Here is a 132562-nt window from a genome sequence, read left to right as displayed (position 1 = left end):
ACCCGCGCGGCCCGAAGGGGAGAAGCGGGTGAGCGAAGATAGTGATCTAAAGAAAGGAAAGACGCTTGATTCTACAACCTGTGAGGGTGCACGGCGAAACGTCAGGGGCGAGTGGCGCGCCACGTGTCGGGGCAGCGCCGCACATTGCGAGGAGAGGTTCTTCTGTGTTTGCCGCAAGATGGCTCTGCATGTGCGCAGAGCGCAGAAGAAATGTAGCGGAAACGTACTTCGCTACTCGTGTAACTGCGACTTCTGTAAGTAACATGCTCATAATTACCGATATACACTGCAGTATAACGTTCTACGGCATGTTTATAAGGCAACACCGCATTCACTAGAAGCGCTTTTGTACCGCATTCAAGCATCGAACTCGTGGCTGAGTGGTAGCGTCTCCGTCTCACACTCCGGAGACTCTGGTTCGATTCCCACCCAGCCCATCTTGGAACTTGCTTTTTATTTATGAAGTGCATGCCGGGATTTATCGCTCACTGGACGCCGACGACACCGGCTTTTCTGCGACACGAGCTCCTTAACGCTACCGCGTTAATAACGGTTCCAGAAAAGAAAAGGCGCAGTATAGGTCACACTTGTTCTGTGGACACCTGAACCACGTCGTAAGAGAAGGTAGGTGGGGGTGAAAGTGGTAAGAGAGAAAGGGATGCCGTAGTGGAGGGCTCCGGATTAATTTCGACCAGCTGGGGATCTTTAACGTGCACTGACACCAATAATAATATAGAAAAGCGTGGGTATTCGAGGAATGTTGTGAGGATGGCTTTGAAAAGCACAGAGCAGTATAGTTTGAAAAGCAACTCCACAAGAGGACGCTATTTTAGCTGTAGACCTTTAGAATATACTTGTATAGCAGATGTATAGCTTCTTCGCATATGGAAGCAGGCGCAATAAATCATTAATCAGCGGTGCTTCAAATTGGTTTACAGGAAAGAAAAACCACAGTATCTGTCACACTTATCCGCCAGCGACCAAAAATAGAAATGGCGAGTCCCGAAGCACAATTACGGAAAATTTCGTCGAAGCCCCGCCGCGGTGATGCAGTGGTTAAGATGCACGACTACTGTACCGGAGCACCCGGTTTGATCCGGACAGCCGGCGGCTGCGTTTCGATGGAGGCGAAACGAAGGGGCTTTCGTGTGCTGTGCGACGTCAGTGAACATTAAAGATCCCCAGGTGGTCGACATTACTCCGGAGCCCTCCAATATGGCATTGCTTTCTCTCTTCCCACTTTAACTCCCACCTTCCTCCCTTGTTGTTGTGGCTATAGGAAGAAGGAAAAGAAAATGCACGGGCCTGCTACTGGCTCTGTAGCTGAGTTACCTCCGCTACCGCTACAGCTACCTCCCCAACTCTGTAGCTGAGTTACCTCCGCTACCGCTACAGCTACAGAGCCAGTAGCAGGCTCTGTAGCTGAACTACCTCCGCTACCATCCCCGCCGGGGTGGCGCAGCGGTAAGGCGCTCGACTACTGTACCCAAGAACGCAGGATCGAATCCCGGCTTCGGTGGCTGCGTTTCGATGGAGGCGAAACGGAGTGGTGTCCGTGTGCTCTGCGATGTCAGTGCACGTTAAAGAACTCCAGGTGATCGAAATTTCCGGAGTCCTCCAATATGGCGTCTCTCATAGCCTTAGTCGCTTTGGGACGTTAAACCCAAACCACGAACCACAAACCTCCGCTGCCTCATGCGGAGAAGAGAAAAAGCAGAGAACGAAGAAAAAGAAGAGGGAGAGAAAGACGCGGGCTGCAACAGCCGTCGTCCACCATCTAAGTGGTGGCAGGTGCAATGACGGCCTACAAGAGAAAAAGTCGGTGGCTGGCTAGCCCCCGCCGCAAGCGGCGTTAACCTACCGTCCCAGCCCCGCAGGGCCAGGATCAGCCACCCTTCACAGCCTCACCTCCCCAACTTCCCATTTCTCCCTTCCCTTACGAGGCGGTCAGCTGTACACAGAACAAGCGTGACAGATAGAGCGCCTTTCCTTTCCAGTGAACCAAATATTATTAAAATAACAGCTTGAGGGGCTAGTTGGTGCTGCATAATACCCAGAAATGTGTTCGTGTTTGTTACGCCACATTTCTGGGAAACAATTATTATTATATTATTAAACTTAGTCGTATCAAACGTAAACAGAACCGCTGGGTCATCAGTCTTACACGTGATTGTAATCTGCCCTTATTTTTACTTTCATTAGAAACAAAATTATAGACACCGATTTAGTAGGTCTGGGATCCGGTCTGTAAATTCTAGCAGATGGTACTACATGACGACGGCTAATGCTGGGTGGCATTTTACTTTCCTCGGTTAGCCCCGTTGAAATATAAATTCTGCGCAGATTTAGCGGATTTTTTAAAGCAAAATATTTCAGCCTTTACACTTCGAACCTATATAGCATTGGACAGCGTACCAAGCAGCAACTGCGCACGCGCACTCTGCGCACTACTAGGCAACGGGACAAGTGGCCGCCGCAGTATTCGAAGCGTTCTGGAACGCCTACCTAAGTATTAGTTCCTTCCTGGTGTGACATCACTCCACTTAACGGCTATGAGGTAGACAGTGGCAAAACAGTATTTGTAAGATGAGGGAAGCCCGCAGGCATCAGACGCGTCATCGAAACATATACGTACACAGCGTTCTGTGGTGCTTGTGGTTCAGATAAACCGACCCAACTCAATTTTCCATACGCGACAGACGCTGGAAGCAGAAGCACTCACGGGTCTTCGGAAAGGGAGCTCCGGATGAGGCACCGCTAGACCCAGGGACGACAGCCAGCCGCTCAGCGGTAAGTCCGCGTCGACACCCTCGTTGTCTCCCTCGTCACTGAGTATGGACGGCCTTTTCCATATGGCCTCCCCGCCTGCCTCTTCAGCTCCTAGTCCGGGCGCTACCGGTAGCGTAGGTGCAGGTACTGCGGTTTTCGGCAGCACCGCGTCGTTACCCGACAGCCCTGAAATAGAGGAAGCGTGTGTGGTATGTCGTAGGCTAAGCATGAACATGAAGTGCAGATACCACGTGTTTCACAGACTGACGCGCCGCCACACGGCGAAAAGTATCCCTGTCTCCGTGATGAATGCTTTCGGCCTTCTTTTTCTTTTGCGGCTGTGAAACATTTTCCGGTTTACTAGCCAGATTATCATCAGAGCGCAGACAAAAAAAGGTATTTTGCTTCATAGGAAGGCAATCTATCGAGCGAGTCAGCGAGGAGTCGGCTTTGGTTGAAGAAATCTAAAAACGTTGGTTGAAGACGAAGTTTTATGAGTGGCCAGTGGTAAGCGTTTGTATTAACCTCACAACGTCATGCCTCTTTGTATTTTCAAGATAAAAAAAATAATAGTTTTAACACATCGTATTTATAAGCAGTCTTTGCTTAGATACTCAAATATGTTCTGCTTTGAAATAGTAAACGCTCCAATAATTTTTTTATATAAATCATAGAAGTCACTGCCCAGTGTGTAAATATATTATTTGGTAAGAAACATCCGACTTTTACTCACAACAGCATTTTCACTGGAGCTTTGTTCGGACAATATTATGTCTCGCGCTTTTATTGAGATGTTCTAGCTCGACAAGATGATGATTGTGAACGTTCACCTTTCTTTCCCAAGTATTATTTGAAGCGACCAGCAATTAAAAATGAGACCGATTACATGGGCATCGAATATCATCGGGGTTCGCGCCGCAAACAGCGTGCACTTTCGAATTCTTAATTAGTTTTGGCGTTGGAGAAAACAGCATGTGGGCGTGTTTAAAAGTTATATACTGCGTTTTCTAAAGTACTACATCAGCTTGCGTTCATACAGTTGGTAGCTGGAAGTGCGAGTAAACGATAAATTTTGTTTCGAAGGAAAATTGATTTCCGAGGTTTACTTTGGACCGTAGTCAGTGCCGCAGATTCAGGCCCGAGTTAGGTTGTGGAGATCGGATGATCAGCTGTGGATTGAACCTTATATGCAAAAAATGTGGTAAACCTCACAGTGGGGGGAAGGTTGACTGGGAATATCTATCATCATCAGTTGACGATCACTAACATCGCACACTATACGCTTGTATATTCGCGGTTATTGCCGCCTCTTAAATGCGCGTTCGACGTGGCTGAAAAAAATAAAACGCTGTCCCATCCTGAGCCGCACGACATATATAATAACCGATTAGCGCTGCAGTTAACTGCAATAATCATTAAACAAAACAAAAATGTGAGAGCAAGGTCTTTCTACCGCTTGACTTCCACTACCTACAGGCTACACTGCGATATTTTGAGTATCCAGCTTTTTCACTAAACTTACTTTCTTCTAGCACTTTCGGTCTCGTCGAGTAGCGGGGCACATTGTTATTGTCAGTACCTTCGATGCGCATGATTGCCAGCAAATTCCATGCTCAAAGGTTTAATTACGTCTTCTCTGAAGACAACCTATCAAAGCCATATTTCCGAAATCCCACCCAACCTTAAAGGGTTCGCTTATACAGCGCCCACGCGTGCTGCTGCTACTGTCGCCGCTGAACCTGGTGGCGCTTGTGCTGGAGGTGGTACTGCTTCAGGAAGAGCTGCCGGTGGTGCTCGAGTCGGTCTCCCCGCTGTACACAATGGCACGCTGGCAGTGCCACGGAATCGGCAGGGCATCCGATACGCCGTCTGACGTCTGGCAGTTTGTAAAGGGTCAGCAAAACGCTGCGCATAAAACAGCAAGGAAAGGACGCTTGTCGAAAGACATTCAAATTTGGGTATCACCGTGGTATCGAAATCTACCATCCTTTTTTTTTTTAACTTTCGGCTGCGTTTTCTTTTAGAGCGTCAGCTTATACTTTGACATGAGCCGATTTGGATTAAAATCGTACTATGTCACGTGTAAAAATTGACACCACTAAATAACTTACGCAACCGTCCAATTGCACGCTTGGGATTTACGTTATCGGTCCCGCTTCTACTCTCCTTCGGTGCGAGTGCGAAAGGATTTGCGTTGCCTCAAATCTGTCAGTACTTACATAACTACATAACAGCTACGGACAGATTCCCCTGCTAATTGCATTCCAAATTTACAAAACTACAAATTTTTGCATCATATTTTTTCATTCAATAACTTTTGTGATCTAAAACCTTTTGTTTTTGTTTAGTTGTCAATTGCTTTATTACACTAATTCAGTTTGTGTAGGACATTTGGCAGTCCACACTGAACCCTGGCCAATCCCCCTTCGTGGGTATGTGCCAAATATCAAGGAAGAAGAAGAAGAAGAAGAAGAAGAAGAAGAACCCGCTTATCTTCGCGCATTTCCAAGTAACTCAGAGCTAACTCACGATATTCAGGTCCGGCAGCGTCGAACAAGTACCGAATTTTCTTAAACAAGAGAATCAGAGTTCATTGTAAGGGCAGCTGATCCGAGTGGAACCGCTTGCGTCTAGTATAGCGCACATTTGCGCCCATACTTATGTGGGTCAATTCGTATTCCTTTTTGAAACCACTTGAAGAAGCAACGCAAAAAATAGAGCAATTTGGTATAGAGCATTGCTTTCTAAACTGAATGTGTCCAGTGTAAACAGAATACAGAGTAGGAGGACGTAAAGTGGTCCTTATCGAAGAAGGTGGAATTTGCTCCCTCGGGGGTAAAGTTTTCATCGAGAGAGAAATGGGTTCTGCAATAAAGGTCTCTTTCAAGCATTTTGTCCCCGAATATGAATGTGTGTCCCTGTGTGTGTGTGTGTGGGGGGGGGGGGGGGGGGGGGTATTATCGCATTCATTACAAAACTGTTGGGTATCGGGTGCCACAAGGACCAAACGCACCACTTCATAAAGGCGAGCCAGTTGTATTTCGCCATACAATCGATTAGGTGCTCTCTCAAGATGTCAAGAATAATAAACATAGCCTGACACTAATCCTTATCTAAAGCCTCATAGGCGTTTTGTTTGCACTCGCTGTTCCTCCCGAGTGAACGTATACCTGCAAAGGAATTTCTCAGTCGGGTATACAAGTTTTAACGTCCCAAAGCGACTGACTCAGGTTATGAAGGGCGTCGTAATGAGGGCTGTCGACACGTGGCTAGCTTTAGCACGAGAGGCGACGACAAGGTTCAGGAAGGCGCGCGGGATCACCCGAAGCCATCTTTTCCCGTTGTTCACTCGCACGATAAGCACCACTACAGACGTCCCTTGCCACTATGAGGCCTTCGACCTCCGAGGAAGCGAGCCGTCGCCAGACCGGAATTTCTCGCACCATCACTACCTCCTATCCACAGGACACCATGAGCTGCAGCGCAGCCCGGAGGACCACGGAAGAGTTTTCGCTGGGTAACCTCACTTACAGCGTCAAGTCGGAGCTGCCATCCTGTCCGCCGGACAAGACTCAATCGTGCGACAGCGAGCGGCGTTCTGCGTTGCCCGTTGCCAGGTGCCGCGCCTTCACGTCCGAGGGACAGCTGCGGCCGATATTGCCTTTGCCGGCTGCTTTGAGATCCGGGCAGCCGCAGGCACCACTTCGCCTCCCGGTCGATCAAGCACTCGGGGTACCGCGGCCGAAGACATGTACAAGGCACCTCAAACAGCGAGGACAGACCGTAAGCGATGGGAGCGCCATATTCTAATGCGTAGAAAACAGATCACGGCCTAAGTTAGAAGGGTATACTTGAATGTTGTTAGCGGGGTCGATTTTATGGTGGCAAGGAGACTGCAATAAGACAATGCTCCTAGGAGAAGAGGCCTGCAGGCTGACCACATTTGGAGAGTGACGTCAATAGGAGGTTCTATCACCGTCACGGGTCGTAATCGACGTTAGAACATTGTGTACGTTTCGCAGGAGTTACGTTGAAGAGACACGGCCACCATGACGACGAGAAGCCACAAAGAAAAACCTCCATTCCGATTGGAAATTTCTCAAATTAATGTAAAGAGTCCATAAAACGTTACCGCCGGCAGCGTTCTAATATAAGTCCATGGGGGTGGACCATGGAACTCACGAAGTTCACCACCACGGACTTCGTGAGCATTCGCGTCAAATTTAAAAGCGTTGCTTGGAGAATAAAATTTGCAAACAATTTTTAAAAGTTGATCTGGAGATAGCTCGCAACCGATTACGGTGGCACCTCTCCGAGCCCTTCCTCCCCGTTAACGTCATCGGGGCTTGCTGAGGCAACACCATCTGGATCAACAAGGCCGCCGCTTTGGCGTCCAGACATCACGCTTAAAAGCCTCGCGGGCGCCCCGGAAGCAGATACGCGCGCACAGGAATTGTTGGAGGAGTTAATCGAACGCTCAAATATGCGTTACTAAAATCGCTACAAATATCAGTTTTTATAAATTATTCGAACCAGAACATGTTTTTGAAAAGCAAGATATTTTATTTACTTTTTAGGCTTTCAGCTTGCCTCTTTTCAGATTTGTTGTCATAACAGCTTTGCCGTTTACGGGGCTGCAGACGTTATTGAAAAGGATGTTAGTGCTGCAGCAGGAATCTGTTACAGGACAAGTTGGCATGAGTCGTCATTTACCAACAGATTCATTGCCAGCTCCATTGTGAGCAATTTAAAACATAAAAAATGAACTCACATCTTCCGTGTGAGTGAATTGCTTAATGGTGAAGTCCACCAACATTGCAAACAGCGCGTTCGGCTGAACGCGCACTGGGACGTATCAAATTTCGCGACGTGACATGAGTGCTTAACGGTGATGCAATCACTAGGAAGGCTATAGGGTAAAAATAGAAAACCAATAGGAAAGCATTGTCCGCGTGTGTGAAACACTATCGTGTCATACCCTTAACTGTGGAGCTCATTTGTCCTCCTAATGTTTCTAAGACACGCGCTGCCGACACCTACAAATACTACGACGCCGGCGGCTATTCGGCCGAACATGTTGTACAAGATCACAACCTCCTCTATGAGAAGGTCGTGTAGAAGATATCGCTCGAAATAGAGATAACATCTTGCCCAGGAATGTGCTGAAGTAACGAAGTCCTCTCGGTGAACGGCACTCAGTCATGCGGTCTTTTTTTTTTTCTTTATTTCCTGTTACAAATTAAATTTACAGTGGGGCAAAGTCAAAGCACAATACCATGAAGATGCGTAACCAGATTGTGTGCTTACGTAACCTGGCACCGAATAGAGCGCCCGGTCTGATTTTTTTCTTTTGATGAGGAGTCCGGCCCAGCATAAAATTAGCAGTGGCTTAGCTCGGCTATGCCATCTTAATCTTGATTGCAAGTCCAGGTTAGTCTGGTTGTCTAGCTACGTTGTTGCATTAAAGACGAGACATCTTCTTCTGGTTGCTTCTTGATTGCCAGATGGCGCGGCAAGCTCGCAGCGTCCGCCAGCTGCGGTGGTTGCCAGGCGACAGCTCTGTGCCTCCTGCCGCTCGAAACTCCTCGTTAGTGGCCAATGTAGCTTTCACTACAAAAACTAGACTCAGCGGTTACACATGGTGTCTTAAACTTATCCCGAAACGTAAGGGCTTATTTTAGAGGTTGTGTGTACTCTGACACACAAACAAGAGACGAAATATTGGGTTTAGTTTTAAAAAAAAAAGCGACAGACAGCCGAGGGAGGATTACGAGAATCCATTATCATCATCTAGGACAGCAAATGACCCAATCCATTGCATGCTCCAAGTAAACATACATATGCCTTGCGGCTATGATTTGCAACTTTATTTGGCGGTCTTCACAACGTTATTGCATTGCTTCCACTGAGACGCATGTGGCTGTATTACAAATTTTTGTTGCGTAAGTTTCAAATGAACCGGCCGTGCCGATGATAGTTAAAAGGTGGAACACAGACAATAAATTCGTGATCCTTCTTTGTTGTGTCACGTTCTTCCTCAGTGAGACGTTGCCAGGTTTTGCACAGTAGACCAGTCACCTCAACTTTTAATTCTACTTCCTGACACGCATTGCTTTTTTTCTGCAACGAATATTTTTCTTGCCGCAGCACTTGTAGCGTTCGACAACCTCGCCGCAATGGTTCAGTAGTTGGGGCGCTGGAATGCTGATCCAGAGAACAGCGGCTCGCTCCCGGTCGCGTCTGGATGGAAGACAAACACAAGATGCTCCCATGTACTGCCTGTGCTATATCAGTGCACGTACTATAAACTCTGGGGGTTGAAATTAATCCGGAGCCCTTAATTGTGGCGCCCCTCATTATACGGAGTCGCCTTGAGACGTTAAACCTTGTGTACCACACTGCAACTTTCCTCTGCAGGGGTCCTTCCATTAGGGAGCAACGGCAAGTGCAAACAAAATAGTATCTATCGCGCTTTGGAAGATTAGAAATAGTTAGAGCTTTATGTTTATTATCCTTGATAGGTTGAGAGCACTTAATGAACTGTATGAAAGAAAGCACACGAAAAGATATCTGCTTAGCGATTATGAAGTGATGGGTTTGATCTTTTTCCATCGCATACCCATCAGGTTTGCAATAAATCACGCAAATCTGTGTTAGACCATACGCAAGCGGTTCCACTTGGATCAGCTGTTCTCACAAAGAACCATTTTTTTTTTTTTTAAATCGATAGTTGTTCGACGTGCCTAGCCTGAATATCGGGACTTGGCAATGTGGAAAGATGCATGGGTTCCATGGCTGCGTAAATTGTTTAGTAATGACGATTTTTACACACGTTATAGTACGATTGTAATCTAAATCGGCTGAATTCAAATTTCAAATGAAAAGGGGGGGGGGGGGGGGGTCTCCAAACCAAATTGGGAAGTCTCAGTCGGCTTCACCATAGTAGAGTTAGGCTAGACATCGATTTTCACCCAAATGGGCTGAGGTGAAATTTTAGGTGTGGCCCAGGCCAAATTAGAGGTCGTCATTGGGTACGTCATTGGAGTTAGGCCCGACATTGATTGTTTGGTCAAAATCGACAAAGGTCACATTATGAGTGTGGATCGGTCCAAATTTGGGGTGACCCACTTAGGCCGAATTCCTACGTCATCACTGGGTTCGCCATAAGCGAATTAGGCTGGACAAAAGTATTTTGTGCACATAGCGATACGCCTGGGGATGCAATCTTGCCACAGCAATGACGTAGGAGATTCTAGCGACTGTATTATTTTGTTAAAGGTCAAATCCCAGCGTCACTTGACCTTCAAGAACGGTGTCAGTATACCTGACGCTTTGAAAGAAAACATAGCCGAAAGTTTAAAAAAAGGGGGATGGTAGCTTTCGATACCTTTCTAATACCTATATTCGCATGGCTTTCGATGAGACGTCCTTTTCTTGCCATTTATTCGCAGCGTTTTGCTGAGCCTTTACAGACGGCCATGGAGCCGTCGGACGGCTTCTCGCAGGCCCTGCCGAACCCGTGGCGCTGCCAGCATGTCTCAGTGTACAGCGTGGAGACCGACTCTGGTACCACCGGCAGCTCTTCCTCGAGCAGCACCACCATCAGCACAAGCGCCACCAGTTCCAGCGGCGACAGTAGCAGCAGCACGAGGGCGCTGTAAGCAAACCCTTTAAGGTTGGGTGGAACTTCGAAAACATGGTTATGATTGGTTGTCTTCGTAGAAGACGTAATTAAACCTTTGAGCATGAAATCTCCTGGCAACCTTGAATAAGGGTAATAGGTACGACTCCCATTAGACGTTAGAACTACATTATTATTTGGGGTACTGCTTTACTTATTTCACATATACATCACCTTTATTGAAATCGACATAACGCTCTTTTTTTTTATCAGGGATAGAAATGGATATCTTGAAAAAACACGATTATATTAATTCTATTTTGGCAAAAATATTTTCATTCTCACTTCTCTAAAATTGCCACCCATGGGAGTTTTTGTTTACTTTCAGTTTAGTCATGAAATACAAATTGGCCTAGACTGTTGATAGATCCCATTGGTCATGTAAAATACATTTAATGTGCAGAGACGTTCGCTTGCTGAGATTTTGCAGTACTTCAAGAAAAGCAGCATACATGCTCAAAAACACTGTTTTGGGAAAAAAAAAAAAAAGAGGAACAAAAATTTAGAATACAACATTCGTTCGTCATTGTCAAAAAAAGGCCAAAAAAGTATTCCTAAAGCCGTTAATGTCATTGCCAAAAAAAGGCTAAAAAAACATTCCTAATGTCATTATTGTAAAAATGTTATTTTCTAAAATCTATACCAATGCTTCATGACAGGCGGCCGCCACTCAATATTTGTTTTACAAAACAAGAAAATGCAATTAAAGCATCTGACAACTTCTGAAAACCTCTGCGCGTACGCTGACACAAAGAAAAAACAATGAAATAGCAATTGCTAAGTCGCGGATGCCCAATTCGCGAATATAATTGCTTCTATACATATGGAAGTATGGTGACTTCCAGGAAGGGGATAGAGTTAAAGTCGCCGGCCAGATTAAAGTGCTCTTCCGCTCCCAGGAAGGGTGAGGCAGCGCTTCGCATTAAAAACGATTCAAACACCTGTATTCGCGAGTTAGGCATTTGCGAGGCATGGGATGTATTCGCGTTAAAAACAGTATAAACGCCTGCATTCGCGAGTTGGGCATTTGCAAGCCATGGGATGTACCCCCCTGTCACCTGTTGCCCACTCTTTTTCCAATTTGCACGTGATTTCTGCCGGCCGGGTAGTCGGCTCTGCCGGGGTGGGATGCTTGGGAAAGAGGTTCGAACCACAATTAATCCAAGCTTAGGTTGCAGGTGTCCGTCCTTTTACTTTTCTTCATGTGGAGCACAGTAAGGACACTTACTGGGCCAGCAGTAGCAGAGTAGGGTTTCGCTTTTATGCAGAGAGACCTGAGAAGGTATTGACTTGTTATGTATGATTTTCTAGATATTTAAGAGCGTACGACTGTCGCTGCCATCGCCTTATGCCAGATAAATAGGAGGCACCATAGCAGAATTAGCTTGCAAGGAGATGATTTTGTGCGTTTGGTTAAAAATTAGGCGATAATCTCCGCTCATCTTAATTATACGGCTCCAATAAATGGCACGAGTCACGAAAGATGTGAAATGTACACGCTGCTCCGTCACGTAATCAGTGGCATTGTAGCACTTTTTTTTTAATTCGAATGTCTTTTTACGAACTTGGTACAAACCCCCTGCGGGCACAGGATTCGTAGACACGATTCATATAATCAACAGGAAATGGAAGAATTTTTCATCGAGCCTTTTTCGTTTTTTGTTTTTAAATGAAAACCTGCAAGCACATAAGATACACCGCCTATGCGAGTCGCGCCAAATGGAAGTGTGGACAGGAACGGGTCAAGGCCTTTGAACGGCTCGTTTGAGAGCGTATAATGGTGTCATGTCGCAGGCACTCGCGTTCCGTGCGTATTAGCGGTGCTCAGACGGTAGCCGTGAAGAGTCCTCAGGCGACCACCGAAACCGGCGTGGTCGAGCGGCGCGATGTGTCCACGTGCACGGACACCTTGCCGATCGAGCACCGCGCCTGGGGTGTGGGTGGCAGCGGCGTGCCCTTGGCAGTAGGGGGCGCCCTACTGGCCGTGCTGCTCGTCACCTCGGCCGTGGTCACCGCCGCCAGGATGGAGAGACGCGTCACGGCGGGCGGAGATGAACGCCGCTTCCACGACGTTGCTGGTAAGGTACCTGCGAAGGAAAGCACACGGCACCTATTAAGGCGAAAGCCTCCAATGCCTCATCGTTGACGACAGAAGGTTGTCAGCAGAAGTGTCACGCTTTCGAGAGCGAGAGTTAAACTAAATAAATAAACCTTGTCTCCACTGGGATTATATGACCTTCATCCCTTGGATTCCCAGCTCAGCGTTTACCAACTGCGCCAAGTCTCAGATTGTGAAACGCTCTTCATAATTCCATTTGTCTACCGGGAGGACGATATCGGGATTCCACGAGTAACAGATATAGTACGCTTTACCTTCCTTGTAAACAAATTATAGAATGACGGTGAGAGAGTGAGTAGAACTTTCTTTTTAAACTAGCGTAAAAAGGAGCTCCGGTCCTCCGTTGCTTGTGATGAATGGCGGGGCCCCGATGAATTTTTATCCGTTCAATGAAATGCTGGTTGTGTTCGACAAGGGGCTCGCGATGTACCGTCACGACTGGTCACGACGTCTGGAGGTCTGGGGGTCGCGACTGGTCACCATGCGATTCATGCATATGAAGCTGACGCCGCCGGGCGTCCGATCCAGACGTCCATGCAGGGCTTTTTATTTGGCGCTTCCTCCAACGCCGCACCATACAGCAAACAAGAGCAGACCCAGATGTCCAGGAGGAGTCAGTACAGCAGGCCTCAGCGGCGTTTGAAATTGATTTACAGGATAGAAAAGGTGAAGTATCACAATTCTCCACGGACACATGTACCACGCCGTAAAGGAAGGGAGGAAGGTGGGAGTGAAAGAAGAGCGGGAGATAAAGGTACCGTAGTGGAGGGCTATGATCCACCGCACTTTAGTGGTTCAAAGTGCCCTCTAGAATTTTTTCCCTCGGGTAGACGGCGCTAAACTTCACTTTTATGCCTTGAAACTCCAGAAATTCATACCACATATGGGACCGCCCGCAATCGTCCACCTCTAGGGAGCCCATAAACCCGCCCCTGGAAAGAAAGCTGGGGTAATGAGAGAAAACAAGAGAAGTAGTGTCTTCGTTGGGGGCCGCAGAATAATTTTGACCAACTAGCACTCTGTAATCTACGCGAGCATCGAACACAATAAGAGCGTTAGATACAGATTGCAGTGACTCCAAGCGAAAAATGTTGTTCTTGAGTATGGCAATGGCAATTCAAGCTCACATTTAACTTACGACACGCCACTCGCGCTTCTTCTGATTCAGGGCTATCGGGTACCGACGCGGTGCAGCCGAAAACTGTGGTACCTGCACCTACGCCGCCAGTAGTGCCTGGCATAGGGGCTGAAGAGACAGGCGGGGCGGCAATATGGAAGAGGCCGTCCACACTCAGCGACGAGGGAGACAACGAGGGTGCCGACGCGGACTATACCGCTGAGCGGCCGGCTGTCGTCCCTGGGTCTAGCGGTGCCTTCTCCGGCTACGGGAACAATAGCGGACAAGTAACCGCCGGAAATCCTTTGCAGCTCCCTTTCCGAAGACCCGTGAGTGCTGCTGCTGCTTCCTGCGCCTGTCGCGTACGGAAAATTGAGTTGGACAGCTTATATGAACCACAATCACTACAGAACGCTATGTATATGCATTCGATGACGCCTGTGATGCCTGCGGCTTCCCTCACCTTACGCCTACTCTGTTTTGTCACGGTGTACTGTATAGCGAAATGTTCAGTGATATCCCACCAGGAAGGAACTAAAACTTAGCTGTGCGTGCAGGCGACTACAGCGAAAGCTTCGAAGACTGCTACGGCCATTGGTCCTGTTGACTAGTAGTTTCACATGTGCAGAGTGCGCGTGCGCAGTTGCTTTTAGGCTTGTATAAACGCTAAATGTGAGTAGAATTTACATTTCAAAGGGTGCTAATGAGGAAAGTTAAATGCGTGCCAGCATTAGAATACTACTTAAGTAAATCCCAGAAAAAAACTGAACTGCTGTAACTAGGAATGGCATGCGACGGCATTTTCGAAATTTAGGATCGCAGTTATGCCAGCCATTCATTCGCGAACTCCCTAACGTCTCACTCACTGGCTGCCATGTTGTGTGACCAATGTTCCGCAAAAGTCTGTTCAATGTGAAACTCTATTATCGCCCCTATATCTACGTGGAAACTGTATGGCGCACAGTTAAGGCGTCCATCGTCATGTGCCATCTGCTTAAATTTACAGACTGATTCCCAGACCTATATTAACGCAATGTCCTAGGTAATGCTGTTTCTAGTGAACACAAAAATTAGGGCAAATTACACTGTCGCGTAAGACTGATGACGCAGCGATGTTCTTTACTTTTGGTGCGACTAAGTTATTCCTGATTATACTTCGAGACATCATTTATATATATACAGGGCCTTGAATATTTGGGGGCTGGGATTTAAAAAAAAATTCCTATGCAAAATCTACTACCCCATTCCAGCTGAAATTCGGAAAATTCGGATTTCGGAAAATCCAGGCAAGTACCGATGTTGAATCACTTATCAGATAACGTAGACGATATTTTGCTACTTTGTGAACATTCTTTCAGCTCGAATGGGGCAGTAGATTTTGCATAGGAATTTTTTAAATCCCAGCCCCCAAATATTCAAGACCCTGTATATATATATATATATATATATATATATGTGTGTGTGTGTGTGTGTGTGTGTGTGTGTGTGTGTGTGTGTGTGTGTGTGTGTGTGTGTGTGTGTGTGTGTGTGTGTGTGTGTGTGTGTGTGTGTGTGTGTGTGTGTGTGTGTGTGTGTGTGTGTGTGTGTGTGTGTGTGTGTGTGTGTGTGTGTGTGTGTGTGTGTGTAATAATCAGCGGATAAGTGTGGCAGATACTGCACCTTTTCTTTCCCGTCAATCAATTTGAAACGCCGCTAATTCCTACTGCACTGAGTTGTGGTGCGGTGTTCGAGGAAGCGCCAAACGAAAGGCGCTGCAGGGACGCCTGGATCGGATGTGCCCGATGGGGCATGAATGAATGAAAACTTTATTTCCACCGAAAATGAGCCCTTCATCTCCCGCCCCCGGCACGCAGATCGGGGGGAGAGTCAGGAGGGCCCCGCAGGCTGAGGTCAACTGAGGTTACGAAAACTCCACGGCCTCAGCCGCCAGGCGGGTCGCGTGCTGCTAAACGGTGGGCTCTTCGCTCCGCACCCAAACCTCTCAGGCTTCACTACTGTCGATGTTAATGCCGGCGCCTGTTGAAGTCATCGGTCATGACCCTATATGTGACTACATGATGATGTCATTTCAGGTTATTAATGCGAAAACATTAATAGGCTATGTCGGAAAGGTCGCGCGTACAGAACGTGTGTACAGGTCGTGTCCTCAGCCGTTGTGTCGTTCTCAGCAAGTGTTAGGATTAAACGTATGGTTGTGATCGATAAAGGATGATGTGAGGATGCTGCAGAAAAAATGTATATAGGAGTATTAGTTAATTATTTGAGCCAAAAATGTAGAAGTAAAACCCATAAAACCGATCAGATGGCGAAATAGCCATACGGCTGATGTCGACGGCCCAAGGATGTGACGTCATGCCAACCGGGGGTGGGTGTTTTTCGTACTTAACGTGCTAAATAAATGCATGACACTGGTCAGAAGTATGTAAGGAGTGTCAAAAAAATTCCACGAGCTGAAGAATCCACAGCGGAGAAATTCAAAAGCCTGTGCGTTGCTGCTGCGCACGGTACATCCGTGCCATTTGTCGAACGTAACCAGCATTCCGTTGAACCAACACCACTTCGTCTAGTGGTGTTGGTTGAACGCATCAAAGTTCACCGACGTTCTATAACTGGTTTACAGGAAAGGAAAGGCGCCGCTTCTGTCACGTGAAACCTCGTTGACACATCTCGCGGGCTCGTTGACACATCTCACGCTGCCGTCCCTGATAACGAGGCGGCTCACGAGCTAGCCCGAGCTCTCTACTTCCGGGTAGCCGTCGAGCCCCCCGAACACTGGGCATACGACGAGCGTCTGCTAAATTACGGGGAAATCATCGACCATTATAAATTGGGACGTAGACTGGTACCCCCGCCAGATGTTACACTAAATAATAGAGAAGCTGTCGCGTGGACACCACCACCTACAAACTAATACGTTCAGAACCCGGTCTGGGCGTTTCAAGCGCTACCAGACCTTAGAGACAATGATCTCTGCAAACACTGTGGGGCGAGAGGGACCCTCGACCACATAATTTGGGAGTGCCCACAATCTCCAGGGATAAGGCAAAATATTACAAGTAGAGAAGCCTGGGATACCCTGTTGCGAAGCGCGGTCTCTGCGATCCAGCACCGCACCGTCCATCTGGCGGAAGAGGCCGCAGCAAGCCAAGGGCTACCTGCCAGCCTCTAATCCGCGGGCGCACGACTCCCCGTTTCCGATGGAATTAAAAGTTGTACAACCAACCAACCACATGAGGCTGCGCATAACAGACGGAGCAACCTCGGGCTAAGCAGCATTGCTGTTAAAAAGAAAGGTAGTTTAGTGCTGAATCTGCGCTAAAACGTCTTATTACCTTGGATGTCACTTATGAGAAGCAAAGTCTGGCTGCACTACGCCGATCTAAAAATATGAAGTCACGCGCAGAGTTTCTTGGGGCATCACAGAAACCGGCCCCGTAGCTCAGTCACAGAACGTACGCTTTGCTCCAGCGCACTTTCAGGGCAAAACACAATCTGATCGGGAAGCGCCACTAGCCCGCTGGAGAGGTGGTGGTGAAGGGTGGCTGATCCTTGCCCTGATGGGGCTGGGACAGGTAGGTCACCGCCGCTTGCGACGGGGGCTAGCCTGCCACCGAATTTAATCTGTTGTAGGCCGTCATTGCACCCGCCACTGCGTCAGTGGTGGACGACGTCTGTAGTTGCGGCGCGCGTCTTTCTCTCCCTTTTATTTTTCTTTCTTCTCTATTTTCTCTTCTGTACGCACGAATCAATCAATCAGGCAGCGGAGGTGGCTCAGCTAGAGAGCCAGTAGCAGGCCCGTGCATTTTCTTTTTCTTCTTCCTACAGCCACAACAACACTGGCCCGCTAGTGCTCTTGGTATCACCATTGCCATTAGACACTGCTGCTTGCGTTAGCGGAGTACCGGGAGCACTCCCACCGTCAGTGCGCTCGCTCTGATTGGTCTGGACGCGAAGGCGTGCTCATAGATGACGGGAACTTAGCGTCATATGGGGCATGCTACCACGCGTCAGGCCAATCAAGCGCGCAGGCATTGGCGATGGGTGGGATGACGGCAATCACGGTAACAGGATAGGACAGTAGACGGTATGCTAAAGGTACTTAATAGCTATAGTTGACGTTTATTATCAGACAATAATAGCCTTTTCCAACTATCTTCAGTTAGCGGCCCTTCAGCGGGAGCGTGGAACGCAAATTTTCTATAATTTTCTTGTTGTATAGGCTTTCGCCATCATAGGAAGCGCTTTCCTTCTGTGATGTCCACTGATTTACCTTAAGACCACTTACCCAAACATCTGCTGTGCGCTTTACTTCAGCCTTATACAAGTATATTCTAAAGAAAATACCGCTACACTACCGTCCAATTGTTTTGTTTGTTTGTTGTTGTTGTCGTCGTTTTCAATCTATACAACTTTCTGCTTTTTAAAGGCATCCCTCACAGATTTCCTCCAATATCCATGCTTTCCGCGTTAGTATAAAAGATATGCTCTTCAGTGATAACTTCAGAGAGAGAGAGAGAGAGAGATAAGAGCCAAACAGAAGAAACACAACCGACAACAGTAGAGCAGAGGGCAGACAACGGTTCTTTTGTCTCCTGTTACTTCAAATCTTCCAGCAGCAAAAAAGAACCTTTCATATTGTTTCTGCCTCTTTGTTAGCATTCACGTTTCTGCATCATAAGTGAGTCTTGACAAGCACATTCCCCAAAATGTGTGTCTTTTTTCTTGGCTCTTAGCGCATGCCCCAACGCGGCCTTATAAAATCTATTGGCTCCGCGGTTACTGACTGGAGTGCTATAATAATAAAATGGTCTCGGGCAGCTGTTGCAAATATGTTCGAAACAAATCTCTTTGACTGAGGCGCTTTGCTTCCGAAGTTATTTGTCGCCTTTTATTCAGTGCATCCGACACGACCGATATATTCTGAACTTCGCAGGCGAACGGCGAGTTATTGCTGTCGGCGGACAGGAGCCGATTTATAAAATGGTTCTTTCGAAGCGAGTCAACCCTGCGCGCCAGCGACGTCTATTTCGTGCCGTCATTACAGCCACATGGCATTACCGGTTTATTTCAATCTCTCTTTCTCATCCAAACCTTCGCTCGCGTGTACAGACGAAGCCCGAGTGTGGTGTGGTTTTCTACACGTACTGCTCTGAGGCCCGTCGCGAGTTCCACTACCGGGCCTCCGTGGACGCCTGCCTGGCGGTAGGCGAGGAAGATGTGGTGCAGCTATGCAACCGAGGCGCCAACCGATTCGCCTCGTGGCGAGAATGCGAGAGGAGCTGCGTGCTGGCCGAGCCGCCTCTGGAGGCCTGCCTCGACCGGACCCTCTTCCTCGGCTGCAGAAGGTACGCTCCACGCATTTGGCAGGGAGGAGTGAGGGCGATACTACTTAATGAGAATGGAAGTGGCCTACTGAGTTACCTGCGCAGGTTCAGAAAGTTGTACTGAGGATATGTTGTTACCTGCGAAGGTTCAGAAAGTTATATCGAGGATAATGCATATAAATACAAGAAAACGAAGGCGTCATCGTCTCTCTTTATTTCAGCATTACTGTTCACGACGTGCAGATGTACTGAGGCTCATCGGTGCAACTTAATACACTGAGACAGTACCTGCTTTTTTCTCTCAGACTTCAATCGAAAGAAAAGAACAATATATAAATCTATAATTTATGTCCTAGGTGTAACGCATCAAACTTGCGATTTTAAACCTGGCTGGACAGCATAGCATGGCCATAGATCTGGATTATTCTTAAGACCGCTTACTCTATTCGGCCAAAATGAGAAACTTAAGAGGTGTTCTTTCACAACGTGCAATGTTGAAGTCGGCTTCCTGGGAGGTGGGCCGCCACAAAGTTATCGAGGCAGCAGCCTGTTCTTCGGGGGTGATCTGTGAAAACCGGCCTTCCTTATAATCTAGCCATAACCAGTACAGGAACGGACGTAAGTAAACGAGTACGCTATGCATTTAAATTGCAATCACACGCTCTTCGTCGGCGTAAAGAAACATTATTTATCCGCTAGAAAGCGTACTACTGACTTTTACCAGCCGGCTTATCAAGCGACTGATACAAAATATTGAGACCAATAGCACGCTCTCCAGTTACCTTATAACGCAGTAGTTTATTGGTGTCGGCCAACTTGAGCTTGTAATCAGCGCCCCTCTACCAGATAGATGAACAGAATTGAACACGATTTCTATATTTTTTTAAAAAGGAGTAACACTCGGGTGTTAGACCTAAAGGATGCCTTTTGCTTCCTTTTCTATGGTCCCGACGCGTACAAAGGTGGGGTGTTTAGAAGAATTGATTGCGCCTTACTCAAAATAATAATTTTAGATGTATCTGTACTGTTTTCACAGAACTTCAGAAGTTAAGCAATGTCTTGGTAACAGCTAGCATCAATGGTTTGGTTTGGTTTGTGGGTTTAACGTCCCAAAGCAACTCAGGCTATGAGAGACGCCGTAGTGGAGGACTCCGGAAATTTAGACCACCTGGGGTTCTTTAACGTGCACTGACATCGCACAGCACAATGGCGAAGAGCATTTATATTTTGACTATTAATAAAGCTTTATGAGTGGCAGTTTTATTTCAGTGAGTGAGATAATACATAACTTATTTTGATTTTCTAAGAGGATAATTTTGTTGACCTTTGCGTAGCACTAGAGCTGGTAAAATATCTGCACTGAATTTAGTTGATTTAGCGGAGGAATAAAAGCAAGAATAAAAATATTTGGATTTGGATTGATTCAGACTTTAGCTCTATTGTAAAATGCATCATGCTAGAATAGCGGTAGTAGGTGTCAAAGCCAAAACTTGGCTACAACTGCTACTGTATATCCGATTCTAAAAACCATTATCAGGCTCAACTACAGTGTAGCTCAACTAGAGTAGTTCGATGTGCAGAGGGATAGTCTTGCTGACCCGGGAGTCGAGCGGTAACATTCGCTTGAACAAACGCAGTAGTGACGGTTTGGCGATGGCTCTAATATTATGTAGGCGTGAAAATTGCAGTATAAATTGTTAGGTGTGGCATTCACAGCTGACTGCACACTAAGAATTCATGTTGATTCTGTGGCTACTAAGGCCGCCAGGACATTAGCCGAAATTTGAGACCCGCGCCGCCTCCCTTGCAATCAATTTACATGCGTTCTAACAGCTGCGCTCGAATACGTTTGTGCCGTATGGAATCCTTGACGAGTAACATTGAGCAATAAAAAGGAAAAAAAATCGGAGCAGAGCAGAAATGTTTGTCGCATGTCGGTCCTCGGGAATTGATAGCTGCACCGACACGAAAAGTGAGTTCGTACAAGAATTAATTCTTCTCGTCGAGGCAAATTGCGACTTGATCTTCCCAGTCAAATATTTCACAAGAAAATTAAGCATTCGAAAGGAAATATATGCCTGTGTAGTCTCCATTATATCTCTTCTAACACTGATAGCTGTTTTGTGATTTTGCCATAGTCAGTTCAGTTCAGTTCAGTCGTTCAGTCGTGTCCGACTCTTCGTGACCCTATGGACCATGTCACGCCACGCTTTCCAGTCTCTATCTTCCTAACATCACATAACTTCATCTGCAGTGCCTCGAGGATGCCATATAACCATCGCGTTCGCTGCCTACCCCTTCTCCGGCGACCCTCAACCTTTCCCAACATCAAATCTTTCTCCAGCGATTCCTCTCTTGTCATCAGATGACCAAAGTAGCTGAGCTTTAACTTTAGAATTTGACCCTCCAATAAGCAGTCAGGGTTTATGGTCGACAATATCGACTGATTTGATCTTCTGGCCGTCCAAGGAGCTCTCAAGAGTCTCCGCCAGCACCACAATTCAAACGCGTCAATTCTTCGCCGGTCAGCCTTCTTCACAGTCCAACTCTCGCATTCATACATCACAACTGGAAAGACCATAGCACGGGTTATACGGATCTTGGTTGGCAGACTAATGTCTCTGCTCTTTACTAGGCGGTCAAGGCTAACCATTGCTCTCTTTCCCAGAAGCAGGCGTCTCCTAATTTCATGGCTGCAGTCTCCTTCCGAGGTAATGTTGGAGCCCAAGAAGAGAAAATCTGTCACAGCTTCCACTTCTTGTCCATTGATGCTCCAGGACTTGATCCCATACTTGATGCCATAGTACTTGAACTTATATTTGCGTCAGTTCTTTTCTTGTTCATTCCATCAGCCAATGGTATATCCTTTCAGGTGAGCAATTATACTGTAGAAATAAAGCTACGTTTTTGTTTTGTTTTATTGCGAAAGCAATACTACGCCGGGTCTAACCGCTCGTCGCGTGGTCCGTGGTCTCTCCTGCACCTCGAGGATGAGAAGACGACGAAGAAAACGAAGTAGAATTGGAAGACGACGACGAAGAAGAAGAACGCTTGGTCCCCTGCATCTAATGCTTCCGCTCCACATTCGGTTCAGCAGCATGGAACCCTTCTCATTTTGTTTAATCTGCTACCTTCCTGGCGGGGCGTTTAGGGCTAAGCCGTTACCACCCAGAATTTAAGGCCGACGCATCCCCTGTAAAAAAAATAATCAATGGGTCCAATGGGAAGACCAGTCAGATTGAATTGGTTCTGCCAATCCCAAATGGTTTGTCCAATATGTACTGTCCAACCCAACTGCTTTCTTCACTACCAATTGGGGAGCCCAGTTGGTTTCTTCACTCTCAATTGGGACGCCCAGTTGGTTTCGTGACTCCCAATTGGGAATGAAGAAACCAATTGGGCGTCCCAATTTGGATTGAATAAACCGATTGGGCTAATGGGAAGCCCAATGGGTTACTTCAATCCCAATTGGGATTCTTTCGCTCCCAATTGGGACGCCCATTTGAAACGAATTGGGCTACCAACTGGGCTTCCCATTGGTTCTAATTGGTCCTAAGCAAGCATTCCCTATTGGGAAAGTCGTCAGTGATATCCTTGACAGAGATGAGCACAGATATACATACCTTTATAAAGAGACAACAGTGAAAAATTTAAGCTCTTATAAAAAGTACATGCCGCTTAATCTTATTGATTATATCGTGTTCACAGTAAGTGCAGGCATAATTAAATAAATTAACTTTGAATTACAAAGATGTGTCACTGGTCCCAGCAGCGTTGTTCAAAGAATGGAGTATATAAGTCTGCAACCTGTGGATATATACTTCAATCTATGTTAGTTCCATGTGTGTAATGCTTGTCTCTCATGATTTCTGTAAAAAATTGCAATTTCATTCCACTTGTATAAAAGTCGGCTCCCCTGTAACTTCTGGAAAGAAAGCATTGAAATTTCATCTCCATTCTTTTTTTTTCAGCTATGTGAGTTCAAACCATTTGGGCTCAATGGGTATGATATTTGAGTTCAATTGGTGAACCATTTGGTGTTCATGGGTGACCAATTATTTCCAATTGGGAGCACCAGTTCATATCAAATTGTCAGGCCCAATGGGTGGCGAAAACCACAATTGGTTTTCGACCAATTCATTTCAATTGGGAAATTCCCAACTGGACCCATTGGATTTTTGTGACTTGGTCGCCTTCTTTGCCAACGTCAGGAATATCGGGTGGGAAATAAACGCTGAGCAAAGGAATCTACGAGCACAGGATATGAGTGAAGTGGCGGAGACACATCTCGCGAATTGAAATTAACAGATCCGCACTCGTAGTTTCATTTACTGACACTTCATCGACTGTCCGTTGTCGCGATGCTAGCGGTGGAGGTTGTGCGATTATGTTAGTTTCTTCTTTCCCGGGTTTTTCCTAGCACGCGCAAGTCTTATTCCATGATAATTGGTTCACAGGAAAGGAAATGCCATTATCTGTCACACGTGCGGTGACATGTAAAGTAAGGGAGTAAGGTGGGAGTGAAAACGGGGAGAGAAATGGGTGCCGTAGCAGAAGGCTACGTATAGTAATTTCGACCACCTGGGGACCTTTAACGGGCACTGACGTCACACTGAGCATGGACGCCTCTCCGTTTCACCTCCATCGAAACGCAGCCGCCGGCGGTCGGGATCCAACACGGGTACTCCGGAACAGTAGTCGGGCATATCTTAACCACTGCGCCGCTGCTGCGGGGCCTTCACTAAAGTTTTTCGTCTTTGGTGCCTTTCTTCAATCTCTTCTTTTCTCTTTATTGCGGTAAAGTGAGCTTTAATTGTGGTTCGCATAACTATGACATCACTATGTCCGCTAGTTCCTAGTTGCCCTTTAGTTGTTTTTTTATTACATTTCTCTTTTTCTTAAAATTGTGTTCTTTTATTTTGTGCTTTTAGCTCCTTTTACTTTCCCCTGAATTGGTTAAATAGGTCCGGCAAAGCTTTGCAGCTCCGGGCTCCCAGTCTCTTGCTTTTACGTATTTTTTTTTTTTTTTTTAATATTTGTATGAACGAACTAATAAAAAGGGTAAAAAGGAATGCCGAGATACGCTGGCCGTGTCAGACCTCGGTGGTGACGGCAAGCGGAATAATTGAATAATCAATATTGCATAAAGGTGTATCACGCTAGAAACCAATTACGGCACTTTGAATACGACAGCTTCTAGCTATTCATTTCCCTCTCTCCACTGCAGGCAGGACGTCCGCTCCGGCTGGTGGTGGTTCGACGGCAAGCAGTGCGTGGCCTGGAGCTTCCCCGGTGGCGGCTGCCCGTCCAACGGCAGCGCTGTCTTCTCCACGGCCGATCAGTGCATCGGCCGCTGCACCAACCCACGCTACCCGCCCTGCTCAGCACCACGCTCGGCGCCCTGCGGCAGCGCGCTGCTCAAGTTCCCCTTCTTCGCCGCCGACGCGCCGTCCGTGGTTCACGGGGGCAGCGCGATGCGCTGCTTCAGGATGTCGACGCGCGTCCTGTCCGCGCATCGGTGCCTGATTGGCGCCAACCGCTTCCCGTCGCGTACGGCCTGCGAGCTGGCCTGCAAGAGCGCGCGCTAGCGCTTCGACGGCAGCGTGAGGAAGCGGATGCTCTGCAGCAGAGAGAACAGCATGGACATGCGAAGGGAGGCAGAGATGGAGGAGAGCGCGCTGTTCTCGGTTTTAGAATGTTTACGACCGCGTATATATTTTTTGTTAGGAGATAAACCCACGTTTGATGTCAGCAAGGAGCTTTGTTTTTTGTTTTTTGGCAACGTGTTTGCGGTTAAAGCGCGGGTAAGTTTCTAATGGAGCAGCGTCATTGTCCCCTTTCTCCTTTGTTAGTGAAAATTCACGACCTTGCCTCTATGCCTTGGTAGATGGCAGGTGACTTTGTCAGATGCCGATTAGTTGGTGGATTGTGTGACATTACTGAGGTCATATGACATTGTAATGGAGAAACGCCTGAAAGCTGGTTCTATCAGTGGCACAGAAAGCAGTGGCAAAGAAAGCATAGAAACCTTAACCATACCTTCCGAAGGCAACCGTGTGTAGATTCCATTGCATTTTCAGCCCATGCTGGACTGTATTTGAAAGGCAAGAAAACGCAGTGAAACCTAAGTTTCATGCAAAAATAGTACCAAATTTAAGTAGTGCCTGGCTTGTTCTAAAGTGTTTTTGACTATGTGCGAGTTGCTTCATCTGAAAATTTATTTTTCACCATCAGGTATGAATGCAAAAATTGTGGTGAGTCTGTTCCAGATTGTTCCAGAAAAAATTGTTCCAGATTTAAGCATGGCTTGAACCTGGCTACACAAGCAAAATCAAGTCACCAACCGTGGTTGTGTTCACATTAAAGTTCCAGCATGAAGCATACATTTATTTTTTAGAATGAAAAGTAGCAGTATCTTTCTGAAATCTCATTGAATACCTGACTGGTGATGCTTGCTGCAATCAAGCACGTTTCAAGGTAATTTTTTCAACGCACCAGATGCAGCATCTCTCACTTCTTGGCGGACACCTGAATAAGCTTGTTCCATGCAAAGGCTCGTCCCACTTTAAGCTTACCAAGCCCTTCAAGGTCATCCATAAAGTAAATGCAAATTGGTTTACTGGAAATTAAAGGCTCAGTATCTGTCACATTTTTGTGCATACACCTGAACAATGCAGAGAGGGAAGCGAGGAAGGTGGGAGTGGAAGAATAAAGAGAGCAAAGATGTGCCGTAGTAGAGGGCTACAAAGTAATTTTGACCACCTGGGATCTTTAATGTGAACTAACATTGCACAGCACAAAGACACCTTTTTGTTTCGCCTCCATTCAGTCCAGAAGGTGCAGATTTAAGCCCGAATGAAACCTAGTTATACAAGCGAAAGCAAGTTAGCATTCATTTCTTCATGTTAGCGTTACAACATGCAGAATATCGCTCTGCAGAGTCGGTGGTGGTACAAATCTGACGCCACGAGTGGGGCACCTGTTGCTCGGTGCATACGCTGTAGTGGCTGTGGCTCAGCATGGCGACCTTGGCATGACATGGTGTAGTGAAGCTTTCGCTTCAACAATTTTATTCCTTTCCGGCCATTTATTTCAAACTTGTTTTCTAGTGCATAATTCTAAATAGAAACTCTGCAAAGGCAAAAGCACTGAGTAAATAACATGACTATGCTTACAGTTCTCTTCTAACCTGCACCCTCACCATACCTCATTATATAAGTAATGAAATTATAAAAGGTAATGCAATGCTTTATGGGAACCGTAAAATTGCATGTATCGAAATTATCGCTCACTTATTCACACTAAAATTTGGCACACAGATAACTTTCAACTGTCTGCTGCTTTGAATACCAGTTTGGATGATGCATTTGCCTCATTTAATCAGAATTCAAAATCCCCATCAGCTGCAGCATCGCCGACCCAAAAGTGGATGCTTTCGTGTACGTGATACTCGTGGCACCATCTGGTGAATATCTGGAACGTAACAGAGAGATTGAGTGGGTGAGTTGAGCGTCTCATTCGAAGATGCTTTTTTAACTGCTTCAACAATAACAGGCACAGAAAATGTTGTTCGTCCATCTTCGGTGCACTCAGTGCAAACAGTTTTCTGCACTCAAATGAGACACTCAAATCACCCACTCTCTCTCTGCTACATTCCGCAAATATTCACTAAATGGTGCCACCAGTATCATGAATGTGAAAGCAGCTTTTTTGGGTCGTCGATGCTGCAGTTGATGCGGATTTCGAATTAATTCAGATTGAATCAGGAAAGTACATCATTCAAACTGGTATTGAAAGTGGCAGACGGTTGAATGCTATCTGTGTGCCAAATTTTAGCAGTGCAAGTAAGCGAGTGATTTAATTTATCCAAGCATTTTACAATTCACATAAAGTGTTGCAACACTCTTTCGTCACGGTTATGACTGTTTCAAATGTCAGTTCAGTTCAGCCGTTCAGTCGTGTCAGACTCTTCGTGACCCTATGGACCATGTCATGCCACGCTTTCCGGTCTCTCACTATCTTCCTAACATCACATAACTTCATCTGCAGCGCCTCGAGGATGCCATCTAACCATCGCGTTCGCTGCCTACCCCTTCTCCGGCGACCCTCAACCTTTCCCAACATCAAATCTTTCTCCAGCGACTCCTCTCTTCTCATCAGATGACCAAAGTAGCTGAGCTTTAACTTTAGAATTTGACCCTCCAATGAGCAGTCAGGGTTTATGGTCGACAATATCGACTGATTTGGTCTTCTGGCAGACCAAGGAACTCTCAAGAGTCTCCGCCAGCACCACAATTTAAACACGTCAATTCTTCGGCGGTCAGCCTTCTTCTCAGTCCAACTCTTGCATCCATACATCACAAATGGAAAGACCATAGCACGAGTTACACGGATCTTGGTTGGCAGACTAATGTCTCTGCTCTTTACTAGGCGGTCAAGGCTAACCATGGCTCTCTTCCCCAGAAGCAGGCCTCTCCTAATTTCATGGCTGCAGCCTCCTGTAGTACATATTTGCAGTCTCCTGCAAATATGTACTAGGTAACAACATATTTGCAGGAGCTTAGTCAATAAGCGATCCTGTAAAGTAGGAGTGTGAAGTTTGATTGCTCACAGCAGTCACAAAAATTCTAAAAGCCAAGCTGTCCACTCACTCTTTTAAACGTACAGTCCAGTCTAGTCAAAGCAACATGTTGCTTTCAAGGCAAAAGAATCGAAAGCTTTATACCTACCTCTATACCCAGTGCTCCACCTTTCATGCAAGCCATGATATTCTGCCTCCTGACAGCCACCTCCGCAGAAACAGCAGCAGCCAAAAGCACAACCATGGATATAAAAAGCTAGGACCACAGCCAGGAATCTTTTTAATCTAAATGGAGAGGAGCCAAAGGTTATGCATTACACTAAGATCACAACTAGGATGTACTGTATGCAGATTATTGCTCATAACACCAAATGACATTCAGTCAAATAGGCAACTGTTCAACCAATTTAGGGCATGACACATTGAAATTAGAAAGCATGTGCCCACAGAAAAAAACACCTGGCTTGTTTTTTTTGTTTTTTTTTGCTGTTGTTGTGCAGCTCATCTCACTCAGTCACATATGATGGCTACATGATGCATACGTTGGGCAGCCATCATATGCAACTCAGTGACACGGATCGCACAACAATTATTTCCCTACGGTAGCATAGGTCAAGGCATTTCTCAATGCAAACAGCCAATCGCGGTAAGCCATCAAGTGATGTGATGCTTTTTCCTGGGGCATCATTTCTGTTATCAACAGATTAATTGCGCCAACAGATCAAGTAAAGATCACAGTGAATTTCCTTGCCGCACAGCATTGCTGGTAACGGCCGCATATTTGTCCGAGTCTGTAGAGCTGCATTCGACTTCTGAAAGTTTGTACTCGCTGTAGTCCTGCTTGTCATCGCTTGAAATGGCGTCTCGCTGTCGTCCGCTACCTCCAATGAGTTCAGCAACAAAGTTTTGTAGAGCCAGTGTGTCCAGCCTACTGTTCACTAAATACTGGTCCGTGCCTGATTAGATGACATACGAGAACGCCTCCAATGTTCGCGGTTCCACGTTCTTGCACAAATCATAGGGCAACTTGATAAGCCATGATGGTCCAAATCCACCAGTCACCACAGTCGTCATTGTGATAGGTGATGCTTTGACCTTTGCCATGAAGTGCACTATATTGTAGGCGTACCGCTTGAACAAACAATGAAGAACAGTGCTCCTCGTTGCCCCACAAGGAGAAGTGTGTGCTGATGGATCGAACATTTATTCGTAATGAATACATTACATCAACAGGACCGAATGGCAAATAGTATTTCTGTACGTGTTACAAATGGTGCGCATGTTTGTTTATGCTTTGCAGTCTATTTCCTCACAATGAAACAGGCTTTTTATAAAATGCGTTTGGCTGTAATGTCGGGTGAAAACATTAAGTGACCCGCTCCTTCATTTGCCGCGAGTGCTATCTCAAACTGAATGCGTGAACACAGACAGGGAGGATATGAATATATACACTTTGCCTTTCGATGTATACGTCCAGGAGTACTTGAGAAAAAAAATGCGCGCAGTCTTCACCTCAGTACTAACGTAAGCACACCATGTAGACGGCGAAAGCAGACGCCACTGATGCGTACATACGTCTACGCTGTCATTGCACGATTTAATCGCTGGCGACTTAATCGCTCTATTAATGTTCAATTCGTATTGTTTATGCTGTATATTCAGAGGCTCAAGAACGCTACAGCTAGGGTACAAAGTAATTTGATAGCCGACTGGACCACCTTGAAGAGAGAAAATTTCCCAAAACCAGCGCCGCAGCCGCCATATGCAGTTTAGCCATATGCAGGTTCGCCAATCAGAGTGCTCGAGTCGTCTGCCTCCGTCACATGCACCAAAAGCAACCATAAGCACCCTATGCACCTCCTGTACCTGAACGCGTCCACCAGCTGGCAGGAGGCGGATGGGCGCAGCGGCTCTAAAACCGACCGTACAGCGGCCTTTACCAGACTGCCAACCACACCCTTAGGAGAGTAAGAGGCAGAAAGTTGTTTTTACTCTCACCTAATCAGACGTCGTTTTTCTCATAGGAGACTGGAATGCTAAGGTCGGGAGTGAAGAAATATCCGGAATTATAGGCAAATTCGGTCTTGGCGAGCCAAATGAAGCTGGACAGAGGCTAGTAGAGTTTTGTCAAGAAAACAACCTGACCATAGCGAATACTCATTTTCAACAGCACATGAGGCACCTGTACATATGGACTTCACCGGACGATCAGTACAGGAATCAGATCGATTATATTCTTTGCTGGCAGAGATGGAGAAGCGCTATACAAGCAGTAAAAACAAGGCCTGGGGCCGATTGTGGCACCGATCATCAGCTTCTTGTTGCCAAAATTAAGCTTCTATTGAGGAAAACGCAGAAAACTAGAAGGCCTTTCAGGTATGATCTGGATCAAATTCCATTAGAATATGCTGTGGAAGTGAGGAATCGATTTCAAGAATTAGATCTAGAAGACAGAAAGCCCGAAGAGATGTGGACTGATGTTCGTGATATAATACAAGAAGTTGCTACTAAGGTAGTTCCAAAGCAAAAGAAATGCAAGAAAGCAAACTGGTTATCTGAAGAGGCTTTGCAAACAGCTGAGGATAGGAGGATGGCATAAGTTATGGGGGAAAGAGAAAGATACAATGTTCTCAAAGCGGATTTTCAGAAAATGGCAAGGAGAGATAAGAATGCCTTCCTGAACATACAGTGCCAAGCAGTTGAGGACAACAGCCAATTAAGGAACACAAGAGCTCTGTATAAGACAATCAAAGATATCAAAGGAAGCTTCTGTGCTAAGCTGGGAGTGATAAAGGACAAACGAGGCAAGGACCTCACTGAAGCCTCAGAGATAAAGAAGAGGTGGCAGGAATACACAGAACTGTACAAGAAGGACCCGAATGTGCAAACCCAACATAAGACTGTTGTGATTACTGATCTCGAGCCGGGCATCCTGAAGAGTGAAGTTGAATGGGCCTTAGCCAGCCTTGCTAAGAACAAAGCTAGTGGAATTGATGGCATTCCAGCTGGGTTGCTTCAAAACCTCAACCATGACGCTGTTAACATTCCGCATACATTATGTCAGAAGATTTGGACAACCCTGCAGTGGCCACAGGATTGGAGGAGGTCAGTTTGCATCCCCATTCCAAAGAAAGGCAGTGCCAAAGATTGTTCCAACTACCGCACGATCGCGCTTATTTCGCATGCTAGCAAGGTGATGTTGAAAATCCTCCAAGGAAAGCTGCAGCAATATGTGGATCGGGAGCTTCCGGACGTGCAAGCTGGGTTTCGCAAGGGCAGAGGAACTAGAGACCAAATTGCCAACCTTCGCTGGATCATGGAAAAAGCAAGAGAGTTCCAGAAACCCATCTACTTCTGCTTAATTGATTATGTGAAAGCGTTTGACTGCGTAGATCACAGCAGATTGTGGCAAGCTCTCCAAGAGATGGGAGTTCCAATTCACCTCATCTGTCTCCTCAGGAACCTGTATGAAGGACAAGAGGCCACAGTCAGAACTGGGCATGGTCTTACTTGGTTTCCGATTGAGAAAGGAGTGAGACAAGGCTGCATACTGTCGCCCTGCCTATTTAACCTATATGCAGAGTGCATCATGAGGAAGGCCGGTCTGGACGAGTCTTCAGCTGGAGTGAAGATTGCTGGAAAACGTATCAACAACCTTAGATATGCGGATGATACCACTTTAATGGCAGAAAGTGAAGTGGAACTCAAGAGACTTCTGATGTGCGTACAAGAAGAGAGTGAGAAGTTTGGGCTTAAACTGAACATTAAAAATACAAAGATCATGGCGTCTTGCCCTATCGAGTCCTGGAGCATCAATGGACAAGAAGTGGAAGCTGTGACAGATTTTCTCTTCTTGGGCTCCAAGACTACCTCGGAAGGAGACTGCAGCCATGAAATTAGGAGACGCCTGCTTCTGGGAAAGAGAGCAATGGTTAGCCTTGACCGCCTAGTAAAGAGCAGAAACATTATTCTGCCAACCAAGATCCGTATAACTCGTGCTATGGTCTTTCCAGTTGTGATGTATGGATGCGAGAGTTGGACTGTGAAAAAGGCTGACCGCCGAAGAATTGACGCGTTTGAATTGTGATGCTGGCGAAGACTCTTGAGAGTTCCTTGGACTGCCAGAAGATCAAATCTGTCGATATTGTCGACCATAAACCCTGACTGCTCATTGGAGGGTTAAATTCTAAAGTTAAAGCTCAGCTACTTTAGTCATCTGATGAGAAGAGGGGAGTCGCTGGAGAAAGATTTGATGTTGGGAAAGGTTGAGGGTCGCCGAAGAAGGGGTAGGCAGCGATCGCGATGGTTAAATGGCATCCTCGAGGCACTGCAGATGAAGTTATGTGATGTTAGGAAGATAGTGAGAGACCAGAAAGCGTGGCGTGGCCTGGTCCATGGGGTCACGAAGAGTCGGACACGACTGAACGACTGAACTAATCACAGTTAAGTTCCTTTCCTTCACCCATGCTAGCACATTATCACTAAATGTAAAAGCTTGGCTAAGGCATCAACAAATTTAGACAAAAGGTGCCTACGACATATATGAAGGCTGTAATCAGTTCTATTGATTAATTCATTCATTCATTGCAACAGGGAGAGCCATAAATGATTCAGATATGGTGGACTTACATTTAAAACCACACAACTACTAGTCTGCATATTACACATACTAATTCGAACATCGTCTTCCTCCTTCTGGTGTAATAATGTAGCTTTATTAGTGTCGTCATTTCGAGCATACATTTCAACACTGCTGTAGCTTTGCAGAAGTTTCTTGGAAAGCAGAGAGGGGCATATTATTCTCACTCTTATTTATTGAAAACTGTGCGTCACACATGTACATGTAAAAGAGCAAGTGTTTTGAAACAACTGCACGGCAATCATGGGCTATTAAAGTAATTTCAACATAAAAGGATGTGAAATTCCTGTAATTACACCGAACATGCAAGGACTATTTGCAACATCGAAATACTATAGTTTGAATACGGATGTAATTAGACCCAGTAATGCTAACACAGCCAAACGACGAAGGAAAGGCTGCAGTGAAATGTCACTTTGTATGCCTTACACATAGCAAAATGAAGTGGAATTTTTTTAATAATGAGAAAATTAAAATGCCCAGGGGTCTTCATGTACAGTCAGGTCTAGAGGATTTCGTTCATGGTCCTTTGTAGTTTAAATATGCAGGGTAGCGTCAACTTTGTCCTATTTTATTCTTGCATTTGTCTAGCGGTAAATGACAGCTGTTGCTGTTCCACAGCCTGTTCTGTACAGGTTGGAAGAAAGCTGTTTTTTTTTAATGCATGCTTGGGCAGTTTGGTAAAACATTACTTGAGATGAGCAGTGAGACTGACAATCACAAAACAAACACGCATGAGGATGGACACTGTCCTTGTGTGCCATGTCTGTCTTTGTCTAAGTCATGTTGTTCGTTTCAAATGCCACCTCTCTTGACATGCCATAACACCACTGACTGCTGCGTCACACACAAGCAAACAGATTCAAATGTGAAATTCAGCACACACTGAATCGTGGAAACAATTTGTTCCATTTTGACGAATTCTTATCTTCTCTTTCCAGCCGGGGTGGCGCAGTGGTTATGGTGCTTTACTACTGTTCCCAAGGATGCGGGATCGAATCCCGGCCTCGGCGGCTGCTTTTCGATGAAGGCGAAAAGCAATACGCTCGTGTGCTGTGCGATGTCAGTGCACGTTAAAAAACCCCAGGTGGTCGAAATTTCTGGAGTCCTCCTCTACGGCGTCTCTCGTAGCCTTAGTCGCTTTGGGACGTTAAACCCCCCAAACCAAACCAAAACAAACTTTATCTTTTCTGAGTGTGACTAACTTAAAACAATTTAAACGTAAATATTCCTTACTACTAATGACCATTGGCAAGATTCTCCGCTGAGTAAAGAGTGAGCTTAACACGTCAGATCGACCCCAGTATGCTCTTTTATGATGTGGAATCCATTCTATACCATTTGAAACCTTTGCAACTGCATCATTATGTCATCTTCAGTTTACATATACAGCTCTAATGGGCCTGAATTCTCCAACTTGCATTATGACGTGGATGTTGTCAAAGTTTGAAGCGAAGATTAAAGCAATGAGAAAATCTTTTTACTTTTGAGGAACTCTTATATAGAACGTTTCACCTAAGACTCTTAGCAATCTTTAAAAACAGGCTATTGTCAATGAGAAGGGTGTTCTCTTCAGCATAGCATTATCAGCTATGGTGTGTATAATACAATTCCGACAAGTTAACTAGCAGGATTATAATATGTAAACTTTTTAACCATTACAATTAGGCCTTATTTATTCAGAGATTTGTAACCCACTACAACCAATACCCACATTAGCTCATAAATTTCTGGTGATATCAGCTTACAGAATGGCTAAGCTGCCTAGTATTGGATTGCTGGCTTGCTAGTTAACACGTCTTAATAGTATTCTGATGCACACTACTGCTGACAATGCTGTGCAAGAAAAAGAAGGTCATTTAACCATAACAAGAAACCTGTTTTTAAAAGTTGCAAGATATGTCTTAGGTCAGACACCTTGTATAGTAGTTCACGCTAGGCTAGTGCTTCTCAACCTTGGGACCCGTGAAGACATTTCTGGGATCCGCAGACCTGCAGTTCTTCAGTGGAAATCCAACTTCATGTAAGCTATATAATGAACATGGAAAAAGTTGCATGCATTGGTTTAAGTTGAATGCACAAATTGTGCCATACCACTTAAGAAACTTGCACATTTAGGCAATAACCATCTATAATGCAAGTTCACATACTAATTTTGCCAAGCCTCTTCAGTGCCTTTCGTATTTAAGAAATGACCACTTAAAAGTGCACCATCTCAATATTGTTGCATAACAGCAGAGCGAACTAGCAAGCTGAATTAATGCAATATTTTGCAGTCTAGTTAGGTACAGATCTAGCTTGTGGCTACTATAAATTACGTTATCAATTCTGTAATCACTGCAATATATAATACTGTTCCACCCATTGAAGAACCCCACAGCACATTCATTGCTGAGATCTTATAGTTTACAATAGCCCAGCATTAACACTCAGAGCCATCAAACACGTAAAAAAATGCAAATTACAGAGTTGCTAAGTTCCATACAGCTCTGGACGAGCCAATGTGTGCTACCTGATTACGCAACTAAAAGGACCCATGACTACAACTATACAAGTAGGGTACTAGATAACCGAGTAGACCTAATCTACGAACAAAAGGAAAGCATCTTATCCGTAAACATCACATGCACAGCTGACCAGTATACCGAATGCAAACAGTGATAAAAGATGAGCGGTGAACCTGGCTGCAGCAGTTAAATGCAGGGCATTGTGTATATGTAATACCATCATCTAGACATAATTTCAAAGCTATGTGTTGTGCAAAAGCATGTTTATCTAATTAAGAGTAAAACTAGATGCTAGTACAAAGGAATAGTAATCGCAAGAAAGATTCCCAGCTTTCATACTGGGCATCTAGACAGATGCCTATTGCTCTCAAAGGCAAACAAAAAAGGAAGATATCTTCTACCACATGAAAAGATTTCCGCACTCCCCTCTGAAGAAGGTTTGAACATGTAAGCAAGCAGAGTGCAAAAACAAACAAGGGCTTGATAAGCCACAAAGACATGAAAAAATGCGGAAAGAAGCATGAACAAAGCTGTATTGCCATCTTGCGAAGCAAGCTCCATAGCAAAGAAAGCTCGGCCCTCTGCAAACAGGAAAGCAGAAACCTTAAGGAGATACTGAGGCCAGCCCTAGCCAATTTTCATTCTCGGCAAAGATCCACTGTTTGGCTTTTCGTGGCTAGTAGAAGTAATAACCTTTATTTTTAAAACGAGTAGACAAGAGTAGTCTACCTAAGCGGGTGGCATCCTTAGTCCGGGAGTCCGTGGGCCTTGGCGCTTTGCTGAGCCCTGTCCACCAGCATAAGTAACACAGTGCTCCTGTCACCAGAAGAGGAAAGGCATGAGGAGGGCACAAGCCTAACACTTCTTTTTGCTTGAAATTTCCCTGCCAATGCTGCGATAGCTAGCCGGCTCAATTCTGCACCATTTTCTTCAGTATGATGAAAAGGTTAGTACATAGAGAGGTGTAAAGAAAAAGGTGGTGTTCTTCAAATGCTATCACTAGCTTTTCTGCAAGGGCTACAACATTCTGCATTACATTCATTCACTATCAATTTGTCGTATGACCGTTATTCAGGGCACAAAATAAAGATACAGCTTATTCTTCTTTTACACAGTTTACGCTGACAATTCTAACAGAAGCGCAGCTTCCCAGTGTCAAGAAAATTAATCACTGGAATATGTGAAGCTCTGTGCTGTAATCACTCTGATGCATAAAAACGTCACCAAGATGTTGGCGTTAACTAGTATACTCAGGTTACCATCACTGCATGCCACAACAGCCCGTAAGTTTCAGGCACAAAGTACACTGAACTGCAGCTTGAAATCTGATTTAAGAACAATTAATCTCACCTAAATGACCCATGACTGAACTGCACTACAGTTCTGAGCACAGAACGTAGAAAAGAAAGAAGTGTGAAACGTAGCAAATAGTAACAAAAGTATGACATGAAGCAACGTGGCCCACGTACCAAGTCATCCCTGAAACTGAGACACTGGCATTGTGAGGCCAATAAAATGCAAGCACAGCGGGACGATGGAAAAGAACAAACTTGGTTTACTCATCATAATACTGTAATTGTGCGTTTATTTGAAACCAATGCACACCCGCGGCAAGCTGAATGATTAGCTCAACATCACATCATTTAGGTAAATTATGAACATCACAGATGTAAAGAAAAATGACTAGCCATAAAATACTGAACATGGTTTTGTACTTGTCCACATACTATTTAATGGCTAGCATGGTCCGACACCATCCATGCTTGATTTAAATCAGGTAAAGGTATGATGACTAGAGTTCTAAACAGAGTGCCGAACTGATCCGAGTTCCAACAAGACCAGAGGAAGTTAGGTATAAAATAGGGGGAGTTTATCATAAAAACGAAACTGAATACAACAGTAAGGTGTCATCAAAAATGACCTCCAGAGTCGTTATAGACGCCAGCCCTGAGACAAAGTGTTGACACTCGATTTCAACTATATACGCAATGTTTGTTACGATTCCACAGCATACGTAAATACATTCCACTCGGTAATGTTATTTAACACAGCAAAGGCCATGCTTTACATCGAAAAACATGCGTGTGATCAATTTAACAGAACCTCCTGGTGACACAGAACTCAATGTGGGAAGAGAGGTTTTTACAAAACAAAGCACAATACAGTCAAGATTCTGCAGTGCTCACATTTCAGCAGTGTGTCAAAAGTGTGTCAACACTTATTGAGTGGTCATCATTCCACGGTGACAGCAGCACACTCGGTGGCCTTTGCAACCAAGATGCAAAGACAACCTGGAGCGAGGTACCCCTTAAAATGGAGATAAGAATAGTGTCCAAGCATTGAAAGAGTGGAAAAGAATGTGGCCTTGGTTCGGCCACAAAACAAGCAAGGCTACCTCTTTCAGCCATCCGCCTCAAGCCTCGAAAAGTTACGAGCAATCCTTCGGCAGGTGGCAGTTGACATGACCGGATGCCGATAGGGTGGGATGCAATAGGTGAGGCAGGAATTGGACACACAGAGAAAGCTTGCACTCAATATAATGAGGTGCATATTTAGCACAAGTAAGGCAGTTTGCTTGCTTACTTTCAATGCATAACAAAATGCTGATGACTGGGAGGGTATACCTGTACTCCTAGACCCTCAGATAAGTGTTAAAACAAAAAAGCAAACAAAAGATCTCTTCCAGCATACTGGAAAGGCACAGCCCTTGAATTAAAGTATGGCCAAAACTTTGCTACTAAATCTGACCAGCTTGTAAAAAGTAGCAGACACACTCAAGAGTGAGCGTACAAACTTTAGCTGTCGAAGAAAGACAGCCGGTTAAAAGAGGGCAATCATCATTAAAACAAGGAGAATGACAAGAGTACACAGATGCAATAATGTTTCATTTAATAATTTTTCCTATCACGTTTCATTTCTTTCATTCTTTTGGTCCTCTGCCAGCCACAAGAGTACCGCTGCCGTCACCAGGATTTAAACAACCAAATGGAATGAAAAAAAAAAATTTTTTTTAATATAAAGTGAACCACAGAAATCAATCTGCCTCAACAACACAAACTACCACCTCCAAAACCAAATGCTGTGTCCATAGTAAATATTAACGAGAAGCCTTAGTCAAAAGTTCAGAGCCCAAGAAGGTTGCTCTGAAGTCCCACAGACAAGCATTTCTCCCACTTTCAAAGAGGTCTAGAAACCTTGCAACGCACGACGAGACACACAACACGCATCAGACAGAAACCGGCCAGACTCTCGAACTTTTTACAAAATTGATGCGTTACCTTGCAAAACAGTCATGCACTAAGAGCATACTATCCAGCATATTGTTTTACAGCCACACACTGCTTATTACCATGCTAGCCCCGCACAGAAGAAAAACGCAGCAACATATGTGGACTGATGTGCAATCAACCTGGCCTTGCCAGGAATTACAGAACTTCTGCTCCTCCTTATCAAACCTGTATAGTGACCAGGGTAGAAGGAGATAAAGAAGATGGCTACGGAGTATGAAAGAGCATTGAACAAGGGTTGGGGGGGGGGGGGGGGGGGGACCTCTTTCGCAAATTGAGCCGTTTCGACCAAGGGGCCTGTTTTCAACAAAGGAATGAAGACAAGTCTCCTTGTCGAAACAGTTTGCTCGACTTGCGAACTGAGGCTCCCCTTCAACCCTTGTTCAGTGCTCTTTCATGCTGTATAGTGACTGGCATTCAAAACAAGGCGTGTGAAGCCCATGCACTGCTGAAGTGGTATCCGCACGGGCGATTCCAGCGGGAATGGACATGGAAAGGGGCTGCATGATGTCACCAAACCGGGCCGACTCGTCCCCTGCTCCCGGACTCACACATTCACATGGGCGACAGGAAGTCACCGAGAGGAATGTTGCGGTTTACAGCCACACGTGCAGCAAGACAGGAATGGTGAATTAGACAAGACGGCCGTTAGTGATCACTCACATTTCTTGGTCTCTCAGGGAAACAATGAAGACCGCAAGTTTGGCGAAAAAGAAGAATGTGTGCAAAATAAAATACACGAACTCGTCCAGAAGAAAAGGGACGCGACGAAGAAATGTCGAATGCAAAATACCGGGGTGAAGTGATGGGATCTGCCCTGACACTGCCGCGCGTTTTTTTTAGTGCATAGCACTAGCCGCAATCACGAATTTCGCCGATGTTTGTCCGAAGCCACCCACTCTCTCTCTCTTCGTGAACTTGAAGTGAAGAAAGAGAAGGTGGCGACGCGCAGGTCGCGCGGCTCAGCATTAAGGAGGCGGAGCCACTTGAAGAGGAGGAAGGGAAAGTGGCGAGGCCCTCATCACGCGACTTAATACTTAGGGGGCGGAGCAACCGCATAGATGTACCCAGTGAGAGAGGGGCGTGTCATTTGCATACGTGGCGGCCGTCACTGGGCAGCGTTTCACAAGCGTGTTGTGAACAGTCGTACGTCACTCGTGCTTTTTCAACTTCTGTATCTCCCCTAGCATCAGTCACTCCTCAGCCTTCACGGACAATAGACGTGCACGCGCGGTGCTCCCTGGACCTCGGCTCCGAGCCGCTCGCCACGTCGTGAAGCTGCTTGTGCTTACCTCCGCGCATTAACTGGCACCCGCCTTCAAGTGCGTTTCCCTCTCTCTTCTCTCTTTCTCTCCCCATATAATCCCCAGAGCTTTCGGCCACAGAGCAGTGCATTGTATAGAGGTACAATGTGCCTGTTTTTGTTCATTTCTGAAGATGGTACAAAGAAAGCTGAGGACGCCGCTGCACCACGCATTTGCTTCGCATCGCAATGGATGAAGCCTTGCCGTCAAACCATGCGACGCAGGTTCGCCGTGCTTGACGCGATGAAGTTCAACGGCTAAGCCATGCTACGCACCTACTTTGCATTTGATTACCTATGCAAATCAGCCGTATTTTTTTCTCCATTCGGGAGTTGAGAAGTGTTTGTGCCGGCCGGCCAAGATGTCCCCTTGCCTGCAGATGGCCAGCAGTGATGCGAAACTGGAAGCTGTATCACGGTGCGGTCACTCGAAGGCGCGGCATGTGCATAGTCGCCCTCGCTTAGGGAGGGATCCCATCGCCCGTGTGAATACCGCTTGACAAGATGCCTCTCTTCCTATTTATGTACCGAGTTGAAGACTCTCAAAATGTCATAAAAGAGGAACTACCTTACAATTAATAACACTACAGGGTTCAAGAAACAGGAACGCTCCATTTCGGGTTAGGATACTTAATTTTTTACACGCACTGGCTATGTTACGTTGGTTCCAAAACGTCCTAGCCTTGTAATGCTGCCTTATGCACTTTTCCCATGTTTATGTTAAAGCCCGCACTGCATACTTTGCATAATTTTTCTTATAATGCTATTATGTAGTCTATACTTTTTTTTCTCCCTATAATCTTGTAAAACAAAAACAAGAAATTTTCATCTACAAACCGAATTTTTGCGAATTCTCAGGAACCTGTTGCAGCATTCTTGTCTATAAAACAAAAATGAATTGCCCACTACGGTTTCTAACACCCCGGGGAAATATGACAGAGCACCACACGAAGTGATGTAAGAAAGATGATGCTGATTCCCTAAAATACCTATTTGACTTTGCTTTTTTGCGACCATAATTGGCGACAGCTCGTTCCTGCATTGGCAAAATGATTATAATAAAGTATACTAATATTAAACCCAAAGCAGCTATTGGCAGATTATAACTACAAATGCACATTCCAGGTTTTATCATTTTTGCAAATGGTGTCACAATGTCATTCACTTTCTTGAAAAGACAAGTACAGATAAAATGTTTTTTTTGGGGGGGAAGGTGAACGTGGTACTAGTATAGGTTTAATATGCACTGCTTGAATGCCTTAATGTTTTTCTTTGTACAGGCAAACAGCATGTCAGCAAGTTAAAGCAATTTTTTTTTTAGCTATATTAAAGCGTACCAGCATAGCCTAATGTCACTTAATGACATTGCCTATAGACCAAATCTTCGTACACATACCAAACTAAAAATCTTGAGCTTTTCACAGCACATCATCATCAATGTGCTCTGGATTCCGTAAGAACAGCTGTCTCTCTATCTCAAATGCCGCACAAACTGCCTCTAAGCCAATTTTCGTTCCAATAAAAAATTCCATTTTGTTAACTGTAGTTAGCTACAGATGTCATGCCAAATTTACACAGATCTTATGCATGACCAGACAAAATAATTTTTATTGCCATGCTACTTTTAAATCAATATGAAGAGTTTTCAGCTATCACTCTGACCTTAGAAATCTTGCTTCACCTGTCAGTTTTCTTTTGTAATTTGTTCGTAGCATGAAAGAAGGCCAAAGGTTACAAATGCAATGGACTGCCAGATCTCATCCTTGGGTAGTAAAAAGAGCCAAAGGACAACACTATGCCCAAAGCAGCATGTAGGCCACTAAACAAGCCGCAGCCGAGTTGCCAGCCGCAGCCATTCGTGGTACCAGCTTTCTGTGAAACAGAACTTACGACATGCTCAGCGCAAAAAGCTATATCGTCTCTCATGGCCCGAGCCGCTTTGCAGCATTAAGCCCCATAAACCAGTGAAAACAACTAATGCTGGCATGCCCCTCTTAGCAACTTATCGATGCAGTAAGTAGCTTTTCTCTCCTTTTCCGAGAGCAGAGAAAAGAAAGTTCATCGATAGCAGAGACTTCATCTCACATTACCAAAATCTGGTTCCCTGGGGAAAAAGGAACATACGTGAGTTATGACCACCTTCGTCCAAACCGGAAAAAAACTGATGCATCGTTTGCTGCTGTTAGCTTCCACATCCTATCCAGTGTGCACCTTGCCGCTGTTGATTTTGGAAGAAGCATGTGGCTACCTGGCTTGTTTCATAGCTTCACTTTTTCCTTAAGTGCCCATAAGAGAAGTGCCTAACATGAATGCTTCGAAATGACCAAGTTCCTCCATCTGCAGAGCATCACAGAAATCCTGGATAAAAAAGCAGCTACCATGCACACTAAATGCAACTTTGCAGCAATATACACAAAAACGTAGAAATAAAAAATGAATGCCTTGTAAGAAGAATTAATAAAAATAATGCCTTTTTGCAGTTTCTGCAAGAAGTGGTCTATAGGCTGAGGCCACAGCCTGAAATAATTCATTTTGGCTATACCTTTCTTACCTTCACAAAATGCAGTTATTAGTTAAACTGTTGCAATCATGTTTATGCTGCTATGCCCGGGCAAACACAGTATGTATAAATAAATGCGCAGTGTTTAATCTGACCTCACAAGACTTTTTCTGCGATAGGGGCTCCACCTGAAGCAATTATGTTTTTTTGCACAAGTTTGACCTATCAAATGCCGCAAAAGAAATTTGTAACCGGTCATTCTGTTCTTTCCTTGTCCAGGGCTATCAATAATGCCACAAAAAAAAAAAAAAAAAAAAAAAAAAAAGAAGAAAAGAAATTATTGCTTTCTTTACTGCCAGAGCTATGCTTGGCAAAGAAGGCATGCAGAGTACCTGTACGTTATTTCTGGCCAATCGAGGCTCTTTTCCGTGCAACTAATTCTCCGCACAAGAATGTTTTTTACTTGGTCTTTGTTGAACGAAGTCAAGATAGCCCCCAATTGAACCTGTGCAACCGTATTCAGTAGTTCAGTTCACTGGAGCCACTGAGTGGCTATAATGACCTCAAAAACTCTACAGTGTCACATTGACACCAGCAAAAAGGCTGCCTGCTACAATTTCGTTTCACAGCATCAACTTCCCTTGCTTTACCTACTCCAGAGTATGACTTCAAGTTATCATAATTCCGTTTTCCCAAGGGCACAGACGCACAAGTTCTGTCTATACAGCTGTCAAAATAAAAAGAGTTCAATTTAAGAGAGAGCAATTTAAAGCTGGTTCACATGCAAGCGATTGAGTGATCGAAGCGGCGAGGAGGCAGCAACAGAATGAAAAATTTGCAATGTGTAGGAACTGCGTCACTCTGGTAGCTTGAGATGCCACAACAGCTCTAAGCAGGTTTTTGCGCCGTCACAGCAGGAATCGTTAGCAGGAATCACTTGAAAGCCAAGCAGGCTTTAGGCTGAAAATCCCCTCAGTATTTGACCCTATAAGGTGACACGCACCCATGACCACCGTAAATAATTAGCATTTTAATTTTAAGCACGGGAAACAAATAGAGAGAGAGAGAGAGAGAGAAAAATCAACATAGAACAAGACCAGTTCAAAGATGCACAATACTACTTGTAATGGCATATCTGTTGCTGTGTGTGAGAAACCTCCTTTCTACCGATCGATGCTGGAGAACCGGTGAGAACCGGTGCCCATGAAAAAACGGAATCATGTGCCTGAAGTCGTGCATGCAACCATGGCACTTACGCCGTGGTAGTAGTGACATATGGCAGTACAAACCGAGAGAAAACAAAACTCGCCACCGAAAGGTGACAGCCGCCGACATCAGAAGCAGCGTGGCTCAGTCGAGCTTGGGTCTCGCCGATGCTGCGGCCGCTTCCTGCTGCGCTACCGAGGAGGTCGTGGCCAGAGCCGTCTGGCGGCCGAGTAGGACGTGCTTGCGCTCGCGGCTCTGCACCTGATAGAAGACGACCAGCCGGCATCCCAGCATGAGACTAAACACGATGGAGGGGGCCATGCGCTCAAACTTGTCCCGCAGGGCAGCATGCGTGTAGACGGCACCCAGCACCAGCACCAGGAGCATCACATTGGCCAGCTGCTTGATCCGGCCTGCACACACAGTATATGAAGTGCCTAAGTTCATAACTGTACTTCAAACACAAAAAATTTGCAGGGACACCTAATTACACTACGTGCCAGCAATGTGACAGCATAAGAGGCTGTTGACACCTTTAAATAGAGTTCTGTGTCAGTCTTTCATGGTTGTGTTAACGGACCACCACACATCTGTAAACTATCTTAAGGTTAAATATTTTCTCGAAGGTGTCTAAAGGTGATGATGTGGATGCAATCCTGAATTGTATAGTTGTCGATTCCTGTCCGGCACACGATGTCACTTGCAGTCCAGTGATGTCACTTCTCGTCTAAAAAATTACGTGACCGCCGACACTTCTGATTTCATCATATTAAAAACTGTGCCATAGCACCTCTCTCAATCTTCCCAATCTTAGGGAACCCCAATAGCTTTCAAAAGATGCTGAGGAACATTTGTCTTGCCTTCCATCCCTCCATGCCTAAATTCAAGGTAAGACTCTGGGTGGCACATGGTTTGGGCAAGCTACATGCTGTGCAAAGCAAACGTTACACCTTTTAGCAACCACCCATTCATTTATTTATTCGCGACACCCTCAAAGTATACTGTATATAACAGAGAGGAAAGGGCAGAAGCATGAAAGTGGCATTACTAATGCTTTCGGCACTGGAATAATAAGAATAAAGACAAGCTGAGAATGAAGACAAAGGATAATAAACCAATAGATATGTAAAATTTAAATAGAAATGAAGCAATTTAAATTTAAAAGTTACACCTGCTTATTTCATAATCAGTGAATTATAATTAGCATTGTATTCTCAAAAAAGAATGGGATTTATTATGACCCAAAAGACGATAACAAGATACTCTAATGTTCACATTCGGGAAAGAAATGAATACACAAGTATTGTAACTGTGTTGCAGTGAGGCATGGTAACTTTCTGGGAATGGTTCAAGCAAGAAGGAATGAAGCAGGCCAGCTGAATCCAATGTGGCTACAGGGTGGTATCATGGCAGGAAGAGGAAGATTTATTCTATGCAAACGGTAGTTGGTCCCACTGGATAGTAAAGCCCTCAGTCCAAGGCTCTATAGACCATGCAGCCCCTTGGGCCCGGTCTACTAGCCCAGTGTTTCTCAAATAGGGGTCCACAGATCAAACAATTTTCGGGGTCCGCCTTTCCTATAGAAAAGAAAAGGTCTCAAGATAGCTCTAGCCCGGCTTGAAGTAGTTTTGCAAAGTTCAAACACAAAGTTTCAAAGCCGACTTTAGTTTCTGAAAGCGTAAGAAACACAAGGGTACTGAAACGAACAGCGCGAAAGAGACACTTTCCATGGCGTTTGTTGATGCCAGCGTAAGCAAAATTCGAGCTCTGGCTGCACCGCTGGACCACCAGCCGCTTTGCCGGTGTTGCCGTTGGTGCACAGACTTTGAGTCTCCAGTCGCTTTGTCGTGTTGCTCCTTCACATTCTCATAATTTCATCATGTCACTGTAACGACAGCTACAGCAGTGCTTGGTTTTGTGCCCGTGACTTTCGAAATGTTTCTCTATCTTGTGGCATGCCTACCCAGGCCTTTTGAGATTCCTATGAGTCACTGAAGGGCAGCACTTAGCTCAGGACGGCAACGCTTATGCATCGTTTCTTCTGCAAATTGTTCCGGTACGTGCTCGTCCATTGTTTCCAAGAGCCGGTACGTCTTTGAAGACAGTGGACGAGCACATCAAGAGGAGTGCACACAGTGAATTTATGCCCATACGTAATGTATGTATTTTAAGTGTGCTGCGTTTTCACAAATGTCTTCCCATTTTTAGAACAAAGATTTAGTTTAAGTCCAAATTTTGAACAAAAAAAATATGTGCAAGAGTTCAGTTGTGTATTTATGCACTTTCTTAGTGCTTCAGTGAACACTAGCTGTTCATGACCAACGTCATGTGCATTCCGTGCATATGTGAGAGAGCTCTCTCAAGCTCCCTTTAATGCATTTTTTCCCCTAATTTGCCATTGCTGCCAGGCTGCAGGCAGATCGTGCTGAACGTGGTGTTTGGTTTATGTGTGCTCTTTGAAGATTACACTTCGTGCACGCGAGAAAGCTGCCTTCCATACATTTCGCCTACTTTGCCATTGCAGCAGTGAGTTGGTTGCGCTAGGCGTGGCACTGTGACCAGTTTCCAGCAGCAATGGCAAAGTAGGCGAAAAGGTGCATTAAAGGCAGCTCGCTCGCGCGCATATGTGCGTACTGCGTGTGTATGCACACAAGCGAGCTGCGATCTGCGGAGAGCAAATATCAACCTTCCCCACTTCCAGGGCGTGTTTTTAGGCACCTGGCTATGCGAATGACCTCTCCACCCCCCCCTCCCCCCCTACCCGCACCAAAATGGTTCGTTCCCTAGTTGAGCTTCCAAACGGTAGGGCGTAACTGAAGGAGGAATTGACGCTAGCACTGTAATTCGTGGCTGCTGGGAGGTAAGGGAATTTCCATCCCGTGTTTTGACATTGGATGGATTAGGATTTGGCTTTTCTGATACCCACGTTGCTAGCATAACATAGTAAAACCGTGGAAACTGAAACCGAGCGGTGACGAATTCAGTACGGCTGCACCCTGGCGCTGCTTTGGGCCACTGAATCGCAGTATTTGATTATAACATGAGGGTAGACTTTGAGAGCCAGAAATTATGAAAAAAAACTTGCGTTACATTCGAGTAAATACGGTAATACAGAATACAATATCGCAACATATTTTTCCTAATGAACACAATTTGTAGTGCATTTGTAGTTGCCGTCCTATCCGCTGCAAAAAACCACTACTGTGTGCTGACACCGTCAGTACTACGATTTCAGTTCCCAGGTAAAGTAAAATATGAAGTGCCGAAATATGCGTGCTACGATTGGTGGTAATACCATTGCCAAAATTCAACAACTGCAGCAAGGAAGCAACATGATGCCCTCAAAATTATATTGCAGAACCCTTTTAAACAAGCAACACGAGGCCAGCTTTAGCACACAACCCAACAATTGCACAGTCTCCATGGTAACATAAACCGGGATAGTTAATACCTCTAGCTACATCTACAGTTGCTACCACATTTTAACAGAGCCAATACAGTCTACAAGACAAGTCATAATGATGACTTGTCTTGTAGACTGTTTCTTCACTCACTGCTCTCCAATTGTTCTCCAATTATCCACAGCTTTAAAGCAGAGAATAATTGGAGAACAGTAGCACCCATAAGCAAGAACTGAAGATTGCATCTAAAAGATGGAGAAAGAGTACTCCTTTCTGCACTGTAATGCAGGAAAGAGTACAGGAGACCTAGAAAGTTAACAGTGGTAGATCTATATTGATTGATCACTGCTTTAGGATCACAAACTGGCTCCTTTCACTAAAAACATAGCTCTACAGGCCACGGTGATTATGCCATTGACCCCAGAAACCTGGGAAGGCTTCAAGAAAGACATTCAAAGAAACACTGGATTACAAAGTGTCATTAGAAGGGCCAGAAAAGGGTGGCCAAACAATACCAAGACCCTAACAGAAGCAGCAAAGCTGTGCCGGCCATTTAGGGATGAACTATCCATGCATGAAGGAGTGCTATTCAGTGGTGATCGTTTTGCGATTCCGAAATCATGAAGGACCAGGATCCTCAAGCGAACACGCAGGACATATTGACATAAGCAGTAGCCTCAAGAGAGCCAGGAAAAAAGTATACTAGCCAGGGATAACTGCAAATAAAAAAACAACGTAGACGAGTGCTATGCATGCCAAAAAACTGACAATAAGCGTACATGCAAACATCATGAACGAAATACCAAATCTTCCTTGAGAGGGAAAGAGTCACATTCAACCTCTTCAACTTCGACGACAAACCCGTGTTACCATATTCAGCTACTCGGGCTATATAGACTTTGAGACGCTTCATGGTCAATCAACAGGAGAAGCCATCAGTGTCACGAAAGGATGGTTTGTCACTCACAGAGTCCCCAAGATACCAGAAACCAACAACGGACCTTGTTACACAGCACAAGAGTTCAAGGAACTCTGCAAGAACTAAGGATTCAAACAAGTAATGCCAAGCCCGAGGTAGGTCCTATTTACCGGGCTCACTGAGTGAGCCATCCAAACAGCAAAAGGAATACTGCGGAAATGCTCCGAAGATGGAAGAGATGTACAAAGGGCTCTACTGAACCTAAGAAACATGCCGAGAAATCGAGACCTCAATTCAACCACGCAGGGGCTGTACAGCAGAAGAATCACAACACCAGTTCCAATACTCGAAAGGCTGCTCCAGCCTGAAATTGTGTGATATGTGACTGGAAAACTGCAAGTCTTACCGCAGTCACCAGAGAATCTATGGAGATCAAAACGTCAGACTGGTTCCCGCTTTGCCCTCAGGAGACCGAATAAAAGTATGGGAAGATGAGAAGAAGTGGATACCCGGTACAGTTGGTTGCCATACTGGAAAACTAGGGTCTGTCATGGTGCAGACACGGAAAGACTGCTACCACACAACACATCCCAAGTGCGTCTGATTGCTGAGAGAAGAATCTCCGAGGAAGTTTAGAAAAATACACCAATGGACGATCAGCTGACATGGGCACCAGTTCACTAACCACTAACCGGGGAGAAAGACCATACCCCACATTAACCAGCAATGGTCCAATGTCAAGCTTGTCGCGAGGCTCGACTTGAAAAAAAGAAGATTGAAGGAAGATGTCAAGTAGCCACAGTTACAAGCCCAACCAAGGGACAATGGTGATATCCGGTTACACGAGCATTCAGTCATGAAACCTCAGTGTCCAAGAAAAGTAAAACCTTGAAAGTCAGTAACAAAGCATAATAAGTAGTCTTCAGGGAAGTAAGGAAGCAATAGCTTCATTTTTTAATGGCACTGATGTGTAAATGCTAGTAACCTTGTTAATCCTGCAAACACAGCATGAGGAGCATTCATACACTGGCAACACTGTTTTTTAGCTTTCTTTGACCTGGGCAAAGCTCACCATGCTAGCTGGCCCACAATAACAACTCAGCTTCTTCCCTTGTGTTACCACATGGCTAAATTCACCTGTATCTCTGTGCTTTTTCTACGACAAACCACAATCCTTAAATGCAGTTGCGAGTCTACGATTCCGTGTTGTTTCAGTCATCCTCTCCTGTAATAGCTTTTGTGGGGCTCTGGTACAGGTACAATCTTTCATTTTCAGGTGTTATAATTTTCAGAAATCAAGCCAGGAGAACTGGATGCCATTCTTTTGTTCAAACATAGGGTAAAAATTGGCTTTTTTATGAAACTCTTCAGCAGTATGTTTTAGACGTTACATTTGCAATTAAGTGCATTATTCATGACCTCTTCTTCCTTGTAAGAGAAATAAATGTTTCAGTTCATCATTTTCTGATTTGTTGACACCTGCTGCCTCTGTGTGCCCATTCTAGACATCTTACTGCTCTGCCAATATTGTAACTGTGAAAGTGATTTTTCAGCCTCCCTGTTGCAAATTGGCACAAGCACCCGGTAAGAAGCACATGAAAGTGACCAGCAGCATTAATGCACCAACCCGCCAACCAACCTACTATTGCCCAGGCTTACTGGATACCTTCTGACGTCCTTTGGAAGTGAAGTTTTGCTGTCAGCAACATGAGTAAAAACAGAAACAAATAAGAGTAACAAGCATTAGACTACCAACAATAACAATGCAGGCCTTTCTCAAAAGAGTCCTTGATTGCAGCTACTTTGCACAGTAGCCTAGATGAGCTATTTCCAGAAGCAAAATGTCTTCTCAAATGACAGTCTTCAGGTACAAATCGGATTTTGCTCGGGTTTACTAAACTCTCTTGAGGTGGAAAGATCAGGCTCTGCTTGAACATAAGGGGACCTGTAGTGGGATTACTCCAAATTGATGTTTGTCTGTTTGCTTGCTACTGCCTGTTACACCTGGATTTCAATTCCAACAAAGCCTTAGCTTCTAGCCATTGATGTGACTATGATGTTATTGAGTCAGGTCTAGTCCCCAAGTCTCGTCTTCATCTTTCCACTGGTACCTTCACCTAGTGCCAACACCTCAAATCAGCTCAATAGTTGCTCATGTTTGGCACACTATGACTAGACCACGTTGCTGTGCTTCTCCCCTGACATCAACCTGCTATATATCTTGTATTTTTACTGCCATATTCTGGTACTGCCATGCTGCAACCACCTAGACAGTGTGACAGGTCATCGAGGCTGTAGAAACTGGAATCGAATCATTGCACAACTATGTGTGGGTGCGCAAGGTGTTCGTGTAACACTGCTCTACCCTCTAGCACTTACGTGTCGAAAGTGCTCAGTGTAGTGGCTGATGTCTGCAAGAAAACATTGCAAAATCAGTCGTGGCAACTGTGAAAAACTCCTGCTGAAAGTCAACTGCTTGCAAAAAAGAGCAAGCAGTGCTAGTATATAGCAGTTTGTGCAAGTTTGTGTTATGTGCTACAAATAATCAAAGAAAAATAGCACACCTGTAATGGATTACTATTCTGTAATAATCAGCTGCCTTCCTGGAGCTATAATTGACCACTGTAATGAGCTACATTTCAGATTATGTAATTGTAATTATAACTGGTTACTTATTTTTTATAACATAGCTACAATGGGCATTTAGGCTGGCTGTTTTAATGTTTCATTTGTGCCGAGCTAGGCAGCAGCGCACAATAAATTCAGTTTTGAACGGTTACCCAGCTGCATAAACAATTGGCCCAATACTGGCACTATACTGGCAGTGTAGTGGTCCGAGGCCAGGTCGGGCATTTCCAGTGCAGAACCAATATTGGGCCAATGGCTTTTGCTGCCTTAGTACCATTAGCACTGCCCTGTCACACACATAACAGTACCACACCCACCTGGTACCAGGACCAAGATAGTGCCACACACCACCTCAGACCAGCCAATGAAGAGCCGGTAAAACTTGGGGTTCATCTTGAAGTTGAGTAGCTTGCCGAGGGGGAACACCTTGGAATACTGCACAAAGTTGCGCCTCTGGAATATCCCAAGTGGAACGCAACGATTAGTATACTGAAAAATAATGTGCACCATCAATGGCACACATGTAGATTAATGTCTCACACAGTGTTATTTTTTTATTATTTATTTGTTATTCAAATACCCTAAAGAGTCATGCGGGCATTATAAGGAAGGGGGGGGGGGGGGGGGGGGGGGCAAGAGGAAAAAAGATAGAGCAACAAAAAATTGCAACAGGTAGTAAAAAAGACATCTGCCATAGACAACATGTTGAAAAGCAGATCAAACGTTCAAAATATAATGCCGCAACAACAAACATTTAAAATTTCCCCGAGTGCCATATTTCAACAAAATTACAGAAAAATGAGAGAGTGAACACTACGTCTAGAAGAAGTGTTTAAGATCAGTTACAATGATTTGTAATCGTTGGCAGATGCCATGGCACAAAAAAATCAATTCTACTCATGGATGACGAGGAGGAGAGGAGAGTTGAAAAGAGATTAATTAATAAAGCAAAAATGGGTTCAACTTTCAGTTGGTGACCAATGAGTCAGAATGTACCCTGGGCCAGCGAGATATGGCACACAGCATAGGAAGAATGACTATAATTTATACAAAACTTGAAAGATTTCTCCATCTTTCGAGCAGAGGTAAGCTGTTTTTTTTTTTTTTCCTTTCTGTTACACTTAACGTTAACTGGTAGTTCTTAACAGTAGCGTAGCTAGAAATTTTTTTCGAGGGGGCTGAAGTTGCAGCTCAGCCTCCTCCGTATCGACATACCTACCACCAACCTGTCGCCTCTCAACTGCGCCATAAATTCTGCATGCCTGGGTGGAAAGATTGCAGATGAATATTACTGTCTGGGGCTTTCGTTCCAGCGAGTATCCTGCGCATGTATTGTTTCAGACAAAAATCGTTTGTTTAATTTAGCAAATGCAGAACTGAAAATTCATCATAACTAGTTTTCCAGCCATACAATAAACATTAGTTCGAATATGCAGTCTTCCTAACAGATCCGTAGATGAAATGGTTGCCTGTACTCTCTCCAGGATGCTTATAACTTTGACTATAATGCAGCATCTGCACTCTAACAAACTGAATTGTTACGAACAGACGAGGACTGTCAGCAGACCACTTCGACAGACTTTCCACCGGAGCATACATAGCGGCTAAAAACGCCCGAGATTCAGTGCGAACAAGAGGCCCGAGAGGGAGAAGACAGCGCGGCGTCAGAAGATCGAGTCTGGCCTGCGGAGGCTGCGCATGTGGCGTCACGCTTCCTTCAAGATTTTTTTTTTTATTTATTTCTCCACGCATCCCATCTCTATGGGCTTTGTCAGCTTATCTGATAGTCTGGCTTGTCTCCTTTGCATGGTCTAATTAACAATTTCAGGAAACTAAATGCATCCTTCGCTTTTTTTATTCCAGCTGAAATCTATTTTTAAGCGTGCAAAAGACATACTGGAGGCAAAGTCAAGATTGATTTCCGGCTCTGGTGGTTGTTTTGGTCTGCGGTGTATGATAGTAAAAAATTTTGTGGGGGGCTGAAGCTCCATAAGCCCTCCCCCTGGCTACGCCCCTAGTTCTTAGGTATAAACTGGGTGGCTTTATTTTGTAATAACTCCAATTTTGCAGTGAAGAATGTTAGCTTAGGATTCCAAATCAAAAAGGTGTATTTCAATTTTGAGCATACTAATGTAGTGTATGCCAATAACTTTGTGTCTGAATTTGCTAAACAAAGGTTGCGTCTACGGAAGCCAAGTGTTTTCAAAGCCTTGTTAATGATTGTATCTATGTGGCAGTTCCATGAAAGGTTGGATGGTAAGTTAACCCCTAAATACTTAATGATAGGCACCAGTTCCATGGGCATATTGTTATGAATGTAATGGCAAGATTCAGGCTTAGATGCTGCGGTAAATCTCACTACCTTTGCTTTCATGTTGTTAATTTTGCGATCTTCTTAAGGTATGGCTGTAAATGCACAGCATTGCAAGGATCATTTATCATACAATAAATGATGCAGTCATCTGCAAATAATCTAACCGTAGTATGCAGATTGTTGATTGTATCATTTATATATATTAAGAATATATGTTAAGAATTAGATGAGTCGATAATACAGACCCTTGCAGCACTCTGCATTTTACATGAAAGAGAGATGACGACTGCCCATTAGCAAAAATTGACTGGAAGTGATCGGTCAAACAACTTCTGATCCAAGCGATAACCTTCGAATTTGTGTCAGTTTATCGTGTTTGCTTATTACACGTATGTGTGGGACTTTATCGAATACCTTGATGAAATCAACAAATAAGCCATCTACTTTAGAGTGACCATGAACAGCATGACACAGGTCAGTTATCAGTTCAAAGAGTTGCGTCTTGCAAGATCGACCATGTAGAAAGCCGAGGTTGGCAAGAAGAAAAAAAAAAAAGATTGTTATGCTTCACAAGATAGTCCAGTATGGCAGATGACAATATATGTTCTAGCAATTTGCAGCTGTCGCTGGTTAATGAGAGCGGTCTATAATTTGATGGTTCAGAAGCATTGCCAGATTTGAAAACGGCTATGACATGCAATTTTCCAGTCCTTTGGGACACAGCCCATATCAACAGATTGTAGAAAAACAGTGGCTAAAATGGGACACGATGCAGGCTTTGCTATTTTGGGTGATATAGGGCATATTACATTGAAGCCAGTGTCAAGTTAGCAGGAACACATTCTATGGCAGAGATGTACAACCCGCTGAAATTTCTAATGGCTCTTTTTTTACATGCGTGAAAGGCCAGTCGCTGTTATAAAACTAGTCCTCGACAGTTTCAATTTCTGCTTTGCACAGTTGTACACTGTACGCAGTACCGATACCAGTTTTCTTAGAAGCCGATGGATAGCTTTTCCGCAGTCATTCTTTTACTCATAGATTGTTCAACATTCCTCGTGAATCATATGCTTTCAATGGACGTGGGGACAGTGATTTTAGCTGCATGCTTATCTTTCAGCAAAATCAGTTTATCAACAATAAGACACCGGTTTTCATTTGCATCCCACGAACTGAAGCAATGAAAAACATGAGAAGACAGTAAGGATAGTTGATTAAGTAACATGACAATATTTGCTCTGGCATAATCAAATATAACTTTGTTTGCTTTTTTTTTTAGTTTATTCTTCACTACCGTTAGATCACATTGCTAAATTTTGCAATCACTGGCACCTTCTAATATGTTTAAAGACGTCTCGTGTGGTTGCATTGTCAGCATAAGGTCTAAGAGCAAACCAGCACACATAGAAATGAAAACCATTTGGTGAAGATCAAACTGTGCTGTTGCAGGCACAAAAGTCCGGCATTCATGATTTCTTGTGCCGTGGAGGGGTCTGCTTGCCTGCCAATCAATATTCAGATAATTGAAATCCCCGACCAGGAATACAATCTGAACGGAAGTTCGAGATTCATTTAGCTGTGAAAATCATCGTGCTGTCAAAATTCATCGTGCCACCCAGGTGTCGATAGCAGACCCCAATGGCACAAGTTACAAAAGGTGATAGACGCAACGCAACCCTCAGAATTTCCAGACATGATACCGTATCAACAATATGTGCTTGTAGTCTTTTCCCCACTGCAATTTTTACCCCACTACCGTGTGAAGTAATTAAACCTTTTCTAAGCAACAAGAACTGGCTGGATAATGACAGTTCAGAACCTGCAATATCAGGTCATAACCATGTCTCTGTGCCCAACACAAGGTCGGATCTGCATGCTCCAGAATACGGAGAAATGCTATCTTGTTTCAGAAAAAATTGCGGTTTGACACCAAAATTGACAATGCTGAATTTATGCTTTTATGTTGTATTCAATGGTACTGAGCAGTCACATCTCATTAGGGATGAGTAGACAGTTTTATTTCATATATATTCTCTAAATTATTCAAAATAGCAAAGCCTGCAACGTGCCCCATCTTAACCACTATTTTTCAACAATCCATTGATATGGGCTGTGTCCCAAATGACTGCAAAATTGCATGTGTCATAGCCGTTTCCAAATCTGGCAATGCTTCTAAACCATTAAATTACAGAATTCAAAGTTATCCGGTTCTAAATTTCCACCCCATTTTTGATGGAGGTGAAAAGCAAAACGCACATGTATTGTGTGATGCTAGCGTACATTAATGAACCCCAGGTGTTCTAAATTTCTGAAGCCCTGCACTACGGCCCCCCTCACAGCCCGAGTCGCTATGGGACGCTAAACCCTACAGACCAAAGCTATTAACAGCATGTATTAGAAGATGATGGCACACCTGCTGTGTCAATTATGTATCTGAGGAAACAGTGCAGCAAAAGGATGGTTATGAACGCCAGTGCCAAGCTCCTGTACACCCAAGGCTTCAGGTGCACGGTAACACAGGTTGCTCTACTCTTCTACCAGCAAAACAGTAATCTTAAGAAGGCATGACCATGGGATAGTTATTTATGCACCTGCCTTTAGTCATAGCAACCTGCTATGGCATCCTTGTGTCCCAGCAGCAACAGACAAGTACAAAATTGTTGTGCATCTGTAAATATGTTTCTCAATATCCTGCTGTCCTTGTACGCACAAGGTTTGAATATCAAACTGAATAGTAAAAAAGATATGTCATAAGTTAATTAATTAGATTCATGATTGCACGTTTTGAGCCTGAAGAATGTAAACAATAAATATGCTGTGTCCACTCCTTTACATGCAGTGTCAGTAATGGTAAACCGTAGTAAGGCAAACGCTGTCAAACCGACGTTAGAGAAGTAGCAAAATAAAGCGCCATGAAGAATGCAGAGAAAGGCATGTATGTGAGCATCTGCATATAGTTTGTGCAAGCAGCAGGCACAACGTCGTCGTTGCACAACAGCATTTTAACAGCTTGGACAAAGCATGCGATTACCTGCTGACAACTTGATCGTAAGCATTACAATATAAGCACTACACTACATAGTGTGCTGTGGCCAACATAAATGACAAAGACGTTCTGGTAACAGAAGCATACTGTATGACATGTAAAAGAATGCTTTCAAATCTAAATGTAAGAAAGACGACTGTGCTCGCGCGACTGCAGGCACAAGCAAAAAAAGAAATTTAGGAATGTAAAGCATTATAAAGCATTTCGTGAAATTTGAATGTGTAATAACATATACTACAAGATATATGAATAGATATGATGTAACATATAAATACAAGTGAGTAGTAGTTTAATTGTGATATGTCGCTTCCAAATCGCAGTTAAAAATCCATTAAATTTAAATCAGTTCTTTGAAAACTTACAATCTGCCGAACAATCCCTGTGTTTCGAATTCCATTTCCATCCACTTTTATCTCAACTTTAGCGAAATGCAGCAGGACGCGTTATTGCGTGTCCGGCTCTCTCCTCACGGCACAGACATTTGAAAATGCAGCAAAAGATCTCGCGCTTTCCAGGACGCCGCAAGTTAGTGCATGTGCAAAACATTCCATTTGCCGCAGCGATGCCGCGCGCATACATGTTCAAACGCACGCGCAGCGCGGCATCGCGCGGGTTAAGAGGTTCCTTGCTCGTGCTGAAAATAGACGCAAAAGATAGCAACCACAGCAGCCCGCAGTCGCGGAAGCCTCATGCACGCTTCCGCTAAGCACGCGCGCACCGTATCCTTTTGCAAGAGCTCGAACGGCGTTGATACGTTCATTAAGCGATAAGGAACTAATCGAGCTCGTAAAAAATGCAGCCGAAACATTCCGATCAGGCTTCCGGAAAGCGGCCGACATCGATACACGAATGGAGGATCCGTCACGTACGATTTCCCGGTGCATCTCCCGGTTGATGTTCGGTGTGACTTTCATCGAGCCGACGAAAATAAAGAAAAGTCCCAGGAACACTGAGAGTGTAGTCAGCACGATGGATCTCATGGTGGTTGTTTTTTCGCGCACAATAACTGCTGTTTTACCCTGCGACTACCGCTTCCCCGCACACATCAGTTGCTACGACGTGAAGTGTATAGCATACTTAGTATTGCTTCTGGCCACACTATAAGCGCTATAAGGATCAACGTAAGATGTCCGCACATATTTTTTGGCGCTGCAGTCGGTTGTGTTTATGTAAGCATGTTAGAGAATTTTAATTTCTTTTCTCTCATAAACCACTATTTATGTTGTTTTAAAGGCAAAATATTTGTTAAAATAAAGGCTGTGGCTAAAGGTAAGTCGGATGGACCCGATCAATGATCTTAAAGGTACGTCCGACGGACCCGCTGTGTTTTTCTTCGGGATACGTTGGACGGAACTGGGAAGTATTTTTCAGAGGTACGGCAAGAGTACGGCGCGGACCGACCCGATCAGGTGCTCACGTCTGACGGACACGATGCGTTTTTCTTCGGAGTACGTCGAGAAAGCCGGACGGATCCGGGTTGGGTACTGCGGACGGACCCAATCGGTTGGGTTCAGGTTTACGTCCGACGGACCCGACGCATTTTTCTCCGGGACCAGCAAGGTGTAGCGTAGCAAGGTAGATATCGCGCCTTCGCATACGTCGGGAAAGCCTCCTTGGGAAAGGGGAGGATGTTTTTGCAGATACTGAGTGCGCAATCACGTGGCACAAAAAGTGACGTTGCGCGCCCTATGTGTGTTATTTTTTTTTTTTTTTTCGTTTTACTGGAGGGGGTGAGAGGGTGGGTACAAGCAATGCCTGGGAAGGATGGGGGGCGCTTGGCCGTCGGAGGGTCGGAGCGGGGCTTCGAGCTGGAGGAGGGGGAGCGCCAGCCTTCTTGCGAGCAAAGCACACAGCAGCACACACGCACGCTTTCTGAAAGGATGAAAGGAGAAGCGGGCTGCAGGCTAGCCAACGTAGACAGCGCGGTTTCAAACCAGTGAGCGCCGGTTCTGTGCGTTCGCAATCTTTTGCTTTCGTTCTTTTTCTTCTAGTGGTTTGGTGGGGTGGCTGGTATTCGAGGCGACGCAGGGACTCGCAGTCGTGAGTCCGCGTCTTCGTAGCGCGCTGCACGGATCGGGTGTTTGCTTTCCTCATTGAAATAAAATCTTGAAGAGCACTGACCGTGTGCGGGGCCGCACATATATATTGAGTAACTGAGCATTGATTATATGCGCACACGCGCTCCCACACACATGCAGTTTTGCAATGCATCTCCATGGGCGCGCAAATGTTGACGTTTGGAATTAAGCTTTGAAATTATACAATATGTTTCTTAGCTTATGGGCAGACAATTTTTCGTCTCTACAGTTGTTTCCCATAAAAGACGCAATCCAAGATGCAAAAACATCCCAACTACGCGCGTACAGAAGCAGTCAAATCTTTAGCGCTACCTAAGCTGCCGCTCAGGCCAAAACAGTCCACACCTAACTGCCAGGAAAAAATAAACGATAGGACTGCTCTGTGTTTTGCCGAGGGCAGCTTTAAGCCGTCACTGGTTTGAAACCGCGCTGTCTGCGTTGGCTATAGCCTGCCCGCTTCTCATTTCATCCTTTCAGAAAGCGTACGTGCGTGCTGCTAGCTGTGTGCTTCGCTCGCAGGACGGCTAGGCGCTCCTCATCCTTCAGATCGAAGACCGCGCATTGGACTAACAGCCTGCAACCACCCTCTCATTCCCTCCAGTAAAACGAAAAAAAAAAATAATAATGAACGCCCATAAGGCGCGCAGGAGTTGGTTGGTTGTACAACGTTTAATTCCATCGGAAACGGGGAGTCGTACGCCCGCGGATTAGAGGCTGGCAGGTAGCCCTTGGCTTGTTGCGGCCTCTTCCGCCAGATGGACGGTGCGGTGCTGTGGGCGTTTCACGTGCTACCAGACTTTAGGGACAATGATCTCTGCAAACACTGTGGGGCGAGAGGGACCCTCGACCACATAATTTGGGACTGCGCCCACAATCTCCAGGGATAGGGCAAAATATTACAAGTAGAGAAGCCTGGGATACCCTGCTGCGAAGCGCGCGCAGGAGTGACGTAGACCCTACGTCACTTTTGTGTCACGTGATTGCGCACTCAATATCTGCAAAAGTATCCTCCCCAGGCGCGGATGGCGAAGGGAGAATGTTTTTGCAGATCCTCAATGCGCCATCACGTGACACAGGGATCACGTGCGCGTATCTCGCGGAGTCTTCTTTTTTTTTTTTCCTTGTAAGAGGAAGTGCTCGCGGCAGTTTGTTTTGTCCACGCCATGACTCCTCCAACACATTCTTCTCCCCTCCCACCATGGCTCCAAGCAGTGCTGACATGACTATGTGCAGCAGAAAAACAAAATTTTGCTCCCCCCCGGGGAATGAGTGACGGCAGATTCTGTGCGTTCGTAGTCTTTTGCTTTCGTTCTTTTTTTTTCCCGGTGGTCTGGTGGGGTTAGAGCTGGTATTCGAAGCGACGCAGGGACTTCGAGTCGCGAGTCTGCTTCTTAGCAGCGCGCTGCAGGGATTGTGAGTTTGCTTCCTCACTGCAATGAAAATGTGCAAGAGTACAGACCTTATGCTCGCCCACAAACATGCAGTTTTGTAGCGGCAAAAAGCAAATAACTTTAACTGCATGAGTGAGTGAGTGAAAACTTTATTGGATATTTCAAGGGTTTCGCGGTTGTGAAGTCTCCGTTGTCTTCTCTGGCGCTGGCGACTTGAGGCTTCTCGTCAGTAAGGGTGGGCCCCTATTCCAAGGCTCCACTGAGTCGTGCTGCATCAGTCGCGTACTGCGCTAAGACCCTTTGGGTCGCGAGCTCACCGCTGGTGAGCCGACTCTCCCATTGCTCCGCACTCGGGTCTTCGTGTTGGTGGAATGCTTTGTTGCGTTCGCATTCCCACGTAAAAATCTTGCGCGTAAACGTTGATGTTTAGAATTAAGCTGTGAAATTATACAAGATGTTACTTAGATTATGGACAAACAGTTTTACGTCACGGTATATATATATGGCGCTGGTGAACACTCTCAAGGTTCGAATACAGACAACATTTAATACCCAAGAAAGTAGCAGGTGGGACAGTGGCCGATGTAGCTGAGCTGGAAGAGCGCGGACGCGGAGGTCGTGAGTTCGGTTCCCACCATCGGCACGTTGTTTTTCCTTCCACTTTGTGTTTAATTATCTTTCTCCTAAACAAATTACATTACTAATATATGTGATTATCGGAGTAAAAATAAAAAAAAAAGTACAATCCCCAATGCTTTCCTTGGCCTCGCCGACTGTTGGCTCTTTCTGTATATATATATATATATATATATATATATATATATATATATATATATATATATATATATATATATATATATCACATAATTGAGGCGTAAGAGGCCGATTGAGCCGAGTACACGCGCACAGCAAATCTTCAGCACTCCCTCTGCTGTCGCTCAGGCCAAACCAGCCCAACCTCACAGCTATCGAAAAAAAAAGAAGAAAGGAAGCAAGCGCGCATACTGCGCATACTGCTTTGCTGAGGGCAGCTCCAAGCAGTTGTAGTTTGAAACCACGCTGTCTACGTTGGCTAGCCTGCCCGCCCCTCCTTTCAACCTTCCCGCACTAATAGGGGGGAAAAATACAGAAGAAAGCGTGCGAGCTGCTGAGTGCGGATGGCTAGATATGCTCTCCCTCCTCCGTCACGTATGGCTGGCACGGCTCAATCGCTCAAGTATCATGGAATATGAGAAATTTATCTCAAAATGGGCTGGACTGGAATCTTCCGGTTGTGCCCTAGCAGCTAGCCCTTGTCACTATCCGTGCACGACTGTTCTTCACGCACTCGGAAGACGCATATGGCGGCTGCGTTTCGATGGAGGCGAAACGGAGTGGCGTCCGTGTGCTGTACGATGTACGTTAAAGAACCCCAGGTGGTCAAAATTTCCGGAGTCCTCCACTACGGCGTCTCTCATAGCCTTAGTCGCTTTGGGATGTCGCTTTGGGAACCAAACCAAACATTCCCCCGGCAATGTATCGCTTCCAGTCATGTGCATTAGGATCGATGCGCGCGCGCATCAAGGCACCGTAATCTGCATGCATGCAGTGCGCCGCCAACACCCCCTCGTCGTGTTTTGCTGCAATAAAATCCTTCAAAGAGGGCTCGCTTGCCGTACTTGCCTCATTTGTCAGAAGAAGTCGGATGTTCGCATCGTCTGTGTCGGCTGCTAATCAAAGCAGACCGCATGCAGATTCGGCGAAGGAAGTTCGCGGGCAGAGTTGTTTTGCAGAAGGTTTGAAGAGCTTTATAAACTTATTTATCTCTAATAACAAATCAAGTTTAGCTTGGCCAAAACTGTGCTGTATTTCAAGAGTTTTGTTGCAAAAAGTTATTTCGAGCCCGCAAGGAAACGAGGTGGCGCCACCGGTGTCATCGCTGTGGCCTGTGACAACGGTTTCTTGTGCTTCCTTACCGCCACGGACGATGCAAACATCCGACTTCTTCTGATCGATTGAGGCAAGTAAACCAAACAAGCTTTATATAAACGATACTGACTACCAAACGCCATTTTTGTGCAGAATATCAGCTTTAAAAACTTAGCGGTTTAGTTGTTATAAACGTTGGACGGCACGAGTTCGTCTGCTTCAACCGCGGCTCTTAACCCAGCCGTTTGTAACGTAGTTGCGTTCTTCGAGTGGTAAGTAGGCTTGCGATTGGTTTCTTGTGACGAAGCTCGTCCGTAGGACAAGGAATTCATGAATGTCGTACATATTTATGCGTGCGCACAGGCCGACGCTACCGTGCAGTTGCGCATATCGACTGCACACGGGTCGGTACCAAAGTTTTGTTTCGTACAAGTTTCTGTCCGCATCGCGCACACTTTGGTGATAAATCGAACTGTCACTCATGATACCGATTGAGATTTCATAACAACGGTGCTGGCATGAGGCAGAGTGACAGAGCAAACGGACGCGCACGAACATGCTAAGCTAACCGCCGCCCCATACTAGTACTAGTCAGAACAGGACGCCAAGATGGCATCGGATGCATACTGACGTCAGCTGTGACGTCATGTGAATACCCCCGTTATAGTGCCTAGGCACTGTACCCCCGTACACACTGCTACATCTCAGCGGCGCGTTCGGCTACTTGCCACAAGCCCCAAGGTCATGATGTTTAATGCCAGTGATGGCAGTCGCACTTTGGTGCAGGTGAAATGCAAATGCATGTTTCCTGCGAGATGTCAATGCAAAGTACAAAGCTCAGGCATTCAAATTAGTCTGGAGCTCTCCACTACAGTATTCTTCATAGCTACATATGTCAGGATGTGAAACGCTACAAGCCACAGGTAGGATGTGTTGTTTTTTAGATTTTGTAACCTCTCATCTATGCTGAGCAACATTTGGCTAGTTGCAGTTCTCAAAAAGTTGTTGAAGATGAAACCGAAGCAGTTCTTGGCATGGTTTCCTTCTTGGATTAATTTGCTAATTGGGGTTCTTTGAAACTTGCATCAATGCTGGACAGTTCAAATAGCAGGAAGTTGAATTACAGAAATGATGTGGATCATGCATTTCAGTTCTGACAAATGGAAAGCAACGGTCCCCTCCATGCATGCACAGGTGCCCTTAGACAAATACATACTCGGGTGTGTGATTATGACACATATCAAGGGTCGACAGAAGGCCATATGGAGCCAGAGTGATATTCTTCATGCAGGCTAAAATAAAATTGTACAACAGCTGCTGTACCATGCAGAAAAAAATTAGTCATTTTGTGTATGATTAACTGACCATGAATAGCATCTTACTCAGAGTATGGTGTGATATACAATATCTGGTTTAGCATCCCAAAACAACTATGGCTGTGAGGAACACAATAGTTGAGGGCTCTGGTATAATTTCGACCACCTGAGGTTCTTTTACATGCATTGACACTGCACGGTGCATGACAGTCTATTGTTTTGTCTCTATTGAAATGCCCCTGCTGGGGCTGGAATCAAATCTGCATCCATGGGTTCAGCAGCCAAGCACTCTTAACTACTGAGCCAGCACAACGGGGTCAAGTAACAAAAGGCATGCCATTACATTTCCTTCTAGCCTGTGGCTTCCTTCACAGAACTAATGCATACAAGGAAAAGTAAATAGCAAGAAAACACTAGTTTTATTGCACATTATATTCACATTTCAGCAAACATTCTCTAGGAAGAAATTCCTCATAATGTTTGCATGGAAACCATGAACATCTTACAAAAACAAAACAATGCACTTACTGCACCCCAATTGTTAATGGGCAAAGTTGCATCTATGCTACTACACTGCACTCATCACAAAACCACAAGCCCCATCTGCTTTGGCCAATCACTTGATGAAACTAACGGAGACAGATGTCGAACACCATAGACTGGTTGTCTCGCAACATATCTCTTCATACATTGCATTTCAATTTCATGCCTTTCCACTTAGCTTCAACTGTTGCCAGCATTAATAGTCACCTATCTTTTCTGAAATTTCTTTTTACGCAGTTGAGGTCAGCATCCTCGTTAACGATGGTCTCTGGCATCCTCGATGCTATCACTTTCATATCTTCCTCACCTGGAAGAACAAAGAAAATGACAAGCCTTGAGCAGACAAAAAATTAGGGACACTCCTAATTACCACCTGTAAGGGTATGATGCGCCAGCGTTAATGGCTCATGTCTGTAGATCCCATTGTGGATTCCCATTAATTTACATGCCCTTTGCTACAAACTTAATTACTAATTTCTTAATTCATGTCTCTGTTACCTCAGACATGCTCATTAGCATAAGGTCGTAGGTTGCCCTGTTATGTGATAGACAACCTGGCATAGACCTTTGTAAGCCTCGCATTAACCAAACTGTACAAACATGCCTCCATGGCCTAGGAGTAACCTTTCTTACTCGGAGCTGAAACGTCCCGGAACATATTAAAAATATCAGTTTGTAAGCTTGAGTTAACAGCTCCTGCCATGTCGTGTGGCCTCGTGACATTTGGCTTGTGGCACTTTTGGCTTGTGCACAGGGTCCATCTGTTAATCATACTGGTTAACATGCATGAAAAATACATTTTCACACAAACTGGTGGCAAATGGTCAAGTGGTGCACTGCAGATTCTGAAATGTATACCTATATGCATGCAAGGGTGGCATTATCACATAACATGATCAAGAGTTCTGTCAGTACCTGCAGTTAATGGCAATTCAATGCCCATTAAAGGACCACATCAGACAATGGTTGTTGTTACCACAAGACCTGTTTTAACAGTGTGCCAGCACCATTCCACTGAGCGATGGACATGTATATGCATACCTTAGATACCTCATGATTGTGGATCTCATTTATTTCTATGACTTCCAAGGAGTTTCTGTCATCAGAAACCCTACACTACACTTTATGAAATCGGGACAGCTGTCTTGAAAAGTGATGAAAAGAAATTACCAGGTTACCTTGCCAGTGCTAAATTACACAGGGTGAATATGCTGCATGAAAATACCAAGAAGCTTGTACAAAGAAAAATGAGAGTGAAATGGCAGGATTTTTGAAACATTGAAATAAACAACGAACTACACTTTGTCAAACCTGTCATCGAGGAATTGAAATCATGCAGTCATCAAAAACACAACATGGAGGATATTTTAGGTCATCTTCACAAAAGACACACCCACTTCTGACACACAGCTTCACACTTATGAAAAGGACAAATCAATATGCAAGGAGTGTGGAGATAAACTATTAATAAACCATATCTTACTTACACGTGCGCCAGACTCGAGAAAATAAGAGGAAGACATTTTGTACAATTTTGCAACCGATCCCTTTCCATCCCAGCATGATCCTAGGAGAGATGTGCAAATTCCCTGTATTTTTGGTTTCCTAAAATGTTCCTAAACAAGCTACATCCTAAAGAACATTTTAGTCATTACACGCAAAATAAATACATTACACCTTGTTCTTGGTGCATGGCAGCATTAATCGCTTATGCACCATAAAAATAAACACAATTCACTAATAAGCTTTCGGTCTGGTGTGGTCCTTATTTATGTGACAGCGCTGTCATGATGGTCTATGTCCCAGCGATTAGAAAGTGACCTATTCCAATAATTTTAAAAACTGAAGGCGATTCTACAGATGTAAAATGTGATGTTGGGCTAGTCGGTTCATGTCGTAAGGAAATACAAAACTGCGCAAAAAAGACGGGACAAGAAGAACAGAGAACAGAGAAACAAGGAGATACAGTTCTTAGACGGCCATATCATTCCTTCTCGTCAGCCCTAAACCACTCGTGTACGCGGTGTTCCTGACCTACGCAGTTTTTGCGTCTTGATCCTTGTATTATCTTGTTTAGCGCCTTTATAAGTGCCTTGATTCTTAAAAATAAATTCAGTTGGAAGTTCTGCGCTTCGTGTGTGCCTCTCTGTTCTTCTTGTCCCGTCTTTTTTGCGCAGTTTTGTATTTCCTTATTCTACAGATCTCTATTGACGCGCGGGTGTTTGGTTTCGACTGGAGTGCTCAACTGTTTTATCAACGTCCGCCTGCTTTGACAGCCTGTAGTGAAAATGTTAAAGAGAATACATTTTTGAACATTTAACGCGTTTCTGAAGGCGTTGTTTTCAATTACGGGGCGCGCAAAAAAGCGGTCGAATGTCAAACACCGCCTAGGTCGGCTTTCTAGCAAGACAGCGGTGTAGCGTGAAAAATCGCTCCGTCGGTCCATCGCTGGCGCCGCTGACTTGAAAGGCGAACTGTTTAAACTTATAGGTACTGACCACAACTGAAACTCTGAATTGTGCATGGTCAAGGCAGAATTTCTGTAACACTGAGCACTGGTAGCTATCGATTTCGCGCCCAATATTATGAAAATCCGTCCTCTCTTCGATTATTAATGCCGTCCACGGTTGAACATTTACGCGCCTCGGGTAGGCCAGCCGTGGGTACATGGATGCGTGGTTGTAGCAACGATCACTTTCATGGCACACTCTGCAAAATTCCAAGAGTCAGCTTCTGCAACGAAATGTGCAGCGCACATTTTCTACCGCGTACCTAAGTCCGGCGACGCATGCATATCTCCCGCTCGTTTCAAAGCTGCGCGGCCGTTCAGTCGGGTCACGCTAACCTCGAGCATGCGGGGTTTTAAACTACATGTACGCAAAATTCAACAAGAAAAAGATGCAGACTGAGCACTTGTCCAGCCTTCCCCTAAATATCAAACATTGCTGTTTGTAGGGAATTCTGATCATTCGCGCTTCCGGTTTTCGGCTGTGCACTCATGTATTGCGGTGCAGCAGGTGTTCGCCTCGACGAGTCGACGTGCAGCTCGCCGCAGTAGCAGCGTAGGCATCTATCGGCATGTCTTTTGCCACGGCTCTGAGGTAGAATTTAAACGAAGAATTTAACTAGAAACATCTTGTTCCCCCTGTCTGCATGTGAGGAACGAGCATAATGCTTCACATACAGCGCATATACATACTTTGGACGGCCGAGTTAATGTTCTGCACGGCGAGGTGTGTGTGTTGTGCCGGCGCTCGATCTTCAGAGGTCGATGCAGGACCTAAGACAGCGTAAATGCTAGGAATAGCTCGCTTGCATTACGGGCAGATCGAGGTGATAGTTTAATGGGAAGCGAAAGCTGCTCGTGAATGTGCGTATCTCGATGCCAGCTGGTACGTCGCATCACCTGCAGCTATGTGCGTGACAAGACCGTGCTCTATGTTAGAATGGATGAACTCTTCGTAGCACCTCATCAGGAGTCGCGACTAACTGATATCATAGCGTAGCAAGCGAATTGTGGACATAGAATGTGGACGAGAATCGTACGGGCACGTCTGACGTACCTTTAGACACATCTTAAAATAAATTACAGTAAAAGGGTCTTGTGTGACTCAGTGGTATATTTTTCATGCGTTAACATGAAACGGAATCGAAAAGGGGTTACTATAGAACGCGGGAAATTTAAAAGTTCTTGGCAGCTCCGTAAACATAAATATATCAGATAGTAGATACCGGGCTGGCAAACACTTTTCCATTCTTTTGGATATATAATAAAATAATCACATATTGCTACTACTAATTTATTTGATTCTCCGTCATTGGCCGCCGTTCTTTATACATCACATTGGTGCTAATTATATGCACAAGCGCGCCGAACGCTCATGCCGCTTTGGTGGACACGTTCGGCAGGGGCAGAGCTTTAACCAGACTTTAAGCATTGCCCCCCCCCCCCCCTTATGACCATGCGCTAACCCTACATTGAGATAGAAACCATCGATAGAAACTGCACGATGGTTGCGTTATGTAGACTAGCGGAGCATGGTTCCAGCGACTAGGCAATGCTGGACACGCTTGGATAGCGCACCTTGATAACGGTGGCGCTCTTCCTGTCGGCAATTTTGCGAAGTTACGCCAGGTATATTCCCTTACCTTCTCGCCGGTATTGTGTACGCAGGGTTGGAACCCGTACGTTTCATATAGATTTCCGACGGTGCCGGATTCAGGTTCTGCTTGAGCAATGTAATGATGGCGTTATAGGGTTCATCTCGCGGCTTCTTCGGCGCCAGTAGGCTTCGAAGACGACCATATATCTCCGGGCTGAGGCACGTTATGAGAATCACGTGTTTTCGTGCATAGTCGGTGACTTCATTTGCATTGAAGTACGATTCCAGTCGCTCGGAGTAGTTTATCTACGTTTCCGCATTCGAGTCGAATTGTGGCGGTGCCGCGAACAGTGGCTGTGCTCTCACTGAGTGCGCCATGTCACCCACTTGCGCGGCGTACGTCTTTGCCTTGGCGTGCTTCGCTTTCTTTCTGAAAGCTACGGCGTTCACTTCGTTCGCCGATTCCGAAGCGTTCGCAAGGGGTAGGCGTTTAACGTTATGTCAACTGCGGAGAAAAAAATTTGGAGGACGCTTAAGCTTCGCCTTCAAGAGTGGAACGCGATAGCGTTAATGCGCCTCGTCGAGAAAACTTATTAAACGCAAGGGTATTGGGGCATCCTCGCACCGGTACCCGCGCGGCCCGAAGGGGAGAAGCGGGTGAGCGAAGATAGTGATCTAAAGAAAGGAAAGACGCTTGATTCTACAACCCGTGAGGGTGCACGGCGAAACGTCAGGGGCGAGTGGCGCGCCACGTGTCGGGGCAGCGCCGCACATTGCGAGGAGGGGTTCTTCTGTGTTTGCCGCAAGATGGCTCTGCATGTGCGCAGAGCGCAGAAGAAATGTAGCGGAAACGTACTTCGCTACTCGTGTAACTGCGACTTCTGTAAGTAAAATGCTCATAATTACCGATATACACCGCAGTATAACGTTCTACGGCACGTTTCTAAGGCAACACCGCATTCACTAGATGCGCTTTTGTGCCGCTTTCAAGCATCGAATCGAGCACGTCTTTCTGGGTTGCTGGGACCCAGTCTTTCACTGGGATGTTCTCCAGAGAACACTAAAGAAAGACCTTCCGTTAGATCCGTATGGCATACGGTTCCTTCCAGTCGAGAGTGAGGGTGGTATTCCTTTGGATTTAGTCATGGTCCTGAGCCTCCACAGCCTGTGGAAAACAAGGATGCAAGTGCAACATGCAGATGTCAACACGCGTTCTGTACGCGAGAACTTTATCGAGAGTGTGCTGCTCCTTAGAGAAACGTATCGGGTGCTTTCTGATCCACCTGACTGGATCAGTGTGCTCGATGAACTGGCTGTCCTCAAAAAATTTTAAACCTTTCGTGACAGCCGAAGTCTGGTTGTTGCGAGTTTTACCATTATCGTGGATCTTTTTTGAATTGATGTGAACTCAAAACAAGCAATAAAGAAAAAAAAAAAAACTCGTGGCTGAGTGGTAGCGTCTCCGTCTCACACTCCGGAGACCCTGGTTCGATTCCCACCTAGCCCATCTTGGAAGTTGCTTTTTATTTATGAAGTGCGTGCCGGGATTTATCGCTCACGGCCAACGCCGCCGACGACACCGGCTTTTCTGCGACACGAGCTCCTTAACGCTACCGCGTTAATATGATAGCGAGTTCTCATGGGCGTCCGAAAGAGAGGCGCTTGCTAATGAAAAACATCCCGTGCGCAGCGTCGTTTTAACGCGGTAGCGTTAAGGAGCTCGTGTCGCAGAAAAGCCGGTGTCGTCGGCGTCGTTGGCCGTGAGCGATAAATCCCGGCATGCACTTCATAAATAAAAAGCAACTTCCATGTGCGGCGCTGCCCCGACACGTGGCGCGCCACTCGCCCTTGACGTTTCACCGTGCACCCTCACGGGTTGTAAAATCAAGCGTCTTTCCTTTCCTTAGATCACTATCTTCGCTCACCCGCTTCTTCCCTTCGGGCCGCGCGGGTACCGGTGCGAGGATGCCCCAATACCCTTGCGTTTAATAAGTTTTCTCGCTCCAGCGTGCGTCACTCGACCAGTGGTGTTTAGGCGACGCGGCTCCTCTTTCCGCTCACAGCGCGATTGCTAGGTGCAGCGTCTGATGCCGGACGCCTCTGACGTGATCGCTGCGCCGTAGCGCTTCTGCTGGGAAAGCGTCCCCTGCGATGTAATAACGCTATCGCGTTCCACTCTTGAAGGCGAAGCTTAAGCGTCCTCCAAATTTTTGTTAGTCCTCCCAAGGACACCCAAACGGGACACCCAAAAACAACTGTTGCAAGGGACAACGAAAGGCTGAAGCGGCATTTACATGGACCCGACAGGAGCGGGTGCAGTTCGGTTATCAGGCCGAAAGCCGGTTACAGGGTTCATGTAAACGCTGTAGGGTTGGGTCGAGGGGTCGAGTCTATCAGCTCTTGCAAAGGGGATGCGTTGGCTCGACTCGAGCCTCGAGCCCGCGGCTGGAAGCACGTAAACGCAGTGAAGTTGAGACGAAGCACAGTGGGAGAGGAGTGTGGCATCATCCTGAGACGCACTGTGCGCGTCCGTCATTTCCCTCACCCAGTTCTCACGGAAGTCATGTGACCGTTCTGGCTGTGTATATATATTAGATGGCGAAACATTAAAAGGGGGTCATTCTTGGTTGGGATACCACGAGCGTCTGTCCGCTTATCTGACAAGAACAGTACGAAAAACGCGGGAGAAAGACCGGAATCGTGTGAGTTCGCCTCTACGCGAGGCGTCGACCTAATCGCCGCTCGTCGGGTCAGTTCATGTAAACCGGATCGGGCCGAGTCTATTCGACACTACTCGACCCCAGCAGTCGGGTCCATGTAAACAGGGCTAGAGTGCTAAGCACGAAACCTATTCGCGCATCTGGCCCCGGTTAGAAAAGTTCGCGCGCGAGAAGTCTGCAAAGGCTGCGCAACAATACAGACACCCCCTTTCTCGTCTCTGTGGGTTTGTCGTTAGTTCCGCCGCCATGTGCTTGAAATGTAACTGAGGAGGATTTGACGCTGGCGGCAAGCAGAGTGTCCCCGTCAGGCGTCGTAATAAGTACTGGTCACTATAGGTATAATAACGTACGATATTGGGCTAGTTACTGCTTCATTGTTCGCGCATGCAACATGATGGTAAGGGGTGAAGACATCTTGCGCAATAGTGCGGTCAGATGCGAACAAAGAATTAATCTGTTATTTATTTGCACATTTCAGGCGACTAACCATGCCATTTATTACCTGAACTTCAACCTGCAGCGGGAGCTATTTTGGTCGCACGAAAGATTGATTGATTGTTTATAGGAACGGAAAAGGCGCAGTAAATGTCTCATTTGTTTTCTGTGGACACCTCAACCACGCGGTAAGGGAAGAGAGGAAGAGGAAAGAGAGAAAGAGGAGCCGTAGAGTAATTTCGACCACCTGGGGATCTTTAACGTGCGCTGACATCGCACAGCACACGAACGCCCCTTCGTTCCGCCTCCATCGAAACGCAGCCGCCGAGGTCGAGTTCGAACCCAGGTACTCCGGCACAGTAATCGGGCGTCTTACCTCTGCACCACCCCGGCGGGGTGGTCGCACGAAAGATGTAGCTTATACATGCATGTTTTCGATCTCATGGCCGGATGCGATATCGCTAGCTGCGATATGTTATCGAGTAGTGAACATTTCCGCTATCTGTCTTCGACCTGTTGGCGGCTTTGACGAATATAATGGTGTAGGTGCTAGCGAAGCGTTTTCGCGAAGCTCACTTCTGACTTCCATCACCCAAATGAGTCATGGTGCAGATTGTAAGCAAGCTTGTAATGACAGCATTGTTGCTGTCTGTTGGGAGAAAGAGTAAGCTTTATTGAGCGTTGAGCTCCTTGCCCATAGCTTGTCGATTGTTGGGTGTTTTTCGAATGAAGAATTGCCAGGGTTATGCACGCTCGACGGATGACGCAGAACAGTCGCTGCGAAGAGCACGAAAACGAAGACCACATTTTTTATATGCAGGAAATCTGAAGAAAACACGAAACATGACGTAAGCATGAAATTAACGACATAACTGCCTTCTTGAAAACACTTTGGGCATCTGTAAGGAAGACTTATTTTTGACCGATTGTGTTACCACCCCGACAAATATGTCCCAGAGCAATTGCTGTATTTCAAGCGAACCGGTAATGCCAAGCAGGCACACATCGCGGAACAGAGGCAGAGACAATGTCTGCGCCTCTGAAATCGCGGTGTCGATGTTAATCTGCTTTGGACGAAGAGCACCGCCCCCACACCTCACCAATGCTGCATGAGAGACGCACCGGAAATGCTTGAAAGGAAATTTTGTTTAGTTTGTTTCCTATGGTGCGACAATTTCACATAAAATTGGGGGGAGTGGGGGGGGGGGGGGGGCGACTGTGCATTATTGTTTCATTCATGCCAGAAAGCGGGAGGGCGCATTGAAAAGTGGCGAGTAGAAAGGGAATTCGTATTAGGGCTATAATTTATTTCGCCCTGTTTGTTCTTCACGGACACGGCTTTCCTGAAACGGTAAAGATGATCGCCCCTGACCGTTGTGCGATGCGAACTTTGCTGCTTCCTGCATCACAGAGCCACTTTTTTTTTTTCCACGGAGGGCTTCCCTGTACCGCGACAAAGCACCTCACGGAAGCCGGCCACTCACCTGGATATGGCTTCGCGCACCCCCGTGGAATATCACAAAAGACTGGGGCTAGACACGAAGGCCACAGAATTCGCGTCTTGCTGCTCCTGCTGTTGGTACTACTTTATTGTTGTTGTTGTTGTTACCGAGGCTGCTCTTGCATGCTTACAATTGCTCGGGCAAGTTCAGATTCCTTTGACAACTATTTTTTATTGAGAGGCAGCTACGAAATATGGTAAAACACTTTTATGGAAATATAAAAAACAATGATTCAGCCTTAGGAGGCGCAGATAAATGATTTATTCTATTGCTTGTTTTTCGCTCGTATCGAAATGCTTCTGAGGGTAGAAAATACGGTAACTACAAAATATTACACGCCTCCTAAGAAAAGGTCTGCTCGTAGTGGAGGATTGTCATCTAGGAATTTTATATGCCAGACAATTGTGTTCATAAACAACTCTATATCAAAAATTAGCTTGTCCAGAATGTCTGCAGGAGTGTAAAAACAAAATTAAAGATCAGTGCAGAAAATGCATGGGAGTAATGCGAAAGCACAGATGCTGTTGTTGGTTCCTTCCGGTTGCTTCTAGTTGCCTAATTCACTTCTTGTTTATCTATTTTAGTCTTTGGTACTGTCAAATTGCGCGCCAATCCCTTCCTATGCCCTTTTTCGGGTCTAATTCTGGATGCGTGACGTCACATCCTTAGCGTGACATTAATTCACTGGAAAAGGCAGGATCTCACCGGAGACGGCAAAGATCCTAAGCCAACAATCTCTGAACAGGAAAATTCAGATAATCTGGACACCCGCGCACGCTGCCGCCCCTGGCAACGAGGCGGCCCATGAGCTAGCTCGAGCACTCTCGAGCACCCAAGTCCTGCCAGCCAGTCTTTAACGCTGCGGCACCCGTCTTCCAGGCTTACGTCCCGGGGGCGGGGGTGATCGCCTTCTTCTGGTGGCAAATAAGTTTTTCAGTGAAATCTTGTTTACCCATTTTAGACTTTGGTACTTTCAAATTGCGCGCCAATCCCTTCCTATGCCCTTTTTTTGCCAGACTCAGGTTGCGTGCCGTCACATCCTTGACGTCATCATAATTGACTGATTTAATTAACTCTTCTAGTATCTGATACATTCAAATGTGGCGCCAAGCCATTGGCTAATGTGACTATTTCCGCCTCTACTTTTACATTTTTTTGCCTCTGATTAACTATCTAATTAACTTATTTACCTAACTATTTTTCTCGAACACAATATTACATCACCTTCTATCGATTGACACCACTCATTAACCTCTACCGCTTCCCAATTACTCACAACTGCTGCGGACACGATTTTGCTGTCGCGGTCTGCGGACAGAAATCTGTGAGTATAGCGAATTCGCATTAATAATTACAGGCTGCTAATCGGACACCAGTCCTCTGTGCATATAAAGGTTTGGTTTGGTTTGGTTTGTGGGGTTTAACGTCCCAAAGCGACTCAGGCTATGAGAGGCGCCGTAGTGGAGGACTACAGAAATTTCGACCTCCTGGGGTTCTTTAACGTGCACTGACATCGCACAGCACACGGGCGCCTTGCCTCTCGCCTCCATCGAAAATCTGCCGCCGAGGCCGGGGTTTGATCTCGCGTCGTTGGGAACAGTAGCCAAGCACCTTAACCACTGCGCCACCCCGGCGGGGCATGTATATAAAGGATTCAACCGCTCGTGATACCTGCATTATGTTCGCATTGTTGGCTGTACAACTACAGCGCAAGAGTTTCGAATTAACCCGCGCTACCTCGTCACGCCTAGACAGCTGACTGCTTCAAACAGTATTTCAGAATTAGTGCAGCGTACACAAGAACACTGTTACGATTAAAAGAATAAAATTCCGAGACCAGTGCAGAATCGGCACTAAAGAAATGCTTGTCCGAGCGTTGCTGTGTAGTTCACAAAATATGTCAGCGACATTACGCGAGTGACAGATACTGCGCCTTTTCGTTGCTGTAAACAAATTATAAAACGCCGGGGAACTTGACGCGCTCAGCTGAACGCTAGATGTGTTCGACAAGGGGTGCGCGATGAACCATGTGCTGCAGCAACGCTCAGTCGTTCGCATTTCTCCATTGCAGATCCTGCAGTGTTCTTGATTTTTTTTTTCTATGACGTCCAGCGTTTTTAGCCTAAGTGCCATCACGTCACGGCCCCAATTACCGTATCAACCACACCTTTTGCTCATTTATGTACTTCTTTTCGCACATTTGTTTCATTTGCGAACTTTCTTTCAGACTGCAGTTGGTTGATTACCTCTCTTTACTCACGTTCTAGCCATTCCCACTCATTTGTGCACGCAAATTACGCCCTTTCCAGCTGATTTTAAATTTCCCGTTACCGGAACTTACGCCTACGTCACCGGAAGTCGAGTACGACGTGACCCCGTTTGGACGTCTCCATTACTCTGCGCGGCTGTTTCCACGCTCGATTGACTTAATTCGCTCTAATTAATTACCTAAGTACTCTACATGCACTAAATTTAGCACACAAGCTCTTTCAAAATCCTGCGAGAAAAAAGAATGGACAGGGTTGTCTTCACTCTACTGTCTTTTATGTTTCTTACAGTCCTGACTCTTTACCAGCTGCTTTTAATTTTTCCAATTGCGAGGACGAGTGTTTCAATGCGACGTGAGAGGATCGCTATACAAGAACGAAAAAATATTCATATAGCGTGAGTTCGGAGCACTTAACGCTTTAAAGCGAAATCTTTGCGAGTTCTGTCTCGCCGCCTGTTGGATTCGCCCGACACTACACTAACGAACCTCCACCACACTTGGCCAGATTAGGTATGTGCACGGCGTATTTACACAGGTTAAAATGAAGGAGCGGCAGCGTAGAAGCGAGCGAAGATCGAAGTTGGACGAGTGACTGACGTTGCGGCCGATGACTAATGCTCGTGAAGCTTGGTATCACTCATGGTTGAACCTCTACAAGTTTTTTTCTTTACTTACGGTTCGTGCTTACACGCAGTGTCCACAAATCCTGTTCATTCCACTCATGGGCGAATAAGTGATTTCGTCTTAAAAAGGAAGAGGGATAGAAAGACGCGTGCTGCAACAACAGCCGTCATCCACCACCGAAGCGGTGGCGGGTGCAATGACGGCCTACAACAGATAAAAATTCGGTGGCAGGCCAGCCTCCGCCGCAAGCGGCGGTGACCCACCTGTCCCAGCCTAATCAGGGGAGTACCCAAGCCTTCTCCAGAGCTAAAAAGAAAACTTTGGAAGGCAAGCAAACTGTCAGGCAAGCACACGACCGCGTTACTCTGGGGAGTCCCTTGGCCCATCCTACTACAGTCACTGACACATATTTTGAAGTTAGTGACCGTACGAATAGACAAGGAACGCACCTGAAAAATTAAGCAGAAGCTGAAATATAGAAAGATAAAATGCATATTGCTGCTAATTCTAACGTAATATGCGACTCAATGTCCTCGATGGTCCCCCATCCGTTCGATGAAATATCTTCTAAAATTGAGATCCATGCAGTGTATTTATGCAGCCTATACTACCAGAGGTTTAGGCATGTTTTCAAAGTCAGCGCTATTATAGGTTTGTGCATTTAAGAAACGTAAGTGCAGTTGAAGCCACATACGAACGGATACAAAGCCATATGCATGGTGTAAAGGCTTTTGGATGTCGTACTGTGACTTACAGATTGTGCTGATCATCCCCCCCCTCCCCCCCCCTTCGGTTAAAAGGAGTCAAGGTCTGACTGTATCTCCTTCCTAACGTTCTACCTGCATCCCTTCCTATGTTCCTATGTAAGTGCTGCGACACTACAGTGGGACTTGAGAAAGGACGGAAAGCTTTCCACAACATTTAAACACCAGTAGCAACGGGCGTGACAAGGATCAATAGATCAGCTTCTGTGACCAGTCTTAGACGTCCAGAACAAAAAGCTTTATTTACTTAGCTTGCGCTTTCAGCTTCGCAGGTAATCTCTTTATCATGACGAAAATAAATGTGCACGCATCTCTTGACAAATACAGAGCTAACAGTCCTTGAAAAAACAGCTCATGTCGTGCTTGCGTAGATTAAAATTCGCATTTTGATAGCTCCTATGCAATGCTAGTTCGCAAATTAAGACCACCATGAGTTGGGATCACTGGTTCCTGCAGTGATGAACCAACGCAAAACTTGGTTTTGCTGAACAAACAAGGCGCCTCTGAACCTCTTGTCCTGTACATATGTACACACAAACGATGCCCACGATGTCTTTCAAAACCATACACTAGGTCTTTCCCTCACATCGTGTCCTGCTGCAGCTCACGGCCTCAGTGCACGAAACCGTTGGACACATGGTACTGCTGCGCGTCTACAATAACACTGGTGTATCCTGGCGCCTGTCTACTTGCAGCACTGGTGAACGGTGCACTGGAAGGCGCTGGTGCCTCATGCCTGTAGGCCATATGCGGAACCGGCCCACGCTCGCACGACGGCAGCAAAAACCGGGCAGCGTTATCGTACTCTCCGGTCACTAGTCTTTGGCCGTAAAGCGCAAAGACGTCCACGGGAGGTTCAAGGGCCTCGTACGCATCGACCGAGTTCTTGAGTAAGCCACCTGGCGACGATGAAGAAGAACCTTCGATCACGGGGCTGTGGTAGCTCGTCGTGGGTTGAAGGGCTACTGCGCTCGGGTGACCGGCGTCTTCTAGAGGGAGCGTAACGGGGGTAGGTGTAGCAGATTCAGACTTGGTGTGCGCGGGAACAGGAGACCCGTCGAATGCACTCCTACTCGAACAGGGCGACCTCCTCGCAGGAGGAGGTTGCGCCGCTTGCGAAGGAGCTTGATGCATCGTCTGTATGCCTTCGAGGTCCGACTCGGAAAGTGTGGAGTCCGAGTGCGTGCTGTAGGGCCGGTGTTGGAAGAGGGAAGAATTACCGGGACTGGCAACCAGATCGTGAACTGAACCGCTGCTGCGGGAACAGGATGATGACGACATGGCTGCATCCTTGATCGAGTAAAGATCGGCGCACTGGAGTAGGGAAGCAGATCGCGTCGATCCATTCGCTCCGACGTCGGCGGCTTCTGCGCCGAGAGCGCTGCACTGTCCGTAACCCGGAAAGTTTTCCAATTCTGTCCTGGTCAGGTAGCGCTCTTCGGGCATAGCGCCGTAGTTGGACGTCGTCGGCGCGGTTCTTGTCTGCTGGGCGCAACAGCTGTTGGAATCGGCTTCAGGCACACCGTAGGGGCCGCCCCACCGATCTTCGCCGAAGGGAAGCACGTAGGCGGACAAGAACTCGCTACCATATGGCGCGGACGTCGACGGCTCGTAACAGGACTGACCGACAGGGTCGCTGCCCCCGCCGTTAGAGCAGGCTTCGGACGCACTCGAACTGCAGTAGTATGGAGACCGCCGGCACTTCCCTTTGAAGGACTTCATTTTGCCTGGAGCGGATTTGTTGTTCGAGGAGGACGGCGTCGAGGCAGGAACGACGTCGTTGCTGGCGTAGCTGGTGCAAGGCGATGTTTTTGTTCTGGTCTGATGCACTTGGAGCTGGATGTCTTGAGCCTGAGGCTCACTGCGCAAAAATAAAAAAAAAAAAATTCCGCTTGACAAGACCATTACATCAGCGGAGATACCAGTGCATTCTATTACCTGAGTGCTGTAGAAATTCATTTTAATTTCGAATCTGCGCTCGTTGCGAATAAAGAAAATTTTGTAACAATGCCTTCGGACGTTAATAAACTAATATAGGACCGTTCGCAGTCATTATTTCCCTAAAATTATCCGACGGCTTAGAACGAAGCGAAAACTTCTTCCGGTATGTCATTTAATTCCGGGGAGGTTAAGCGTATATGCAATTACCAAATAATGAATCCAAATGGCAAATACAACCACTACATTGGCGAAGGCATGTTCTACAGCACTGGACTCAAGATCCGCAGAAATAAAAATGAAACTAAGGTTGGATGGTTGGTTTGTGAAGTTTAAGGTCCCAAAGCGACTCAGGCTATGAGAGACGCTGTAGTGGAGGACTCCGGAAATTTTGACCACCTGGGGTTCTTTAACATGCACTGACATCGCACAGCACATGGACGCCACACCTAAGGAGTGGTATAGTGACCGTCATGCTCCAGAACGAAAGACGGCTGCGGTCGGAAGTCTCTCACTAGATTTTTCTGTGCTGGTCACGGATACGCTGGCTTTCACTGAGTCCAGAAAGAAACAAAATGCTTTCTAACCAGACATTTATTGCTCAGAACTCCGTACTGCAAGGACAGTTCGACCTACTGGCATTTTTTTTTTTTTTTTGGGGGGGGGGGGGGGGGGGCTTATGATTCCTGCCAAAGTGGTTTATTCTTCTTATTTTGTATTTACAAATTATGGTCAGCAGTTTAAGAGCACGCTAATATTTTGTTCCCTCCATTTTTATGCGGAATGACGCGACATTGCACGCGCTTTCTTACAGAATGTGACTGACGGTGGACACGACTATGGAAACGTGCCCCAAATCTAAATTCATAATGACGAATCTTTGTGAAGGAACTTACTAGCACGGTATTGTCTATATACTCTTGCAAAAACGGGAAACTTGCCTGATGACGTAGTTGACGCTGACGATACAGTGAGGTCTGGAGGAACGGCTGTTGTGCACAATGGTAGCGTAGCTCTGCATCCACACCCAGCCGCCTTCCTTGGTGAGGAACCGGTAGTACTTGGTCGTCACCTGGCCCTTCAGCAGCACTGCGAAATTTTATGCGATCATTTACGACGCCTGGTACATTTAAGATCAGCCAATGGGCACAAGAGTCAGCGCACTCACATACACACGCCGGGGTGGCGCATGGTTACGGCGCTCGACTACTGTTCCCAAGGACGCGGGATCGAAACCCGGCCTCGGCGGCCGCTTTTCGTTGGAGGCGAAAAGCAAGGCGCGCGTGTGCTATGCGATGTCAGTGCACGTTAAAGAACCCCAGGTGGTCTAAATTTCCGGAGTCCTCCACTACGGCGTCTCTCATAGCCTGAGTTGTCTCGGGACGTTGAACCCCACAAACCAAACCAAACAAAAAAAAACTTAGCTGTGGGTTAGCTCTGGTTAAGCCTGAGTGATTGCGAAAGCAATACCTCCCTGGCTGCATTTGTCTCTGCTGGTGGTTTCACATGGCTTCGCCTTTTGTGCAACTAAATGATTTACTCTGGACACAGCATGGTTTCTGCTGTTTGTTTATTCCAATGAACACGCTTTGGTGGTCCGTAAAGTAGTGACTGTCGGTCTGAACACTGGTAATTACAGAGTCGTCCGAATGTCTATACATCACCAAGTCTAGATGCTACCCCATTGGGTAGTGGACTCGCTCTGCACTGCTCATAGACGATTCTTCGGCATTCAGAGAGTCCATGAAACTACTCTCGCTTACTGAACTTGTAGAATGCCGCCGGGCTCGCCATTCTGCGGCATAGGCGCGTTGCTTAGCCAACCGCTCTTGCCTTCATCTGTCTCCTCGACACGGCGCCGGCGTCGCGCGCAGCACGTCGCTCCAACGACGCCTTGTACAACTCCTCAGACATGACTAAGCGGAGCGCGCCTGCGACGCCCTGTTTATCCTCTCCTAGCGAGCACCCTCACGCGGCGGGCTGAGGAGGCCGTCACGTGGTAGCCGCCGCGCCGAGCGAAGGAACGACTACGGCCGAAGAGACGAGTTGGGGCCCCTGCTCTCCTCTGGTCGTGACGTCATGCTGTCACGTGGTAGCCGCCGCGCCGAGCGAAGGAACGACTACGGCCGGAGAGACGAGTTGGGGCAACACCACCTAGAGTAGTCTAGGTGGTGTTGGTTGGGGCCCCTGCTCTCCTCTGGTCGTGACGTCACGCTGTCACGTGATGCGCCGGAGCGAAGGAACGACCTCAACCGACGGCAGATAAGTGCTAGCAGTATTGCTTTCGCAATAAAAAAGTAAAGGAAGCGAGAATCTGAAGTTGAAAGCATCCATTATGTCCCGCCGGGGTGGTGCAGTGGTAAGACGCCCGTTCTACTGTGTCGGAGTTCCCGGGCTCGAACCCGATCGCGGCAGCTGCGTTTCGATGGAGGCGAAACGAAGTGGCGTCCGTGTGTTGTGCGATGTCAGCGCACGTTAAAGATCACCAGGTGGTCGAAATTACTCCGTAGCCCTCTACTACGGCTCCTCATTCTCTCTTTCCACTTTGCCTCCCACCTTCCTCCCTTCCCTTAGAGCACGGTTCAGGTGTCCACAAAGCAAGCGTGACTGATACTGCGCATTTTCTTTCCTGTAAACCAATCAACCCAAGAGCATCCATTATGTCCGCCTAAATTTTGGCGGCTATTTCGCGTTCTCTGGTATTCTCTGAATGAAACAAACATTTCTTTATTGAAATTAGCTAAAAAGGATCATATTTCATTGCAGCATTATTGAAAAAAAGGTTAAATTGTATGATTAAGTTCACAGAATAGCAAAAAGAATATTATAATAATTGCATATACTTAGGGCGTATTCTCGCTTTTTCAAGTGTCCTATCCACCGCAGGCAGCGTAATCATCAGCTTGCATCCATCGCTCCGACCCATTCGTAGACGGGCTGTCCATACTCGGGAAACTTTTTTTTTTCTTGGTGCGTGACCGGGACACATCTTCCTACGCAGCTGAATATAGTCCTTAGTTACATGGGCAATTTAAAAAAAAACAATAATAAATTGGCAAGGCGCAGTATCTGTCACACTTGCTCTGTGGACACCTGAACTGCGCCGTAGGGAAAGGGAGGAAGGTGGGAGTGAAAGTGGAAAGAGAGAAAAGGGAGCCGTAGTGGAGTACTAGTGCGGAGTGATTTTGACCACCTGGGGATCTCTGGCATCACACAGCACAAATTTGCCTCCATCGAAACACAGCCGCCGTGGTCGGGTTCGAATTCGGGAACTCCGGCACAGTAGTCGGGCGTCTTACCGCTGCACCAGAACGGCGGGGCAAATCAAATTGAAATCATAGCGCTAGCTATATATGGTATATATTTTATTACGGAACCAATTTTCTGCAATGAAGCTGGTAAGCCTAAACACTTTTCTTGGTTCCAATGCGCCGCCGGGGCGGTGCAGTGGTAAGACGCCCGACTATTGTGTTGGAGTTCCGGGGCTTGAACCCGACCGTGGCAGCTGCATTTCGAGGGAGGCGACACGAAGAGGCGTCGTGTGCTGTGCGATGTCAGCGTTGTTGTTGTGGCTGTAGTAAGAAGGAAAAGAAAATGCACGAGCCTGCTACTGGCTCCGTAGCTGAGCCACCTCCGCTGCCTCGTGCAGACAGAAGAAAAAATAGAGAAGAAAGAAAAGGAAGAGGGAAAGAAAGACGCGCGCCCCGCCGGGGTGGTGCAGTGGTAAGACGCCCGACTACTGTGCCGGAGTTCCCGGGATCGAATCCCGGCCTCGGCGGCTGCGTTTCGATGGAGGCGAAACGAAGAGGCGTCGTGTGCTGTGCGATGTCAGCGCACGTTAAAGATCCCCAGGTGGTCGAAATTACTCCGTAGCCCTCCACTACGGCCCCCTTTCTCTCTATCCACTTTCACTCCCACCTTCATCCCTTCCCTTACGGCGCGGTTCAGGTGTCCACAGAGCAAGTGTGACAGATACTGCGCCTTTCCCTTCCTATGAACCAACCAACCAACCAACCAACCTCAACAACAGCCGTCGTCCACCACCGAAACGGTGGCGGGTGCAATGACGGCGTACAGTAGTTAAAAATTCGGTGGCAGGATAGCCCCCGCCGCTAGCGGCGGTGACCTACCTGCCCCAGCCCGATGTCAGCGCACGTTAAAGATCCCCAGGTGGTCGAAATTACTCCGTAGTCCTCCACCATGGCTCCTCTTTCTCTTTTCCACTTTCACTCCACCTTCCCTTACGGCGCGGTTGAGGTGTCCACAGAAAACAAGTGAGACAGTTGCCGCGCCTTTTCCTTCCTATAAATTATTCAGTGTTTTTTCTTGGTTCCACCGGGTTTTCTCGTCTGATGTCTGCCGCGGGCTTTTGAGACGCCCTTGTTTCTATTTTTTTTTTTTTGCAGACAAGATGGCGACAGCCGCCTGTTCGGGTCGCTCCGGTTGTTCTGATTCGTTTGTTCCGCAAGGGTTGTACGAGTTTTCACCAGACAAGATTCGAGTCAAGTTCAAGAGAAGCTGGCTGTCGAACAAACGAAGGAAATGATCTGCAACGTCTATGGAGATTGAAAGCCGCGCGGTCGAACTACATGGCGGAGTGACACGTAAAGCTCACTATACCTTTTTGCCCATTGCCAAGAAAAAGCGTCCCCTCGCTAAACGATTTGTTTGATGTGGGCTCTGCTTGCATTTGACCCTCAGGGCCAGCTCGTGCATAATGGAACCCTCTTCACAATTCCCCTTGTCTACCGCGGAGATGATAGCGGGATTCCGCGAGTGACAGATAATGTGCCTTTCCTTTCCTGTAAACGAATTATATCGGGCATGTAGAAGTGTAGGGTATGGAGCCATCCGAGTCTGCAAGCTTTGCCAGTGTACGGCCTGCGCTATGGCGAGAGAGAGGGCTGGGGGTGTATATTCCCTTCGTTTGTCCCAGTAGTACAAGAGAATATCACGGAAAGAGAGAAGGCGCTCCCCGGCCTGTAGAGAGGGCTCCTTTCACTAGCCCGGAATGTAAGACCTCGGGCTAAATTAACCTCTTCGTTGCCAGGGAGGCCGGCATGTGCTGGCGACCAGATGAGGCTTATGGTGTGCCGGAGCTGCCAGAAGCGTAATATGCGAGCAGCGGTGCCGTTGCATAATTTAGAATCGCAGAGTTGGAGTCGGAGATAATTTTTGGTGGCAGATGTAGAGATGAGAGCAAGCGCGATGGCTGCCTCCTCTGCATACTAGGTCTTTCCTTTCCCGTGAACCAATCCTTCTTCTTCTTCTTCTTCATCATCATCATCATCATCATCATCATCATCATCATCATCATCATCATCATCATCTTCTTCTTCTTCTTCTTCTTCTTCTTCTTCTTCTTCTTCTTCTTCTTCTTCTTCCTCTCATTATTATTATTATTATTATTATTATTATTATTATTATTATTATTATTATTATTATTATTATTCAAGGCTCTCTTTAGTTCAAATTAATCCGCAAAGAAGTTGTGCTTTGTCATTTGGTTCGTTTGCTAAAGCATTGCCCCGAGGTGTCCGGTTTGTATCGATGACGCCGCATCGAGCGTACGTGTCTTAGGAGTGTCCATTCAATCGTCAGGAGTTTCGACCAGGGCGTGGGACGAGGCGCTTATATGCACGCTTAGGCCGCCGCAGAGTCAGTTAGTCCGTACGAATTGACGCTATGCAAAAGTTTTCTAATAAAAGTGTGTACGGCTGCGTATGCTTTCTACGTCACCTGAGTTTCCCACATGCCTCGTCACGCAGAATTATAGGAGGTTGTCAGCGCTTGCTGGTCGGTTTTTGCGGGATGAAAGCCTGCTCTGGTTGTTCGCCCATTGCTGAACTTGTCCACGGAGAGGGGAGGCTTAGAACTGCTGTCATGGCAAGTTACAGTAATGATGTTTGGTGTAAAAGTAGTGATAGAATCACTAGCAGTTGAGGCCTACCGTAACTAACCCAAGTTACTCGCATTCTAGTCGAAATTAAGAAGAAATGGGAATGGTCAAGAAATTGAAATTATTTGAACAATCATCCCAGAAATTACCTTAATTTTTATTACTATTCCTTCTCTCCATCAACACGGGCAAGAGAGGATAATTGATGAGCACGGTGCTGATGAGTAACCTCCTGGATTTCAAGGGAAGGTAAGCGGAGCAGGAGGCGACTGAGAATTAGGTGTGTAGATGAGACGAAAAAATTCGCAGGGGTCAAGTGGATGCATCTAGCACATAACCATGCTAATTGGAGGAAAATGGGAGACGCCTTCGCCCTGCAGTGGGTATCAGTTCAGTTCAGTCGCTCAGTCGTGTCCGACTCTTCGTGACCCTATGGACCATGTCACGCCACGCTTTCCGATCTCTCACTATCTTCCTAACATCACATAACTTCATCTGCAGTGCCTCGAGGATGTCATGCAGTGCGTATATATGGGTGGGTATAGTCCGGCTGATGTTGATGAGGCTCACCGTGGACGGAATATTTTGCTCTATTGGCTAAGTATCTGCAAGTGCCTTTTCCTACCACACCGACACACAGGGTCACAAACAGAGCGTCCGCGGACATTTCATAGGGTCGTCTCAGATTTAATGAGGTTTTGGCGTGACCAGTACCCAGATGAGGACATCCGGTCAATGCCGGTAGCTATAACTGCACATGCAGTATCAGAGCTGGAAAGCAAGGCGCCCGTGTGCTGTGCGGTGTCAGTGGACGTTAAGAACCCTAGGTGGTAGAAATTTCCGGAGTCCTCCACTACGCAGTCTCACATAGTCTGAGTCGCTTCGGGACGTTGAACCTAATAAATCAAACAAAACCTAACCGAGACTAAACAGAAAATCATCAGGAAGAAGGTGGCGACCTTTTATTTCATCGCTGTTAAAGCCTTATTCACATGCAAGTGAAAACGCTAGCGGTTTCTGCCGGGGCGGCGCAGGAACCTGTTCTGAGCTATCCTTCTTAGATAACTGGAAAATATATTTAGACCATGTGCAGTGGGATAGGACGCTTGTCGTGATTACGAAAAAAATATTTCGGTCTGCCAAGTGCTGTTGCAAATGGACTGCGCCATTTTAGACCAAGCAGTAGTTTTACGAGAAATAATTAGGCGAAGTAATCGACGATGAACGAGGTTCTTTGCGAATAAATGTGCCTATTGCTTATGCATGCGCCAATATGTCCCACAGTATTGGTCCCGCCGCGGTGGCTCTGTGGTTATAAGCGCTTGACTACTGGTCTGAGGATGTGGGATCAAATCCCGGTCGCAGCGACCGCATTGCGATGAATATAAAACGCAAAGCGTTCACATGCTATGAAATGTCAGTGCACATTAAAGAACACTCGTATGTTATCTAAGGTGATAGAAAAATGCTCGGAATATAACCGGCCCTTATACATAGCATTCATTGCTTACGAAAAAGCATTTGACTCAGTTGAAACCTCGGCGGTGATGCAGGCATTGCGAAATCAGGGGGTAGACGAGCCGTACGTGAAAGTGCTGGAAGATATATATAGTGGCTGCGCAGCAACCATAGTAGATCTGCATAAAGAAAGTAACAAAATTCCCATAAAGAAAGGTGTTAGGCAAGGAGACACAATCTCCCCAGTACTATTCACAGCTTGTTTAGAAGAAGTATTCAGAGACTTGGAATGGGAGCAGTTAGGGATAAGGGTAGATGGAGAATACCTCAGTAATCTGCGATTTGCTGATGACATTGCCTTGCTAAGCATCTCGGGGGATGAACTGCAAATAATGATTGATGACCTAGACAGGAAAAGTAGAAAGGTAGGCTTGAAAATCAATATGCAGAAGACTAAGGTAATGTTCAACAGCCTCGGGAAGGAACAGCAGTTTACATTAGGTAGCGAAATACTGGAAGTAGTAGGCGAATATGTCTACTTAGAACAGGTAGTAACCGCAGATTCGGACCACGAAAAGGAAATAACAAGAATACGATTGGGATGGAGCGCATTTGGCAAGCACTCGCAGATTATGACTAGCAGCTTACCGGTATCGCTCAAGAGGAAAGTATACAACAGTTGCATCTTGCCTGTACTCACCTATGGGGCTGAAACGTGGAGGCTAACCAAGAGAGTTCTACTTAAGTTGAGGACAACCCAGAGGGCTATGGAACGAAAAATGGTAGGGGTAGCATTAAGAGATAGAAAGCGTGCAGAGTGGGTCAGAGAAATAACTCAAGTTACCGACATTCTAGTAGAAATTAAGAAGAAGAAATGGACATGGGCAGGACATGTAGTGCGAAGAGAGGATAACCGATGGTCGCTGAGGGTAACAAACTGGATTCCAAGGGAAGGAAAGCGTAGCAAGGGGCGGCAGAAAGTTAGGTGGGCGGATGAGATTAAGAAGTTCGCAGGGGTCAAGTGGATGCAGCTAGCACAGAACCGGGTTAAGTGGAGAAATATGGGAGAGGCCTTCGCCCTGCAGTGGGTATAATCAGGCTGATGATGATGATGATGATGATGATGATGATGTTGGAAAGTTTTGGAACATGGTACGGCGTCTGTCATAGACGATGTCATTTTGTGACGTTAAATCATATAGGCCAAAAAATTCTAGGGGGCACTTTGGATCACTAAACTGCGATGAGGCTAAAGCCTCTATCGCGCGGTGGTCCGAAGCCCTCCACTACGGCACCTCTTTCTGAGTTTTCGTTCCCGCCTTCGTGATGACGTGATAGCATTAGCTATCAGCCAACATATGAAGCCCCGCTTTATGAGTCGTATGAACGCGCCAAAGTGGCCTAGGGATTATGAGAATGCAAGGGTCTTGGCAGGCTGATTGTGGTATCACCCTCCCATATGAAAGGAGAGGCCCGAGTTGGCAGCTCCTGTCAAACGTAGTGTCAGGAAGACCTAAGTCCAGTTAGTGCTCGGCCATGTCAGCTGCCAGCTACCACACCTCCCACGTAACGAAAGCATTATGGACGGACGGCACGACCCGCGAGCATGAGCCATTGGAGGCTATCGCCTTAAAGGAGGAGGATGAGGGAGATTAAGAGGAAAGGCAGGGAGGTTAACCAGTAAAGGAACTGGTTTGCTACCCTGCACTGGGGGAGAGGGGTAGGTGGGTATATAAGTTGTGGGTGAGAGAGGGATAAGTGAAGACAGTACAGTCACATCACAGACATGTCACATCACATCACGTCACAGTCATGTCACGTAACATAAAAAATCATAGCCTTTCGATCGCCTTAAAAGGACTTTGTTTCAACCTGGAGGTGGCGCCCCTCCGCGGTGGTTGGCCGAGATAATAGGTGATCGCACCTATCCTTTCTTGCTTCTTCCGTTATACGCAAATTCGGTAGGGATGTAGCAATGAACTCACGAGATGAATGAAGCTGCACACATATGTGATCAGTTTCCAAAAGAAAGGTGCTTACGTGTGTGGTGGGAGAAGCGCATGTGCAGGCAGTCGTAGCCATGGATGTAGTGGTAGAGAGTCTTCTCAATCAGGTCTTGCGGCTCATAGCCGGTCAGCGGCGCAACCCTGCAATAAGAGTGGCCCAGCGAGTGATTGAAACCATCGATTAGAGATTATATCGCAGTCGTCACTTGGCAGTCAGCACTTACACAAGCAGGGAATTCGAACAATCAGACGAGACTTCAGTGACATTTATAGCGTGTAACTAAACCTGGCCCTAAACCTCCATGCCGTCATATTTCGAGTTACTAATCTCATGAAGAATAGCGTATGCAATAATAAATAGAATTTGTGCCCGAAACTCGAACTTCAGATTATCATTCGATGTTTTCTGCTGTTTTTGCATTTTACGGATACGAATCGAAGTTGAGCTTCTTTTCTCTCTCTCCCTCTTTTTTTTTTTTTTTTTTTTTGCCAAAAGCAGTATGAGAGCTGGTGCCCCGCGAAAAACCTTAGGATGACAGTAGAATGATCTATGACGCGGTTTCTGCGCTTCGGCCGACGCCTTGAGTATTTGTTTGTTTATTGCAAAGTAAACTAATTAAACGTTAGATACATTTTGAAAGATGCGCTATTGCAAAATAAAGGTCCAAGGAACAAAATTCAACCTTTGCTGCTTTCACCATTTTTGCGGAGTGATGAAAGTGACTGCCGCGGGGAAGCCAGATACGTTTAAAAGGTATACCTAACGGGAGCAGTAAGTATACTGCACGACGTAAAATAAAATGCATAGCGCAGAGTGAACAGATTACTACAAGCGCTGCATAACAGGAAAACCTGGAGCCTGCCGCACTTCCAAGTTAACACGATTGTTACAGAACATCATGCGGCTTCTTGAAACGGTGCAATTCGTGGGCCTTGTAGTATGACGACTTCTTCAGAGGTAAATTTCTATCTCTAAATAGCAATTATAGCTCATCAGTGCTCTCAACATTTTCTGAGGAAAGTGAGACTACTTGAGGTAAAAAATTGCTTGATTAGGCTTGAAAATTTGTGTCACGCCTCCTTCCCCTTGCATCTGCTTGAAATTCCCGCCAATCTTTCGAAGCAAGTGAGGCAACTCCAGATCTCGAAGCTCTCTGAAATTTCCCGAGGATGAATTTTTCATCAAATTATACTCCTTACATTCTATGACAAAGGAAACATTTTCAGAATGGAACATCACTGCTGTGATTATGGCATATTATAGAAATTGCAAAATATTACTCCGCTGTCACTGTCACTATTTTTCAGACAGCTGCGACGAAAGCACTTCCGTCGACGACATGCAAATTTATCTTTGTTTTCTGCTGCCGAAATAAGCAGTCGCCCACCATAACACCCGAAACAGCACTGCTGTGCTATGCAATAGTACTGAACTGACGTACGATCGTATAGCCCCCGACGTCACGCAGTTCTTGAGCTTCTGGCTTAGCAAAATGAGTATAGAACTCAATATACCAGAAACCACACTGCACAGGTTTATCATGATACACGCAATCGGAATGGCCGGAGAGCAATTTACCTGGCATCGAGGAATATAAGCTTGAGGTCGAGCGAGGCACGGAACATGAACATATTGGAGTACATCTTGATCTCGGTGATTGCCGATGGAGGCAGCGAGTGGCCGACGGCCACCAGGCCCAGGTTCTGGTAGCAGCCGTCGTAGGGCGCCGCGTCCATTGAGTAGTGGCGCACCTTGACGTAGCCGCTGCAGTGGATCACCTTGTAGCCGCCCGCCGTGAGGCCCGCGTTGCGCTTGGCCAACACGCACTTCATGCGCACGAAGAAGGAGCGGTCCACCTCCAGCTCTGCATGCGAGAGGCAGAGTGATGCACGATGGCATGCGCGTATGGGACACCGCGTGTCGATGGTATTATATAACGCACCCTGGGCACTGTGCGGGTGGGGCAGGGCGCTCTGCAGGGTGAGAACGGCCGTCATCTCGTCGTGGTCGGCCGGATGGATGTACTCGTAGATGCTGTTTCCCGTCAGCTCCACCTGCGCAAAGGTTAACGCGCGCGCGCACTGTTGGTGCATAGGTATGACTATAGCACCAACTAGGTGCGAGGCATAGCTTTGATCTTGAGCATAGCCAACGACTAAGAAAGCAAAACAAAGAAACAAAAACGAAGCTTCGGTTAGTGTAAGCTAAAGAGATCGTTTTTCTGTTCAGTGTGTGTCTCACTTCATTCGTAAATCATTCGTGTTTCGTCATTCAGAAGTAAAATGAGAATATGCGGAGTGGAGAAATAGATTTTACACAATATTCCACTCGATGAGTTGGTGACTATGTCTGAGAAGGGCAGCAGCGAAGTGAAGAATTAAAGAGAAATACCCTTCTTGCGGTATTAAGCAACCTGAACGACAGCGATGCGCATGGGGACAGTTACACTAATGGGTTCAATAGTTCGAAGTCGTCACTGCAAAATATGTCGGACGAAAGGGCAGCCTCAAGACTATAAGCCTTTTGGTGCGCGAAGAAGCCGACAATTATCAACACAACTAAATGCCTCGTAATTTCTGATGGCCGCCGCATACTCCTTTTTTTTTTTCTGCTTTTCGGGCACGCTTGTGCATATTTTTTTCGTTCGCATTCCGCTCTTCAGGAAAACGAACAGTGAGCGAGGTCGAATCTAAGCATGAATGTGCAACCGTATCGCGAAAACCTACCACCACAGTGTTACCAACAAATTTTCACTGAATGTGTTAAAAAAAAAAAAAAAAGCCTGCTCCTCTTGCTTCCTTATCCCAACTGAATAAGAATGAGTCTTCTGTCATAAAATTCAATGATTGGCTGGCGGGAAGTGACATCTCATGATCAGAAACGTTCTCGCTGGATGGAGGACTTCGTCGGACGGGAAGTGGCAACCGCTCGTTTTGCCACCTCTGCGCACTTTCTCGGAAGCATCCAGTCACTAGCTAGATGTCTCCAAGGGATGTCTTTCTGTGTTAAGACAGACTTGCAAGGGCCCGCAAACACAACCATGACACAAAACACGACGTAAATGCATCAACATGTCATAATTCTACCTACTGCCAACACATGACGTAATTTGGATTTTGAATTGGGAAAAGTCCTGTGGATTTTGATTTCGGAGCATTGAGCTTGATCGCACCTCAAAAAGACGGAAAGCCCTCAGCAATATACACAAATTGTTCTGAACCTAATATTGACTTTGGAAATGTAGTACTTTTATGAAGAGTCACTCCTCGAGCAAGTCGATTCGAGCTCACCTGCGACAATCCCAGGTGCACAGAAGCCGTCTCAGAAATGTACATGATCTTGCCGTCGGGAGCCACCACGAAAATGAAGCCATCCAGCGTCTGCTGGGAGAGACACAAACGCGACATTCAGCTGATGATCTAAAAACTAAAAACACACAATGCATTATTGTTTGCTCCTTTTTTAGAAGAACAAAGGGTTTTTGGCTCTCTGCATTCCTAGATGCACTATTTTGTGTGTAGTTGTTTCTTATTTTCACTGGTATGGAAGTTGCAAATTATCCAACTGAAAGGGCGATAATAAAAACTGAGGCTCCCAGACAGCGGTACCAACAGTTGTGGTTGACCGGTTTTTATCATCATCATCATCATCGGCCTGACTATACTCACTGCAGGGCGAAGGCCTCTCCCATATTTCTCCAATTAACCCGGTTCTGTGCTAGCTGCATCCACTTGACCCCTGCGAACTTCTTAACCTCATCCGCCCACCTAACTTACTGCGCCGCCCCCTGCTACGCTTTCCTTCCCTTAGAATCCAGTTTGTTGCCCTAAGCGACCATCGGTTATCCTCTCTTCGCACTACATGTCCTGCCCATGTTAATTTCTTCTTCTTAATTTCCGCTAGAATGTCGGTAACTTGAGTTATTTCTTTGACCCACTCTGCACGCTTCCCATCTCTTATTGTTAGCCCTATCATTTTGCGTTCCACAGCCCTCTGGGTTGTCCTCAACCCGGTTTTCAGGGAATTTTAAATGAGGTTTTCTACGGGGTGGTTTCTGCAAAGCAGACCGGTTGGTCACAATCGGCCGCCTTCAGAAGCCAGGAGTCTGGGGCTTTAGCATGGTGTTTTTTAATATATACTTACAGTGTGCAAAATGTGCTTGGCATTAATGATCAGATGATGATGATGTGATGTGTGATGTGATGTGGCATTGGGACTCCGTTACCGAGCCAGAATAGAGATGGTTATACAGACGATGCCTGGCACTGTAATACGCACCTTTTAAGACTTTTTTTTTCTTTTTGTGCGCAATGAAATATGCCTGATAGAGATTTACAAATGCTGTATCACTGCTAAGTGAGCAAAGCCGAGAGTAATGCAGCTGTGGTACATGCAGTGACAGTGCACACTATGCTTGCTAAATATTAGGGGGGCTAATTGAATCCGTGTTATAGGACTGTCATTGGCGCTATACAAGTTGATAACCGATTCGAACGGAGGTCAGGGCTTGCAGACCTGAAGCAGATGAGATCCGAGCTCCTTGATGGCGCCCTCCCGACTCGAGGTGACCGGAGGACACGAACCCCAACTGTCGCCCAGACCTGCACGCGATGCGCATTGAATTCTTGAGTCAGCTCTGTGGGCGCCTGTAAACGAAATTATTTTGTACGCTTTTACGACACCGCTGATACCAAGGCAACTATCGTTTGTAAGGAAGGGAGAGACTCAGAAAAAAGAAATAGACGCCGCAATCCCTCAGTTGTCTGGGGGCTGGGACAGGTAGTTCACCGCCGCTTGCGGCGGGGGCTAGCCTGCCACAAAATTTTTATCTGTTGTAGGCCGTCATTGCACCCGTCACTGTTTCGGTGGTGGACGACGGCTGTTGTTGCGGCGCGCGTCTTTCTCTCCCTCTTCATTTTCTTTGTTCTCTATTTTCTCTTCTGTCTGCACGAGGCAGTGGAGGTGGCTCAGCTACAGAACCAGTAGCAGGCCCGTGCATTTTCTTTTCCTTCTTCCTACAGCCACAACAGCACACAACAACCCTCAGTTGTCTCTTGAAGGTGTACACCAATTGCTTTCACCAAGGTCGGATACTTCGTCTTACCAGCCTTTAGAATCAAGTCAGATTGAAAGAAATCAAATTAATTGTCCACACTAAAAGCAGTCGTGGCTGCCTCTAGGGTAAAACAAAAGCTGTGAAAATAGTTTGACAAGGCTATCTATCCATTTTGGCAGCGATAACTTACCGGAAAAGAAACTTCGAGGTAAAATAGGAAAATACCACTCACGAGATTGAAATGTGCGAAATATGCAGAGCCCGCTGGAAAGCGTGAAGATAAATTATATTAGGCCTCGTAGCGAACGTATATATCTGTGTAACACCAAAGTGACAGAGGAGGAAGCGAAAGGAATGCTTTCAACAACTATGCATTAGACGCCGAGGAGCTAAGGAGAGGATCTATTCCTCAATGGCGAGTAGATTGTCAAGTATAATCTACCATTAGGAAGGTGGTGGGAAGGAACATCGGGAAGTTTACCTGACGGCAGTTTATGTGCAGATAACGGTCAATCTTCGCGTAGCATTCGAGGCATTTCAGGAGGCTGTTGTGCCACCTTACACACTAGTATGTGGTGGTAGGTTAGATGAATATTGTTTTTTACGCAGTTTTGCGGAGTGGTGGTATTGGTAGAGCAGAGAGGGGCAGTTGCCTCCCTGACGTTGTGGTCACACCAGCACACTCCCGCAGCAACGCTTAGCAATTGTGTTCAACATAACTTTATTCCCGCCTGCAGTTTTAACGGTGCCTTCGTATAAATATTGCTCTGCTTGCATTGCAGCCATTCAAAGATTATCACCCTGTCCCAACGATGCAAAACTAGTGGAGAACGTTTCTAAAATATACAAAGACAAGGGCACAAAACATAAGTTACACGAGATACACAGTGGACAGGAATAATTGATTGTTGGTATGCGAAGTATACAGAAATCAAAAGAAAGCAACGAAAACGACTGGACTAAAACAAACAAAAAAAAACATTCACAGCCCATCACACAAGAAGATGCAAGAAACGTACACGTCCGCTAAGGAACCTGCTTCCAAGCTGCTTTAGAGAGCCCGTCTTGGCAAGCCTTTGATGTCCGTCTCTCACCAGAGGAACGGTCACCAGAGCCGGGAACCACCTCACGCCAACTCCTCTGTTCCCGGAGAAATAAATAAATACCGGTGTCCAACGAGGCAAGATCAATATTTTGTTAAAATTCAGCTCCCTCCACTTAAGCAGCGGGCGTCCAAACTTTGTAAATATGCTTTATCTGCACACGCCGAAGCCCAGTCTCCGAGCGCCAGTGCAAACTTGAACTCTTCAAACGTGGAGAGGAGGTGGCAGTGAGGGAGCGCATGGTGGGTCGGTGGGAGCAAGTATTTGAGAGAGAGACGGGATTGGTTCCAAAGACGCGAAACGTGCTGGCGCATCGACGAGCGCGCGAAACATTCCCGAAGTGACGCAAGAAAACGCGAAACAAACACAAATGCGCGCATATTCCATCCCGCCTTCCACGGTTTCGCCCGCGCTTGTGTATATACCTAGCAGCATAATTCGAAGCCGCGATTCAGAGAGGAAAGAGCCTGCGTTGAATAAGTCCCTGGCGGGATTAAAACTGGCTCTCAGGCGAGGCCGTTTTTCGTTAAATGATCCATTAGCGCTGAGGGCGGATTGTGATTCAGAGACCGAGAGGAAGGCTTGATGAGGTGCGCGCGACGCTATCCAGGTTGCTCGGAACGAGCTGTCGTTGAAGTGGACTACGTGGAGTTCGAAGTTGGTTCATAATCCTCACCTCGAACGTTTTCTCATATGAACTGGAGCCGTGCCGCGTTGTCTGCAGCCCCGCTTTGATTGGAGGTGGATTGCGCGTAACATAACACATATAGTTCAGAAGTGGGCCAGCGGCACCACGAGCGTACAGACTCCATAGCGGGAGAGCTCAAAGGAAATAATGGGATAGAGCGTAGAGTGGACAAGGGACGAGCAGAAAGCGAGCAAATAAAAGTGTATATCGGAATATTAAGTGCTGGAAATTGAACTGTACTTTTGGGTGTACCTGTAATTCTGTGGCTGGGGTGAGAACGTCGTCAGTTGCCTCTATAATTATTTTCGAAAGTAGACTGATATAAACATAAACAAACATAAGAATCAGCTAAAACGAATAATCGAGCTCAGTGATGAATGACATCAAATACTTCGAATGCACATTAGTATTGCATTGATAATCATTCAAAGCGTGGAGACTTATCTATGCAAATAAAATTAGTATGGTGACCGGCGGCAAGCGCTTAAAGCACGGTTCGTGTTCTTAAATTTATTAGGAACACATCATGCTCAGCTCACAACCCATCGCCAATAAATTCGTGGTGTAAAGTGACGGAACTTCGAAAGAAATACTGACAACGTTGCAGATTTGTGATTATTTGAACTGCACATCCTGTGTTACATGTTTTTCTTATTTGTTCATGACGTTAATTTCATGTTCGCCTTCAATGATGCCGATATTCTTCCATAGACGTACGCAGTGTATTCAAAGGCATGTAATCAGACCGAACTGTACGATATGCACAGCTCTTGGTTGTGTAAAGTCCAAGGTTGAACGTACGCAGGACTGCCCGTGCACCCAAGCAAAACTGTTCTCGCCAAACTGCTCTTAAAGACCTCGAAACATACTCACGGCGTCCAGATTCCTATCCCACTATAGCTGTCAATCAAATGACGTCCCCAGCCGAAACGAACACCGTAATTCTCCTTGTCTACCGTGAGGAAGATAGTTAAAAATAAATTGATCCTGTCTCCACCGAGAATCGAACCTCCATCCCTCGGATCCCCAGCACAGTGCTGCACCACGCACGGGAAAGTGAAACGCTCGTCATAATTCTCCTTGTCTATCTTGAGCACAATAGTAGCGAAGAGAATGAAGCTGCAATTAGTGATAATGACAATGATGACTCATTAGCAATGATAATGGCGGAGCATTTTGTTGATAATGATAATGAGAGCGAACGTGATGCACCATGTGCACCAGCAATGCTTAGGATTTTTCGCATTTTCTGCAGTGTAAATTCCACACTGCTTTCGGAATTTCTTGCCTTTCTCACAGGTGCACTTGACCGCGTTCGTACGCGATTGTAGTGTTCGCGTTTCTCTCGATCGAGTGGAGCATTATAACTCGCGCTGCTCACACTTCACGTACCGTGTCGCATAGCACAAGCACCGTTGGTGTTGGGATGGACATCAAAGCTGTTGTGGACGGTGCCGTCGGGTACCCACCGGTTTTCAACGGGTACAAGATTTCCCCCAGTCTAGCGTGCGGCACTTCTGGGGTGAAATTCTTGGGACAGGGCTCTTGGACCTAAGACTTGCGCCGATGGGTTTGTGATCCGTTGCACCATCGGACAACCATAAGCCCGCCTCGTGCGGCAGAAGCCCATATGCGGTCCCTTTGTTCTTATTTTTCCTTTAGAGCGCAGCTCTTTGGCGCCCGTTCCTGCGCTTCGCGTCGTCGTAGTCGCCGTCGTCCCTCGTAACCATCTCCGCAGTAGGGGCAGCGCGCACTCCTGCCGCTGCGTGGGGACACTGGTCCCTATGCTATTTTTTCGCCTCCTTCAGCAGCGAAGCAGGCCACGTGAGAACCGCATGAAGCCTTCGGTCGGCAAGTTTGGCTTCACCGCACTACAGCTACTGCATCCAATTCGGGTTTCCCCCCATGACAGCTGTATCACGTTTAAAACAAGAGATGAGGCAAGGTCACTTTTAATCAGACACTGGCAGTAGGTGCCTAAGGCTGCGTAGCCGATCTGGTTCCTCGTTCGATAGCGACCTTGGGGGCGCCATTCGGAAAAGCGCCCCTTGCAGAGTACGGCGCGGAGTTCGATATTTTGAATGCTGCGCCGCTGCGCTCTGAGGGTTCGTTATAAGCAATAATTCGATATATCCGAGCTCGATATATCACAGATCAATTTTGTATAATTTATGTGCCTAGAGCGGAATATTGGTTGTTATAAGAAGCAATCTACGGAAAAAAAAAAAAAAAAAGAGGACACCCTGAAAGAGGGGTCCGAAATTACAATTTCTCTGTTAGTAGCATTCGAAGAATTTAATAAAGGTACAACAAAGCAAAGCGCTAAAAACCACAAAGGACGAGGAGTGGACAGGACAATAGCCCTCTTCGTCCTTTGTGGTTTTTACCGCTTTGATTTGTTGACGATGAACCAACACGCCCAAACATTTCCCCTTCTAACAAAGGTATGTTGGCAGTGCATCAGACATAGCTTTACGTTGCGCCACAGGCTATGGCGTATTTAGACGACAGTAGTCCATTTCCGTGACGAACGCCCTACACCGTCCATGTCCCATCATTCGCTATTTTCTTCCTCGCGTTGCGCCGAACCGGCTATTATTAATGCTTCGTTTTAATGAAAATTTCCCTTTACCCACCCCATTGTTTGCTGTCTCATTCCCTTCTTTGTCATTTGCGCGCATTGATTCGAGCGGTACTGCCAAGAAGGACATAAAATTACGAAGCAGGCCGGGTGCATTCAACACGTTATTTATCGCAGCCACTCCATTCCAGCGTATATAGCGATCCTAATAGCCTTTTAGACCGGATCCCCAGGCAAACAGTCAAACGAGCGCCGAAGTCGACGCAACTGCGTCTCTCTTCTCTTCGGCAGCAAGAGTACATAACGAATGCCTCTAAACATATCGAGCCCAAATTACTGCGTACGCTTTCCTGCGCAGAGCGAGACAATGCTGGTGATGACGTCCAGCCGGCTGGTTCGGGCTATGCGAAGCGAAGATGGCTCCGCTGTATGCAAACACGAATAAAGCGAACGTAGAAAAAAAGACTGCTTGCAATTCAAATATATTATGTCCTCCCGCGAGCTCTGTATGGGCCTCCTGTGCAGTCGGGAGCGGCGCCGAAGAAAGCCGATGGCCGCCTCATGCGCGCGCAGCCCTGACGCAAAGCCTGAAATATCCCTTGTTTGTTCAAAGGGAAAGAGAACAGAACAGAAAAGAGAAGGAGGAAAGGGAGGGAAGGTACGCACCTCGCGCACCCGCCGAACGGATTGCGTTTACAAAAGGAGCTCCGTGCTATATACGCGGGCAGCTGCCTTCGTGGATTGCGGACTGCTGCTCCGTGTAATGCTGCCTTTTCGGGTATAGCGAAGTGGAGCTCGCTGGGCTTTCGTATTAACAATTGCACGTTTTGTCTCCTTCGCACTTCGTACGTAATTAACTAAAATATTTAAGGGTCTTTGGTCGGAACAGAAATAAGGCGCGGATGCGGGAAAGCAAGCAGTGCCCACAGACGAGGGAAAAGTGGAAATTTTACTGGAAGAAAACAGTTCTAATGAGGAAAAAGAAAGTAATTCTTAAAGACACCGAAGGGTCTTACATTGCGGCCGGTCAGTTTAGTTGACTGTGCGAACGGGGAAGAAATACACAGAGATCAGGTTCCTTGTTTCGTACCATTTTCTTTTTCGATTCGTTCTTGGGCCTATCCTACTGGTAAGCCGTAAGCCTGTAACTTTGATATTGAACACGCCGACTGATACTTCTGATGCTGATGACACATCGACTGATGTTTATTCGCTGTGATCGCATAGGGTCAGCTCGCCGTGATAACGAGAAAACGATGCCAGCACCAAAGTAACTCTTGATGTAAATTGCGTCCCATCTCAGCACGTCGACATTTTCTTTTCGATTATCACCACTGCCATTGTCATCGGCATTATAATTAGCATCACCATTGTCCCAATAAGTGTGGAAGGAAGGCATATCCCAAATGCCTAGTCAACCCCTGTCTTAAGCAACCACCTGCATGCACCGTATGCGAGCAGCTCTTTGTATCATCGTTCTTACACCCAACCCGCTGTCAACCTCGACTCTTTTACTGTTCAGGTAACGTACTAGCATTCGATAAATAATTTGTGACCTAATCAAGCTCTCAGTGCTCCTCCACGCACAGCGGCGTGAATACGCTACGCATGAAGTGCCGCCAGCCTTAATTGTTTATCATTTAATACCAGGGAATTACCACATTAAAAATCTCCTGCAGAGTTTGAGGAAACGTTCCCGGCGGTGAAGTCTGCGGAATTTAAAATAGTGTACCAGCCGCCTATTTCGATCAAACTAAATCACTCTCAAGCGATGAAAAAGTTCCAGGAGTCATACAGTAAACAAATCTTAAATCCACAGTAATGTGTCCTGTACTCGTGATAAAACGGAGTGGTTTTCGACTGCGCTTTGTGTACAAGACTTTCAGCCTCGACTGCTAAAGACATTTATGATCCTTACACAGGAAGGAACATCACACCGTAGGTTTTGGTTTCAAGAAGTATCAAAGATTTCTTCGGTTCAGAATGCATCATTCTCGCCGACGTTCAAAAAGTTTCGTCCGCAAAGCTTCGAACATTGTAATTCTAAAGCTGTGCAGTTCCTAGAATTTCCCGGTGTAATAACTTACTTCCGAAACTTCGAAATTCCACAAATGCTTTGGTTTGATACTACAATACTGCATTTCGGTAGCGTCACGAGGCGCACAGCAATATCTACAGTTTCACGAAAAAAAAACTGCATGATTGCCTACAAAAATGATGTCATTCTGTCTGAGCCAAATGTGGGCTGAACCTAAACATGCGGTGTGCGCATTCGGATAACAGGGAAAGTGATAGCAAACATCTTTATTTTAGCGACTGGTGAGATGAATTTGCATTCGATATAACGAGTTTTCCGCGCTTGCTCTAAACAAACGTTTTTCTTTCAGCGAGGAATACTGCAGAGCTCGTTCAACTGAAATGCCTGTCCAAGCGACGTACGTTCGAGATTTGTTTCGAATGCTGCGCACGATAGTGTCACATTAAACGACATCCGCAGACGCACCGGTCACTCTAAGCAAATGGTGCTGAGCAGCTTGCGTGTTTGTCCCAAATGTCGGTCGTTCTGTTCTGCACACATGGGATCACGGTGCCGACGACCGAACTCCGCTGGACACCATACGAAGGCAGGGAAGCAGGGGAGGTGCCGGAAAGTCTGGAGAGGCGAAAGAAGGGGGATCAGTTTCGTCGATGAAGCTAGCAGGCGCAGTTGTTCCGAGTGAGAGGATGAAGGAAGGGTCGAATGATCAGGACGGCAGAGAGGAGGAAATGCGAGCGGGGGCGGCAAAGTAGGATGGCCGTCTTCTCTGTTTGCGCTGCCAGTTTGATGGGCTCTCGATGCAAATGAATCGCGCGCGCGCGCTAGCCTTCCCATCTGGGCGTCCCGAGTTCGCCGTCTGCTGGAGCACAGCAGCGCCGCTACCCCGCTGCCTTTGGAGAACTCGCGGTTAAGAACAGCCTCTCGGTTGCTCGTGTCCTCTTTGGCACGGGAAGGCCCTTAAAGTGAATAGTTTCTCATCTACCCAGTGCATCTGAAACCTGCATTGATGTCTCCTTACAAAGACTAGACGAAAATCAACCATGGAACCTCGGTACAAATATGCAGTACAGTGAGAGCTCTGACGTACGCAGTGATTGTTTCCTGAGTGTCATCTAAACTGACTATAGTTTCTACGCCACTTTCAGCGAAGGCGGCCGAAGTATGATATCTACAGGGTCGTCCACTCTTAGAGAGAACACGTGAGCATGTGGCAGCGTGGCCGCGCTCTTTTGAAGGCCACTGCTTTCGACACGACCCTGGGTAGAGGCAAAGTGGCGGAGGCGAAGATAAATCGGGAGATCGTGCTTCTCGTCATCCGCTACTTCATTCCGATGCGTTACCGTGATGGATGCACGGCCCTTCGATAAGTGCGGACAAGCAACCACATGGCCACGTGTTCTCTGTAAGAGTGGACGACCCTGTACATGGTATGACGGGGGCGAATCGGTTTGCAAAAACGCCGAAGGTGAGAGCTCACCATTCCACATTACCACGGTAGAATTTCGAAACCTTAGTGGCGCGGAACTCAAACCTAGGTGAATTTTTGATCTCGTAAACCTATACAAGCGGTACTCGAAAGCAATGAGGTCCAGAAGTTTGAGCATGAGTCTGCGATATAAATGAGACTAAGTTGAAAACTTCGCGCACGTGTCTCCGTCCTCAGAGCCGATTGTGGGACACTATACCTGCTTTCCCTCCTTTTCACATCTAAGGGGTTCTCACTCTTCAAATTCGGCGGCTTCATCAGTGAGTCACTAATACAGCCTATCCAAGTTATATTGAACTCAGTAATATCTATCAACTGCGTATATTGGACCCTAAAAACATACCCTTTAAAACGAAAGTATAGCAGCGTTCGCATTTATCGAACAACTGTTTAGCGGAGCTTTCCTTACCCCTGCCAAGTGTGCTTCTCATAACCGACGCCCAAGATCACTTTTCGCGCATGGTTCAGGGCCGGCAGCAGGAATCAGGATAACGTGGAGTCCTGTTTAAGAGTGACCATTGGCCTGGTGTGCTTGTTTACAACGAGTCACTGTCGTTATGCAAAAAAGCTACCTTCCGATTCACTAGATGTTGTGCGGTGAAGCCCGCCTAGGTGATTGAAGGCTTGCGGCGGTTTCATTGCGGCCATCCTCGCTGCTAAAGGCGACGCTGAAATAAACTGTTCCAAATTTTTAATTTAAACATTATTGCGTTTATAGCGTACCAATAACGGAATTAGACATCTTGTGTTCGGCGGTCGCTTTTCCGAGAGCACCGTCCGCTGCAGCTTTGATGTGAGCCCCAACTCCAGCGGCACCTGGGACATGTGCCACGCGACGTGAGCTTCGATGCGTCCTTGCCAGATACTTGGCGCGCGAGCTTGCACCCATGGAGCGGCACATGGAGGTGTGCTCCGGCCTTCGGCGCGCTGAGGGTGCGCGCACGTTTGCCTCGCGGGTCGCCGCACGAGCGTTACCCGCTGCGAAAAGCTCATCTGCTGACAAGTTCTATATATCGAATTATCGTTATATCGAACTACCTTTCGGTCCCCTTGGGGTTCAGTATATCCAGGATCGACTGTAGCACATTCTCTGCAGCCCACATCGGTCACACACACACAGCCTTTGTGAAAGTTACACAGGCCCTACACTACCACGCTGTGGGACTCTATTGCCCTCTACCTGCTTTGCTTAGAACAGGTGAAGACAATAGTTCCTCTCTCACTCGGGATGCAAACTGAGCTGCACTGTAGACACAGCCAACCAAACTCAAGGACGTCTTTTCAATTTCTACAAATGTTTTGTCATACTCAGCTGGAGATTGCATGGGCTAGCTGGATTAGTGGAATGGGTTATCTGGACCGCCATTTCTGGTTGTGGCAGCAGATCATGACGTCCAAATGCATGGTTTGTCGCGTGAAAAAAGCCCGTATGTGTGGAAAATCGGCGGTTACACCTGAAAACAACTACAGGCACGCAAGCAGCTTCGAGCAACGGGAGAGCGGCCTCTTAGGTGCAGGTGCTTAGGTGCAGAAATGAAGGCTTAATTTAATAACACCGTTACAGAAATATGTGGAGTTTGCGACGTCCGCTGAATATAAAGAGAATACTGGCGAGGCAGCACCGGACCCACACCACGGATAAAACGCCATTTCGAACAGCCTCGGGCTTTCAACGGGCCCGCGTTTGCATCCATCGGGCACAACGGTTACCCACGTGCGCAGAACAGCCTGCGTGAAGTTGATAAGGATACACGTGTAGGCGGCGGCTCTGTGCGTGCTCACGCATGGCGCGACCGCCTTGCGTCACAAAAGGCGTTGGGGATAGAACCCTCGCGGAACCAAATTCGACGACGCTCCAGAAGCCACGAACAGCAAACTTCGCGCGATCGCGGAGCGATTGCGTGACTTTGTCGCGCACACAGTTTCTAAGTCGACTGCCATTCGTGATTTATGTGGGCTGAGCTGTCGTCTAAAGTGCGATTCCGTCGAAAAGAGGAAACGAAAAAGGACAATATGTGCGCAGCTTGTTTTCTAACGTATGAATTTATTTAGTTCATAAAAGAGAAATGTCCCATTCGGTAGGAATTGCGGAAGTGCTGCTGTTTAAATGGATGGGGAGTCTGACGAAAGCGCTTTCGATGGATGGCTAAATTAATAAAGTTTTCTTTAGATTTAGCCTTTTAGGTAACTAAGCTGCATATGTAGTCTACTTAGCTTTAGAGAATATGGCACACATCGCACGCTCCAGCAAATTACAGAATGTTAGCTTTTATCTTGAAAGGCTTAAATTGGCATAGACTTTCACAGGTCCCTGCAAACAAAGCATAGATATGTTTGAGCACTATTTGGGTGTAGGTTCCATGATGAAGTCGGAAAAAAAAATGAATGCTTCAACGCTGTTTAGAGAATATGGCACACATCGCACGCTCCAACAAATTACAGAGCTTTTATCTTGAAAGGCGTAAATTGGCATAGACTTTCACAGGTCCCTGCAAACAAAGCATAGATATGTTTGAGCACTATTTGGGTGTAGGTTCCATGATGAAGTCGGTGAAAAAAAAAAATGAATGGTTCAACGCTGCTGAGCCGATGATGATGATGACGACCTGAGACAAAATGGCGCATACCCACGGTGGGGGATTGGCCAGGGTGCATTGTAGATTGTAAATATTTATGTTCAAGGACTGGAGTATTCAGATAAATATGGATGTTTAACTAGGATTTGTAAAAAATAAAAAGGAAAAGAAAAGGTAATGAAATCCTACCTAGCATATGAATCTACCTGTTGAAATTATGTAATCATGAATAAAATCGCACACTGGTTTTAAGGCATATCCCTTGACGCTTGCAACGAAGGAGAGGAGAACTGGAATGGTTAGTGGAAGGCCTAATCTCGAAAGGGGAGTTGCTAAGTAAAGTTTGCGGAGAGATGCGAACCTCTGGCAGAAGAGAAAACAATAATCTATGGAAGACTCAAGCCCCGAACGACATAAATACAGAATTAGTTTCGGTAATCTGCAGCGCAAGAGAGTCATAGACACTTCACATAGCCTTGAAACACACATGCGGCCACGCCAAGGCCATATGAGGTGTTGGTAATCTGGTGCAGAAAGTAGATGGTTTGGTTTGGTTTGGTTTATGGAGTTTAACGTCCCAAAGGGACTCAGGCTATGAGAGACGCCGTAGTGGAGGACTCCGGAAATTTCGACCACCTGGGGTTCTTTACCGTGCACTGACATCGCACAGCACACGGACGCCTTGCTTTTCGGCCCCATCGAAAAGCGGCCGCCGAGGCCGGGATTCGATCCCGCGTCCTTGGGAACAGTAGTCGAGCGCCGTGACCACTGCGCCACCCTGGCGGGTAGCAGAAAGTAGAGGCTCGCTACTGAGGTGATGGAGACGTTGGAAATTTTGAAATTGTGCTAAAGTCAAGTAAACGGTATTAGGTATGAATGGAACAAGAGGTCCACTAAGAGCGGATTTTGCTAAAAAATCTGCCCTTTCATTATATGTAATACCACAGTGGCCTGGGACCTATTGAAAACGCAAATTTGAAATGTGAGGAGGAAGGAAAAAATAAAGGGAACGGCAAAGCAGAGTGCCCTTCGAATTTTCGAGCAATGACAACACCGATAGGCTGTCAGAAAGAAAAATAACCTTAGAAATATTACTAGGAATTTTAGACAAGGCCAACTCAATGGCCAGAAACTCAGCAGCGAAAATTGGCGTATAGTCTGGGACCCGAAATGAATAACTCTGGTCAAGAGCCTGGGAGTATATAATAGTTGCTTTTTCATCCTGCTGAGACGCATCTGTAAAAATGGCAATATGGCTCGGAAAATTGTCTAGGTAATCCTCTATAAGGGCATTTAATACATTGGCAGACAAATGCTTAGCATTCCCTGGGAGGGTGTCATCAAATGAAATTATAGTATCAGGCCGCCGGAGGTCAACTTGTACTAAAGAGGTGGGGCAAAGCTGCAGGTGATAGATTGTTCTCTTCTTCTTCTTCGTCTTCTTGGTGTTCTTCCTCTTCCTCTTCGCCTTCTTCTTCTTCTTCGCGGCTGTTCAAGGTCATTCGTGACTGCAGCCACGGACTATGTGACGGGCCGAAATCTGGCGTAATGTTGCTTTCGCAACAAAACAGTTCACAGTAACTATGATGAAATACTCAAAGGCTTCTTTCTTGAGAAGAAAAAAAAAACAGGAATTTTTAGCTGAAATCTACGCTTTAGATCAACATTACAGCGTACACATTAGATTCAATGAAATTCCGCAAATCCTCCCTTGCCAACACGCGTGAACGTACTTTAAACAGAATGAGCTGAATAAAAATGGGGAGCACCAACTGCAAACACAGTGATTGAATACAGCCATATTCAAACTGCGAATGCGGCAGTTGATTAACAGTGAATTCGACCCGCCAAGGGCAAAATGCTCTCCTGGACACATCGTTATCTGCTAATTGAGACCTTGTCCGTCATCATTGCTTCCTTATCATCTTGTCTGCTTTCCTCTTCAGTTCTATATATAATACGGTCATTTGCATTGTAAATTATCTCTTCCACTTGCGATACCTCGCCGCTGCAGGCATACCTGCAAGTTCAGTTAAAATTGTTTCTTTAGTTTTCGAAATTTACATTGCTATTAGAAATAAGCCACCTCACTGCTTGCGCAACCTCCGTAACTCGCAAGCATATTCCTGCTCGCCTTGCCACGGAAGGCCCAATATGTTTTAATGCCGTATAAACTTCAGAAAAGGCCACGCCTGTACCACTCCCCAAAAAGCTTAGGAGCCGCTAACTAAAAAACAAAAGCAAATAGTACCTGTATTTAACACGTAAATACTTATCCTTGCAGGGTATACGCTCCCCACGGGACTGCCAGACTACGACAGCGTGTGGCCTGCTGCTATCACTGTTCCAGCAAGCTGCGGGCTGTTTTTCATGCAGAATTCAGATATGTAATCAAGTTGATTCCACCTATCCAGACGCCTGTATTCGGAGCGAATGGCAACGGTCAACCTCGAGGCGATGCCGGTAAGACTGTTATAAACAAGGTCACTTCAACTCATCTGCTCATTAATTGTGAATTTGTGACATTGCGGGTCCCTACAAAGCTTAGCTTTTAAAAGCTTTAATGCTATAGAAATTTGGAATGCAGCGGATGCAAGCAAAGGTGGCTTAATTTACGAGGGTGGACTCGGTGCTAAAATCAAGTGGCTTCAACAGAAATGCGGTCGAACACTTAAGCTCCCCCTTTAATGGTGGCCAAATCCTCGCTGGCGTACATGTACTTTTGCTACTCTCTCAATCACTATCTGAATTTTTTGCATCTATTGTCTCACACGTATTGATTAACATACAGTCGTAAGCTACCAAGTTAGTTACATGTTACTCCATTTTCATTCCTTTGTAGGTTTATTCTTGTTTAGAGTGTATAGGTTTGACTCCCATCTCAAAGTGTTATCAGAGTTGGCAGCTCCTGCCTTGTTATGTGATCACGTGACGTCATACAGCCCACAGAGCAATCAGTGCGCAGTTGTATGTCACCTGCCAACTACCACCTGCCAGCAGTGCTCGTAATTTCTCGCTCACAAAAGCCAATGCCGACAGCAATCACAAAAACCTGATGCGGCCATTTATGCGCCTGTCTTTCCAGCTGCTGTTTGGACGCCGACTCTGCATTAACCGGATCTAGATAGCGAAATTGTCTATTGAGTAAGCGGCATTTCAAGAGCTGGAACTTTTCGAATTTTTAAACTAATTTTCTCACCTTTAGTCAGACTCTTGCCAAGTCTTTTGCGATATCCGCCAGAATTAATACGTATGGAATTGTGTCAAAATACAAAGTAGTAGAAGAAGAAGTGAAGAAGAAGATGATGGTGAAGAAGAAGAAGAAGAAGGAGAAGAAGATGGTGATTGAAGAAGAAGAAGAAGAGCGTCTCTCATAGCCTGGGTCGCCTTGGACGTTCAAACCCAAGAGCCAAACCGAAGAAGACTAAATGGCGTCAAAATGCTAAATAAAGTAATTTAGCTCAATTACGAGAGTAATGAAGCGTTATCCCAATTTAAAGACACTGGTTCTACGCCGTGGCCGTATACATGCCTGAAGCAAGAAACGCACTGAACTGTAGCAAACACACGCCTGCAAGTTAATCTGGCAGACGTGCAAGAGAAACACTTCGAATTCGTTTCCTTTTAATCCGCCTAATCAGGTCCGTATGCATAAACCTTCTGAACACTCGTGGACAGCTTTTGAGTGCCGCAAGTCCTCGCGCTGGAACATGGAAAGCGCATGATGACGGGCGGGGCGTCGTTATTATATACTCAGCAGATCAAAGATTAATATACGAACGGATCCGAGACGTATATACTCTCCTGCTTTGCGCATCCACTGTGAACAAGTTTTGTCGACCGGAGCGCCATTTGGAAGGACTGAGTGGCGGAATTCTGAGTGCTTGCGTGGGCGTGGTCTCGCAGCAAAGAGATCGATTGGCGCCGCCCACGAATGCCCCTGGTAGTTGTGGCAACGTGAACGCCGGATGTGCTCGCATGCCGATGGGCCGACCACGGGTCACTAGGACCGTGTGGCTTCTTGCACAACAGATCAAGCGCGTCATCTCACGCACTTCGTAATTCTGGATTTCTTTTTGGTTTTAGATGCCTGAAGTAGATGTGTGTAATATGCTCGAGCGAGTCCGCAGTGTGTACGTGTTCCGGCGGCGATAACATATATTTTATTATTATTTTCTTAGAAAACGATTGGCGATTGTCTAGCTGCATGGCTTGGACTGCCTTGTTTGGTTTCTCTCAATAAATTCTCATATACATTTCATTCTTCACTTGTGGTTACGCTCGTGGCCAGAAGCATTGCAGTGGGCAGTACATGGTTAAGTTCAACTAAGGTCCGTTTCAAAAATTCGAGCGAAAATGGAGGTAGTCGATGCGGAAAGCAGGGCCCGCTTGTACAAAACAATCTTAAGACTGTCTTAGCTAAGTCCAGACTTAACTGGAGTCTTAAGAATAGGCCACTAGCATGGCCGCTTAAGACTGGAGTCAAGACTGGGCTTCAGTCCTGACTTGAATAAGTCGCTTGTATGATTACGACTCTAGTGCTGTCTTGGTTAAGACACAAGGACGCCAGGTGTCTAAGTAGAGAAATTAGGGAAATACAGGGATGCGCTGGCACTGTCCCTGCTGTAAGATGTACACATTCCGTCAATTTTGCGTTGTGTAAAATCCGTGCCATTACTTTTTGCGGCTTAAGATTGTGTTACGAGGAAAAATGCCCCAAGTGGTTGCGAGGCCGTTCTGAGAAGCCACTCTGGTGAACATGAACCCGAAGCGTTCGACGTTCGGAACATGAGCCGTCTTAAATAAGCTTGGTCTTTCTAAAGACACCATTTAAGTCTGGACTTAGCTCGGACTTTATCGTGCAAGCCGGCCCAGGTTCGACCTCGCAGCCGTCACCGCAGCCGATCACCTGGGATGTCATATACTGCACTTTCGCGCTGTACATGTTGACGGTTTGATCAAATTTCGTCTGTGCGAATTGCATCAAACCACACCACTATCGCAATACTCTTTTAATGCGTTTTTAAGGTGAGAGAAGATTCGACTAATAAACTTTGCTCATGCACCCACAAATTTCGGGTGGCCAACCTACAAAATCGGGGCGAAAAGTAATTACATGTGGACTCAAAGTCGAGGTTTTGACGCTTTTTCAAGATACTAGGTTGGCTGGCGGTGTCAAACAATCTACATTTGTTATTTAGAAGGGCATAGTGAGAATGTTGCAATGCAAAGGTTCCAACTCGAGTTGAAGGATAGCTGTAGGGTTTGATGGGTGCATTTAACGAGACTGAGACCTGCACCATCGCTACTTGACAAATAACTGAATTAGATGTATCTCAACTCTTGAGCGGCTCTGTCTTTCAAGGGGTACTCGCATAAATGCGGTATATATGAACGCGATGAAAGTGTGAGTCTGCTTCTTTGTGGAAGTTGCAATGGACACTCGATTGGGACGCGTTCGCCTTGGTTATGTGGCACATGCTATATAGCGTACGTTGATATGCGGCGCTGTTGAATATTCTCGGACTCAGTCAAGTTTTAACGATGTAGCATTGAAGCCTTCCTGTTCTGCACAAAGTCGACGTCGCCGACGTTGTGATACAAATTCAGTCTACACATCTGGGTTTCATAATTATATTTCATGATGCTTAATTCCAATGGATATCGAGACGCTTCGGCAGCTTTTTGTACAGAGTGTTCAGAAGCGCAGTCAAATTGTAGTCCGCGCATAAAAAATAAGGAGGGGAGGGGATATGTCAGTGTCTTTAATTAAAAAAGTCATCGGTTTTGTCACAACTGTAAGCAATGAAGGCCCGTGAAACTGGAATGCCGCACGAAATGATGTCCACATGGCGAGAGGTCAGCGATTTCGAATTGCCCCGAGGAAACACTCAACGCTTTCTTTCTTTAATAAGGACAAGTTTTGATTCGGTTGGTACGACAGTGTTATGGAAAATAATAACAGCGACTTCAGACCGGACTAAGGACAGGAAGGGGATAGGACGAGCGGTAACTTGCAAGTGATGCTATACTCTTTCTTTACCTCATCGCCCAAGAGCTGCCCTCGTTGAAGCCTAGCAGTGTCTTATAAGAGTTTAAGGTTTAGCGTCTCTACTGAAACCTAGCCCTAAACATGATTTGAAAGAATTTTCAACTTATGAGAAGAACGCGCCGAGTAAAATGTCATGAACTCACACCGCGATTACTTAATTGTTATCAGCTGATTCTTAGCACATCCAGTCTAACCTTGAATCTCACCTAACGTTACGGTAAGCTGGTATAACTCAAGAGGCTAATTGCTAACTCCTGTGATTGAGGCACAACCACATTTTCACTACTACTGCGTTAAGCTCTCCGAAAATCCGATCTTAGATATAAGCATAATCTGTGAGATTGAGCGTTTGTCTAGGGTAGGCTACGAGTTAATAGGCTTTCTTCGGTGAGCATTTGAAGAGTTAGCTTATGGTTATCGACTGTGAAATGCAAAGCAGTCGTTAAACTAGAAAAAAACTAAAACTGATAATATTGGTGGGGCAGGCTTGCGTGATTTCGTTTGCTCAACGGTAGGGTTCTCTGAGAAGCGTCACCTGGCGACAGATGCCAGAAATATTCTCAACACGAAGAAGAATGCAATTAAAGCCTGCACTTCTCATCGCTTCGGAATTACGCGGCGGCAGGCATACTTCGCACACATTTGGAATACAAGGAGAAAAAGCGGGGGGAAGGGGGGGGGGAGGCATTCGTACACACTATTCAACAGTAAAAAAAAAAAAAAAAAAAACTTTATCTTGCTCGCTCGACTCGGTCTCTTTTTACTGGTGGACGCGACTCGTATGCTTGTGTATAAGGCAACTAAAACTGATCCAGGAACGAAGTGTGGCCACGAGAAGGAGCGGAGACCGTACCTTCTGGAAGCCTCATAAGTCACGAGTTGGGGGTCGGCGTCAAATTTGCCGTGAAAACAGCCGGCTCAGCGGACGCCGCTAGCGACGGGGAAAACGCGGCTGTAGTGGAAGAGTCCGTCGGCAGAGGCCGCTGTCGTGCGAGGCAGCGAATGATCGACGCGCCTGCCTGGAACGCTGTGCAAACGAGCATACATTCCGTTCTTGCCGCGGCACCCTCCGCCTGTGCTTCATGGATATGCATGCGTTCCTTCCCTGCCTGGTCTGCCCCGTTGTGCTTGTAGCTCGGGGCTTTTGCAGTCTGGTTTGGCTTTTTTCTCTGTCCCTAAAGGCCGAAAGGTGGCAGATCGTTCGCGGGGCGGCATGCCAGGTGGCGCCTCCTCGTGGTGTCCGGTTGCGGAGGGCATGGTTTCGACCCGGGCGCGCCGACCGCGCGTTATGGAGGGCGTAGGTTTACAGTCCGCTATCATGGACATCTGGACAGTCCCTTCCGTAGTGCATTTCGCAGTATGCACACACGAGGCCAAAAGTTTATGGAACGCAACAACGGCAAACGCCTTATCGCCATCATTTGTCACACTTCTAGCTGTATCTCAGACAAGAATAGGTATATGCGACCTAATTGTGAACGTGCGACTGCATTGTTCTTTAGATAGCTGGCAGTATTGGCCTGGATGCAAATATGTGAAATTTATTCACGATATGGACGCAACATAAATTTATGACAGTGGGTGAACAGGTGCGGGAGAAGCGGATTAGGTATGATCGCTCGAGATCAAAGCAAGCGTTGACCTGAGTAAGGGTAAGGTAGGGCAAATACGCTCGGTCGTGAAGGCGCGATGTCTTCGTCGGTCACTGTGAAAGCAGTCAGGACAATATGCATTCTTTTATCAAAAATAAAGAACCCAGTGGGTGTTTATGTTGTGGCCCAGCTATCCAAATCTCTTGAAGGCGAGGGGAACTATTGCATAACACCTGTTATACTTGCACGACTTCAAGAGAAACTAAAAACGCCCATTACATGTAGCTTGAAAGGAAACCGTTGGCTGTATAACCTTCTGATGGAGGCTCAACCTGCTTATCTGCAGTGTGTAGATCGCGCTGTTTACACCTGTCCGCACTTGCGCACGTCCACGGCGCCTGTTAAAAGCAAGAGCTTCTGAAAAGGGGGAGGGGGGGGGGGTGTCTCTACCTCCTATAGGAGGAAGAAATATTGATGGCTTTTTTGTTTTACTCGGTTTGTGGACAATTTCTGGTTTTCGAGTAAGTTTGGTGGAAAACAAATATGCAAACTTCTGGAGGAAAAGTGCAGCTTAATGTTTGCAGTTAGAAAGGTGCAAAGTGCTGGAAGAATCGCAGCACAACTGTAAAAGCGAAAATTCTTGGCTCTTACGTTTATTTTATTTTATGTAACAGTTTGAAAAAAGTGCTAGCTCATATGATCAGTTTACCAAGATTGTTGAGCTAGTTGGTAAACATCCTTTGCTAATTTAAACAGCGCGAACAAGAAGACACAGGACAAGATAAAAGGAAGCCACAGTACAAGCACTGACACACAACTCAGCCTAAGCCTTTACTCCAGGGCCCAGATAAAAACAAATATGACGAAAACGAAACAATCACGTGAAACAACTTCTGGGTTCATCTACTGCGCAAAAAGTCACTAAAAAGAGACACCTCCTTGCTTGAAAGAGCAAGAGAAGTCTTGCTGACACACTTTTTGTTCATTGAAATAAAATATGATTCAACTATCTCTCTCGTCATTTTTTCTTTGTAGCGATACAAAATCCTAACCTGGTGAAACATGGGAGTACAGTTCTTTTTCTCCTTCTTCATTGTTTCAGAGGAATGGCAATGTGAGACGAGAAATGTTTTGTCCTTGTCACTTTCCAAGTTCTTCCGGTGTTCCAGTAGTCTCTTGTTAATACAGCGTCCTGTTTGTCCTATAACAGGCTCCAAAAGAGAATGGAAGCTTGTACACAACACCAGTCTTGCATCTAACAGATGGGTGTCTATGTTTCACCCCAAATTCTTGCTTCTTCGATTCTCTTTCCCTTTGAATAGTCGAGGAAAAAATCCTTTTCATTTTGAGCGGGGCGGTCAACGCGACATCAACACCATACTATTTTTGAGGCCATGTGAAATTCTGTGCACATACGGTACCACTGCAACCTTCCTCTTCTCACCCATGCTGGGCAGGGATTTCTGTCTGAGCGTTCTTTTAAGGCTCTTCAGTAACCGGCAACTGGCCTCATTAATAACCGACTCCCGATAACCGACCTTTGCAATTCTTGTCAATTGTCTTTCAAAACTGTTGCCCCATGCCAAGGTGGCAAGATTTCCTCAACGCATTTAATAAGCATGTGTTGATCATCCCATTCTTCACTAATTTATAGTGCCCCAAATCGGAACTTAGCAAGGGCTTCACCGATCTCGGGTTGTGTTCCCAACAATTATGCTCCTCACCGAACTGAATCAATAAATCTAAAAACTGTAACCAATCGTCAACTGGTTCTTCAACAGTAAATTCCAGCCCAGATTCACACTCAGTAAAAACCTCAATAATGTCCCTCATTCGTTGATTGAATCCTTCACGGTCTATGAATAATAAAAAGTCGTCGACATACCTGAAGGTGTAATGATGTAGGCCCCTCAAGTTATCCTTCAGGTCTCTGTTCACGTACATTAAGGAGATGTCACTCAAGACCGGTGCAACACTCTACCCAATGCATATTCCGGCCTTCTGCTGTATACAGGGGCCTACATCGCTTGTATACAGCAGAAAGCTGGAGTATGCATTGGGTAGAGTGTTGCACCGAGTGACATCTTAATGTACGTGGACAGACACCCGAAGGATAACTTGAGGGGCCTACATCATTCCATCTTGAGGTATGTCGACGACTTTTTATTATTCACAGACCGCGAAGGATTCAATCAACGAATGAGGGACATTATTGAAGTTTTTGCTGTGTGTGGATCTGGGCTCGAATTTACTGTTGGAAGAACCAGTTGATGATCGGTTGCAGTTTTTAGATTTATTGATTCAGTTCGGTGAGGATCATGTTTGTTGGGAATACAACCAGAGATCGGTGAAGCCCTTGCTAAGTTACAATTCAGCGCACTCCAAACTAGTGAAGAATCGGATGATCAACACATGCTTATTAAATGCGTTGAGGAAATCTTGCCACCTTGGCATGGGCAACAGTTTTGAAAGACAATTGACAAGAATTGCAAAGGCCGGTTATCAGAAGTCGAGTAATAATGAGGCCAGTTGCCGGTTACTGAAGAGCCTTAAAAGAACGCTCAGACAGAAATCCCTGCCCAGCATGGGTGAGAAGAGGAAGGTTGCGGTGATACCGCATGTGCACAGATTTTCACATGACCTCAAAAATGTAGGCAAAAGGTATGGTGTTGATGTCGCATTGACCGCCCCGCTCAAGATGAAGAGGATTTGTCCGGCTATTCAAAGGGAAAGAGAATCGAAGAAGCAAGAATTTGGGGTGAAACATAGAGATCCCATTTGTTAGATGAAAGACTGGTGTTGTGTACAGGCTTCCACTCTCTTGTGGAGCCTGTTATAGGATAAACAGGACGCTGTATTAACAAGAGACTACTGGAACACCGGAAGAACTTGGAAAGTGACAAGGACAAAACATTTCTGGCCTCACATTGCCATTCCTGTGAAACAATGAAGAAGGAGAAGAAGAAGAGTACTCCTATGTTTTACCAGGTGAGGATTTTGTACCGCCACAAAGAAAAGATGACGAGAGAGATAGTTGAATCATATTTTATTTCAACAGACAATAAGTGTGTCAGCAAGACTTCTCTTGCTCTTTCAAGCAATGAGATGTCTTTTTTGAGTGACTTTTTGTGCAGCAGGTGAACCCAGGGGTGGTTTCAAGTGATTGTTTCATTGTTATCATATTTGTTTTTATCTGGGCCTTGGAGTGAAGGCTTAGGCTGAGTTGTGAGTCAGCGCTTGTACTGTGGCTTCCTTTTATCTTGTCCTGTGTCTTCTTGTTCTCGCGGTTTAAATTAGCAATGTATACATATGATCAGTCTAAGCTATCTTCATCAATATTAAAATGATAAGACTGACAAAAGCTTACCAAGATACCAAAAGGAGGTGGGGTCACTCATGACATTTGTTTACTCTTCAGCAGCACAAAAAAAAAAAAAAATACAACCTTAGCACGAGGCGTTCATCTTCACGGTTCCGGCTAAATCTCCCCTTCTCACTCCTTCACATAACCCGCTAAACATTCTCCTTCCTTCTCCATGCTTCCATCCCGTATGATAATTGCCAGTTGACTGCGAAAAAAATGGAGCCTATAGCAAAGACAAAAATACGAGACATGCCAATTCCTAGGCTTTTTCTCCACCGATATATTCATAATGACTGGTATGTATAATATTCAAAGCACATAATCCCGACATTTGCTGAGTGCTGAAGTCAAAAGCCATGGAAGTCCCGAACCAGAAGCTTTCCCATGACGCGCGGATGCCCTTCTACTCTACACAATGCACGCACAGCGTGGCATCTGCAAGTCAAAGTGACGCACACACAAGTCCACATTGCCCGCACGCACAGCAATGAAATTCCCAAATCAGACTCCACTTATGGCATATGCAAGCACTTTCAATACATCAGCACTTGATTCGCATGTGACGTACGCTCTAGTACTGTTAGAAAAAAAAACGTTTGTATTTGTGCTTCCGAAACCTCCCGTTATTGGCCTAGCTCACGTTCACTGGCAGCAAAGTTGTGTGCAGCGAACTGCCAAAGCTTACACGGGACTTCTTCGGGTGGAAAACGGGGAGCCATCTCGTTCGAATAGAGGCTGCTATTGCGACGCGGAGAAATTGCTGAGTGTGCGGTTCATTTCTGTATTATGAGAGCGGGCGAAAAGCCTATGAGCATTATTCTTTTTGTCGTTGAGAAACAGCACTAACCCTGGCATTTATGCCGCCGTGTAAACCATACGCCTCCTATTGTCATATTCTGGGCGCGCTACCTGTGTGCCAAAGGTCATTTGAGGCCATTTCTGAGCTAGAGCTGTTGACACGTCGCAAATATGGGCCAAGGTAAGCGGCTTCGCAGTCGGCAGGCTTGTACCGCCAGCCCCTACTTCGCATGCTTTTAGGATGCCTTACAAAACAGGTAGCCTGGAAGTAAGATTAAATTCGAACCACTGCCGACTCAATGCTGTATATACTTGACGGCAGCGATTGAGGCTTATACCCTCAGCTGTAATAGAGAAGTAATTGTGGCCACATAACACAAGCAACATGCTGCACACAACTACGACCCCAAAAGCGGCATCCTCGTTTGGACCACCGGCAGCATCGGAGCGGGAAACGTGAAAAGAAAGCAGGTAGAGTGGAGAGGCGCCCCGCTGCGTGAGTGGGGGATGTCTAAGGCGTGGTGCCTCCCGCCATGGGGGCGCTGCAGGCGCGTGCCGCAGTTCAGATCCCACGTGGCTTCCTGCGGCCTACGTCGCGTCTGACGGGCGCAAACTACACCGCATGCCGCTGCGCCCCCTACCGCCGGTTCTGCTCAGACAGAACACGGTGCTTATGAATTGAACGGGCCTCATTGAAAGCGCCACCCGCGGCGAGGTGTTCCTGTGGCGACTGCTGCCGTTGTTGCTAGGCTTCCCTTTATGTCCTCCTCCTCTCACCAGACTACCGCACCTTGCTTCGCAAAGCCAACTTCAGGTCACGTGTAGATACGTTTCCGCTACCGTGCTTCCCAACGGAGTCCCTGGAGTAGGTTTCGCTCGGATTGGATACTGAGAACATTGAGCACTCATCAAGCTAGCCGCGTCCTGCACGGATTCCCTTCGAAGCTGCAAAAACAGTTAAAAAGCGTTCGCTGCCTGGTTCCGTGGGCTGGGAAGTAAAGTACTAGTTTATGGTCATAGCTACAACTACTGTAAAAGGGGAGAGGTCTGCAAGAATGTGCGTACAAGTCGGGCTTTACTGTTAAGTGAAACTGCATTTGAGGGTGGCTTCGCTGAGGTTTCTTCTCAGTGTTTTCGAAAAGGAACAAAAAGTGGCCACATTTTCGACTGCTCTCAGGAGCGGGAATAGTCTACCTAGGAGGACGTAAAAGATATAGCCCTCGAAGTTCAGTCTTATCACCAATTTAGGACACGATTTATATGTATAGCAGTTGGTAATGAGACTGCCCCGGAAAGGCGGTGCCAGATTCGGAACCCGGATAAGACGAATTCTTTATATGCGAAGTTTCTGAGAACGCTGCAGAGTTTTCCTTTGTAGCAGCATGGCTGCGCCTAGGCGGATACCAGTGAGCAATCGCTCTTTTAAAGACAGCAGAGTTGTGTACGTAGATGCACTTCAAGGCGATATTAAATAAATTGAAAATTAATACCTAACTAGGCTTAAGGAGGGGAAAAAATGTGGGAAAACAGGACAGCGACTGAAGCAAAACGGTTATTCTGTGAGGTAACCTTGCGCTTCTGTATGTAATACATTACAATACCACATATTAAAATATACTATACTTTGAATTAAAAGTTTTACCAGCACAATACTGAGACTGAAATGAAAAAAAAAAAGAGTAGAAAGAAGCAGGAATAATAATATATTACGTGAGTCTTCGGAAGCGTGTAGCGCTGGTACATTGATTCATTCGTTTCATTATTATCGACACGCGCGGTCAGTGTGGTATGCAGTACGTAAAATACACATTGTGAAGGAGCACGTCACCCCTCAACGGATCGAGTGCTCTAGAATGGTTTAAACCATGTGAGGCTCTTTAATGTTTGCTGACGCCGCACAGCTGGTACTCTTTCGTCTGTATTTTATATACACGTGTATAGGTCAGTATCGAAATGCCTCACTCGCGGCCACGATAGAATCCACGACCTGGATCAACAGCCGTAAGTGCATGCATGTGAACGCGAGTGCTAAAATACGATTATCTGTGCAAAGTTTGAGCATAGCTGATACTTATTAGCGGAGAGGTATACACTCTATCACCACAGTTAACAGATCTGCGCACTCTTGCGCTGCATGTTTCAAGGGCGCATTTGGAGTAGGCATAAGGTAGTCCGGTTACCTTTAGGTTAACGAGTGTAAGCTATGCTAAAGCTCTCTGATATCTCATTCTTCATATTCGCTGAATCACAATAAAAGTCTACAACACTAGTTTTATGATTATCCTCGGCCATATTATCAGGCTGTAGAGCTGGGAAAATGCAACAATTCACACTGTTTCTTTCCCGGTTTGGGTATATTTCGCACTTACGTATACGACTGTGTTATCTTCTATATATTAGGGCCAGAGCGGTATGCATGCCCCACGAGACACGACAAGCGAGGTGCGCATTTAAAACGCTGTCCCAAGATGTCTTCTATGTGGAACAGTTTGATCACAAATATATTGCGGTGCGCCAGTGTTTTAAAATAACTTTCTATCGCAACATCATGTTCGTCTTGTAATCCTATACACGCAGCCGTGCAAGTTTGCCAGCATTTGTATCTAACGTGCCACTTTTGCGGCTCTGGATTTCAACTCCATTCCAATATAACTTCTATGTAAAGTTTATTGTTTAACTGGCGCAGCGTCCAAACACTTTAGCAGTATACTGTGGCGAATCCGGTTACAAGAGGAGCCAATACTTACAAATTTACGAGATGCAGTTCAATGTGAGAATGCCTGTTTTTTTTTTTTATAATTTGTTTATTTCGGAAACGTTCTTTACATGACGCGAATACGAAAAAGAATTCATAATTTCTGTATTGTTGATTTGAAGCTATCGCTTCGTGATGCCAGCTGTTTGAACGGACAGGTGGTTATTCTTTACCAAAGAACTCCAAATAAAGTCATGCAGAAAGAACATCTCACGAAAGTAAGTGATTGGAAATTTGTGAACTCAGCCATGTGAACAGCTGCTGGCTTAAGGTCACTGGCTGCGGCTGCTGTTAACGTCTTTATTCGGCTGTATGGATGATTGTTCGTACAAGTTGCTTCACTTTCAAAAATGCCTGCAAATAGGGAGGTCGAAATTGAAACGAAAAAAAAAAAATTCTGGAACATACCCTCAACCTCATCGGACGTAATTTATGCCAAAGCTCCTCTCATTAAACATCTAATTAATCCACGGTTTTCCAGCATCCGCAGTTATGGCCAGCAGTTAGAAGCAGGTTATTGATAATATGGCTGCCATATAATTGGAGGCGGGGATGCATTGTATTTGCAGGATACCTCAGAGCTTCATTTCTTTCCTAGGACTCATTAAAGTGGACGCTAGGGTTCAAATGGCTAAGTGAAGCTAACTACTTAGCCTTTTTTAAACAATACAGTTTGGCGTTAAGTGGTACTGTGGAGTTTGAAGCCGTTGACAGCACGTTCAGATATTAGTTCCTCAAACGAAGAAAATGTTAATTTCTAATTCTCTGCGGCGCGAGAATATCTGGTGCTTTTTTTTTTTTTCTTTTCGGCGAGGAACTGAGCGCTTATTTGAGACAAGCGGGCAGCTGCGTGAAAACGTGACGTCCGCTTATGACGTATTGCAACGACCGCAGCTTGGTGCAGGAAAAGGAGCAGCCATTGTCAGCTGTGTGTTTATTGTATTTCTTAAAAGCGCGGGGCAGAACTAAGTGCATGACGAGGCACAGCCATGCAAGCAGTCCGAATTTGGTACAGTAGTGAAGGCAACACATCATTAGCGGGCGTTACGTAACGTCGAGCTTCCCACCCGTATAATATACGCTCACTTTCTGTCGTGTGCGGAAAAAGAGCCACATTTTCCCGGATTGCTGGGATTTACAATATCAGTTTTTCATCGTTTCGTCTTATGGCCTCGTCTGGGCCACGGCTTTGAATTTTTTCGATGGAGCTAACTACGGAAATACAAGTCGACTATGTGCACTGAAAGACGTTTTACACATATTGCACCCACCACGGCTGGAAATGTTTTCCTGAAAAAAAATTTTTTTCTTTCTTTAGTATGTCTTCGGGATTTTTTTTTTTTAATGTTCGCTCCAGCACCCAGTATGAGCTAAAACTTCACATCTGTCGCCGTTAAAATAGTTCATTAACGAATGTAGGCGCATTTGGTTGGCTTTCACTTTGTGCATGACGCAGGAGGGGCGCTTGCCTTTCACGTAACTTACACGTCTGCACCTCAATTCTCGAATGACAAATGATGCTTCCCATCGCCAACACGGCATCCTGCAACTTTGTTGTCAGCGGATCGTTTTCGTATGTAGTATGTTTGGCCTGTGATCTCGAACCGTTACTCAAAAATATCGTTAACAAAACTCATCGAAGACAGGTCATCTACAACAAGAAGCACGAAGGTGTGGCTTTTCTCCTTCTACGATCTATCTCTGCTGCCACAGTTGTTTCCTCGATTCTGGTGCTAATAGTATTTTTCACACCCACTTTGCACCTGTGTGCGTACTGTTGGTCAAGATTGTCAGCCACTGCCATGCGTTGGCTCGAGTACTGCCATTATTCTTCCGAGCTCATAACGGCTTCCATGCGCTTAAGACAAAAGATCGTCGATGTATATACTATTTCCGAAAATTAAAGAATAGGATATCCACCACCAGGCCCGACCGAGGTGCGAGCCGTGACGAATTAGGGGCTTCCTGGCGGGAAGATTACGGAAGAGCGCGGATTCGACACTCCCAGAGAGCTTGCAAAGCAAACACACGAAATCGAACACTAACTGCGAAAGCAAGAAAGGTCTGGCAAGTGGCAGCTAAGATGTGGACGGTAGGGACGCGATTGCGTGGGACCGTGGTTCCGGTCGCTTGACGCAACGTACCGACGTAGACGAGTCGCCCAGATGACAGATCCTCGGCGGACGCAGCTGCAGAACTGCCGACGCGAAGCCCGAGTCCGAGCTTTGCGGTCACAGGGCTGTACCGCGTTGCTCGAGCGGGCCACCCGCGTGGACGCGACGTCAGAGGCAAAAGGGGGGGGGGGGGGGGGGTACAAGAAACTATGCTACAGACTAGTGCGGAGGACACCGGCCGGGTACGCACAGTTCGGAGAGTACAGAAAGGCAACGACGTTGACCGCTGTCTTGGGCGCGGGCTCGTGTTTGGGGGACGCAGGCGGGAAGTAGCGAAAGAAAACAGTAGCGGGGGGAGGGGAGGGTAGCCGATTAGCTACGCAGCTCGTCTCGTCGCCGCTAAGCCTGTGAAGAATGGCGCCGGCCGCGAAGCTGTGCGGTACTCTCCCCTTAATCCAGGGACTCCCAGCCGAGGTTCTGATCGCCTGTTGACTCTGCGGTTGAACGCCGGCGCCACGCCGGCTGGCTATCTCGCTCCGGCATGCGGGGTATTCCACTGCATTCGGGAAGAGGGGGGAAATAACAGCGGGAGGCAAGCATCGGCTGAGCGAGACACACGATCGCGTTACACACCCTCTTTCCTGGACGGCGAGCCTCGCGCTAATACGCGCGCGAGGGGAAGGGCCGGCACATGATTGCGGAAGGTGTGTTGTGTGTCCTTGCGCGTGCGCCAGCGGTGGCAATTGCACGCCGGGGTGGCGTGATTGATTGCCAAGGCGGCGACCCCGGCTAGCACCGGATGCGTGGCGGTGTTGCTTTAGGTACAGTGGCTGGTGGCGGTGTTTGCGGCTAGGAAGCCCACGCACGCCTTCTGTGCGGGCGGGCTTTCCGGCGACACAACGCCGCCGAGTGTAAGCTTGACAATTCCAGCGTGTTTTCGGAGACGTTGCACGAAGGTAGTCTTTATTTGGCAGCAATTGTTGGCATGCGTTTATTGTTATTTTAACAGCAAGACTTGACTGAGCACTATACTGGACTAAATATTTTTGTCACAGAGGAGAAGACGCAAAAATCTCAGGGGGTCTGCTTCTAAATTGTGTAGTGGCACTAATTTAGAATTAATTTTAAGTAGTTCTCCTTGGAGATGGTTGAAAAAAAAACACACACAGAAAAAACGTTACTTTTAGAACATTTGGAACACCGGGAATGCAGCTCGAGAGAAACCCGTGGGAGACTGAACTTTTGAGAAAAGATTGTAAATCACGTCTGTGTGGTTTAGGATCGCGTATTCACTGTCACTAACGAATTATGCCCCTTCATGGATCACTGCCTTGTCGTGGCGGAGGGGCTTGCGAAACTCGATGAAGTCGTGAGCTCTGCTGTGTAGGGCCACCCAAGATAGACAGGTCACGGCAGAGAGTTCTGACAAAATGTGATTCACTGGAGAAGGTAATGGCAACCCACTCCAGTATTTCCTGCCAAGAAAACCCTATGGCCAGTCACAATACCATTATCGATATGGCGCCGGAAGATGAGCCCCCCAGGTTGGAAGGCATCCCACATGTTACTGGGGATGAACAAAGGGCGATTCCTAGTAGCTCCAGGACGAATGAAGCGGCTGGGCTAAAGCCAAAAGGACGCTCAGTTGTGGATGTGTCGGGAAGCGACCGGAAAGTCCGATGTTGCAAGGAGATATATCACATAGCAACATGGAATGTAAGATCTATGACGCAAGGTAAACTGGATATCGCCAAGCGAGAAATGGACAGATTGAACATTGATATCTTGGGTATCAGCGAGCTCAAGTGGACCGGAATGGGAGAATTTAACTCCGGCGACCATTATGTCTTTTATTGTGGGCACGAATCCAAGAGAAGGAATGGGGTCGCTCTCATAGTAAACAGAAGAATGGGCAAAGCAGTGCTAGGGTACAACCCCAAAAACGACCGAATGATTTCACTTCGGATCCAAGGTCACCCTTTCAACATAACAGTTATCCAAGTCTATGCACCGACCACTGCTGCTGAAGAAGCTGACGTTGAGAGATTTTATGCGGACCTACAATGCCTTTTAGACCGCACCCCATCATCAGACGTCGTTTTTCTCATAGGAGACTGGAATGCTAAGGTCGGGAGTGAAGAAATATCCGGAATTACAGGCAAGTTCGGTCTTGGTGAGCCAAATGAAGCTGGGCAGAGGCTAGTAGAGTTCTGTCAAGAAAACAACCTGACCATAGCGAATACTCATTTTCAACAGCACAAGAGGCGCCTGTACACATGGATTTCACCGGACGGTCTGTACAGGAATCAGATCGATTATATTCTTTTCCGGCAGAGATGGAGAAGCGCTATACAAGCAGTAAAAACAAGGCCTGGGGCCGATTGTGGCACCGATCATCAGCTTCTTGTTGCCAAAATTAAGCTTCGATTGAGGAAAACGCAGAAAACTAGAAGGCCTTTCAGGTATGATCTGGATCAGATTCCATTAGAATATGTTGTGGAAGTGAGCAATCGATTTCAAGAATTAGATATAGAAGACAAAGAGCCCGAAGAGATGTGGACTGATGTTCGTGATATAATACAAGAAGTTGCTACTAAGGTAGTTCCAAAGCAAAAGAAATGGAAAAAAGCAAACTGGTTATCTGAAGAGGCTTTGCAAATAGCTGAGGAAAGGAGGATGGCAAAAGGTATGGGGGAAAGAGAAAGATACAAGGTTCTCAATGCGGATTTTCAGAAAATAGCAAGGAGAGATAAGAATGCCTTCTTGAACATACAGTGTCAAGCAGTTGAGGACAACAGCCAATTAAGGAACACAAGAGCTCTGTATAAGACAATCAAAGATATCAAAGGAAGCTTCTGTGCTAAGCTGGGCGTGATAAAGGACAAACGAGGCAAGGACCTCACTGAAGCCTCAGAGATAAAGAAGAGGTGGCAGGAATACACAGAAGAACTGTACAAGAAGGACCCGGATGTGCAAACCCAACATAGGACGGTTGTGATTACTGATCTCGAGCCGGGCATCCTGAAGAGTGAAGTTGAATGGGCCTTAGCCAGCCTTGCTAAGAACAAAGCTAGCGGAATTGATGGTATTCCAGCTGAGTTGCTTCAAAACCTCAACCACGACGCTGTTAACACACTGCATACATTATGTCAAAAGATTTGGACAACCCTGCAGTGGCCACAGGATTGGAGGAGGTCAGTTTACATCCCCATTCCAAAGAAAAGCAGTGCCAAAGATTGTTCCAACTACCGCACGATCGCGCTTATTTCGCATGCTAGCAAGGTGATGTTAAAAATCCTGCAAGGTAGGCTGCAGCAGTATGTGGATCGGGAGCTTCCGGACGTGCAAGCTGGGTTTCGCAAGGGCAGAGGAACTAGAGACCAAATTGCCAACCTTCGCTGGATCATGGAAAAAGCAAGAGAGTTCCAGAAACCCATTTACTTCTGCTTTATTGATTATGCGAAAGCGTTTGACTGCGTAGATCACAGCAGATTGTGGCAAGCTCTCCAAGAGATGGGAGTTCCAATTCACCTCATCTGTCTCCTCAGGAACCTTTATGAAGCGCAAAAGGCCACAGTCAGAACTGGGCATGCTCTTACTGATTGGTTTCCGATTGAGAAAGGGGTGAGGCAAGGCTGCATACTGTCGCCCTGCCTATTTAACCTATATGCAGAGTGCATCATGAGGAAGGCCGGTCTGGACGAGTCTTCAGCTGGAGTGAAGATCGCTGGAAAACGCATCAACAACCTTAGATATGCGGATGATACCACTTTAATGGCAGAAAGTGAATTGGATCTCAAGAGACTTCTGATGCGCGTACAAGAAGAGAGTGAGAAGTTTGGGCTTAAACTGAACATTAAAAAGACGAAGATCATGGCGTCTTGCCCTATCAAGTCCTGGAGCATCAATGGACAAGAAGTGGAAGCTGTGACAGATTTTCTGTTCTTGGGCGCCAAGATTACCTCGGAAGGAGACTGCAGCCATGAAATTAGGAGACGCCTGCTTCTGGGAAAGAGAGCAATGGTTAGCCTTGACCGCCTAGTAAAGAGCAGAGACATTAGTCTGCCAACCAAGATCCGTATAACCCGTGCTATGGTCTTTCCAGTTGTGATGTATGGATGCGAGAGTTGGACTGTGAAAAAGGCTGACCGCCGAAGAATTGACGCGTTTGAATTGTGGTGCTGGCGAAGACTCTTAAGAGTTCCTTGGACTGCCAGAAGATCAAATCAGTCGATATTGTCGACCATAAACCCTGACTGCCCATTGGAGGGTCAAATTCTAAAGTTAAAGCTCAGCTACTTTGGTCATCTGATGAGAAGAGAGGAGTCGCTGGAGAAAGATTTGATGTTGGGAAAGGTTGAGGGTCGCCGGAGAAGGGGTAGGCAGCGAACGCGATGGTTAGATGGCATTCTCGAGGCATTGCAGATGAAGCTATGTGATGTTAAGAAGATAGTGAGAGACCGGAAAGCGTGGCGTGACATGGTCCATAGGGTCACGAAGAGTCGGACGCGACTGAACGCCTGAACTGAACGAATTATGATATGGTGTTCGTAAATACCAATTCGACAATATCGGTTGTGACGAATTAGGGGTTTCTACCGCCGCACGCAGCCTGGTGCAGGTACTGGTTAGGCACCTGACATGGTATGATCGAACGTCTATATAGTAGTCTCCATAATTTATAGTCGAACTTCTTTTCTTACCGCAGCCTAGCGGTTAGAGCGATAGTCCCTGCTACGGGAGGTGGTTAGTTCGAAACCCACCGCCGGACACCCACCCCAAGTTGTACTTGTGCTACACCCAAATTGTAATAGAAGAGACATCTGGGCAAGTTCGTACGGTGACATGATGAATAAACAGCGCTACAGACTAGGATGGAAGTAAGAACAAGCAGGACGGGCGCTGACTCGCAACTGAAGTTTATTGAAAAAAAAAAAAAAAAAAAAACACACTATAGATATACAACAGTTGCATTTTGCCTGTACTCACCTATGGGGCTGAAACGTGGAGGCTAACCAAGAGAGTTCTACTTAAGTTGAGGACAACCCAGAGGGCTATGGAACGAAAAATGGTAGGGGTAACATTAAGAGATAGGAAGCGTGCAGATTGGGTCAGAGAAATAACTCAAGTTACCGACATTCTAGTGGAAATTAAGAAGAAGAAATGGACATGGGCAGGACATGTAGTGCGAAGAGAGGATAACCGATGGTCGCTGAGGGTACCAAACTGGATTCCAAGGGAAGGAAAGCGTAGCAGGGGGCGGCAGAAAGTTAGGTGGGCGGATGAGATTAAGAAGTTCGCAGGGGTCAAGTGGATGCAGCTAGCACAGAACCGGGTTAAGTGGAGAAATATGGGAGAGGCCTTCGCCCTGCAGTGGGTATAATCAGGCTGATGATGATGATGATGATAGATATCCCAGCCAAGCAGCACCAAACCACACATTAAATAAAAACCAAATCATGATGACCCCACACACACACCACGTTCAAGAAACCCAATCGCTTTAACAGATAATGAGGTTGGGTTTCTTGAACGTGGTGTGTGTGTGTGGGGGGTCATCATGATTTGGTTTTTATTTAATGTGTGGTTTGGTGCTGCTTGGCCTGGATATCTATAGTGTGTTTTTTTTCAATAAACTTCAGTTGCTAGTCAGCGCCCGTCCTGTTTGTTCTTACCTCCATCCTAGTCTGTAGCGTTGTTTATTCATCATGTCACCCAAATTGTACTACGCTCAAGATGTATACTACAATCAAGTTGTACGACATTCATGTTGTACTTTTCAGTCATCACTCTGATGTTGAAACTGAAACCGAAATAAGCTAGAAAAATTATTCAATCAAATCATTTAGTGACCTATAGGCGTACGGGGTGATCCATGCACAGTTAATATCTTACGCATCATTAACAGAACAAAGCATGCAACCAGAATATTGTAAAAGAAGGCTGGTCTTCGCGATCTCAGTCCGAACTGCCGGGTCGGCGAAGTACTGTCGGAACTGCTGTTTGAAGGTGGTCCAGTTAGTTGTGTGGGGCTCGCGGTTGATGAACCAAGTCCTGGCGACCTCAATAAGGTAGAAAGAGATGTTGAGAAATTTCAGAGCATCGTCCCACCGGTTGTAGGCACTGCAGCGTTCGTAGAAGCCAGTCATCGACGTCTTCATCGCGACGACCAGCAAACAGCGGCGGGTCGCGCTGTCGTGTGGGCACAGTCGGAGGGGGTGGTGCAGCCGAGGTAGAGGGTCCGGCTTGTTCGTGGGTACTGTCGGTAGACATAGCGATGGTGGCAGTTGCCAAACGGCGACCGGAACGTAGCTCCAGCGAGAGGCAGGGCCCAAGGCAGCAAGGGGATCAAATTTCGCCTCCACCACTTGTAAAAGAAGGCTAGGTCGAGACGGCGAGGTCGTGACGGCAAGGACAGCGAAGCCTTGTCTAGCGTTTTTAATCTGATCGCGAACTCAGGCGCGTGCCGGAGCCGGCGCCGCGGGACGATGATGATGGTATGTACAAATGAAAGAAGAAGATCATGGCATGTACAAATGAAAGAAGGTCCACAGAAGGCTCACAATATTGTGTTTATACTCCTTTAAGACGCATGAGCGTGTGGGTTCACCATGAAAGCCGTGAAAAAAATGAAAAAGTGCGACTATGCAGATAACAATAAACCATCAATGAGTCATATTCAGAACGGCGTCCCGTGTTCGTAACGGCCATTCCCTCTGTCGCTATTGACTTGTAGCTTTGACTTAAAGTGTGGTGTTTCACGAAGCCTGCACAAAAAAAAAAAAAAAATAAAAAAATAAAAAAAAAAAAAGATATGACCTACAAAGAAAGAAAGAAAACGACGTGAACAATGGTTTCCATACGCTAGTTCACATTCGCAACGTTTAGCGCGCTTGGTCCCAATCATCCGAGCAATCACGACCATTACAAACGGTGTTCTTGTCCCCTCTCCCCTGGAACATGTCACGAACCTGACAAAGAAATTAGGAAGCCATCAGCGCAGGCTTTTTAAACTGCTGGATCTTCAATGTGAGGCCCGGCCTAGCGCAAATGTGTACTCACCTGACCTGCTATCTACCATTAGCAATCAGGGCCGGCACATTGACAAAACAGACATAGCCACGTAGAAGCGGGGCAGGTGATGGAGATAAACCTTCTCTTCTTGCTCCCACTGACACAGAAAAGGAGAAATAGAGAAAGCAAGGCAGCGAGAAATAGATTTCCAGCGTGTGCACGCGCTCTCGCCCAAAGAAAACCGCGTCCCGTGAGGTTGTATTAATGGGCTTCACTGCAATGCAGTAGCGTACTGCGTGAAAGCGTATAGCCGTGCCTGTAGTCCCAATTAGCAACGCGGCTTTGAGGGGGAAGCCGAACTCGAGGGGCGTGTGAGCGCACCGCAGCCTGAGAGGCATGCGGGTACACTGACGGTAAAAAGAGATACGGTTTTGAAGGGCGAGAGGCTGAAGACCCCAGGTTGAAGCTGGCGCCCGGAGCCATGCACCGTCGCTATACAGTCGCCATTGACCGGGCGAAGAGGGACCCCCTCCCCCTGAACCGAAGCCCCGAACATAGTCAGCTGACCCAGCAGCCCTAGAGAACTCGGTGAATTGAACACGCAGAACTCTGAGAACATCCGCTTGCGCCCGCATCAACTTTGACCGACCTTCCTGGCTCTGTATTGCGGAACAAGTACCGCCGTGCGCGCGGGGACAGAGCGGGAGAAAGAGAGAGAGTGGAGGCGAGCAACGTCTGCGCGGTCTTCGCCGGGGGCGCCGCTAACGATGCGTCGATGGGCCGCACGCGTCGGAAGGGGAGACCAGGCCTTCTCGCACCCGGGCACTGCTTTGTCGCGACAAGTGGCTGCCCGGGGTTGGGGACACGCGCCACCATCGATTGCCATCGCGTCGCTGTGCCTGCACGGGCGAGCCGCGCCAGTTCTCCGCTGTGCGCTCCACTCGGGTGCGCTCCCGCGGGGACCCGGCGTACCCGCCGGCTCTTCCCGCGTGGCTTGCTCTTCTCGTGGTGTATTTGGCTGCTTTCGGTCTTCTTTTTGGAGCTCGCCACGCTTTCCCGTCAGTTGCAATGAATGTGCGTGTGTGACTTGTGTGTACTAGGTATACGAGGCTCTTTTATCATTACCATCTCTTGCCCGCACGTGCAGACGTGAGGTTGACATTGGATCACGTGGCGCCGCGTGCCATGTCGACAAATCGCCGAGTCGGAGACCTGTTGTCTAACTTTACCTCGGCTGTCCTCGCACCAGGGGTCACGCGTGGCGTCGACGGGACTTGCTGCCTTCTAATTGACTCCTATGTCGAAAAAATGGGCCTCTGTATATAGTGAACGAAAGGCTCTGTATTCAACGAACGGCTGATGGATCACATATAAGCTGCCACGGTGGCTTTCATTCTCACTGAAGATGCCAAACTCAAATTTCTCTTGTAGTGGTTAGACGACACTGACCGTGAGAGGAAATTTAAGACCATGCTGTGCACCCACGCCTAAACGCAAACACCCGAGCTCACGCGTGACGCCAGCAGTCGTGTACCCCCGCTCACCCCAGCCCAGAAAGGGGGAAAAAAAATCAGTAAGACATAACGCCTACGCACTCCGGTGTTGTAATTCCTTCTCATCGCGGTTATATTTGCACCTAGGCGGTAACAAGAACAGTCCGGAGTCGTCCATTATATAATCATAGATATATGTAGCGCATTTTTTTATCCCCCTGGGCAAACGCGACGAAAAGTGACACCAGCAGCAGCGGCGCCTGTTCGGGCTTGTTTATTGCCTACGTACGGTTGAATGAATAAAAAGTTGCAATTTTTGTTGAAAGGCAAAGATCTTCCCATAAAAAATACCAAGAGTAAGGAAGTGAGAACTACCGCAGTATCCCTTCCTGGGATATATGGCTTAGTTAGGAGGAAGCGGAAAACATATCGAATCCTTGTTCGATGGGGGTAGGCGTAAAAGATAAAGATCGTTGCCAGTTTGCCCCTCTATTGGAGATATCATCCCACTCATGCACTGCACTCATCATTATTGATAAATTAATTCTTGCTTAGCCCATTCACCTCGAACGTCGTTGTATTTCAATTAAGTACACGTTGTATCCGTAATTGCAGCCATACTGTTTTAAAGTAAATTTATATACGGTTTTCACGGGGCTTTGTGATGCAGAGAAAATCATCCCGGTCCGGAAATCAAACGCAGCAATACGTTCAGCCTGCGGAAGTCGTTCTCTGAAGGTGCAAGGAAGGAAAGCGTAGCAGGGGGCGGCAGAATTATTAGGTGGGCGGATGAGGTTAACGAGTTCGCAGGGGTGAAGTGGATGGAGCTAGCACAGGACCGGGTTAACTGGAGGAACATAAGAGAGGCCTTCGCACTGCAGTGGGTATAGTCCGGCTGAGGATGATGATGATGATACCCCACCCGTGGCCTCTACTCAGCATGCAGCGGCAGGGAAGAAGCTCACCGTCGGGGAAGAGTCCCCTCATCTTGAGGTAGGAGGTGGAGAGGCGGATGACTGACGCCTTGTCCAGCTGGCTGGTGATGGCCGCCGGCAGAGGTAGCAGCTGGCCCAGCTCGCCGAACTCGGTGTTTTCCTTTTCACGCCGGGAGCGGGCCGCGTTTTTGGATTTCTCCTTCATGCCGCCTCCTCCTGCGTCAAAACACATTGTGAGGGAACAAGCGGAACACTGACAACGTCGTTGCTGACACCACGGGTATCGCTCCAAGGCAGAGAAATTTTCATTAGGTCGGCTATACTCGGTGCATGAAACGATAGGTGGAAATGCAATTTTTGAGACAGTGCACAGGCCATCAAAATGTGGTTCGAAGTTACGTGTGGCCTCCGCGGGCCAAGCACATTCTTTTTTGGCTAGACGAAGGGTGCAGCATCCTTTAGCGCCATATTAATTACCTAATTATACACGCAAAAAGTGAGCAGCAATGAATGGATGACGGTTTTGGCGCTGCTTCGATTACCGGGGTCAGATTTCGAATGGGCAGAAAAAAATAAGTTGTGCAGCGGCGACAGATCTCCGTACGGAAGAAACAGAGATAAGAGAGAGATAGAAAAAAAAAAAAGGACGGGTGAACGAAAGCGAGATTTAGTTTAAGAACGATGAAGATACAGCGGCAAAACGTTTAGTTACGGTGACAACTGGTAGAGGACGTGATACATTTTCAGCTTTTATCAAAGGCCCACAGAGTGGTATAGTAATAATTAGAGGCGTTATTGGGAAAAGAGCAGAAATAAACAGAAGCACCAAAACAAAACCCACAGATACGTGGGTTCTGAAAATCCCGAACGAAAGGTCGCCAATCATGACTCATGAAACAGTTTTTTGCTCACGGATCATGTGAAAACTTTGGCTAAAATTAATCAACACCCCAGCTAAACCGAAATGGGGTTACAAACTAGACTCCAGGGGAAGGGAGGGGTAGCAAAGGGCTGCGGAAAGTTAGTGAGCGAATGAGTAAGTTTGCGATGGAGGGGAGGGGGGGGGGGGGGGGGGAGTTCAGGTGGAAGCAGCTAGCACACGACTGGGTTAATCGGTGGAAAACGTGTTTGCCCTGTTGGGGGGTGTAACCCCACTGACGATAATGGTTAGCCAAGCCTGTGGTAAACTGTTCTGATCTCATGGCGTTGCTGTAAATTGTTAACAGCTAATTACTAACGCCTCTATTTCAAGCCTAGCCTCTCATATGATAAGCTCCTCTAAGCACGTGTAGGTAAATGGTAATTGTTAAAACCAAATTTAATTAACCTTAAATTAGCCCTAACTATATTTCTGGCAAACTGCCATAATATCACGATGAAATGTGAGTTTCAAATCAGTGAGCTTTTGTCTGGGTCAGGTCGAAATGAATGTGCTTTTTTCAATGCCCGTGGTTCTATACGTGCCCTAAAGTTAGATTTTTTTTTTATTTTTTTCAGATCCCGTTGATCGAGTTAAGAAGAAACCAAGCCAGTTTTAGCCCTAATCATTGCAAACTTCGGGAAAATTTAAGCTCCGCCTTCAAAGGCATGGCGAAAACATCGTCCATGCAGTTGAGGCTGCTCTTGAGCGTACTGTACTTCGCTCAGAGCAACTTTGCAGCTCTCTCAGGCAATAATCCTTTAATGTGTATCTGTTTTATCTCACACATACTCAGTGACATATGCAGTCATAAGCTATACATTATATATCTGGAAGACCACCCGGCACAGATATCTGAAACGGAATCCAAAGGTATCGGCTTTGATGCCGACCTCGCCATCTCACTAAAAAAAAAAAAAAAAAAAAAAAAAAAAAAAGCGACTTGGCTTCCCTTGTCAACTCGGCAAGATATGACGTCACACAGCCTGAGGGCCAATCAGTGTCCGACGACGCTGACGCCGTATTTCCCAGAGAGCGGGGCCTTTAGCGCTATCAAATTAAAATTAGGTGCTGTACGACAAACTCGTTTAATTCGAACAGTCGCTTTATACGAACTAACGGTTTGACCTCGTCAGTACCACCGGACTACAGAAAGAGCAAACTTATTATTCGAATTTTGAATAATTAGAACTAATTGCACGTCCCGCTCGAGTGCAAAGTAACGAGAGCCAACAGCAGCAACGACTCTATTCAGATACATTCTTGTCACTTGCTAAGCCGTCCTATTGTTCTATGACCTTATCACTTTGTTGCTCCTTAAATTGCGATAAGTACTGATGTTTATCTGCAGGTTTTTTTACTATGTATACTTTAAGCACAAGGAAGAAAGGCAGGGAGGTTAACATGTAAACGAAACCGGTTTGCTGTTATGCAAAAGGGGAGTGTAGTTTTGTAGTGCAATATAGCTGACTGGGGAAGTTGAGGGGGGCTGCTTCGTAACGCTGTTTATTCCGGCAGCTGCTACTAGCGCTCGTTGTGTGTACAGTCTTTGTCAAAAGTGTAGATCCCGGGGGGGGGGGGGGGGGCTGCTTCCGAGCCGTTTAGTGGCGCTGATTTAGCATCAGTGGGGGTCCTTCCCATTGGAGGGGGTAGAGAGAGAAATCTTCTTACTGTAAAGATAATCTAAAACACTGGAGATCCATTACAAGCCACACGAAGTGGCTGAGAACCAGACCCCTTGGGCTCTACACTTTTGACAAAGACTGTACATGTACGGCCGTGCTGAAGCCTGCGGTTGTTCAGCGCGATCCAGACAATCAGTAAACAAACTCTTCGGCGGGGAACAGTCGAAATTAATTGCACTGCACGTGATATATACTTGCATGGCGGTGTTGCACCCCGCACATTGCGCGACATTATAGTTTAACTATATGTGCGTATGACGAGCAAACGGTCGAGCTTTATGCGCTCTTCCTGCCTCGGCAAATGTCAGAGACGTCCTTCCTAACCTGGGCATTAGATGTCTGAAGACAATCTGCAGACACATGCGCAAAAGCAAACTTGCGTGGCAGTGCTCATTTCCTCGAAGGGAGCTATCTTAATTTTCCCATCGCCTTAGAACACGCAACTTAGACTTGAAGGTATATGTCCTCAAAATGTTTTACCCGTAGGACAACTTTGTTTGCCAAAGAGAAGCTTCCTAATTTTCGACACCATGTTTTTTTTTTCAAACGCGCCCCTTTCTTTGCTGCCCTCTCTCAAAAAGAGGGGCTTTTGCTTTTTTTTACTATTTTTCTAACGAAGTCTTTTGCCACTACCATATGTGAAATTTCGCTATATTTACACCTTATGCGGGCAACATTCCATCATTCGCGGTGAAAATGTCGCATCTTCGCACATGAGATGCGGAAAGGGGGAATGAACTACATACGCCGCACCTAATTCCCCTCGCTTTCAGTCATATAAAGCTCTCGTTATATGTCGAAATATATTATGTCCGCTGAACGTTTTCCGAGAAACAGATTTACGGCGCTACCCATAAAGAAAGCCCTGTGTTGCCATGAGCCCGGCGGTCAGAAATACGTCTCCTCTGGTAATGTCCTGAGTAAGCGCTTGAGCCGCCAATTGCGCATGCGCCATCTGGCGGTAAACTACATAGCACACGCACAGCGCCTTGCGGTCTACAGGTTCTTGCTCTTTCAGGGCCATATGCATGCAATGAAAACGGCAGTCTGTCATTTTCTAAAATCGGTGAGCGCCAGACCAATATTGTTTATTTGGAACCTATTCAACGTCTCGCAACTTTTATTCTTTCATTCTACATTTTTGTCTCCAGAGCGTCTGGTAGAAAAATGCGAATATCTGTAACACACATTCAGGGCACGTTATGTTTCCACGAAATTTCGGATCAGCTACCTTACTGTTTTGTGGATATCTCCTAAACATAGCTTGGCGGGGGCCGGGGGGGGGGGGGGGGGGGTAATTTTGCAAGTAAATAGAGATGGATCAGACATTAAAGCGACTCAGCTGTAGATCTGCTTTTAAGGTTTCTCGCAGTCATATGTGAAGTCGACTGCGTCAACAGCTGAGGATGAAGGGAAACCAGGCGCGAAAACGAATCGTTTTCGACGTTAGGTTGCGACGACGCCATCCTGCTATGTGTACAAAAAGAAAACGGTAATAAATAAAATTGTATCCCGTCTCCCCGCCGAGCGGACTCGCTTTCCGCGCGGCGGCCCATCGTAGATCTTCCTTGCGAGTTCCGCTACCAAGAATTGGAGTACATCGTTCCGGCAGAGCTCGCTTCGCTACAGGCTGGCACGCAGCTACGCGTCACTGAGCCACGTTGCGCGTCAAGCCTATATTCCTACGGCATATACGCAGAATACCCGCGAAACGCGCGGAGAAAGCGAGGGTGGGGGACGCACGCCCGTTCCACGTTGCCCGCGCATCCTTTACGGGCAACGTGGGGCATAACATTCGGTGGAGAGCGGCAATTTACGATGCACACGTTGGGTATAGGATATCGCTCTCCTGGTATTCAAGCTCAGCGGAGCCGGGGGTTGGATGTCTCGCGCCGTGGGCGCATGGCCTCGTTTGAGATGTATACGGAGTAGCCTCTAGCGCGCAGCACTTCTGCTCGCTCTCACCTCTCCGCGCCTGTTATTCTCAGAAGAAACGATCACTGAGCCAAATACCTTC

General features: G+C 46.4%; 2 protein-coding genes across 3 annotated transcripts; both read right to left on the bottom strand.

The window, feature by feature from the left end:
* Positions 1-35358: 35358 nt before the first annotated feature.
* On the bottom strand, positions 35359-56407 carry LOC146207940 (putative acetylcholine receptor chaperone). Its single transcript, XM_084591655.1, has 3 exons — positions 56211-56407; positions 50299-50434; positions 35359-43446 (listed from the first exon to the last, which is right to left on the bottom strand). Exons 1-3 carry the CDS (start codon positions 56319-56321, stop codon positions 43178-43180), a joined length of 516 nt encoding a protein of 171 aa, XP_084447781.1. The 5' UTR covers positions 56322-56407; the 3' UTR covers positions 35359-43177.
* Positions 56408-75606: 19199 nt separating this feature from the next.
* On the bottom strand, positions 75607-128146 carry sim (bHLH transcription factor single-minded). Of its 2 annotated transcripts, none has more exons than XM_084587188.1 (8): positions 127972-128146; positions 90812-90897; positions 89587-89679; positions 88239-88350; positions 87875-88160; positions 86330-86436; positions 77874-78021; positions 75607-76855 (listed from the first exon to the last, which is right to left on the bottom strand). In XM_084587188.1, the coding sequence occupies exons 1-8, from the start codon at positions 128144-128146 to the stop codon at positions 75607-75609; spliced, it is 2256 nt and encodes a 751-aa protein (XP_084443314.1). The 2 variants fall into 2 exon arrangements, with proteins under 2 accessions (XP_084443314.1, XP_084443315.1); XM_084587189.1 differs by having other exon boundaries at positions 89587-89676.
* Positions 128147-132562: the final 4416 nt, after the last annotated feature.

Source organism: Amblyomma maculatum, chromosome 1 (assembly GCF_055883805.1).
Source record: "Amblyomma maculatum isolate TAMU_Amacu chromosome 1, ASM5588380v1, whole genome shotgun sequence".
Classification (NCBI taxonomy): domain Eukaryota; kingdom Metazoa; phylum Arthropoda; class Arachnida; order Ixodida; family Ixodidae; genus Amblyomma; species Amblyomma maculatum.
The sequence above is the reverse complement of the archived record's forward strand: the minus strand, read 5'-3'. Positions and strand labels throughout refer to the sequence as shown.

Excerpts from the sequence above, each read along its gene's own strand:
- sim (XM_084587188.1), bottom strand. The coding sequence starts at position 128,146 with ATGAAGGAGAAATCCAAAAACGCGGCCCGCTCCCGGCGTGAAAAGGAA. Across the intron at positions 90,898-127,971 it reads GAGGGGACTCTTCCCCGACG|GTCTGGGCGACAGTTGGGGT; the intron begins GTGAGCTTCTTC and ends CATCGCGTGCAG. Across the intron at positions 86,437-87,874 it reads CTTATATTCCTCGATGCCAG|GGTTGCGCCGCTGACCGGCT; the intron begins GTAAATTGCTCT and ends CTCTTATTGCAG.
- LOC146207940 (XM_084591655.1), bottom strand. The coding sequence starts at position 56,321 with ATGAGATCCATCGTGCTGACTACACTCTCAGTGTTCCTGGGACTTTTC. Across the intron at positions 50,435-56,210 it reads GGGAGATGCACCGGGAAATC|AGGCGCAACTTTGTGCAGTA; the intron begins GTACGTGACGGA and ends GGGATATTCCAG. Across the intron at positions 43,447-50,298 it reads TATCTTGGTCCTGGTACCAG|GCCGGATCAAGCAGCTGGCC; the intron begins GTGGGTGTGGTA and ends CTGTGTGTGCAG.